This window comes from Primulina eburnea, chromosome 16 (assembly GCF_022965805.1).
Source record: "Primulina eburnea isolate SZY01 chromosome 16, ASM2296580v1, whole genome shotgun sequence".
NCBI lineage: Eukaryota > Viridiplantae > Streptophyta > Magnoliopsida > Lamiales > Gesneriaceae > Primulina > Primulina eburnea.
The window spans coordinates 5751129-5893578 of NC_133116.1; the positions used below are offsets into that span (position 1 = coordinate 5751129).

The 142450-nt window shown below is 33.4% G+C and overlaps 17 protein-coding genes, 1 non-coding gene and 1 pseudogene across 30 annotated transcripts; 10 read left to right on the plus strand and 9 right to left on the minus strand.

Moving 5' to 3' along the window:
• The first annotated feature begins 6489 nt into the window (after positions 1 to 6489).
• LOC140816933 (TLC domain-containing protein At5g14285-like) lies at positions 6490 to 9523 on the plus strand. Of its 3 annotated transcripts, none has more exons than XM_073176442.1 (2): positions 6490 to 7586; positions 8706 to 9523. In XM_073176442.1, the coding sequence occupies exon 1, from the start codon at positions 6820 to 6822 to the stop codon at positions 7573 to 7575; it is 756 nt and encodes a 251-aa protein (XP_073032543.1). In that variant the 5' UTR covers positions 6490 to 6819; the 3' UTR covers positions 7576 to 7586; positions 8706 to 9523. The 3 variants fall into 3 exon arrangements, with proteins under 3 accessions (XP_073032543.1, XP_073032542.1, XP_073032541.1); XM_073176441.1 differs by lacking the exon at positions 8706 to 9523 and adding an exon at positions 7851 to 7988; XM_073176440.1 differs by lacking the exon at positions 8706 to 9523 and having other exon boundaries at positions 6492 to 7731.
• Positions 9524 to 12068: 2545 nt separating this feature from the next.
• On the minus strand, positions 12069 to 14632 carry LOC140816215 (lysine histidine transporter-like 2). Its single transcript, XM_073175316.1, has 7 exons — positions 14334 to 14632; positions 13665 to 14048; positions 13172 to 13565; positions 12977 to 13082; positions 12726 to 12817; positions 12572 to 12640; positions 12069 to 12313 (listed from the first exon to the last, which is right to left on the minus strand). Exons 1-7 carry the CDS (start codon positions 14513 to 14515, stop codon positions 12215 to 12217), a joined length of 1326 nt encoding a protein of 441 aa, XP_073031417.1. The 5' UTR covers positions 14516 to 14632; the 3' UTR covers positions 12069 to 12214.
• Positions 14633 to 16996: 2364 nt separating this feature from the next.
• LOC140816214 (uncharacterized) lies at positions 16997 to 20130 on the minus strand (annotated as a pseudogene).
• A 10467-nt stretch (positions 20131 to 30597) lies between these two features.
• LOC140816644 (E3 ubiquitin-protein ligase AIRP2-like) lies at positions 30598 to 33805 on the minus strand. 2 transcript variants are annotated; one of them, XM_073176038.1, is made up of 6 exons: positions 33237 to 33805; positions 33051 to 33127; positions 31577 to 31739; positions 31417 to 31480; positions 31083 to 31320; positions 30598 to 30990 (listed from the first exon to the last, which is right to left on the minus strand). In XM_073176038.1, the coding sequence occupies exons 2-6, from the start codon at positions 33080 to 33082 to the stop codon at positions 30780 to 30782; spliced, it is 708 nt and encodes a 235-aa protein (XP_073032139.1). In that variant the 5' UTR covers positions 33083 to 33127; positions 33237 to 33805; the 3' UTR covers positions 30598 to 30779. The 2 variants fall into 2 exon arrangements, with proteins under 2 accessions (XP_073032139.1, XP_073032138.1); XM_073176037.1 differs by lacking the exon at positions 33051 to 33127 and having other exon boundaries at positions 33237 to 33802.
• A 4168-nt stretch (positions 33806 to 37973) lies between these two features.
• Positions 37974 to 39008, minus strand: LOC140816560 (small heat shock protein, chloroplastic-like). The gene is made up of 2 exons (XM_073175906.1): positions 38606 to 39008; positions 37974 to 38497 (listed from the first exon to the last, which is right to left on the minus strand). Exons 1-2 carry the CDS (start codon positions 38991 to 38993, stop codon positions 38067 to 38069), a joined length of 819 nt encoding a protein of 272 aa, XP_073032007.1. The 5' UTR covers positions 38994 to 39008; the 3' UTR covers positions 37974 to 38066.
• A 2264-nt stretch (positions 39009 to 41272) lies between these two features.
• Positions 41273 to 43934, minus strand: LOC140816985 (protein HHL1, chloroplastic-like). 2 transcript variants are annotated; one of them, XM_073176506.1, is made up of 5 exons: positions 43507 to 43934; positions 42652 to 42789; positions 41977 to 42063; positions 41802 to 41849; positions 41273 to 41649 (listed from the first exon to the last, which is right to left on the minus strand). In XM_073176506.1, the coding sequence occupies exons 1-5, from the start codon at positions 43783 to 43785 to the stop codon at positions 41500 to 41502; spliced, it is 702 nt and encodes a 233-aa protein (XP_073032607.1). In that variant the 5' UTR covers positions 43786 to 43934; the 3' UTR covers positions 41273 to 41499. The 2 variants fall into 2 exon arrangements, with proteins under 2 accessions (XP_073032607.1, XP_073032608.1); XM_073176507.1 differs by having other exon boundaries at positions 41519 to 41649; positions 41756 to 41849.
• LOC140816984 (probable carboxylesterase 16) lies at positions 43861 to 46458 on the minus strand. Of its 2 annotated transcripts, none has more exons than XM_073176504.1 (3): positions 46111 to 46458; positions 44072 to 45431; positions 43861 to 43983 (listed from the first exon to the last, which is right to left on the minus strand). In XM_073176504.1, the coding sequence occupies exons 1-2, from the start codon at positions 46422 to 46424 to the stop codon at positions 44945 to 44947; spliced, it is 801 nt and encodes a 266-aa protein (XP_073032605.1). In that variant the 5' UTR covers positions 46425 to 46458; the 3' UTR covers positions 43861 to 43983; positions 44072 to 44944. The 2 variants fall into 2 exon arrangements, with proteins under 2 accessions (XP_073032605.1, XP_073032606.1); XM_073176505.1 differs by lacking the exon at positions 43861 to 43983 and having other exon boundaries at positions 44080 to 44445; positions 44709 to 45431.
• A 2993-nt stretch (positions 46459 to 49451) lies between these two features.
• On the plus strand, positions 49452 to 53350 carry LOC140815955 (F-box protein SKIP14-like). The gene is made up of 2 exons (XM_073175004.1): positions 49452 to 51438; positions 52068 to 53350. Exons 1-2 carry the CDS (start codon positions 50398 to 50400, stop codon positions 52623 to 52625), a joined length of 1599 nt encoding a protein of 532 aa, XP_073031105.1. The 5' UTR covers positions 49452 to 50397; the 3' UTR covers positions 52626 to 53350.
• Positions 53351 to 54703: 1353 nt separating this feature from the next.
• Positions 54704 to 56833, minus strand: LOC140816586 (uncharacterized). Its single transcript, XM_073175943.1, has 2 exons — positions 56727 to 56833; positions 54704 to 55823 (listed from the first exon to the last, which is right to left on the minus strand). Exon 2 carries the CDS (start codon positions 55790 to 55792, stop codon positions 54866 to 54868), a length of 927 nt encoding a protein of 308 aa, XP_073032044.1. The 5' UTR covers positions 55793 to 55823; positions 56727 to 56833; the 3' UTR covers positions 54704 to 54865.
• Positions 56834 to 63302: 6469 nt separating this feature from the next.
• On the minus strand, positions 63303 to 64996 carry LOC140816739 (mitotic spindle checkpoint protein MAD2). The gene is made up of 7 exons (XM_073176164.1): positions 64660 to 64996; positions 64495 to 64510; positions 64271 to 64401; positions 64073 to 64193; positions 63877 to 63980; positions 63642 to 63763; positions 63303 to 63553 (listed from the first exon to the last, which is right to left on the minus strand). Exons 1-7 carry the CDS (start codon positions 64730 to 64732, stop codon positions 63497 to 63499), a joined length of 624 nt encoding a protein of 207 aa, XP_073032265.1. The 5' UTR covers positions 64733 to 64996; the 3' UTR covers positions 63303 to 63496.
• Positions 64997 to 71757: 6761 nt separating this feature from the next.
• Positions 71758 to 77483, plus strand: LOC140816387 (putative ABC transporter C family member 15). Its single transcript, XM_073175615.1, is given in 11 exon segments — positions 71758 to 72952; positions 73034 to 74457; positions 74554 to 74640; positions 74727 to 74813; positions 74815 to 75327; positions 75410 to 75574; positions 75658 to 75952; positions 76043 to 76563; positions 76664 to 76727; positions 76805 to 77044; positions 77148 to 77483. Coding segments are annotated over 11 exon segments (4362 nt in total). The 5' UTR covers positions 71758 to 72096; the 3' UTR covers positions 77258 to 77483.
• Positions 77484 to 79994: 2511 nt separating this feature from the next.
• On the plus strand, positions 79995 to 80068 carry TRNAV-AAC (transfer RNA valine (anticodon AAC)). The gene has a single exon. It is a non-coding gene; the product is annotated as a tRNA-Val (tRNA).
• Positions 80069 to 80116: 48 nt separating this feature from the next.
• LOC140816514 (trans-Golgi network-localized SYP41-interacting protein 1) lies at positions 80117 to 88674 on the plus strand. Of its 3 annotated transcripts, XR_012114601.1 has the most exons (10): positions 80117 to 80388; positions 80558 to 80749; positions 81362 to 81601; positions 81680 to 84937; positions 85197 to 86031; positions 86139 to 86779; positions 87591 to 87741; positions 87810 to 87891; positions 87994 to 88205; positions 88408 to 88674. XR_012114601.1 is itself a non-coding variant. In XM_073175841.1 (9 exons), exons 2-9 carry the CDS (start codon positions 80630 to 80632, stop codon positions 88094 to 88096), a joined length of 5430 nt encoding a protein of 1809 aa, XP_073031942.1. In that variant the 5' UTR covers positions 80117 to 80388; positions 80558 to 80629; the 3' UTR covers positions 88097 to 88330. The 3 variants fall into 3 exon arrangements, 2 of the variants coding, with proteins under 2 accessions (XP_073031942.1, XP_073031943.1); XM_073175841.1 differs by lacking the exon at positions 88408 to 88674 and having other exon boundaries at positions 87994 to 88330; XM_073175842.1 differs by lacking the exon at positions 88408 to 88674 and having other exon boundaries at positions 81365 to 81601; positions 87994 to 88330.
• Positions 88675 to 96573: 7899 nt separating this feature from the next.
• On the plus strand, positions 96574 to 100952 carry LOC140817348 (uncharacterized; the record flags this gene model as incomplete). Its single annotated transcript, XM_073176998.1, has 5 exons — positions 96574 to 96717; positions 96792 to 96854; positions 96955 to 97079; positions 99495 to 99661; positions 100656 to 100952. Coding segments are annotated over 4 exons (477 nt in total), but the record flags the coding sequence as incomplete, so codon positions are not given.
• A 7105-nt stretch (positions 100953 to 108057) lies between these two features.
• LOC140817146 (regulator of G-protein signaling 1-like) lies at positions 108058 to 111678 on the plus strand. Of its 5 annotated transcripts, XM_073176752.1 has the most exons (12): positions 108058 to 108195; positions 108863 to 108983; positions 109115 to 109178; positions 109296 to 109380; positions 109573 to 109664; positions 109900 to 110091; positions 110208 to 110296; positions 110424 to 110665; positions 110743 to 110867; positions 110941 to 111062; positions 111163 to 111378; positions 111495 to 111676. In XM_073176752.1, exons 1-11 carry the CDS (start codon positions 108119 to 108121, stop codon positions 111367 to 111369), a joined length of 1416 nt encoding a protein of 471 aa, XP_073032853.1. In that variant the 5' UTR covers positions 108058 to 108118; the 3' UTR covers positions 111370 to 111378; positions 111495 to 111676. The 5 variants fall into 5 exon arrangements, with proteins under 5 accessions (XP_073032853.1, XP_073032852.1, XP_073032854.1 ...); XM_073176751.1 differs by having other exon boundaries at positions 111163 to 111676; XM_073176753.1 differs by having other exon boundaries at positions 109591 to 109664; positions 111163 to 111665.
• A 5539-nt stretch (positions 111679 to 117217) lies between these two features.
• Positions 117218 to 120446, plus strand: LOC140816628 (very-long-chain 3-oxoacyl-CoA reductase 1-like). The gene is made up of 3 exons (XM_073176006.1): positions 117218 to 117910; positions 119665 to 119897; positions 120379 to 120446. The coding sequence occupies exons 1-2, from the start codon at positions 117258 to 117260 to the stop codon at positions 119750 to 119752; spliced, it is 741 nt and encodes a 246-aa protein (XP_073032107.1). The 5' UTR covers positions 117218 to 117257; the 3' UTR covers positions 119753 to 119897; positions 120379 to 120446.
• Positions 120447 to 122146: 1700 nt separating this feature from the next.
• LOC140816627 (uncharacterized) lies at positions 122147 to 125885 on the plus strand. The gene is made up of 3 exons (XM_073176005.1): positions 122147 to 124600; positions 125000 to 125054; positions 125495 to 125885. The coding sequence occupies exons 1-3, from the start codon at positions 122149 to 122151 to the stop codon at positions 125643 to 125645; spliced, it is 2658 nt and encodes an 885-aa protein (XP_073032106.1). The 5' UTR covers positions 122147 to 122148; the 3' UTR covers positions 125646 to 125885.
• Positions 125886 to 126035: 150 nt separating this feature from the next.
• On the minus strand, positions 126036 to 126972 carry LOC140816629 (photosystem II reaction center proteins PsbY, chloroplastic-like). Its single transcript, XM_073176008.1, has one exon. It carries the CDS (start codon positions 126890 to 126892, stop codon positions 126353 to 126355), a length of 540 nt encoding a protein of 179 aa, XP_073032109.1. The 5' UTR covers positions 126893 to 126972; the 3' UTR covers positions 126036 to 126352.
• A 7194-nt stretch (positions 126973 to 134166) lies between these two features.
• LOC140816547 (ALBINO3-like protein 1, chloroplastic) lies at positions 134167 to 138560 on the plus strand. 2 transcript variants are annotated; one of them, XR_012114602.1, is made up of 11 exons: positions 134167 to 134804; positions 135367 to 135477; positions 135650 to 135724; positions 136002 to 136062; positions 136247 to 136320; positions 136447 to 136551; positions 136879 to 136986; positions 137322 to 137425; positions 137501 to 137759; positions 138271 to 138335; positions 138496 to 138560. XR_012114602.1 is itself a non-coding variant. In XM_073175884.1 (11 exons), exons 2-11 carry the CDS (start codon positions 134445 to 134447, stop codon positions 138274 to 138276), a joined length of 1263 nt encoding a protein of 420 aa, XP_073031985.1. In that variant the 5' UTR covers positions 134169 to 134326; positions 134413 to 134444; the 3' UTR covers positions 138277 to 138560. The 2 variants fall into 2 exon arrangements, 1 of the variants encoding a protein (XP_073031985.1); XM_073175884.1 differs by having other exon boundaries at positions 134169 to 134326; positions 134413 to 134804; positions 138271 to 138560.
• The last annotated feature ends 3890 nt before the right edge of the window (positions 138561 to 142450 follow it).

Sequence of the window (142450 nt, forward strand, 5' to 3'; positions counted from 1 at the left end):
AGTTTGCTTCTTTATCACGACATTTTTTCGATTTTCTATATTGTTTTTATTTGATAATCTTATTTTTCCGACTATTTTTTTGTTGTTAAATGATTTTTCAGCTTTTGACAATCATCAACTATAACTCCTAAGAAAAAATACTTTTACTCGTAATAAATTTTCAATTGTGACTAAAAGTATTTATAACATATATATTTTTCAACAACATAACCAATTAATGGTGTTGCACCTTCTTCAAATATTGTGATATTTGTGATATCATTTTTATATATTTAGTATCAATATTATCAACATATAGATGTAAGGTTAATACATTTTTAACAACTATTTCTCAATCAGTGTATGAAAAATACTTGAAATATCTTCAAATGGCTATATCTTAGAATTGTGTCCTCATTTAATTTGACACAATTCAAGAAAGTCATTTTGATCGTCATTTTTTGGAAGCTTTGAAATAATGATTGCGAGCATCATGTCATGAGGATGATATATTTTCAATGTCATTTGTTGCGTTTAGAACATAATATTATATTATTCATTGAAACAAAATAAATTTTCTTCTATCGAGTTTATATTTTGTTTTATAATATTATATATCTTGTGGAACGACATACAAAATTAATTATTTTATTTTAAAAAGCTTGAGAAGAGGTACGAATAATGTAATTAAGATATGCATATGAGATATCATTCAAATATATGTCAAAGTATTTGTCTTATTCAATATCTCATCTAATAATATAACCATTTAGATTTGATGAGCATTTTATGATAGTCAAAATTAATTTGATGAAATATTGTAGAATTTTATTTGATTTTCAATATTTTGCTAAGTGGATTTATTTGACGAGGAGTTTTCTATGCTACCATCATATATGTTATGAATTAGCTAGTTAGACACTTTGACTAAAAAAAGAGACAAAAACAATCTCGTATCACCTCGAAATATATCGAGATAATATTGGAGAAAATAAAGTGAAACTGACTCAATGTCTCAATAAAATGCACAGAATTGATCTGTTATATTGTGTCAACAAAGTTTTAGAATTGTTCTCATACCATTATAAATAGAATGAAAATTATGCACAATTTGTTTTTCATGTATTTCTTTTTCTAAATAAAGAATTTTTTCTTTTTAAAAAAACTATTTTATTGAGAAATACATTTTATATGACATTCATATGTCGCACAACCATGAAGTACCAACATAATCATTATATAACACTTAACGTACACATACAATTTTTCAATTCCTTCTTCATTATGTTTCGTTGAAATTTAAATCTGAATCATTCTTGATCTTAACATTTTGTTTTAAATATGATTTAATATATATGTATATGTTTCATGTTACTTAATTATACCTAATTTCAAATATCTATAAAAAAATGTGCTTGAATTATATCATACAGAAATTAGGACATAGTATATATGACCGAACACTTGCCGCTTTACCAAAAGCTATAGCTAGTAGTAATGGTGCAACTCAAATCTTTTAAATCGCGCAGCAGCTCAAGCACCACAGTTCGGCCGCTCAAGCAAGCAGGGACAATTATTGCATCCAACAATCTTCCTCTCAATAATCGCACTCCTTGCAATCAATGGGAATCGAACCCGTGACTTTGGCTCTGATACCAATTGTAAGACCGAGCGCTTGCCGTTTTACCAAAAGCTATAGCTAGTAGTAATTGTGCAACTCAAATCGTTTAAACCGCGCAGCAGCTCAAGCACCACGGTTCGACCGCTCTACCAAGCAGGGACAATTATCACACCCAACATAGTAATACACAACATTATTTTTTTTATTTAACATGTATGTTTTTTTTCATCAACTATGTTTGTCAAAACTTTTTTGTTCAAAATTTGATGCATTTTGTAGACTATATGTATGAAAAACCAAGAAATTATATAATTCACAGAAACCATTTACTATTCTCTTCGAAGATCAGAAGACACAAAATACGTGGCTTTGATTGATGTACTCTCATACTTATTTTTATATAAACAACAAGACACGTCATATAATATCAGAAAAATCAATTATCGCCAACAATACTAACCAAAACGAATAAAAAAATTATAACACAAACAATCTCGATAAGAAAAAAAATGATAACTCAAAGTTTAAAAATAATTTATTTAGTACAATAACAAAAAATTTGAAGTATATACGAGCAATAAAAAGCATAAATCACTCTCAAATTAAATATTAACTCATATTATTCACAATCTGTAGAAATTTTCCAATATTTTTTTCAAATAAAGAGAAGAAGCCTTATTAATGTCATCGTTTTATAGATATTCATTCCACTTCTTTAAAAAACACTTGAAAAATGGTGCCTTGAAATCATAATAAAACTATTTAGAAAAGCAACCGTAAAAATATAATACAAAGTCACACCATTTTTCTTAAACCATAGAAAAATATTAGACTATTGACTAACTATATCTAGCAACAACAAAGCATGCGTTAACTTGTGATATAATTAAAATTTAGAATCATGCATAATCATTGAATTAGAGCAAAATCGCATGCCAAAAATCTACTGGATATTATATATTTTAATAATTTATCCATATTTGTCGTTCACCAGAGGACTCTTAGACCTACCAAATTTTGTAGTTCACCTATTATTTTCATGATAAATAATATTACAAAAATAATATAAGCAAGAACATAAAAACTCAAATTAAAATGCCTTCTATCAATTTAAGTAAAAAAAATCGATTAGAGAATATAATAATGTCGTAAAAAATTTAAATATTGATTTATAGACAGAAGTTTGAAAATACATTTGCCCCAATAAATAAAAAATGTTATCTCTTGATATTCTAAGTCACTTCAAACTAAGTAATCTAATCAAACATAAAACATGCATTATGTGTTTAAAAATTAACAAATATTTCAACAATAAAAAATTGAAAAATAACCGTTTTTGTTGGATATTTGATTTTGTTTTCTCTTTTCTTTGTGCAAACAAACAAATCACATAAACAATGCAAACACAATTACATGATCAATACAAAAGACATATAACAATTAAACATGTTAACGCTAGGGCAAAAAAAAAACTCCTCTCATTACAAGAACACAAAATGATCAAATGAAGCATATTATTTAGTAATATTTATTTAGCAGCATTTATAAAAAAATTGACTAAATAACTTAAAAACGGTGTTTGAAATCACTTAAAGACAAATATTTCTCTCAATCACATATCTCTATTGACACTTAAAAGTCTGAAAATATTTTTATTCAAAATGGGAAAAAGAAATTTTGTATGATATTAATATTTATAAATAATTTATTTTTATTCAATCCGACTCATTTTCATTTGTCTTCCTGTTATTATTTGACGGCAATGTATAAATTTAAGTAACAAAAATTAAATTTAAAGTAAATTAAAATAATAATTAGTTTGATTGAGTTAAATACACTATTAATGATCTTATTTAACTAAGATAAAAAAAATGAATTAAATAACACCATTAACATGACAAATTGTAAAATAAAAAAATAATATAATAGTAAGCTCACAAATGAAAGTCATATACTTAATAGATTAATAATAGATAATATATTATTTAGTAATATGTATTTAGGATCATATATTGAAAATTGATTAGAAAAATATGTATTAATGATTATTATTAAATGAAGGTAAGGATATTTATGTAAATTCACAATTCACATTTATATATTTATATTAGTAGTATTAGTATTAGTATATATAAATATAGATAGATATAGATTATTTGTAAAGTTTTTTCACAAAACAACTTTTAATCTCGGCTATTGAATTTAAAAGTTTAGTAATTAGTAAATAAATAATAAGGATAAGGATTAAAAGTTTAGTAATTAGTAAATAAATAATAAGGATAAGGAGAAAAGAGTAAATGCATAATTGTAATTAATAATTAATAATAAGGATTGAATTTAAAAGTTTAGTAATTAGTAAGTAGTAAATAAATAATAAGAATAAGGACAAAAGAGTAAATGCATAATTATAATTAATAGATAATAATAAGGATAAGGACAATGTGGTAAATTCACAATTCAATCTTTATAAGTAAATAAATAATAAGGATAAGGAGAAAAGAGTAAATGCATAATTGTAATTAATAATTAATAATAAGGATTGAATTTAAAAGTTTAGCAATTAGTAATTAGTAAATAAATAATAAGGATAAGGACAAAAGAGTAAATACATAATTGTAATTAATTGATAATAATAAGGATAAGGACAATGTGGTAAATTCACAATTCAATCTGTATATTTATATATATATATAGATGATTATTATTAAATGAAGGTAAGGATATTTATGTAAATTCACAATTCACATTCATATATTTATATTAGTAGTATTAGTATATATAAATATAGATAGATATAGATGATTTGTAAAGTTTTTTCACAAAACAACTTTTAATCTCGGCTATTGAATTTAAAAGTTTAGTAATTAGTAAATAAATAATAAGGATAAGGATTAAAAGTTTAGTAATTAGTAAATAAATAATAAGGATAAGGACAAAAGAGTAAATGCATAATTGTAATTAATAATTAATAATAAGGATTGAATTTAAAAGTTTAGTAATTAGTAAGTAGTAAATAAATAATAAGGATAAAGACAAAAGAGTAAATGCACAATTGTAATTAATAGATAATAATAAGGATAAGGACAACGTGGTAAATTCACAATTCAATCTTTATAAGTAAATAAATAATAAGGATAAGGAGAAAAGAGTAAATGCATAATTGTAATTAATAATTAATAATAAGGATTGAATTTAAAAGTTTAGTAATTAGTAATTAGTAATTAGTAATTAGTAAATAAATAATAAGGATAAGGACAAAAGAGTAAATATATAATTGTAATTAATAGATAATAATAAGGATAAGGACAATGTGGTAAATTCACAATTCAATCTGTATATTTATATATATATAGATATAGATATAGATTTAACTAGTTAACATTGAATTCTTTAAATAATCAAATGAGATTCTCAGGCATACGTAGCTTTCGTGATTGTTATTTAAAGAAAGTGATGTCAATTACTTGATTGGGGTGGTCACGTAACAAAACAAGGAATGGTTAAACCTTTCAAATTGTCATGATTTTAAAATTAAAATTCCGAGGATATTATTATCCACCAGTAGAAGTCTTCAATTTCCAATTACAAATTGATGGAGCACCAATCTACAAGCAATTTGCTTGAAATGATTAAAATAAGACGATTGCCAGCTGGAAAAAGATTATTATGATCCTATAAGCTTATTTCATCCTACTCATGTGGACATTATCTCCATGATAGAATGGATGACCAAGATTTGCTCATGCATACATAAGACCCATTTTTTTTTTTTGAAATTGTATGTATGACAATATCTTATTCATTGAAATTAGGGATGACAATTTCCTCCGAACCCGTTGGAGGATCCGATACCCGACCCGAATAGAAGAGGGTATGGAGGGATTTTTAGACCCGATTAAATAATTGGGTAATCGGGTATGGGGATTTTCGGGTTTGAGTATGGAGGCGGGTTTGATATAATCTGACCCACGCCCTACCCGAATACCCGTTTAAATTAATATATATATATATGTATATATGTGTATATATATATATATATGTATATATGTATATATATAGTAATTATATTTATTTATATTAAAGATTCGTTTTCTCAAATCCAAGTAAATCGAAACTTTTTCTTTTCCCTTTATATATATATATATATATATATATATATAATATATATATATATATATGTATATATAGTAATTATATTTATTTATAATCCAAGTAAATCGATACTTTTTTTTTTCCCTTTATATATATATATGTGTGTGTATATATGTATATATATAGTAATTATAGTTATTTATATTAAAGATTCATTTTCTCAAATCCAAATAAATCAATACTTTTTCTTTTCTCTTCCCTTTCACTTTCACTTTTACGTTTCAAGGTTTTACTGCTATTTTATTTTCATTCAATTTCTCATATTCTTCATTGATAAGTTTATTCCATGTTTGACTTTATTTATTTTTGTTAAATTGCGTACTTTTGTTCAACTAATATAAACTATTTTTAATATTTTGTTTTTTTTTATAAAGTTTACTTTGCAAATTTGTATCAATAATAATTTTTCTTATTGTTCATTTAAATAATTTTTAAATATTCATAACTTCATTGAAACAATTTAAATTTGAAAAAATTCAATTGTATATGATAATAGGGTATTTGGGTAGGGTATGTGTATCCGATAATTCGATGGGTATGGAGATGGAGATGAAATTCAATACCCGATGGTTATGGGGATGAGTATGGGGATGTATTTAATAAATGGGTATGTGGATGGATGTATCAAATCTGACCCATACTCTATCCATTGTCATTCCTAATTGAAATAAAGTACAAGTAGTGCCTATATAGATAGAAATTCATGTACCGATCCTAAGGTTGCTTGAAGAGAATATGACGAATGTTTTGAGTAAGTTAATAAAGCAGGTGTAAAACCAGAATATTCCATCAGCGCAAAGGTTTTCTTGAAATAATGGATGTGACACGTGGCCGTGTTTCTATTGAGGTCAACTATGGGAGAACGGCCTCGAACTCGATAATCCCCTCACGCAACCTATCCGGGAAAGAAAATATCCCCAGTATTTTTTCTTGAATTTTTCTTGCACACAATTGGTAGAGAATTCAAAACATTGGTTTTCGGCTGTAGATCCTAATTTTCTTGCACGATTTTTTTGGGTTTCGCAAGAAATATTTGAAAACCTTTCATTTTCTGTATTTCTGCTCCAATGGAAATCCCGAAATTCTATGATTCATCCCTTCCTGTATTCATTTCATGGTTCATACTCGTCTATTTATTGGGTTATTTCATCATCTTCAAGAACTGGGGTAAACTGTACAGGGCTGAAGCTTCAAGCTGTCTCATGTCTCTTGCTCATGGCAACCCTGCATTCGTTTCATCCATTTTCTCAATCTTACTGTCTCAAAACAGTTTAACCCAGATAGAATTCGCTTCTCCAAACACTGCCTTCCAAAACTCAGTACTTGAATACAGCATATCTTATTTCTTACTGGACCTGTTGCACTATATTTTCTTGGTCCCAAGTGATGTCCTGTTCATTGCACACCATGTAGCGACACTATATGTCTTAATGACATGCCGATATGTGTTTGGAGTTGGAGCAGTTGCAATTCTTGGAATTTTAGTTCTTGCTGAGGCTACAACTACATGCCAAAACACATGGAGCCTAGCTAGATATCGCAAGGATGATTCGACCAAGGCTGCTGCTGTTTTAAATTTCTTGTCACCGATTTTTTATGCCTACTACAGTGTGGTGAGGGGGATTCTTGGACCACTGCTTGCCTACAAGATAGGATTGTATTTCAGCCGTGGTTTAGGTGATGGTGTGTTCCCTAATTGGGCTTGGATTTCTTGGATTGTCGTCATAGGATTAGGAATTGGGGCCAGCATTTTGTGGGTTCTGCATCTGTGGATTGACTTCTATAGAGAGAGAACCGAGAAAAACGCGAAGAAATTGAGCTAAGACATTCTAAGGTGACTGTAAAAGTTCAATAAAAAAGTGTAAAGTTAATTAGTTGCTACTGTACTTTGTTTCTAGGTATCTTTTACTCATCATTTTGAATCGTTGTTGTACATTGGCTGTAAGAATGCGGTTGCCAAAATCATAGCATATTCTTTAGATGGTTCAGTGGCATTTAATTACGAGGACAACAATTTATTTGCGAAGTAACTATTGCACTTTAAAAACACGACAATAAAAATATTCTATCGTACTAGTTAAAGCTCCTTATATTACAGAAAGTTGAAAGAGCACATACCAATTCAAGATTTTCCAGCAAATCATCGTATCGCAAGATTGTGATGCAAGGTGCCAAGAGCATCAGCTTCAATCCCTCCTGAAGAAAACTACTATCAGTGACTTTTGATGAATCAGGGTTGCCTTTATAGTTAATTTCTGCAAAGAAACCTCCTCCTTCGCCTCTGGCCACTCTCCCTGGATTAATGCAAATACACTTGATTTCCCTTCCTCCAATTCTTTCTTCGAGGGAGAGCACCCGTGTTCAAGGAAAATGGATTCATTTTAGTTTGGAAACGCGCCTGCAATAACCCACAGTGACTCCTGTCTAGAGAAGCTGTGAAACTATATATCTTCACTGTGATTAATAGAATCGTATGGAGAAGAATGGTTCTTAACCTTCACGAAATGAGCCAAGTCCGAAGGTAAAAAGAGAATATCAGGGACGATAAATGGAGAGCTTCATGTGGGAGGGAATAATCCAAGGGTACATCTTCTGCTGGTGGATATAGAGGATAGAAGCTGCTTCCAATAATATATAGAAATGAATCACACATCAATTTATAAAGGAGAAAACAAAGGAAACAATCTGAGGCATAGATCATTAAATCACCTGCATTGGTTAATAACATGCTTTGCTAAATTAGTCATGGGATGGTTGGACCCAATCGGATATCGATAGTTTTCCTCTGCACTAAGGTGCTTTAGTATGCCAGTGCTTTAGTATGTAACTTTCACCTGTAGAACAAAACAATTAATCGGGAAAATCTTAGGCATGTAGAATGACTTCCTCTTGTTCAAAAATTCTCTTTGGCAGGTAGAATCACTTCCTCTTGTTCGAAAATTCTCTTTTGCAGTTGGAATCACTTCCTCTGGTACAAAAAATTCTTATTTTATTGTTGTGCAAAAAGAAGGCTAAAGAAAATTTGCCAGTCTTCGTAAAATCGAGTGTCATGCGTGAAATTTAATGATTGGTGGTAAAGTTTATGGAATGCCAAACTAGGTGTAATTTTTTCACTGGAGATATTGGAAGCATTTTTTTATTTTTTGGGTTTTTTCTTTACAAAGTATAACTTTCGTTTGATGTTTCATTCCTCGAACTTCAGGAAATATGTGTTTCTCAGAAACATCAATCATATCCCCAGCAAAACACTACTATGATCATTAAGATTATCATACTCACCTCATTTGCAGAGAAAGTCCCTGGGTTAGGCATGCTGCGTATCTTGTCCACCAAAAAAATTAAATATATCAGTAATTTGACGTTATAAAATAGAATCATTTCTTGCAGAGCATAATTTTCAACTGATGATTGAGATCAGTTGGGTGAATATCGAAAGCATGCTGTCAAAACAACATAGAGCATATTTTAATACTACGGTGAGTACTATACCACGACTTACCTGCGGGAAAACAAAGTCGGGATTAGCATCCTGGATGGATGGTATGAGAATCACACGCACCACAGAACCCATATATTCAACATAATCTTGTTGTTTCAACAGATGAAGAAAACTCATTAGAGCATACCCCTTGTGACTTGACTAACCTTTCCAAGGATTTCAACCTGAAACATTTCATGAAATGTGCAATTTACAAGTCCTTTCTTAAGCCCCGGATGATCAGAATCGACGAAAGGCCGTAGCTGTCAAAGACAAATACAGAGCTGAAGATTTTCATCCCTCGTCACCAAGGACAAAACTCAAAAGCAATTGAGGCTGCTTCCGGCATTAATACACTAGAAGCTCAATTAAGGGCTCAAAGAATAAATCATCATTTGTTGTAAACGAACCTGCCGCAACAATCTATTCTGAGATTCATGTGATTAAAGAACTGCATTTAGGATCTCAAGGTTTTAAAAAATAGAAATCACAACCAACAAGAGAAGCCCCATAATATAATATCCTAAACAACAAGTTTAATTTCATATCTAGTTCTGTAATTTATACATGCAACACAGCAGGATGATCCATTCTTTGGAAGCAATTTCAATTTTATAATTTATAGGTAAATAAAAGAAATCACATTCGCCAAATGGCACACAAAATACTCTCTACAACCTTGTTATGCTATTTTTAGAACATAATAAAAAAAAAAATCTCAGTTCCTCGAGGATTCAGTGATTGGCTTATTTAGACCACTTACATCAAACACAAAGATAACATGATATAAGCAAACCATGGGTGAATTTTTATAAACTAAGAAATTGGAAGTTCTGAATATTGTGCTAGACCTTAAAATTACAAGCTAATCAAAGTTGTAGATGATAATCAGTTCCATAACACCTGAACATACTGATTCTTCCTCATTATGTAACGGAGAAAACATTCACATACCAATGACAGCTCGGGCACATCTAGAGAGAAATTTGTCATCTGAAGATTCTGATCTATGGCTTGTCTTTTGTAAGGATGGTCCTCACAAAAATCAACAGATAAGGGGACATAATCAATAATCTTAAACGCAATAAGGCGATGTCCACTAGGGTTGTGCCCTTCAACACCCACAATCTGTATTTGTCATTTAAAAATTTGACTCTTATCCTGCACAACTATTTGCAGAGTAAAAAAGGATTTTCCCAAGAAAAGTCACCTAACCTGTCCTGGGAAAACAGAGAACTGGTTTAACTTTTGCAAATCAAGACGAACACGCTGTCCTCCGGAATGCTCAGCAGTGTCAATAGCACAAACCAGACATGATGGATGAATAACTACCATAGACTTTTGTTAATGGATGGTAACACACGCCTTACTAAAAATATCGGCCTTGTCAAAACTTGATGGAGTAGTGTCACTCTCAAGCGTGGAGAAGTGTGATAATCTTGGCACTAATAAATTTACAACCAACCAGTCAACCACTGTGATCTAGTCATACAGATAAAAGTAATCATGTTGTCCACCCAGTGAACGAAGTAAAACTGCTACTGGAAATGCATCATTGAATTTTGAAACAACACAAGAGTTCTTTCTGGCGGTTGAAATGCCAATGAAATCCATTTATGCAACAAACAAATTGGCAGGAAACTTAAATGAGTTGACAACAGCGCATTACCTGCTTTGCAGCAAAACAGGCTTCTCCTTCAGGCGGCCTTCTTCCTCACAACAGATCATGCCAACAGCAAATATACTTTTCTGAAAGAGCACAATTCATTAGATATTAGGATAGAATATTTTGTGAAGATAGCACGATTGTGGCATTGGATAATAACCGCAGGAGATCATGCCTTCAGTTCAATAGCTTCTTGATTCCTTAAAACTTTACATATGTTAACAACAGCATGAGAACACAATCCTCAGTAATACGGAACTGAATTACCTGGGAAGCAATGGAAGGGTCAGACTAGTTCATCACATATTCCACCCGATACAAATGATATTGCTTGCTTTTTAATGCAATTTTCCAGAAAATAACTAAATCACCAAAAACAAATTTAGGAGCTTTTCCGGCATAGAAAGGTTAGCACACAGCAGTTCTAGAAAAAGAAAAAAGTACCTTGTCATCATCATACATGAACCTGCAACCTGGCTCGGATTCAGAACTAATAATGTACATGGTACACTTTCGGTTTGGCTGAACTCTCTTGATGATGCCATCCTCAGTATTTGTATGATCTTCGATCGTAACATTTTGTGTACTGTGATTCTCATGAAGTGAGGATTGGACAGCGAACTTGCTCTTTCTTTGCCCAAAAGTGTCACTGAATCTGGAGGTTTTCCAGAGGCAAATTTGCTTCCATTTGTTTTTTTACTGTTGAATCAGACGGTTTCATATTCACAGATGTGGGTTTACTGGTGGGAGTACCCAGTATGTCTTGTTTTACTTCTTGATATTCACCATCCAAAATCTTATTTAATATAACCTTTTATTCGATAATTTTGTATATGAAACAAAAAAATTGTGGCAAACAAAGAACACTTTAAACTAACTGTTGTGATAAGGGTTTGTTTCACCTTTATAAAAAGAAGAATCACTCACAGGGGAGATGAACTGGAAATTATTTTGGGCGGAGAAATATCCAAAATGGGATAGAAGATCAAGATTCTGTTAAATAAATTGCTAGCCAAAACATACAAGGGAAATGCAGCAGAGCAAGCAATACCTCTTTAACGCTCAGAAGTTTATAAGTATTAAACAAATGAAGGGAGAAATATGCTTCTATTGAACTAGGCATCACAATTTATTTAAAAATAAAAAATCCAAGTACCATGACTACAAACTAGTAAACATAAAACTAACATTATTCATTAATATTCAACTACATTTGATTTAGAAATCCCAAATTCTACAAAATACCAAATTCAATCAACGATATGAAATATTTACAATAACGACTTCGAATCTGCTTCATATCGAAATAAAATATTATTTATTGGTAGAATTTATAGTTCTTGGCTGATAAAATGATGCTCCTCATTCCTCCAATGGGTGCTACTATCATCAACGCAACCCCAAGAATGATGCATATCTGAAATTCAACAAATTTTTTTTAAAACAAAAATTAGCATTTATTCTTAAATAATAAAATACACACTGGCATATATAATAAACGAGTAGGTCTCTTGTGAGATGGTCTCACGAACTTTTATCTGTGAGACAGGTCAATCCTATCGATATTAACAATAAAAAGTAATATTTTTTCACGGATGACCCAAATAAGATACATGTCTCACAAAATACGACCCGTGAGACCGTCTTACGCAAGTTTTTACCATAATAAACTTACCCAATTAGTACACCACGACAAGGTGAAGATTCTGGGTTTCCGGACAACGAGCCACATGATGCAAGGCAGCTAAATACACAAACAAAATTTAATAATTAATAATAATATATTTAGTTTAATGAATTAATGATGTTGATTTTTTTTTTGGACTCACGAAGTAGGTTGTTGGTGCCAAAGCAAATCCACCAAAGAATCCGAGAAGGCCACCGAAGAAGGGGAATGTCATGCCAATGAACATGGTGAAGCCTGCAATATTGGAAACAAAAACAAGGGTTTCATCAAGAAAATGATAATAGAAACATTCATAATTTCGACGGCGGATTTAGATTAATCAATACTATAATGACGAAAAGTTCTTGATAGATGATTACATTAATCTAGACATTGTGCTTAAATTGTTCTTACCAACGTATAAAGTACGAGTGGTGAAACGGAGCTTAAAAGAAGGAGCAAATTTCAATCTCTTCACCAAGAAAGTCTCCAGCATGTCAAAAACAGGCATGGCGTAAATCTACATGGAAATGAGTTAGATCCACACATCATATAGAATTCTAAAATCGATCTACTGATTTTTGAGGTACCGTATAAGTTTCATCTAACCTGATAGCTTCCAATAACGTGTATCAAGACGAACATGTTAGCCATGGCGATGAGCCAAGTTGGTTTCTCCAGTGTAATCAAAATGTTGTCATCGACAGAGTTCCCGAACACGTAGTAACCGACAAAGGAAACCGGGAAATAACACAGTGCGACGACTAGATACGCGAAAATGACACCCTTCCACATAGGTTTCTTGGATGGTTGCTCGGGTGTTGAAGGGATCGTTGCCTGGATTTCCAACACGACATTGTGGCCAGCATATGCAAAGGCAACATCTCCCAGTGCATTGAAGAAGTTAAACGTTTTATCCGACGCACTGGTGCTCGATGAGGCATAGCTTACATCCTTCTGTACACCCTTAGCAAGTGAGGCTGTCCATGCAATGGTCGAGTAACTGTCCAAGAACCAAGTAAGTGTTAAGAAACTTAATTGAAACCACAATATGCTGACAAGGGAATGCCAGATTTGAGTATCTATATCGACGTTATGTTACCTGAGAGACATCACAGCAGCAGCGAGGGAGATAACAGAAATGGAGTTGAAGTTGGGCAGATGAGACAACACAAAATGAATTGATGCAAATATCATTATGAAATAGGTGAGCTTGATCTCCTTGCTGTCAGGCCAGACGGTGTGGTGGAATTTTTTCAGCGATTTCCCTCCGGTCACCATGTAAATGATACATGTACTAACTTCGACCACAAGCTGCTGAGGTACGACAATGTATAGCCCGAGTTTCTCGCCAAAAGCATGTTGTCCCAACTCGTGGTACCTGTCGAATCTCTTGCCGGGCACCATTTCGTGCATTTCCACCATCTGCCACAAGGTGTATAGGGTAATGATCCATGATAATACCATGACTGTTATTCCAGGTCCCCTGAACAAACGTGTGAAAAGAAATTAGGGTTTGCGAAAAACAAAATGAAATGACAGGAAAGTTAGAAAATACGTCCCGTTTGTTTGATATATCACATATATATACTTTTGCTTTTCGTGCTGTGTCATCAAATATTGTTTTTAACCCAAGATTTCTTTTACTTCTAGTCATTTTTTCACGAAATGCTATGACGCGGGACATATTAGCAATATCCAAGTTATATCTCGTTAAACTTTCACAGACTTATAGACCAAAAAGCCAGTAACAAAATCAGGACGTGCTTACCATCCCATGTGTGACATTGCATACGGAAGACTGAGCACACCAGCTCCAACCATGGCGGTAACATTATGGAAAGTGGAGTACCACCATTTCGCGTTACGAGAAGAAGTGATGGGAAGCCAATCGTCGATGGCCTTCTCCTGCTCCGTCTTGGCATCGTCCCGTGGTTCTACAGATGGCGCCATTGTCTCTTCTATTTCTTTGCTTTTTCAAACTGAAAAAACAATAGAATTTCAAAGAGGGGATATGTATGCTCTTCCTTTCCTTTTGGTTCAAACCACAGAACGATGGAGATTCTTGTTCCTGTGAATTCAAGATTTATAGAGTAGCTTTCTTTAAAGGCGATGGCGGTCCTATGGTTTCTCTTCGGGGATTAAATGGAGACCTGTGGGAATGTTGGTGGAATGCCGACATTCGTGGAGACGAATAAGTCGAGAAAGTGTGGACGAAATCATTTGTTGGTTAGCAAAAAATAAGGATTCTTGTAGCACACGAGGAATGTGTGTGAATCTTGGCTGAGATAAAAACTTGGAATTAATTGCTGAACTTACGTGTGTAAGTGTTTGATCTATAAGCGGATTCATGCCATAAATTTGCAATTTCAACGTTTTACTAGTAAAATTTTTTAAAAGTTTTTTAAACATAAAAACTACGTGAAAAAGTCTCATTGGTCAATTTTATGAGATATATCTTCTATCTGACCGAAATAAGTTTTATCCAAAAAAATATTACTTTTAAGTAATCTAGAATGAATGGAATCGACTTAACGCACGGATATAGACTTTTTTTTAAAAAAATTTCAAATCTAATAATTTGAATTTATAGTTCAAAATCTTTTGATTTTGAAATTCTCACACAAAACCATATCTTTCCCTCTCTCTATATCCGTACTTATCTTATATGATTAGTATCAATCACTTAAAACAAGTAATTTTGATTTGTTAAAATAATAAGATAAGATAGAATTATCTAGTTTATCATTCAATAAAATCATCATAAATGTTCTTGAAATAATTAACTTGGATTGTGTTTGGATGGAACACTAGGAAAAAAAGGCTAATTTGAGACTTACACTGAAGTAATTCAAATCAATCTCCCCACTTATTACTACTACAATTATACTAATCATGATTGATTCAAATTTTAAAAGGGTAGGTATCTTGTGATACGGTCTCACGAATCTTTATTTGTGAGACGAGTTAACTCTATCGATGTTCACAATAAAAAGTAATACTATTAACATAAAAAGTAATAATTTTTCATGGATAACCCAAATAAGATATTTGTATCACAAAATACGACCAGTGAGATCGTCTGACACAAGTTTTGTCATTCTAAAAATATTAGTCATTTGAAATTTATTTAAGATGGAGCTGAGCTTCCTCTGTTTAACTTATTTAATTAATGAAAATAGCTAGATTTGCTGTCAGATGACAATCAAAAGGAGATATTTGATATTTCTAAATAATTGTATAGGAAGGTCTTCGGGTCATATAATAAAAATCACAATAAATATATATTTCAGTTAATTTTTAATTCACCTATAACTATTTTTGGAACACATGAAATATAATAAAAAAAAATGAGGTTTTTTAGATACTTGTTTGCATATTCTGGAAATCTTTATCGAAGAATAGGTCTCTTGCTAGATGATCTTATCTGTCACGAATTTTTATCTGTGAGATTGATCAATAATACTAATATTCACAATAAAAAGAATACTCTTAGCATAAAATTTAATATCATGAATGACCCAAATAAAAAATCCGTCTGACGTCGATTATCATTTTTTGCATGTCCTCGAAAATTTGAAACAAGTTCTTGCTAATGGTAAGAAAAGGGGGTTCGATTCCGACAGTCGGCTTTCTCTATTTTTCAATTTATTATTAAATAAAATAAAATGCGATACGTGAGATCATCTCACGTAAATTTTTATCTTTATTGAATGGCCAACTGCGTAATAAAATCACAATCCCGATCTATTAGTCACTACGTACCACTACAAAAAAACGGTATGCTTAGCGACGGATAAACCCGTCGCAAATTGCTTTGGTTTTTTGTAGTGTACGATAAGATCATATGTAAGATTCTCACTTTTCCGAATTCCCAAAATTACTAATATTTTTTTTTTCAGATTTTATCAAATACATTTCAATACAAAAAATATAGTCCCAATTATTTTCAATTTTATTCGTGATTAATAATTGAATTTTTTTTAAAAAAAATACTAATTAGATCGTAAATTCTATGAATATGAATGATGATGTGCATGAATTGTTGATGATCTATATAATATAAGAAAGAAAATATATAGACTAACAAAATTTGGTATTTTTAAATGTGCAAACAAATATATTTTAATTCTTTAATAACAAAATTATGACAAATATTTAACATAGAAAAATATGTCATTGATATCATTATTTGTTATATAAATTTGAGTACTCAAAAATTATATATTAGTATAATAATTGAAATAATTAATACTCAAATATCATATCTTAATATTATATTTTTAATGCTTTATATAGATTTTAACACGAAAAAAGACATACGAGCTGACAGAATGTAAACATATTTTGTCATGGATAAGAGAGTACAAAAACATTATTTTTCAGATAGAAACTGAATGTAAAGTGGATATTTAAAGCAAATTCATCCTTAAAAAAATCATTAGATAACAATATATTCCAGGCTTACTCTTACACAACTCCTATGCACAGCTTACGGTCTCCACAGATATGTGCACAACAAAAGCTGAAAAACATCAAATATACAGTCGACTGTCGAGGTCATAGGTAGTCCAGGACCCTAGTAGAACTATAGAAAAATTCATACAAACACGTGAAATCTAACTCACTGCACAACTAAGGTTTCTTGATTCTGACTTTTCCTCGGTGGAGAGTTCATCAAGTTCTCTGCAGCCAGGCCTTGAGCGCCGAAACACAGGTAATTGTTCAGCAGTCTTGAATTGAGAGACTTGTGTTTACGCCTCATTTCCACTTTTTCGATGTTAGGGGATTGGTTTGAGCTCGATGGACCGGCACTTTCACTTCCGCTGTCAACATTTACGACCTTTCTTGCAACAGCAGTCGACCAGGACGACTCGGAATAGGCGCTTGAAGGGGAACCCAGGTTTGACTTTGGCAGCATTTGCAGCACACCGTGTGTCAGCCCTTCAGCATGCTTGTTCTTTGGGGATGGGCTATGAAGATTACTTTGTACAGACATTATCCTTTCATTGTTCGGAAACGAGGAAAACCGTGAAAATTGATTCCTTTTTGGGATAGGGCTGTTGCTGAAACTGGAATGCCTTCTGTCCGATATAACGGAATCGGTGTCTCCCGAGTGGGAATCATCTGTAACTGAGTTTCTCTCTCTTTGTAGGCCAACGGAGCAACATCTTGAGACGATTTGCAGCATTGCTTAGAGAACCGGACCTCCTATGTTTACCGGATTGCTCAATTTCACCCGAGTAACCTAACTCTGTGCCCGTCGAATCGCCACTCAGGAGACACACGTCTTCAAGCCCGGAGTGTAAGAATATTTCTGCATCAGGGATTTTGAAAACTGTCCCTGGACTACCACCAATACCATTCGATCTCAAATGGGAAACAATAGCTTTTCTTGTGATTCTATCTTGACAATTCGAAATCCCTCCGGCTGATATCAACCGCTTTATCAGAATCTCAGAAGATGCTGATCTTGGCCGTTGCTTGAGGATATCCAAAGTTGTGTTTCCATCAGCATCGCGAAGATTAAGGTTTATGCAAGGAACCGACATGAGAAGTTCGACTATATCATACTGTATGTTCTCGATGACAGCCATGTGAAGAACCGTTCTGCCCTCTTTGTTCTTAACATTGATTGTGTCCTCGAGATCTACAAGTTTTCCAGCAACCAACAGTTTCATGAGTTCAATTTGCCGGTCGAGTCTTCGAAAAGTCGGGGCTCTAAAACCAGCAACGGCCATGTGAAGAAAAGTGTCTCCATAGTTGTTTGTTATTGAGGTAGAAGAAGGCGATGCATATACAAGAATCTCGATGACAGATAGGTGACCTAGGTACGCAGCCACGTTCAAAGCTGTGTTACCTCGATTGTCGACTAAGTTAATGATGCCATGTGTTGATTTTAAAAACTTAACTACCTGCAAATTGGTGAGAAAAAGAGTTGAAATCCAGTGTCAGAAGTGAATGTCACGCAAAAGAAATGCATCGAAACAGAATTCAACATGAGCAAGAACGAATTCTGAAATTCTAAGGTTCTATCACAATTAAATATGGATACTCTCTGGTAAAAGACACGTCGATGACTTGGAAGCAGCAAAGATTAACAAGATTGTGCACTTGACAAGCATATACTACTCATGCAGTCAAATTCATTAAAGCAAATCTAATTGCACTAACTGGGAATGAAACTCAAGCACCATCTTCCCACATTATCAATTAGCAAACACCAAGAACAATTTTAAACGTGCATAAGCCTCAAATAACCAGAGGCTTCATACTTCTTAATTCTTAGCATATTTGTGCAAGTGAATTCAAGAACTTCAATGATATATCAACACCGCTCTATAATATATACCATTAAACACCAAAAAATGAAACTAAGAGAGGTGCTGCGTCTATTATGATATAATGAACAAAAGACAACTCACTGAGTTCAAGAAAGTGCATGAACACAAGCAACTCACCTCAACCTGCCCTCTACCGGAGGCCGAATGCAAAAGAGTAGATCCCTGAGCATCCCTATAACTCAAAATATCACATCCATCCCTCAAAAGATCCCTCAACATCTCAACATTGCCACCTCTAGCGGCAGCATGAACCGCTCTATTCACCATTTCAGAATAAAAAACTGGAGAAATTTCCCTTTTTTGCACCTTTGTTGAGAGTAGTGCATACTCAAACGACATCCTGAAAACCTCGGAGTTCTTGCTCCGTGCCGCGGCGTAGAAGATATCAGTAACCCCATATTCCCCTTCTCCAAACACCAAAATGGGGTCCCTATCCAACAATTCCTTCACAAAAATCACATCCCCCGCTGAAGCAGCAGTGTACAAAAGCCAACCACCATATCCAGCCCTTATCAAAGAATTGTGCCCTTTGTCTATCTCACATTCTTCGAGGAGTTTTTGGGCAACTTGAGACCTACATTTGGATACATCATTAAACTTTTCCTCATCGTCCCACACGGTTTCGAGCCTTCGAATTCTTGGGAGAGAGGTTAATTTAATGAGAAGGTTTGGGTCAATGTAGAGAAGCTCTCTAACTAGATCATAATGCCCATTTGCAGCTGCCCAATCAATGGGGGAAGCAAACCACCATTGATCTCCAGTGCTTTCCCATCTCAAGGGAAAGAAATTAGAAGGCATTGGCCAATACAATTAGCACAAAATTCTCAAAAATCCACACAAATTACGAGAAAAGAAAATAGTATATAGCCAGTAAATCACTAGCATATAAAAAATGATACTTATGGTGAATAAACAGAGAATTGAAGACAATTATCTTACAGCGGACTCAGCCAAAAACAGCTCAAAAGGTGAGGAAGAAAATAGTAGCACAGAAAGTAAGTGTTTTTGGGAGCAAGATTTTGCTAAGCCCAAAGAAGGTTCTTTACGTAAGGGAACCCGGACGAGGAAAAAACTGATCAAAAGAAGCACATTAGAACAAAATCAAGAAAAGGGATTTCTCAAAATTTACAGAGCATATGAAGGAACAGAGAAAAGAGACTTGACACTGCTAATCGTGGCAAACATGATAGATTTTGGATGAAATCTATTTTGAACCAGGACTATTTGAAGTGATAATAGACGGTCTTATAGATAGTATTTATGAGATGAGTTTTTTATTATGTCATCTATAAAAAAAAAGTATTATTTTTTATGTTAATATTATTATTTTTTATTGTGTTTATCGATAAGATTGATCTGTTTCACATATAAAAGTTCGTGAGATCGTCTCAAAAAAGATTTAAAAAAACCACACGTTTATTTATAAAGTATTATATTATATATTAGTATAGTATTGCCGGCTATTTTCTTTTTTGGACACCAAAATTACTGCTCCAATTTCCAATCAAGAAATCTTACATACTTTCCTGTAGGGATGTAAATGAGCCGAGCTGTTCGCGAGTTTTTCGAATATCGATTCGTTAAAAAGCTCGTTCGGGCTCGTTCGTTAAGCTTATCGAGCCGAGCCCGAGCCTTATTTTGGGCTCGACAATTTTGTGGAGCCGAGCTTGAGATTAATGACGTTCGGCTCGTTAGCTCGTAAACATGTTCGATAATAGGTTCGTGAGCTCAAAATTGAGCTCGGCTCGTTTAGCTGGCTCGTGAGCTCGAGCTCGAGCTCGGCTCGTTTAAGTGGTTCATGAGCTCGGGTTCGATCTCGGCTCGTTTAGGTAGATCGTGAGCTCGAATTTGAGATAATTAATGAGTTATAATATTAAAATAATTGTGTATGATAAATAATAATAAATTAAAAATTAAAAATCTATACATATTATAAAAGTGTGAATTAAAGTCAAAGTTATTTGTTTTTATTTGCTTGTAGATGAAGTGAACATATATTTTTCACAAAATATTAAATTGAATATGATTTGTTTTATTTTGTAAATCTATAATCTTTTGAATGAGTTATATATGCAAGAAGTTTCTCAGAAAAAAATTAATATATACAAATTTAATACTTCCAATAATATAGTATGAAATATAAAAAAAAATTATGTTATCTTAATTTTGAATTTTTGTATTTAAATAACATATTGTATAAATATGTTATATCATTAAAGAGTTGAACACTTTTTGATAAATATAATAAAATATTAATTAAATCATATTTTGTCAGTTGTCTAGAAGATAAAATAACCAAAATTCATTGATTTTATTTGCTTGTAGATTAAGTTAAAATATTTACAAAAATTAAATATAATTTGTAGAATACTGAAATAACAAAATTCCTTGATTTTATTTGTTTGATGAAACAAATTTTTTTCTACAAAACACTTAATTGTGTGGAGATTTGTAGAGGCATCAAATAGAGAAGAATATACATTTCTTCTTATAAGATTTGCTAATGAAGATGTCAAGAATATTATTTTTCAAAGAGAAGAAAAAATTGATGACAAAAAAAATCGTGAAAGCAATATAAATTGAAAATATAAAAGAAGAAAAAATTTGACGCAATAATTTAATTTAAGGTTTAGAATATATTATGTATATTATATTTTTATTTTTCATAAATCAATAACACGTGATAAAATAAGTGGTCAACGTTATGTATTATACTTTTTTGTCTCTCAAATTTAATTTTAATACCTATTGTGATATCAATTTTATATTATATTTTCTCCAATGTCTAATTTATACAAAATTATAATATTTATTACTAATATGTTTTTCAGCAATTATTAATTTATTTAAATTGTGCTTGGATAAATTGATTTCAAATTTATGGATTAGAATTATAATTTTATTGTTAACAATGAAACAATATATCAAATCATGAATCTACACATTACTTATTTACATATTATTATTTATATAAAGTAGAATAAATTTCAAATAACATTATTATTTGGTGGACTTAAACAATATCATAACTAACATGAAATACTACTATATAAATATGAAATGAGTGGATTTGAAGTTTATGATGTTACATATCTAAATAACAAAAATACATTTGAATGTATTGAAATCCATGGATTTGAAATCCTTCCAATCAAGAATAACCTTAGATTTATAACACATAAAAATTTTTAAACAAATATCTTTTGTAATCATTTTATAATACATATAATTTATCTAATGAGATTTTATATTTAATTTATCATGAGATTTTGATAAATGAAATTTCTATTGATTTTTTTGAATTGTAAGAATTATTGTACAAATTTGGTTGCACATAGCATTACTCATTTCTATCGACTAATATAGCATGAAATCATTAATATATAATTTTTTGTAAATTAATATCTTCTGATCTCATTTTTTTAAGAACAATTATTGATAATAGAAATGTATTTTCACGTGCGTCGCACGTATCTTTACCTAATTATATTAAAAATGTGAATGTTATGGCAATAATCACTAGTAGAAAAATCGGATTTTATTTCGTCAGGCTTTACTTCGGCAATAATAAATTACGAAGTAATACATTACTAATAACTTCAGTAATAACACAAGCGAAGTAAAATAATATATTTTACTTCGATGTTTAAAAACACGAGCTTCACTATATTTTTTTATTATATTTTACTTCGGTATATCAATGTTGTCGAAGTAAAAAAATAAGAAAAATAATTTCATGCTGAAGTAATAAGATGAACCGCGCAGATTAACAAAGAAAACTAAACTATGCTGAACCTTTAGCGACGATTTATCATTACACACCGTCGCTAATTTACTCAGCGACGGTTTGTCGCATAAATACTATCGCTGATAGCGACGGTTGGTCAAAAAACCGTCGTCGATTTAATCCGCGACGGTTTGTCGCTTAACAACCGTCGCTGATTTAATTCGCGACGGTATTTCAAAAGTCCGTCGCTAAATGTTCGAGCCGGGCTCTCAACTCCTTGTGGCAGTTTTGGCTAATATTGTATAGTGATCGACCAAATATTTTACAAATCAAACAATATCAAGTATTGTGGGGACCCGGGCTCTAATTCAAATTTTTTTGGGATTTATTGGATCTTTGCTTGAAAATGTGGGTCAAAATTTTGCTTTTAACATTAATTCAAATGTATAATTAAAGCATAACATGTCTTTATATTAATTAAACAACATAATGTACATACACGTCTGTTTAGTACAACCATACACTAGTGTTCAAATCCCAACTAAAAACCTAAGTAGTAACAGTCGAGTAGGAAACACTAGAAATCTTCAACGCCCGAGATCTCCACGCTATCATCAATCTCTCATCTAGCTCGAGACCCAGATCCTGCCCCACCTGTTGCCATGCACACATACAGACACGACAACAGCCGGATAACTCCGGTGAGAACATATCCCAGTATAAAACATAGATGCATGCAATGTAATAATCATGTACAAAAGCATAGCGTATATCAAGCAACATGAATGCAAATCTAAACATGTAGAAGAATACAAATCTGTATTCAACATTTAAATCTTGACTCGACTCATTTCTAATCTAGGGATCCCGGTGTGAATAAGACGGTCTGTCACCTACCCAACCACTCGGGGCGACGGTACGTCTTATTCCTAGACTTCGGTCAACTCTGTATCGAGGGTCTACACATAGAGCAAATCTACTCCTATGCGTCGATACACCGAAACGTCTAGTTTTTGGCCAGTCTGCCAATATCTCCTATCTCAGGACTCGAATATAAATCAATAAACAAGGCATTACATAATGAAATGTAATAACAATCTAGTATGTGATTTAGGGAAACTCGTATCAAATCTGAATCGAGTTGTGCAATCCCGAGACCACATGAATTATACCTTTCGTCGCACAATCTCTGTCGAGATCTTGAAGTCGAAATGTCACTCTGTCAAGACTAATCTGAAATGACAATATACAAATGTTTTATATCAGAACACAACTCAACCAAGTCTTGGAATAATCAATAATCAGTCTCGGTACAAACTGACGGCATAACGGCGTACTTCTTCGATACCGATAACCCCACAATAACATACTCAATCACAATCAACTCATAACCTCATCAACACCTCAATACATAAGCTGAAATTTGTACAATCTTAACATAATACATGCTGAAATTTCGAATAATAACATACGGTGTCTGAAAATCGATCCGATAGCGAATATATCAAGCTCAAGATATCAAGAACACATATTCTAACTCAAATCTGAATTTCCCCAACATGTATATTTCGAAGCATGCTGGAATTCTATAAAACTTACATTACCTAATAGCCGTCGATGCAAGGAGCCCAAATCTTAACTCGTAACTAAATTTGGGTAATCGAATCTTGTAAAACTAGCAAAGAAAGCTTGAAGGAATTTGTTGAATTCTCTTGGAGGTGCCTCGGTTATCAGCTGAATGAAATGAAGGAAAGAAAGACACCTAAGTATATTGCATGAAACTCAACACATGGGAATGTCTTTGCATAACACGCAGCACCGCGGGTGCGGCAGCTCAAGAGCGCGGGTGCGCTGTGCTCACGGCAGCCCTTGCATTTTCTGAAATTCTCGGACCGCGGGTGCGGTTCCTGCATGACCGCGGGTGCGGTCGCACCACCGCGGGTGCGGTCTTGCTCGCACCGCGGGTGCGGTCTTGCTTCGAACAAATCCACCAACTTTCTGTCACATGCACCGCGGGTGCGGTATTCTTAGCACCGCAGGTGCAGTGTGGCTTCGGCCATTCCTTCAAAAATTCTCATTTTTATGTCATGCATTCTCATAGCTTCAAATCTAACATCAATGACAACTGATAATTCTTGAGCCTTACAATTTGTTACCGACAACAAGTAAAAACGTGGCAAGCATTTCTTCAATACAGTTGTAGAAAAACGTCGCCGATCAGATCGGCGACGGTTATGCATAACTGTCGCTGTTGGCGACGGTTTAAGAAAAACGTCGTCGATCCAGATCGGCGACGTTTTTGTAAATACCCGTCGCTATTAGCGACGTTTGTGTCAATACCCGTCGCTATTAGCGACGCTTTTAATCAAAACCCATCGCTATTAGGGAAACCGAGTCAAGCTCATTAAACAAGATAAACGAGCCATTAACGAGCCGAGCTCGAGCCGAGCCCGAGCTTCATAAATTCCGAACGAGCCGAGCTCGAGCTTCAAACCCGAGGCTCGTAGGGCCGTATGAGATTCTCGAGAAGATATGAGATCGTGCCTATCAACTCGCATTGCCGGCTTTATTATCAGGAATACATGATGTTTTTCATGTATCGTTGTTGAGGAAATACATGCCTGATGCTTCACATATTGTTTAGCCAGACGAGGCCGAACTGGACGAGACATTGAGCGATTTAGAAAAACCGATCCAGATTCTCGATCGGAAGGAAAAGCAGCTCAGAACGAACACTATTCCACTTGTGAAGATTCAGTGGAGTCGTCGTGACATTGCAGAAGCTACCTGGGAGACTGAATCAGACATGAGACAGAGATTCTCAGAGTTATTTCACTGATGTGAGTTTTCTGTTTAGCTTCTTCTATGATACCTTCTTATTGATAGGATTTGATTGCCTGTGATTTCGGGGACGAAATCGTATCTTGGGGGGGGGGGGGGGGGGGAATGTAATGCTCGGGATTTTGATTCTGTTAATCTGAGATTATTGATTATGAATTAATATGATTATAGACGGGTCATCCCGAGACCAGATTGGGTGAAGCATGTGATTTATGTACATATTGTACAGAACTGTTGGCGCCCGAGGGGTAGAAAAGGGCCGCCCGAGTGCCAATGCATCACAAGAATGGATTTTGGACAGAGAGTCTGGCGCCCGAGCGGTAGTTTGTGACCGCCCGAGCGCCAGGGTTCAATAGGATTATGTTCGGGCAGAAGATGTGGCGCCCGGGCGGTAGTTTGTGATCGCCCGAGCGCCAGAGCATAACAAGTGCGGGCAAAACGTTCTGCGCCCGGGCGGTAATTCTCGACCGCCTGAGTGCTGCCTGAAAGGTGTGAAAATAAGACAGCTCGAGCCGAGCCCGAGCCGAGAAAATAATGAAACGAGCCGAGCAGTAGCCATATACATCCCTACTTTCATGTATTTCACTACTCAGGAAAGGAAAATAGGACGGATTAGAAAAGATTACAGCTTTTTTTTTTGGGTTTTTTTTTTTTTCTTTTTGTGGCAACCAAAATCAGTACCCCAAATTCCAAAGGAGAAATCTTGATACCGTTCTCGGATTCTCGAGATTGCTAGTGAAAGGCTATAACAATTTAGGAAGGATAGAATTCAGCTGTACATCGTTCGTACGTGGTTAAGTCGATGTTATATGTGGGGCACTGTCCTCATATGGTTTGGATGGACAAGATTCACACGCATATATGATTTAAAAAAAATTAGTGGACCTCATCTATGTGTGACTAAATTTGGGCCTTTGATTCTATCATGAATTAGTGTCTCTATATATAGGATGGAATCAACCGTTTGTACGTGGACTGTGTTAAAATAATCGTTGCAAGGTTCAGACCATTTACAATTACATGGGAAAAGTTGAAATTTATAAAGCATAACCGATGTGATCCTGAAATTATGACTGATAGTTTCTTCACTAAATAATCTGGCGAATAGGAAAATTTGTGCAAAGGCCCTCTCTCACGGCCTTTGTAATTTTTTAATTCAATCGGAAGAGACATAGTTAAATGATTATATAATTATATTAGTAAACTCGGAAAATATGTTACTAAGTATAGAAATTGGAGGAATCTTATAAAATTGAGATGAGAGAAATACATAATTGTCATAGCAGGTCTATTTATTGTGAGATGAAGACAAGTTAATTATATCTATAATTATAACAATAAGTAATATTTTAGACATAAAAATATTATTTTTACGAATGATTTAAATAAAAAATATGTTTTGCAAAAATGAGTGCTGAATTATTTATTAATTTTGGATTTTAAAATTGACAACTCAAAGTGCGACAGTATATAAAACTGCACATTAAATTAGAAATTTTTACTTAAATATTGATAACTTGCCTACATTTGTACAATAATTTTAAGTATATTTGTGCGTAAAATCTTGTGGGATTAAATTGTTTCTTTAAACTAAAAATCCATTAAAAATTCAAAATCTGGAGTCGAAAATAAAAGTATTGAGTTTTGCTTCAACTTTTCTTCAAATATGTTTTTTTATATAAAAAAATTAATCGTCAGTTTTGTCACTGTTTTCATCCAAGTAGCTAATGTTTCTACATCTAAATGTTGGGTGGGTTTATGCTACAGAAAAAGTAGATTTTTATATATAATATTGGAATCATAATAAATATAAAATAATATCTTCATATAATTTTTAGAACCTCCAAAATATATCTCTTTAATTTTAATGATAATAAATATAAAATAATATATTGTCACAATATTTAGAATCTCCAAAATACATCTCTTTAATTTTTTAGCCATCCTGTTTCTTTTCTTTTTTCGCATAGCATATTTCGAATCCATCAGTCAACTTGTTCTAAATTAAATATGTTGGAAAATAAATTGTTACCCATAGAACACTATAAGTTTGGGAATTTATAAAATCAATTTTTTTCTCATTTTATAAAGAGCAATATTTAGATTTCTGGATTTAATTTGAATATGACCAGTGAAATTATTAATTGCCATAGGTTCATGGATAGCCATTTTCTCCGTGTTTTCGTAGCCCACCGAGAAAATCCGACGGGTTCAAAGATATATTTTCGAGTACGAATTCGGATTCCCAGATTTTTCAAAATTTTGAAACAAATCAGAGCAGATATGGGGATGTTGTCCTATACACAAATCCTCCAATGATAATAATAATAATAATAATAATAATAATAATAATAAAAAAAAATTTTTCTAATAATTATCAATCAGAAAAATAAAATTTAAACTCATATCCGTCAAAAATCTCGTTCACGATACAACTTATTGTTCTCGTGATAATAGCGTTGTTTCATTTTTTTGTTTACTAAATTATGAATTATTAATGTTTGTATTGTTTAAATAATATTGAAATTTATGTATGCAATTAATTTTTTATATCAATCTTTTTCAGTAAATTTGAAGTTTTTTTTTTGACCAAATGAATCTGTATTTAAAGTAATAATGAGGAGGATTGAGATTCTTCAATTAGATAAACCCGAAATGAGGACTACTTATTCCGATGTGGACGGAGAATTCCTGATTAAAAAAAAAAAATAAAGATTGAGATAGAGACGACGATGAGTTTTAGATTCAAGGACATAGATGAAGAATGCATCCTCGCCCACGCTTCATTCTTATTCTCATATCATTATTTGAGTTGGTGGAATAGATGAATGTTTGTTCGGTAATCATAACTTTGGTTCTTCTTAACAACATTTTTAGATTAGTTTATCGTAAACTCAAGCGTTTATCAATGTGTATCGAAAAATAGCAGAGGATGATCTCAAAAAAATAAAAATTATTAATAAAGTGTACACCATACGCATCATCATAATCCAAAGACCTATTATTTTGTTTTTTCTTTGCGGACACCAACCTCAAGTCAATAATAATTACTTACTAAAAAAGAAAGGATTTAGTGCTTGCGATGGGCTAACGATAGGCAAAAATTTGTGTGAGACGGTCTTACGGATCGAATTTGTGAGATGGGTCTGTTATTTCGGTCATCCATGAAAAAGTATAATTTTTTATGCTAAGAGTATTATTTTTTATTGTGAATATAGGTAAGATTGATCCGTCTCACATATTAGTATCCGTGAAACGGTCTCATATAAGACTCATTACATTGATTGTATTGTGATTTTCAAGAAATAATCGCAATGATGCGATCCAACAAACTGGGCCAACTGAAGTTGTTTTCTGTTTATTTTGTACAAATATGTGACGTTTGGAAGTTAATGAATTGGCTCAAGAATTCCAAAAGTAATTCGTTCATCTTTCACATCGAGGCTGCCAAGATGACGCAAGAGCTTATCCAAAAACATTTCAACTCAACGAAATCGGAATTCTTTCTTATATTATTTATTCATATTTTTATCAATATTTTTATCCAATCTAATCTTATGTTTGATGCATCATATTATTTATCAATCTAACAATCATTTATCTTACATCAATCAAATCATTGAATTGAAATTACAATATTATCCTTAATAAATAATATTGTAAATATTTTATTAATATTTTCAAAAAGACAAAACGGTAACATCACATTATCTCAAATTTAATCAATTCAATCATCAAATCAAACATTATATTAACTATATTTTTATATATTTTATTATTAAAAAATATTATTTATCTGAGTAATATTTCTCTCGTACCACGAATTAAATGGTTAATAGTTTAACGATAAGATGATATGAAATGGGGTCAGAGTAATCAACATGTTTTCGTTTAGTGTTACTGTTAAGCAGCTAACTTTTATCGAGTGAATACAAAATTTAAATGGGAGAATATATGTATAGTATCTATATTATAAAGAAAGATGATCTTAGACGCTTTCAATATGGTGTTCGAGTTAGTAAAATATGTGAGCATTTGATTAATGATCAAAAATTCGATTTTCCATACTAACACCTACTCAGACGCATTTATCGTAAAGACTGATAGTTTATACTTGGTGTGTATCGAAGATACCGATTGTTGATTCACATATCATAAAAAAAATATAGTCTTATAATACTAACTACTTTTGATGTATCTGGTGTAGCATATATTATCTTTCATAAAAAAATATATTTTAAATCTATAAAAATGTTAGTATAGATAATAAATGTGGGGACTAGACCGGTGGTCTGTGGCTTGTATATTCTCGAGTAATATTAGGTTTTATTTTGTTCTTGAACTTCAAAAAAAATTATTTAATTGAATATTATTCAAATTTTTATATTTAAAAACAGGGTTTTAACGTCATGTAATCTGTCAAAATACTCAAAAAATAGCATGTAATGAATCTTACTTACAGGACATTCGAATTGGTATATAAGAATCGAAATTTATTAATGAATTTGTTTCCAATTTGAGCTCGAATTATTTTAAAATGTTTGGATTTAACTGAAATTTTTAAAAAATAAGTGAAATGTCAATATTTTCCGACATTACATAACGTAAACTCTATCTAATTCGAGACCATTGTGCTATATAGGTTACAAGTCATCGAAAAAGTTTTTATTATTTTGAGTTTGAATACAACGTTTTAAAATAATTTTAAACATATTTATGGAAATGAAATATTTAAATATATTAAATTTTTAAAAGGGAAACCCTAAGCTTAAACGAAAAAATAAGTCCAAATTTTTTTACGAAAACAAAATAAATACAATTTTGATATTTAACGTTTTTATTATTGTGATCCATGACATCTTTTTTGTGGCCACCATCGAAAGCTACTAGAAGGTAGGAAAAATTTTGCGCCTGTCTTCTTCCTCCTACGTACGACTTATTATATTTTTGTTTATAAAACAAAATTTATATGTAGCTGATGACTTGTAGTCATTGGTCCAGATTTAAGACGATGTCTCGTGTTCGAAAACCCCTCTCCGGCTGTTTAAGATATCAGTACGACTATCAACGGCGGGTAGAGAGGAAAATGAGACACAAAAACGACAAAATCCTCCGTTGGACTCCGAAGAAATCATCGCATCAATAGCATTAAGTCTATATTAAGAACAATGCATAGATAAAAGCTTTGTTTATTTCCCTATACATCTAAGGAAACCTCCTCTTACCAGATACCAGACCAGGCTCTTATATACATTTGAAGGTCGGCTTCCATGTGTCACGCCATCGGCCATTCATCTCATCAACGTCATATCAAGAATTCATAGTACGTTACGAACAAAGCATCTGGGGAATCTTTGGGGAGGTTTCGAATGTAGAGGTAGAAGCGTCTCAAGTCTTCCATAGAAACTGATTCAGGGTCGATGACATCATCCTCGCGGGTTAGAACCCATAAGTCTCGTGACTCAACTCTTCTTAGACTGCCACGGCAAAATGGGCAGGATTCGGATCTTGTGTTCCTAACCATATTCAAAATCATACAAGAATATTGAGACAAATCAACAGACTTCATCACAAAAAATGGTAGCATAGTTTTTGTGACGAGAGTTACCAGTCACGATAGCAGTTGATGCACATAGTGTGGCAGCAATTAGGCAAGACGATTTTGGTGCAAGGCTCTAAGCATATCCCACACTCATCATCTCTCTCTGAGTCGAAGTCAAGGAATCCACCATCTCCTATCATTCTTTTCTTTCCAGTGTTTTTTAGAGCCAATATATTCTCATTGTCAATACCAGCTGGCTCGACCAAGTCGTGATGGAGCCTCTGAAGGGATGGCAATATAATAGCTGAAAATTTGCAATTTTCAGCAGCGATAAAATCATCTTAACTTGTATGGAGAAGTTCTTGTGTTTCGAAGTGAGAAAACAGAAATATCAACAGACCATAAAAATCTTTGATGGATGCTTTCCTTCCGTGTGTTGATATTGGTCTCCCATCTGTATACACCTGCAAAAAACAAGAAGAATGTGGAATACTAGCATACCATTATGATTCAGTGTTTTATTTACTGTTAAAATAAAAAAGCTGACACACAAGATGCACCTTGTAAACAAGAACGTGAAAAAAGTTCAAGTACGTGGTTAAAAAACAAGTACAAGAACAGTCCATCCATTGGAAAAAATGGAGGAGGAGGGGTGCCAGGTCATTGTAAACCAATTTCATCTGAAGTTGTGCACCTCCCTTAGCTTTCGGGATCGCTGCAGCCCTAGAACATAAGGAAAAAGTCGTGTAAATTCATCAACTCCAGAAATGGAATTGATCATTACTACAGGAAAAAAAAAAAGTAAAGTCGACAAGAAAGCATAAATCAATGTCTCTACATCACACCAACAATAATGTTAATAGGGCCAAACGACAATTCAAGTGAGCTAAGTTTGCTTCAGATGCCCCATCCCATCAATCCACAATTCTAGTCACTCTTCAGAATCAAACTGCCTTTCTTTCCCAGGCACTTTTTAAAGTTCATTCTACTATCAAATTCAAGATAATGAAGATGCCAATACTTGATGTACAGAGCCAGTTTTAGCCCAGACAAATCTCCTTGGTCATCGTTTCCTAGTGGTCAACAAATTGAGGCAGAATCATAAGAAAGATTACATTGTTGGTAAAACAGAAAACTATGTACTGATATGAAAATATTCTGATATCAGGATCATTATTATTAAGATTCCTACGAATGTAGACCCTATCAAGTCCTATTATTGACACATGAGTTGTACTAGGATAAGGGTGTTTGATTGATCGTTAATATCCACATAACTATGTTCGGTCTGCATTTTCTTTTCCGACTCGATTGGAATCCCTTGGCCCGGTCATAACTTGAATTTCAAGATCATTACTAACCACATCCATGTGGTTTGATGAATTATCCATGATATCTTTCTTGTGTCAAATTATTGGAACAACACCAAAATTGGTCATATTGCCCATCAAAACACGAAAAGGAAATGAAACAGTGAACAGAGGACACCAATTATTAGTTATCACTTCTTATTTTTATCCCTTTACATCAAAAGTTTCCGTGACTCGAACAAACTATCACCCTACTGTTCCATTGAGCTAACCAAGAGAAGCCTTAATGTATTAGTACAAGACCGTGGGATTAACTGCATTACTAGGCAAGAACCTAAGGGGCCAAGAAGATCGCTCTTGACTAAACCATCATCAAGTCGCAACCCATAAGCAACTTGTGGTACCATAACTAAAAGATACGCTCAGACTGCTACGATATGTGTAACGGTAGATTCTTATGAGTCGTGTCTGCTCCATTGCTAAGGGGTGTCAGTCAATAGGCAGGGTGGGTCTACTTCTGGCTGATATACTTATATACCAATGGATAGGATAATACCTAGACCATTTAAAACCAACAACAAACAGAGACCGCAAAATAACATGTAAAAAGCTCAGGAATCTCTTTACAAACCATCCCATCAAGTATCAACCAGAGGAATTTATACAACCTAATAAGCAGAAATCATTAATTGTACCCAGAAATATAAAAAAATAAAAAAATTACCACAAAGAGAGGCACCAAACACAAAGTCGCATTAGAATTGCAGGCCTGTAATTTTCTCCTCGGGTTTAATCCATCAACTAATTTAGAATACAATTATTTTAACCGCAAACCATCATAAAACGAAAACACGGGTGCACATAAACTTAAAGTGTATACACAAAAAACCCAGATGAAAAAGATGCTTACAGAGCATTTGCATGCTGAATATCAGCTTCCAAAACCTTCAAAGAGTCTTTATATGTACCAGTCCTCAGCTGCTGATAATACATAATCTCCATCCCTCTTCTCCCTCTCAAACCTCTACTTCTTCTTCTTCTTCTTCTTCTTCTTCTTCTTCTTCTTCTTCTTCTTCTGTCCTGGTTTTCGCTTAGCTCATAGAAGAAAAACGCTTTCTTTTTGCCGGAATAACCTAAAAGACAGAAAAGGAGCTATTTTTAGACTAGTAAAGATGAACCCTCCAAGGTGCCAAAAGCACAAGGCCTAATCTTCTGTGAGAGAACCAAGTTTTATTAGAAGACAACAAATTGTTTAGGGAAGAAAGTCTCTCTCTTTGGTTATTCTTCTTGTGCTTTTATTTCAAGGCTTATTTAATAATCTGCTCAATTTTTCAATGATACAAAGCGGTGGGTTTTGAGCCTCATAGTCTAGGTTCTTGTTGGTTCAGAACACAAAAAATTAATGATGACAGAGGAATTCATGTTTTTTTTATAACAATCATTAAAGTTAGGTTCTGTATCCCGAAAAGAAATGGACAACAAAAAGAGTTGGGTTTTGTTTATTAACAAGCTTTTACCATTTCTTGCCTTTTCTACTTGCTTTTCAACCTGAACATGAATAAAGAAATAAATGGATGAATGTAAATCTATTCACTCCACTTGATTAAATCTATGGATGTAAAATGGGAAAAAAAAATTGACAATTGTTTGATGATATTTTAAGAAAATGTAAATGGATTGTTTGAGAAACAAGAAACAAGAAACAAAAATAATGTCAATGGATTCTTTATCTGGACTAATAATCTTTTCCAAAATGAGATTCTACTCATAAGATTAACAAAATCATTATGCTCGTTATTTAATGTTTACATTATTAGTTTTAATATTATAATACTAACAGCTGGTGTCGACTGCCTTATTTGAACAACTTATTTTATTTAAAGTAACTTGTAAAAAAGTATATAAATTGATTGTCGGATAACGGGGCATTTGATCAATTAAACTGAAGGTGCTTTTTTTTTTTATTGATCATGTATATTTCTCTAGTAATAATCGTGTATATGTATTGTTAGCATATAAATTTATGTATATATATAATGCTTTGAAATATTAAAAACCTTTTTCCTCCTATAGAAATGGATAGTAATATATTTTTTGTGTTTCCCAGATGTATGCTGTAAGATAAATCAATTTTGTATATGTTTACAATAAAAATTATTATTATTATATAAAAATAATATTTTCATATGTCTGGTCGAGTTGGAGATCTCTCTTATAAAATTAACCAACTGACGATCTCATATGATTTTTTTAAAAAAACAATTTAAAGTAATCACCGGAGAACCCTTTTTAAATATTTATCGGAAAGAATTGAAATGTAGTCATAATTAATAAATTTGAACTTTAATTTCGTTCAATTGTTCTTCCTAAAACTATTTAATGAAATTAAAAGCTTGGTATCATAAAGTCCTGAAATATTGCAAATGTATTTGGGTTTATAAATTAGCGTATAATTAAGAAAATTCTTGATTTTTACAAATAATCAACTGTATTGAGTCAATGGATGAAATTTGTTTTTATTTTTGATGGTGGCGAATCATATCTGCTAAGCGCACCAAGACATGCGAGGAAAGCAACAAGCCTTTAATATTCTCTACACATTCCAAGTTTGGGTTTTCTATTGCAGTCCTTTTTTCCAGTTATATTTTCAATTGACTACCAAAGGTTCAAATTGAGAATATATATATATATATATATATATATATATATATATATATATATATATATATATATATATGTAGTTTTGATATCATGCACACCTACCCAGGGCCGTGCCTATGTAGAGGCATAAGAGTCCATTGACTCAGGCCCATTTATTTTATGGGGCCTATAATTTTTTGAAAATTTTATTATATATTAGTATATGTTTTTCCAACATAAATATATTATTTTGGGTTTTTTCATAACAAAGTCATCGTCTTCCTGTCAAATATTCAATATTTCTTGCAATTATATTATTAAAAATATGAATATTATAATAACTATTTTTGGTAGGTTGATATCTCCATATTTTTATTATAAAAATAACAATTATTCTTTTTGTTAATTTCAATTTAATATTTCATGTATCTATTCTATTTTATTAAAGTTGAGGACATGATAGTCACTTAGGAAGGACACCAACTTTTTCTTCCAACTTTGCTTTTATATGATAATAATATTACATTTTAGTTTTCTTTAAAAAAAAAAATTTCAACACACACTTTTATTTTTATTTTTTTTATTTCAACAATTCGAATATCAATTTAATCCCTCCATAATTTGTCAAATTTCACTTTAGTCCATCGATAATGATAAAAAAGACTGTACACACACATCGCGTGTGCAGAGTAACTAGTATTTCTTAACTCTTAACCCGCATAAAAGAAAAAAATTGCTCTGCCTACTCAATGTTTAATTAGTGGACAAAAATATTTTTGACTCTATCTTTTAGCTCGCGCAATTCTTATGCCCAAACACTACTAGTTCGTATGAAATATTTGACTATAGGGAACCTATTAAAAAAAACGTTCGCTACCGCTTCTTGTCGCCAGCAAGCGGCACAGACGCTCCTAGAATCGAGATTCATTAATCTAAACCATGAAGTTTCTCGATCTTTCTAGATAATCACGAATCTTCCGCTATATTCTTTATTGTATCTGACTATTTTTGGAGGTTGGTTTTCGTTTTTTATTTTCTCGTATAAGATTGTTTTGCTTCATCGAGCACAAAAATTTTAGCACTAGACCAGTAGTATTGCTATAGTATCCGACAATTCCATCTGTTGTCTACAATCTGTTTGGCGAAATGTATAAATCTGCTCTATAAGTGATTTTTTAGTTATCATTTTGGACATGTTTGATCTTTTTATTCGTTTATTTTTTTTATTAATTTAATATATTGATTTAATTCGAAAAATTTGTTATGGAACTAAAAAATATGAACACATGATGAGAGAATTTTTTAAAAAAGTTAGACTCGGGCCCAAAAATTGCTAGGATCGGCCTTGCACCTACCGTGCACACTTTTGTGAGCACCGATGATGTGTCACTCACCCATTTGATGCGCAATTTTTCTATATTTCATCGCATCCAATGGGTGAGTGACATCTCATCAATGCTCACAAAGGTGTGCACGATAGGTGTGCAGGATATCAAAACTATATACACACACAAAACTATATATAGACACACATATATATAGTCAAACATGGAGGAGGGAATTGTGAACTCAATCACAAATTTGAAATAAAAAAATTTATGAATATGTTCGAAAATCATAGGGGTGAATGTGATATTTATGAAAAATTGAATGGGGCACACCATTACATGATGGAGCCCATAAAGCAATACAAGTGGCCAAGATTCGATTATCGCTTCAGTTCCGTAAAATTTTCAACTTCTTTTTTGTGGTCTGGATAAGCAATTTAGGACATACTGAATGCTGATAGTACAACATAGTTATATACAAATGGTTTTAACACGTGAAATATATATACTTAGTTTTTTGTATTAACATTTTATGCTATAGTAATACGATAATTTAAAAAAATAGAAAGTGTAGATAATATAAATAAATATTTTTATTGTAATAGTAGTTGTAGATAAGATAAAAAAAAATTATTATAATTTTTACTAAAAGAAGATATAATATTTCTGTATTTTATAGAGGTATTTTGATATATAAAAACTTGCACTGTATAAAGGTAGCTACTGATTCAGCCTTCTCATGCTCATGTATAATAGCTCTATGATTTAAGGATTATATTATAGTACAAAAATTAAAAATTAATTTTTTATAATAATTTTTTATGTTATAGTAATATGATCATTTTAAAATAATTTTAAAAATATTGTTAGATAAGGAAATGTTTTATTGTATTATAGTGGTTATAAATAATATAAAATATAATTAAAATATTTTTGACAATTTTTATTATATGAAGATATAATATTTCTTTTATTTTATAGAGTTTTTTATATATATACGGTCTCACATATCTTTATCTGCGAGACATATCATCTATACCTACATTTACAATAATAAGTAATACTTTCGACATAAAAATAATATTTTTCCATAGATAATTTCGTATAAAAGATTTGTCTCACAAAATTGATTGATAAGACTGCCTATCAATTTTCTTTTCTTTTTTTTTTTTTATAAAAAATCACACTATAATCTTAAAAATAGTTACCATATATCATAGCTCCACATGTACAGATCAATTAATTCTATGCCAAAAAGATTAAGCAAAAATTTGTGTGAGATGATCTCAAGTGTCATATTTTTGAGACAGATCTATTATTTGAGTCATCCATGAAAAAATATTACTTTTTATGCTAAGAATATTAATTTTTATTGTGAATATCGATAGAGTTGACTCGTCTCAAAGATAACTATCCATGAGACGGTCTCACATAAAACTCACTCAAAATTTCTTGTTTTTATATTCCATTAATTCTATTGGTGGAGCCAAGTCAGGCTCAACCTATCGTAAGATTGATGAGAATTTAATATTAAAGCAATTGGAGGAGCCCAATCTAGCAATTTTTTTATATATAATTTTAATCTCTCATTAAAAATATAAAATAAACTATCTGTTTATATAATTAGCTTTTCCAATAATATTGTTAATTTAGACGAATGGATATATATTTGGCAAATATTTGAGAGAATTTATTTTCACCAAATTGTTATCAATTCAAAATTACAAGATTCCTTAATTCGATCCTTTTTCTCTCTGATTACAAAAGCGGCATCAGACGACATTGATATCAAAAACTTGTGCAACACCGGCTGCCTTAGGTACGCTAATATACAGCACGCCATCCTTAACCTCGGCCTTAATTTTCTCGAGCTGGACGTTGTCCGGCAAAGCAATTCTACTACTGTACCTTCCGTAGCTCTTCACCGCCCACTCCTCGCCGTCTTTGGCCTGTTTCTCAGCCGTAATAACCAGCATTTTGTCCTCTACCCAAACCTTAACATCCTGTTTGGTCATTCCGGGCATGTCGAATCTCATCTTGTACTCCGTCTCGGCTTCCTTTATCTCCCAAGGAGTTCTCCCCCTGCCGTTTCCGAAACTGTCCTGCCATTTACCAACGTAGCCGAGAGGCTCTTCCATCATCCTGTCCATCGTCTCCATCATCTGCTGCATTGTTCTTGCTGAGGGAAACCTGTCCCACAAACCTGAGAATACACAAAAAAACGAACATGTTTCAAGAAAAACTTGAAACTTGGAAATTCAAACATTTGGATGGGGATCGTGCACGGGCTATGTATATCTATCTATCTTACCAATGGGAGCAACATAAGCTGATATTTTGTTGGGCTGTTGTTGCTTGTTCGCTCTTTCCAACTGACCAAGATCGTTGTTCCCTTGGCCCGCCATGGATTTGATAGCGTTTCTTCTGCAAGAAATTGAGGTATCCATCGATCTGGGATGCAGAAGGATGGGATTTGAGGTGAAAAGGGAAAGCTTTGAGGACATAATTGGATGGGAGACTGAAATGTTTGTTATGCAAGACATGTTTGATTTTTTCTTGATTGTACGAGGAACGAAGGGCTGAGGTTGAGGATTTAAATGGAAAGAAGAGAATTCTGGAAGAATCAAATCAGTTTCGTGTGTGAGTTTCTGGATTTCCCCAGAAACTTTCAGTTCTCGACTAATATTTTCTAGTAGCATCGGCTTCAAAAAAATGATTTCATTTATCAAAACATTTAATAAATCTTTGGATTAATCAATCTAATTAAGAATGTGTCTCATGTGAGACGTCTCACGGATCTTAATATGTGAGACGGATCAACCCTACCCATATTCACAATAAAAAATAATACTCTTAGCATAAAAAATAATATTTTTTCATGGGTGACCCAAATAAGAGATTCGTGTCACAAATATGACCCGTGAGACCGTCTCACACAAATTTTTGCCTCCAATTAAATACTTCACAGAAACCAAAAAAAAAACCTAGTAATTAATTATAGTACTGTTTTTAAAAACTTATTTGAGGTGATTATCAGCTTCTATATATAATTTTTATACATTTTATTCATAAAAAAAGTTGGAAACATTTAAAATAAATTTTGGTAAATAATGTCACAATTTGATTCGGTCAATTTTACAGAATAGTAACTGAAATCGAACCAATTTACCAGTTTAACAATACAGTATTTTTTTAAAAAAAAAATAAAAAATCAATTAAATTTCAAATTGAATCGATTAGAGTTTGGTAGAACCAAACATTTACATATTCCTCCTGTTGAACGTATGAAGTGTGCGCGCTATATTATATGGTTCTCTGAAAATTTATTTTATACAGAAGAATTTTAATTTACTTGCCAGTTCATTGTAAGATATATATATACATATATAGTAATTAAATAATACAAATAATTAAAAAGATTAACATAATATCAAAAAAATAAAGTATAGATTGAAGACCCCGGCCCTTGAAAATATAAAAGAGGCCTGAGGGGCCGGGTCTCAAACCCGCCTCCTACTTTCAATTTTTTCATTTTCGTGTTTTTTTAAAAAAAATCTAAATTACCATTTTAAATTATTGAAATCATTTTATTATTTAATTATAATAGAGTAAGTTTTTTTTGAAAGATGATCAGGTAAATTTTTATCCATGAGACAAGTTGACCATCCATAATTATTATTGACGTACAAAAATATTACTTTACAAATCAGATTATATAAAAAATCTCACAAATTATAATATAAAACAGAATCACAAAAATTTTGTGTTAATAAAATATATGAAACTTTATATTACGTTTTGTTGTCTTTCCCTAAAATATACTATTATTTATTGTAGCATTTGCTGATCCAAATAGTTGAGTTTGTTGTCTACAACGACCGGCCGCACAATTGGATTTTTTGTATAAGTATGTCTTTTGTGAGACAGTTTCACGAATCTTTATTCGTGAAACGGGTTAACTCTACCGATATTTATAATAAAAAATAATACTCTTAGCACAAAAATTAATTTTTTTTTATGGATGATCCAAATAAGAGATCTGTATCATAAAATACGATCTATGAAACCGTCACACACAAGTTTTTATCTTTTTCATATAGTTGGATCAGTCAAGCATAAAAATGAAAACAAAACGAGAATGAAATCAATGCATTCATCATTTGCCTAACCTTTGTTTTAACAAAAAGTTATACAATAAATAGACTTTAATGACTTTAATATTTGCAACTTTCACACACACACACATGTGTGTGTGTGGCACGAGGGTGCGTATGATTTATATGCACGCATGGCACGTGTGCGGGGGTGTGTATGATTTTTAAATATAATATTTTTAATATATCGGAAAATTTATAAGTTTCAATAACTTGTGTTTAAAAAAAATTATTACACAGATTTCAAAGACCTCAAAAATTCGGTACTGGTCGATGGAGACTCCTTGAGACCTTTACTACCCTAAAGTAAGCCATTTATTATCATAAATTTATTTATGAGACGGAATAGTAAGAAGCAATTTATTATCATAAATATTTCATTGAGATAGATTCACGAGTCAATTTTACAAGACAGTTATCATATATGGGTTATTCGTAAAAAATATTATTTTTATGCAAAAAATATTACTTATTATTGTAAATATGAACATACTTGACTGGTTTTATCGATAAATACCTGTGAAACTTTATCACAAAAGACATATTAATTTACTATTACGTATTACATTTTAATATAAAGTACAATTATGAAATAATTATTTTATGTAATATGATTTCGAGGGAATAATCTTTTCCATTCCAATTTTGTATTTAAAATTTTAAATAATTTGATAGTTAATCTTCATCTTTAAACAATATGTGACATGGAAGATTAAATTTTTGTGATGATAGTGGAAACAGAAAGAATAATCATCCATTAATTACTATTTAAATATGCAAAAATAGCCGTGATTACTAAAATAAAACTTGTACATATTGAATCAAACAGCACACTTTTCTGATACAAAACCAGTGAAATTACACAATTTTCCGAGTTAAAGAAATCTATGAACAAACAGATATTGCTTACAAAACTTAATGCTGGTAAATAAATTTTATCATATTCATCAGCAGGTTCAACTTTCCACCCTGTTCAAATTCGAAGACAACCGAAACAAATCGAATATGTCAATTGGAAATCCATGTACAACTTGTTTCAGCCGAAAAAACATCAGGCTCGCCTCGATTTTTCTTTAGAATCTTCCTCTGCTGATTCACTACCCGAGTTCAAGAATGTCATCTTCCCGAAAGATTCCCTAGCATCGCCAAAGAAGTCCTTCACTTTATCGAATACTGTTTTGAGTTCAGCCTGAGATGGGAGCTAAGAAAATTGCACGAAACGATCCCGAAATTTATCAGAACTCACAAACAAAAACGGAAAGAAGAAGATGAGTTCAATTCCAATCAAGGGATTATTTAATTTCTACCTCTTAAGAGCACGGAATATGAATTATTCAATATCCAAAGCATTACCTCAATCACATTATTTGCAGCAAGTGCATCAGTCAAACTGTTGTTTTCCTACATGTTAGATATAGGGAACAACATTAGAAATTGAAGAGGGGTGGTGGTGTTTGTACTTCCGTATTGGCTGTGTTTTCAGCAAGAAACTTAAATACAAAAGAAAGTGAAGGGTAAAAGGCATTACGATGAGCTTGTAGCCATATTTAAACTCAGTGGCAGATCGCAACACACGAAACTGTTTAATAGCCATCTTCTGCATCTCCTTCTCATCCTGTTTCAACAAGCGAACGTTTAAGATTCGATACAGATAGTTAGAATTTTAAAGAATGTAGTGTATGGCGTGGTTCCCACTGCTAACGGGTAAACATAGATATCATCCTCAGGTGACTTACCACCTTTTTCACAAACAGCCCACTGCCCATATGATTTCAGATATAAGACAGATTCGGATTCTAAGATTGTCACGGTGCTAAATCAAACAAAGACAGAAAAGTTTGCCATTAAATATTTCCTCACCATATTCTGAGAAATCTATCAGACTGGAAAAGAATGTCATACAGTTCTTACCATCCTTATCATATCTTCGACACCAAAATCTCCGAAAAGAAGTGGGAAACAAAAAAAAAACATTTAGAAAAGGAGAACAATAGATTGTGGAGCTGGTTGAAGTCATAACATAACGATTAAATCCATTACAAGTTTACAACACTGACAAATTTTCATGAAAGAAAAAAATATTTGCTCTAGACTAAAATTTTTAAAAGATAGAAACAACTTTTCTCATCCTTGAGGATCATCAACATGCCAAGTGGAGTGTACACCAAATATATGAAGGCCATAACAGCAGTAGGAAACTCACTTTATAAATGACTGCTGCAAGGTTCCTAGCTAGAGTATCTTTGTATATATATTTCCCCACAAAGGTGTCCTTTGCAGCAACAATAACTTTTGCAGTTGCGCCTCCAGATACAATATTGAGCGGATACCAAAGGTATACCTGACCAAGAAGAAAATTCCCAATGGTAAAAATATTTGCAACCCATGAACCAAAAGCGGGGAGCATTTGAGCTGCTTTGTTAGGTACAAAAGGATGTCAAGAACTCTACCTTTGCACGCTTCATTTTCATAAAATGTTACTGACTTCATAAGTCAAAACTAAATGTATCCTCAAGAGGGTAAAAGTAACTATTACAAATAACCAAAAAAATATATAGTCGGAAGGCACATAGCAAAGAAATATTCGCATTGTTTTTTGTATACAATATTCGGGATGACTTGATTTCGGAAAATAATAATGAACAATGGACTAATTGGTTAGCCACACCGATGATTCAATGCTACAAGCCAATGCAAGATATTGTTAGCCACAACTCATCATTAACCAAAGTTTGAACAATATTTCCGAAAGCTCGTACGACCAGCAAAGCAATTATTCAAGAAAAATCATGTTGTCAAATCTCAAGAGAAAATAAAAATAAGTTGGAAAAGAAAAAACACTGATACCCCGGTAATATCTCGGGGTTTCCAGGTGATATCAACACCATTGCTCATATCAAAGGATTAGGAGAAAAAAAATAAAAATCCCAACTTCGGAAAAAAATTATTGAAGCAAAAGATCCAAAATTTACCAAATACGATAGCCCAGAAACAGGAAAATGAAAAAGAATTTCAAGAATCTTGTGTGTAAAAGAAAGATATGCGGAACAGAACTAACATTGGCCATACGAATAAAAATAACAAATTTTGGGTTTCCATCATCTTCAAGCTTTGGCAAAGGAGGAGGAGGTTTTCTCTGGTACTGTCTACCATCCATTCCTTTCTTGCCTTTAGCTCGTATCAGCAATAACCGTTTCTTTTGCTGGCACGGCTTCTGGGCTATGTTTCTTTTCGTAGAAAACAGAGAGTCTTTGATGAGTGATTCTTCGTGTGTTCTTCCTCCATTTGAGTTCAAGGGTAGTTTCACCAGTTGATTCAAATACATGCCCGCCTCCATTGATAATCTGCTGACAGCTTAGAGGGAGTGAAACTGTCAAATTTTTTCAGTTCTTGATTTGGTGGGTGTGGCGTAGCTACAACCGCGTATGGGGGACCGTTTGGCTTAATCTTATCCCCGAGGCCGCGACTATTCTGTATGATACTCTATTCTCTTTATTTATTTATTGGGTTACTTCTTGTTTCTCGGTTTTCCTTGCTGAAATAAATGGAATGTTGTTGTTAAATATACTAAAACCTCGTGCATTTTTCAATTCCAGGCAGTCAGGAAGGCGTTATTCAAGTACCTATTTGGTTTGGTGCTACCTTTAGAAGTTCTCACTACGATGGAAGGTGATGGCTGTCCGTAAAATCTACAGAACTCACTCATATCACAAAACTGACAGTAACTTAATACTGTCATTGCACGGAATTTCGAAAATTGTTCAACTATTTTTCAAGCCATATATTGGCCCTGAGGGATAATTCGACCCTGGCCTAGGGTAAGACCAAATCCAACGGATCATGATTAAAATACATGTGGAGTTAATACATATATTTTCAGCAAATCCCACTTTTAAAATGTGTGTGGTCCGTTGGATCTGGTCTTAAGAAAACACCCTGAGGCCAGAGCTGGATTTTCCTGTCCTTGGCAATTTTTACAGTCTCGTGCTAGCCAAATCTGACAAGAAAATAATGAATCCGTGTTAAAATTGTAATGGAAGAAGTAACATCACGACTTCAATCCCTCGAAAGTGCTGAATTCGGTATTGACAATAACCATGTAGAGAAGATAAAATATACAACTCTTTCCCTTGTCTATATACAAAGAGGAAGCTCAGTGTCCAAAAGAATAAAAACAATGTGGTTCACCCTTAACCTAACGTCTTACTGTATTTCTTACAACCTCAAAATGTAAGAAACTTTGTACAAAAAAAATCTTACATCCATATCCTCTAGCCACTTCACCAGAATTTGAGTTCAAGCAATTCTCTTGGGACTTCAGCTCCCTGATGTTTGTTTTCTTTCCAAATTGCAAGAGAAAAAAGTAAAGGCGGTTTGTTGTAGGTCACGGCATTTTTACAATTCATTGTTACTGTATGCCATTTTAATCAACTCAGTATGAAAACTCGTAGCCTCTCAGAGATATGTACTTCTTGAGCAATGTCCTCAGAGCAGGCCTATGAATCGGGGGGTGGGTGGGGGTGGGGTGGCTTGAGGAGTGCCTCAAGGGTTGCAAATTCATGAATGGCGTCTTTGTAATAAAGAAGAGGAGCATCTACATTGACCTTTCGCAGTGCCTCTGAGTATGCAATGGCTCGATCACGCATCAAATCGTGTTCAGCAACCACTGTGAGAGTTGGGGGCACGTACTTCAGAGGCACCCCTCCTGCAGGCACGAGAGGGTTGGCATCCGGGTGGACCATATTAAACTCTTCCTCAGGCAGGAAAAGTTTCCATGCAAGAATTGACATAGATTTGTTGTACTGATAGGAATTAATACTTAGTTTGATCTCGGAACGAGTCGGACTGCTTCCAATGAAGAAAGGATACCTGAGGACTTGAGCTACCACTCTTACAGGATCTAAAAGCTTGCCTGCCTCGACTGAATAACATGCAACATAATTAGCAATATTGGCACCGCAGCTGACTCCAAGAAGAACACATCTGTTTCAAGGTCCCAGAGAATTACTTCACAAGACTAATACTTACAACAAAACAAGAGGGTTTTAACAACAAAAGGATGAAATTTATAATTTAGCAATGGTAAAGAACCAATACTGCTACAGGAAACAGGCGATGAAACTCTGATGGCTGAAGAGTAAAAAAGAAACATACAATAGACCTACATAATCTAATCATATGTAGATTTCATTGCAACATTTCTACAAAGGAATCAATCAGTTTTTCACTCTCGCTCGTCATCGTGCCTTTTTCTCATGCAAATACATTTCTTTCCGAAAAGATAGATCAGATATCAAGCAGCAGGAAAAAAAATAAGAAACACATTGCAAAAAGAATAACATTAAATAGTAAACAAACAGGAATATCCTTCATACAGAGCCATCCCGATGACCACACGCGAAGTGTAAAGCTGAAATGATGATGCTTTGATTCATCTGCTTCAATTGTTCAAACGCCAAACTATACTAAGCATTCAAATCAAACAACATGAACAGAATATCACAGTTCTAACTTGTAACTCAAATTTATCAAGATCCACAACTCCATCTCCAGAAAAAAATACAAAAAACAAAAACCCTTTTTCACAAATTCAGCAGGCACGTGTATTAACTTTACTTGCTTTGTTCATAAAGGCAGCTCGATTCAATAATAAAAAACATACCTAGACAAATCTCCATGAGCAGCCAGCCAGGGGACAAGTACAACCATAGAAGTTTCGAACCCATCAACAATATGCCTCCTTTCATCTGCGCTCCCGAAACTTAAACAATGGCTGCCAACCCTTCCAACCACAATGGAACGATTATACTCTGCCAAATTCGCCTGCTTCCCCACCCAATTCAAGATCACCTTCACCCAATCCTCAAATGCAGCAGGGTACCTACTCCCTGGCGCCAACCTATACCCGACCACCACCACCGTATCACACAATTTCGCAAGTCTCCTACAAAAGACATCATTCGCTAACGTTATCATTCCCCCACTCACCCACCCCCCTCTATGAATCAAAATCGCACATGCATGCTTCTATCTTCGTTGACTTTACACTAATGAAGAATTCTTTTGTAATAAATTATTATAAGAAAGAAGAAAAAAATATTATCTCCGATTTATTACAGCATGATCATTGGTGGTCAATTTGACTAGAAACTAAACCAAGAAATCGATAGATATTCATGTTTTCATCATTTTAACTTCTAAGAACTTTCGATTATTAAATGGAGTTAATGTTTTGCAAATATTTTTTTCCTTCAAATTACACACGTGATGCAAGGCACGAGTTCAATTTTTACTCAAACCACGAATTGACATTGTCCTGTCCAAGACACGTAAAACAGGAAAAAAAATAAACAATTTGCAACCATTTTCATTTATTTCTTTTATTCCTTTTATATTATTTTATTTTAAAATCTAATGGATTATTTTGTATATGAGTCCATACACACCCATGTATCCATCATAATTCGATATTTGTCTAATTTCAAATTTTAGTTCTAATTATAATTATATTATGAGTTGATTTACCACTCGTAATTTATATAATTAACGTTAATGAAGTAACGGGGTCTCACAAAACTCTACCCGACATAATTCTCAACCTGACCTGATTATATTAACAATACTTCTATTGAATTTTTATATATTACTAAAACTTTATCTAGAGAGTTTTTCGAACAATATTTGTCCAACATAATTTATCTGATTAACATAATTTATATACCATTTAATTGACTCAAAAATTCAATTTACCTAATATACGTCCGAGAATAATTGTAAGCTGATTTCATGATCATAAAAAAAAAGATATATAATAGGTGCAACAACAAAGCCCAAAGGTGTGCATGGGGCCCAGACAACACCTATACACCTACTATCGAACCTAGCATACGTGGTGTATTCTATGAACCTAGTATATATTTGACGCACGTGTTATATATTTATATAATTTTTTTTTAAAAATTTTCTTTTGAGATTATTTTTTTGTAATTAATTTTGAAAGTTCTGTTCCCACAGTGTGAGTGTGATGAGGGTGAGTGTTGTGTGAGTAAGAGGTTAGGTGTTGTACGTAGGTGTTGTAACACTCACGACAACATGCAGCGGAAACGATATATTTAACACATCAACACTTAATTGAAATAATAACAAAACAGGAGACTAGATAGTTAATTATGCACAAGTATACAATACTTGTGCGGTGCCTCAGGGCAAAATAATTCACTAGAAAAACTTGCAAGTTTACAAAAACCAATACTAGTGAAAGAATAAAACAACTCCCTTATAAAGCGAGTAACAAATTGCATCCTAAGCCTCTAACAAACCGTAACACCAGTACACAAGGGATGCATCAACCGAGAAGTAAAAAATCTTCAAAAATCAACACACTAATCAACACAATGATTAGGTGTTGTCGTCATCGGATGTAAGCACTTCTCGGCAACACTCAAAACAGTAGTACGGGATGGCTTCTTTCTCGAAAACTCTTCGAACTTCTTCGTCTCTCACTCCAAAAGAAAAAGCACAGAGATAAGTATCTTTATCTCTTATTTATACCCACTTCATTTTTAGTCCTATTAAACATGAAAACCAATTTTATTAGGAAGCAAACTCTATTGAAACAAAGATAATATATCTTAGAGATAATATCTTGAGTCTTTTGAATCCACACGAAATCATACTCCAGAAAGGTAAAAATACTAAGGATATTATCAAAAGAAAAGTAATTGATAAGGAAAATATATCAAGGAATAAACCAAGGAATAAAATTTCTTCAAATTTGATTTATATTAAAATAAAAATAACATCATAATTATAAACATTGAGGAGAGATCCTACGACAGTTTGGCGAGGAACTGAAGTGCAATATAGTGGGAGCTATATCATGCGAGTAATTTCGTTCGTCTCCTATGCTCAGGCATAACAGTTATTAGTTACTTTGCACATGCGGTGCGTATGTGTACGGTCTTTTTATAATTATCGAGAAATTAAAGTAAAATTTGACAAATTATCGAGGAATTAAAGTGATATTTGAATTGTTGGAATTTAAAAAATTACAAATAAATTTTTTTTTTGGAATAAAAATAAAAGTGTTTTTTACAATTTCAAAAAAAAAATAAAATTGTAATATTAGTATGACATATGGGCAAAATGAGAAAAAAAAGTTGGTATCCATTTTGTCTCTATTAGTTAGAACCTTAATGTATAGTATAGATATAGATATATATAAAGATAGATATATATATCAACCAAATAAACAAATAAATTTATTTGAACTCCAAGTTCGATTAAACTTGTAATAAGTTGACATTTAAAAAGAAAATCCCATCTCGATATTTATAATTTTTTTGTTTGTTTGAGTGTTTTTTTGACAAACTCGAGTTTGATTTTCGATAAATTTGATTTTTTTTCTCCTAATATTAATTGAATTTAATGTATCGTAGCACAATTGATTAAAAAAAAAAATCAATTTGACTAGCCGTCATGTTTAGTAATAACTTTAATGGCAAAAATTTGAGTGAGACGGTCTCACGGGTTGAATTTGTGATACGGATCTCTTATATGAGTTACCAATGAAAAATATTATTTTTTATGCTAAGAATATTACTTTTTATTGTGAAGATGAGTATGGTTGATCCGTCTCACAGATTAGTATCCATGAGACGGTCTCACATGAGACTCACTCAACTTTAATTCAGACTAACCTCGAATTTATGCGTGGGCATGCAGATAAATTTAACTGAGATATACTCATATGCACAACACCAACATTATAGTATACCCCTAGCATAGGGAAAAAAAGGTTCGATTTCGGTTACTTTTTTTATAAAATATCACACGAAAACATCGACATATCCGCGCGTTTATTTTTTGTTTGACTTTATGTTAACAGTAAAAAATGAATATTTTCCATATTAAAGATGAATCAATTTTTTTTATTATTATAAAAAAAAACAGATTTACCAAATAAAATCGGACCTTTGATTTGGAATATATGAACATATGAACATTCCGTAGCGAGAGAGAAACAATTTCCCCTAAAGTGAAGGAATTCCTCTCCTTTTACATTTTCCTCCCGCCACCATTTCCACCCGTAAACGCCGGGAATACATCTTCGCTCCTCACACGTGTCCGTTTCCTCCACCTCTTCCAAATCCCTAATCCTCTCTCTCACTCGATTTTCTTTCCAATTTTCCTTTATTCTCCCCCTTCCAAGTAATTTTTCTTTTCATACTTGTTGTATTTGTTTTTCTTTTTCTTGGAAAAATTCATTGTTTGTTTTATTGGAGGGTTTTGATCGAAGCTGACAATTACGAACGTCGATCAAGCTCAATCGGCGTGGTGTCTCTTTTGGTCGTCGTGGTAAAAAAAAATACAAAAAAGATTAGGGTTTGGGGTTTTCCGTGAGAGATCAGGTTTCTGTTTTCCCCTTTACAAATTTTGTCTGGTTCTTTTCATTACGTGCGGGTAGGTCTGATATATTTCTGAGCCCATTGGTTTTAGCTGTTTAGAAATATAAAATTGTCTTCAATCCGTAGGCTGAAAAGTTTCTGTTTTTATTTTTTACCCTCATTAATTTCTTCGGGATTCGTTTATTCTTTTATTGTGCATAAAAGGAGGATTCTAATTTTTTATTTTTGGAATTGATTCTATGGTTAGCTGGAGATAATATGATTTTAGGGTTTTTCACAAGAAAAACTCAGTGAAGTTTTTGATGCGTTATTTTTGTTAGTTATTGAAAATCGAGGGTTTTCTTGTTGAATCTTCTTGAAAAATACTTACCTGGGAAAAGAGAAGGTTGAAAAATACACACAAAAAAGAGGAAAAAAGGGTAGAAGGGGCGTTTTCATTTTTTTGGTTAGAATAATATTTTACCCGTTTATCTCCTTTCTACCGGGGCTTATCAGAGGAGATTGGAAAAGATTCAGAGTTAGGATTTCGTGGAGTTGTTGAAATGGCCTTGAACTACTCGCATCGCCCGGTACTCCCAGCTCACGTTTCTGATGAAAAATGGGCATCACCTTTGAGGATTGTGAATGGGTATTTTGTTGAGGGTGTTCCTGACAAGAACGGGGAGGGTTATTATAGTCTATGGCATGGGAGCCTAGGAGAAATTGAAGAGCGAAGTATAAACTGTGGAAGGGATGAAGTTGATCTATGTAGCTCTTCAGAGTCAACAGCCAAGGATATTGTTGATCTTTTACCCTCCGATCCATTTGGCATGGATATAAAGACTACTTTCACTGCCATCACTGGATGGCTTGAGGACTTGGAGGTTGATTATGGTGAGTATGTGAGAGGTAGCGATGTTACGGTTGGCCAGGAAGAACATGGATTGTTTGCGGGATGGAATTTTATTTGGAATAATGCTTTGAAATTCCAAACGTTTTCTAGCAATGTTCAGTTCAATGAGAATTCGAATGTGGGTAGCTGGTCCTTTCCAAGCAATTTTCAGGCCTATGAGAAACCACATTTGGGCATCCATTTTTTTCCCAGCCATGTTCAACCTGATGAGAAATTGAATGTGATCAATGAGGTTAATCAAAATGGGGAGGAGAAAGATGTAGGAGTTGCATTGGCTCCATATGGCTTTGGTTATCAATCCGTTTGCGATGTGAAGAATATTGCGGGCTATGATAATGGGAGTACTAGCTACAGTTGTGAACCTCAATTTGGTGAAAAAGTCGAGGGAGCTTCCAATTTTGGAGTTCCCAATGAAGCTCTGGCTTTTGCTCTAAATTATCTGGGGGTGAAGGACCTTTTGTCGGTCGAAATGGTTTGTAGGTCCTTATGTTCCACCGTCCGAGGCGATCCTTTGTTGTGGATGAGCATCCACATTGATCAGCCTCTTAACGAAAGGATCACAGATGACGTTCTTCTGCAATTAACAAACAAGGCTCTAGGTAAGCTGCAGTGCCTGAGCTTGGTGGAATGCCCTAGAATAACTGATGATGGTCTGGGTCGCATACTTGAAGCTAATCCAAGATTAACTAAGGTCGGTTACTCAACTTGTTGGATTACTAGTTTCGATCTTTGTCATTTAATGTAATTTGACTTTTTCTGCACTAATTCATACTCGTTTTGATGAGCACATGGAGGTTTGAAATCGGCAATTTATTTTTAGTGTAAATGGATGATAAATACAAGGATGCAGATTTTTTCCATGTTTATATTCTTGAATTTCGTATGGTGTGAGAAACATGTTTCTTTGATCATCATATGATTTTATATGTGATGGTTTAGAGTTTTAATTAATGTTGAATATGCTAACCTTGTCGAGCATTTGGCTTTAGGTGTTGAACTGCTCTGTTGACACAATGAGATTAGATGCGTCCTAATGATAATATCTTCCTTAAAATTTTACTTTCGTTGAAAAAAGATGGAGAACTATTAACTAACTATTACTATAACCAGCCGATAATCAGCATGTTTTTTTTTGTGTAATAAAGATATCTCATATTTGTCATTTCACTTTCCTTGTGAAATTTTTTGTCATGTGAATTCGGGAACTTATTCCTTTGGTATGTTGTGAATGAATTATTTCTTGTTGAGAATTGTCCGATCTGTTTGAATTCCTACTCTGATATTATCACATTCTAAATTATGAAGTTTTTTGCTGTGCAGTTGTCTGTTCCTGGATGTACAAGGCTCAGTATTGAAGGTATAGTGCATAACATCATGATGTATAATTTTAACGGAGATGTTGGAAGCATAAAGCACCTGCGAATTGGGGGATTCTATGGTGTGACACGTGAACATTATGAAGAGTTGAAGGTATTATTAGGTGTTGATGGTGACAAGCTTGAAAGTCATCATAAGCCACATTTCTATCACAGAGGGAATCTCTATCTTCCACACGACGATTATCGTGCGATAGATATTGAAATGTGTCCGAAATGCGAGAAATTCAAGTTGGTTTATGATTGCCCAGCTACGGGTTGTCAAGTTAAAGATGACACAGCTCAAGTCTGCAGGGCATGTACGCTCTGTATAGCAAGGTGTGCTCAATGTGGCAGGTGTGTTAATGACACCGAATATGAAGAAACTTTCTGTTTGGAATTGGTGTGTTCAGATTGTTTTAAGCAGCTGCTCCGTTACCAAGATAGGCTGGATGATAAAATCGACCTCTCCAGAGATCTGGGCGGACCATTTGATACTTCAATGTTCATGGGTAGCGGGTGAATGTGGTTACTTGCTAAGATGTACCTTGAAATCTCGAAACAAGAAGCTTTTAGAGCTTCCAGCTCCTTGTCCGGGGTTCACCTGGACTCCTGCAGGTTTTTTGCTGCACGCAAGATTACCTCTTACATTTACGCAGAAAGAAAGATAAAAAGGGAAAATACCAAAAAAAAAAAACAGAAAAAGATGGAAAAAAATATGAAAGCAGAAAAACCCAAAAAAGTCGAAAGGAAAATGATTAGGAAGCAAAAAATTTCAACACGGCGAACGTGAAGTTTCCTGGTGTGAAGTTTCTTTCTCCGGCTGATTGAGATTTGGGAGCTCTACGATCTCTCATGTTTCTTAATCAGCTGGAGTTGGGTTCGACTGACATCCGGGCAGCTGCTTTTGATCTCCAATGGCCAGATTGATTTATTGATTCTGTACAATTTAAGATTGGAGCTGTTTTCGTGAAGTCTGAGGTAGGTGAATCGTTGCTGATGTAATGGAAGATTGCATCAACTTTCTGCAGGATTTGTGCTGCTTCGATCTACAGCATCCTATATGGTTTATAGTTGGCAGTCGGTTGGTGTTTCTGTTTCTTTCTGCATCTGTTTGACTTTGAAGTGGATGTTGACATATTGTATTCGTGTGTTGGCGTTGTTGGTTGTTAACTTCTTAGAAGTAAAAAATGCTCTTTCTTTCTATGAAAACATGTTTACTAATAAGAGAACTTTAATGTCGTTAAAGTTTGTCTGGTCGTGTTCTCCAGTTAATGTCATTACACGTTCGTGGGTGAGTATACGGCCACCAACTATCCTTAAATTACACAAACTGTGTATGCTTCATGACTTGAAGATGTTCATCAGCTGAACGTACACTCGGGATTCTATACCCGACAATTGAAATACGCTGTAGCTTGCTCGATTTACCGTGACCAAATAAAGTCTACCATGTTTTTCCCTTTTAACTTGAAGTTCATGTCACCACACCGTGCGTGTACCTTTGGAAGGCATAGCGGCAATTTGAAGAAGTTTCAATTAGGTAGCTTTCACTATTTTATGCATAATCGGCGATACTTTCCCAACTCAATCGTTCAAGGTAACCATCATACTATATACATGTTTATGCATTACATTGGAAAAACTAATGTAATAACAATACCCAGAGTCACATTTGAGATGGCCAAAGTAAAGATTAAAGCACATCTACATCACACCCTATTTTAAGGAATTTTGCATGCGTTTTTCGTCACATTTCGCACGAAATTGAAGAACACCCGAGTTTCTATGAGCAAGTCACCAAAAAGGCATGTTACAAAAATCCATCAATCCAATAAAATACCGTCTCCTAACAGAGAATTTCCCGTTAGCTACGAAAGCATAAAAATCAAGATTTAAAATCTGCAGAATTGTTAAAATATAATATGCATTCCATTCACCATATTTGACCTGTTGCAATTATAATGCAAAAGATTAAAGTCGAAGCATAATTAATACAGGAAAAATTATTTTGAGACCAATAAAAACAGAGGTCATTCCCACAAAATCTAAATCTTCTCTGTGTTATTCTGAGATTTCTTGCCGAAGTTCTTCATCCACTTGAGGCTCAGTAATTTCTTCCCTAGTTTTCCCTTTTCGGAGCCATCTTTTCCCTTCTTTTTACCATTCTCTGTTTCAGATGGAATAGGCTCGGGATCCCACTGATCCGCCCAAGAAAGCCCATTCGAGTTGTAAATGTCCATCTCTCTCACGTACCTCTCTGTTCCTTTTTTTCAGCTTCTTTTCTTTTCTCAACCTCTTTGCATTGTACAAAGAGAAATCAAGAAGGAAAAGTTCCGATGAATATGCACTGATTATTGTCTAGAGTAGCCGTTTTGCAATGCGATTCAAAAGATTTAGCTCCATTGGATATGCCACTATTTTAGGAAAGCGAGGCATTTGCTCTCTTCCATTGTTTTATCTGGCCATCATTAGCTGCAAGGTCCTTGTGAGGGCCATTGCTGCCAACCCGTTTGAGAGAATCTATTCCAAGTATGGACCAATACCAAAGGAAGAAATTTAGGCGGAAAAGAAGGATAGAGAACAGTTTTGGATATTCCGAAAAAATGCAAGAAGTTTCTTCACATTATAATGATAAAGAATTAACATTTGTTTTTATCGCGTAAGAATATTGAAACTACAGTACAAGACGTATCCATGGTGACCAAATACTACATCAATAGATTCAAAAAGGTGTTAGTTTTCTTCTTTTCATGTAAGCATTCACCGATAAAATTCTACATGGCCAGCAATCTCCCTGCACAGCAACTTTGCTTCACCTGCCAACTTTATGCTTTTAAATATTACAAGTCCTGTTTGTTTGTGAGTTGACGAGGGCTTGAATGATTTGGCCTCTTCTTCTTTTCCCAATAGAAGGGATTCCCTGGCTGGAACAACATTCTCCCACCAAAATTCTCGCAAGATTCCAAGTATTAATTCCCAATAATTACGGTCTCTACATACACGAAATATAGTGCTTCCATTTGGGGTCCAGCAATACAAATCTGCCCAATCTCGGTCCATTATCTCCATTTGACCCTGCACCTGAGGCATATAATAGAACGGCATAGTCGACCATGGCAAAGCCATCTCTGGCTTTCCTTTGTTGAAAGGACACTTTACTTCCAGGATTCCACCTCCAGGAAAGCATCCAAGAAGCCCATCTGGAGATGCACCAATCCAATCAAACCGTTCCTCGGAATGGATGGCAAACCCCAATGAACTCACATCACGACTTGTAATGCTTTTGTACTTTTCTATAGCCGTGGACTCATTAAGGACTCCCCATTCCATAGCACCCGTCTTAGAAGCCTCTGTTACTTGTAAATCCAAAGCAAATACTTTCTCGTACCATAGCTCGTATCTCCGGTTACCTTTCCAGATTCCTAATGCAGTGCTGAATGTACTAGTTGTCAGTTTATCCTTACGAAGAGCAAACCATTCATCAGAACGTTGAGGAGCATCTGATGCTGTGATGTGTGCACTCAACACCAGAGACGATGGATAAATGAAAGGAGAGGATGAATAGATATATGGTGAAGCACAAGTTGAGAATATTCTTATAAAATCTACGGCAAATTTCCTTCTTCGTGGAAGTGGTAATGCTGCCTTATGCATACCACGGAATTTAGCTACATGGGCATTGGACATAGCTCCACCACCCACAATCAACAAAAAATATCTGTTCTACAAAGTCACAGTTAGACAATATTTATTATCATCATTACAATAAGGGACACCGCAGAATATGGACACGGAAAATGCATCAAATTTGAACTGCGGCAGAATCAAGCCAAGAGTTGAGAAAAAAAAGGCTTAAGACTACACCGCTACGCACACAACAAATGTTTTAGCCAAACACAAAAAAGCATGTCGTGTGACTGTAAACCAGCATAGAAAACATTTACTATTGCAGGTAACAGACTTCATCCAGCAGCGACATTGGATCCGATATCTGTCAAACAAGTTACCGTGATTCAACTGTATATCAGCCCAGCTCAACCATACACACTGGAAAAAGAAAATTTCCCCACATTTACAATGTCACGAATGCAAATGAGTGTATCCAACCAATTTTCAAGAAACTCACGCAGATCAAGCCCAAAGACAGAAGGAGAAAAAAATCAACAAACTACCAAACTAATATCAGAAAAACCATCGTATATGAAGGCACATAAAAAAATATTAAGGAGCAAGACCAAGTACATATACAGGCCTCGCTGAAGTCAATAATCAAAACATCCAGAAAAAAGGAAAAAAAAGAAAAAAACAAACACCCTCTTAATCAAACTATAAACTTCAATTGCCATATGCAGCAGTTCCTAAGAAGAAATTAAACTTATTTTTGTTCTCAATAAATCTCCGGAAAGACACAATCTTGAAACTAGATGCCTCCAATCCCGTGGTTTTCCACACTTTAAGAGACGAAATAACCACATTATAGAATTTAGCAACAAAGAACACACCAAGAGCATCAATAAAAGTAAATAAGCTACAGAAATTAAAAGATATCAAACATTCAAAGCTAAGAATAAAGCTTTTAATTCCCCAATATGAGGAGCACAAGGGTTAGCTGAATTCGTACCTCAAAAGACGATTTCCGAACAATTTTTTTTTGGTTTTTTGTTTTCTTGAAGCATTTCCCAACAAGATATTAAGAGGGGATGGAGGGTGGCACTTGACCGGGTGTTTGGACTGGGAATTGGGCCTTGGGCTTGGGATATCTACTTTAGTTTTTTTATCTCGTTAATTAATATATTTGGGCTCAGATTTAGTTCTTGCTATGGTGAGAGTAACGCCTTCATTTCAGGTCCCGTTTGGTAGGCTTGATTAATAATCCCGGGTTTGACTCGTTTTTAGGACACTTTTTAATTTATAAAATAAACGAAAAATGACATTTTTAATCCGAACGGAGTCTAAATTTAAAAGTTCGTATAAGGTACATGACTCACAAAATTACGACTTTTCCGCTCCCTGTTGTTTATTAAAGGTTGATGCTAGCTTTGTTAAAATGTATTCACTTGTGAACTATGTCCCAAAAAAAAACAGCGAAAGAAAAACATTGCAGCCTAAAAAATAGTCACAACCACCAATATTTGTCCATCGGTCTTGGTCTTGTTTACTTCAATGGCTTTGCAACTATCGTTCTGATCTCATCCTGAACGAGAAAACATCTCCACAGATTGAGCAATTTCTCTGATATTTTAATTTCACAGATCAAACATAATATAACTATCAAAATATATTAAAAATCATGGCAAAAACTTGTGTGAGACTGTTGAACATTATTAGTCTCAGTAAAGCGTATTAGTAAAGCGCATTAACGCTTCTTACTTGTACGCCTATATATAGGCGTAATCACCTGTAACAAAACTCACTTGAGCATTACTTCAATAAATTGGTTTCTTCTATTCGCTTCAAGATCAAATTCAACATGGTATCAGAGCAAGGACGATAAGCTAAGGATCCAGCTGACCGTCGCGTGACTGGTGAGTTGCCATAGATCGCGTTCTATTTCTGGACTGGAATTAAAGCTTCGATCCAATTTCTCTGCTCTATTTCTGCAAATATGGGGAGCGCCAACAATTTCAATGATCCGATGAACATTCATGCTTCGGATACTCCAGGTTTGAACTTAATTAATGAGCAGCTAACTGGAGTTGACAATTACGGAATTTGGAGTAGGGCTATGCTAATTGCATTGCGCGCAAAGAACAAAGTTGCGTTCATTGATGGTACATGTAAGCAACCAGTTGCAGGCAACCTCATGATGCAACAGTGGGAACGCTGCAATGCGTTGGTATTATCCTGGATTATGAATTCGGTTTCGAAGGAGATTTTTGGAGGAGTTGTTTATTCCACCGAGGCTTCGATTGTTTGGAACGATCTTAAGGATCAATTTGATAAAGTGAATGGTTCCAGAATTTTTTTGCTTCATCGTGATATAGGTAGATTGGTGCAAGGTAATAACACTATCTCTACTTATTACTGCAAATTGAAACATCTATGGGATGAGTATGCTTCACTAGTTACTCTGCCTTCGTGTGAATGTGCTACGGCAAGGAAATGTGTTGAGCATGATCAACAGCAACGACTGCTTCAGTTTTTGATGGGGTTGAATGAGAGTTATGTGCCTATTAGGAGTCAGATACTTATGATGCAACCTTTGCCAACTGTTGGGCCAGCATTTTCCATGCTATCACAGGAAGAGTCGCATAGATAACTTAATTCGAATGAAACTCAAACATCAGTGTTCTACTCTATGCAGAACAAGGATAAGAATACAGAGAAAAATGCAGAATACAAAAGAGATATGAAATGTGATTATTGTCATTGGACATGACACACTATAGACTACTGTTTTCGTCTCAATGGCTATCCACCTGGACACAAGTTGTATAAGCCACAACAAGGAAAGCCTTACAATAAGAAGTTTGGCAAAGATTTTCCGAAGAACAAAAAGGTGCAAAGAGAAGTAAACTTCGTGGAGGAAGGATCTGTTGAGACACAGCATACACATCAATCTAATACACCAATGGGTGCACAAATCTTTACAGCGGCACAATATGCAGAGATTATGAAGTTGCTTGGAAATACAAATCTTCAATCAACCACACAGCCAGTGGTAAATATGGCAGGTAACAACTTACATCATGCATCACATGCCTGGATAGTGGATACAGGGGCAAATGAGCATATGGTTGGAGATGTTTCTTTGTTGCAAAATTCGAAGTCCATCGCAAATTCCTCTAAATCTGTGCGAATGCCGAATGGTAGTCAAACATACATAAGCAAGATAGGCACAGTGCCTGTAACTAATGTCCTTACCCTCCAAAACGTGCTATACATTCCCAATTTCAGATTCAATCTTTTGTCCATTTCCAAACTTACCAAGCAACATCATTGTTTTGTTACCTTTTATCCATGTGTTTGTTTGTTTCAGGACCTCAAGACTGGGAGGATAATGGGGATTGGTAGAGAAGAGGGTGGGCTCTATCACTTTGCTCCAAACAGTTTGTCAACACAAAATCTAGGTTCTTTCCCTTTCAAAACACGTTGTAATACTTTGACAGTAGACAAGTCTTTTGTTTCTCATACTTCTGTGAGTTTTCATGATTGGCATAAACGTTTGGGTCATATGTCTTTTAGTAGAATGAAACTACTACCTTTTATCCACTACACTGATGTGTTGCCACATTGTTCTATTTGTCCTATATCAAAGCAATCTAGACTAAGTTTGCCATCTGAAAGTTACAGTAAAACCTCTCGGGCATTTGAATTAGTGCACATGGATATTTGGGGCCCGTTTAACACTCCCACATACAATGGGGAGAAATATTTCTTAACCATTGTGGATGATTTTTCTAGAGGTACATGGGTGTTCCTTATGCACTCTAAACTAGATACACTTCAGATGATTCGTTCCTTTCTCGCCATGGTCGATACTCAATTTTCAACCAAGGTCAAAATTGTTAGGACTGACAATGCAAAATATTTCTTCAACTCAGGTTGCAATACTCTTTTTCAATCACTTGGGATAGTGCATCAAAGCTCTTGTCCATACACTCCACAGCAAAACGGATTGGTCGAGAGAAAACATAGACACATACTTGATGTGGCAAGATCATTGAGTTTTCAGTCCTCCATTCCATTAAAATACTGGGGGGATTGTGTGTTAACAGCCGTTTATCTCATTAATCGAACTCCCACTCCTCTTTTGAACCATAAGACACCTTTTGAAATGCTTTTTCATAAGTCCCCTACATTTAATCATCTAAGGACATTTGGATGCTTGTGTTATGCTTCCATTATGCCAGTGGGCCACAAGTTTTCACCTAGAGCTACTCGTTGTGTTTTCTTGGGCTATTCGACCGTTCAAAAGGGATATAGAGTCCTAGACTTGCATACCAAACGAGTACTTGTTTCCAAAGATGTGACATTCCATGAGAATATATTTCCCTTTGTCACTGAACATTCTCAAGTTTCAATTTTTCCTTGTGCCACTCCTTCTATTGAAGATGAATCTGCACCAGTTCATACTGAAGCTTCTGCTTCAGCCCCTGTTACTCATCCTGAGATTCCTGCTGATCCACCATTGCGAAGATCAGCAAGAGCCATTGTTCCCCCCATTTGGTTGAAGGATTTTTCTTGTTCTCAATTAACCAAATCCAATTCAGCCATATGTCATTATCCCATATCAAAGTACCTGACATATTCCAACTTTTCTTCCTCATACCAAGATTATCTTGCTGCTATGTCTTCAATTACAGAGCCAAATTCTTATCATACGGCTATCACAGATCCTAGATGGCGAGATGCGATGAACTTAGAATTGGCAGCATTGGAGAATAATCATACTTGGGAAGTGGTTGATTTACCAGTGACTGTTAAACCCATTGGTTGTAGATGAGTTTACAAGATTAAATTCAAGCCTGATGGAACAGTGGATCGTTTCAAGGCGAGACTTGTAGCTAAGGGTTATACACAGCAACCGAGGATTGATTTTCATGACACATTCTCACCAACGACAAAGATTGTGACTATTAGATGTTTTTTGAAAGTGGCGGCTATCAATCACTGGCCACTATTACAGATGGATGTCACTAATGCATTTCTACAAGGGGGCCTAGATGAAGTGATATATATGACTCTCCCCGAAGGATATAACGTGCAAGGAGAGAACAAGGTATGCAAGTTAAGAAAGTCCTTGTATGGATTACGACAAGCTTCTCGCCAATGGAATGCTAAGTTTGGGGATGTTATGCTTGAAGCAGGCTTCAAGCCATCTCAGCATGATTATTCGTTGTTCGTCAAACATGAACCAAGCTGTGTCACTCTCCTACTCGTCTATGTAGATGATATTGTCATCACTGGCAGTAGTTCGAAGGCTATCCAGCAACTGCATGCTTTTTTGCATTGTAAACTACAAATCAGGGATCTTGGCAACTTAAGGTATTTTTTGGGCATTGAAGTTGCCAAATCCAAAGAAGGAATCTACTTAAATCAACGAAAATATGCGCTGGAACTAATTGCGGAAACGGGTGTAGCAGGTGCTCGACCGTATGATACACCGATGGAGCAAAATAAGAAACTCACAAGTCATGAGTTGGATGTTATCATGCGTGATTCTGGTGATAACAGTTCGAAGGATGTCCTGTTGGAAGATCCAAGTCTGTATAAACGCCTAGTGGGTCGGTTGTTGTATCTCAAAATTACAAGACCAGATATTTGCTACGCGGTGCAACATTTAACTCAATTCATGCACTCACCGAAGCAATCACACATCGATGCAGCTGTTCGTGTGGTTAAATATATCAAGAAATCACCTGGTTTAGGTGTCATGTTATCAGTGAATACATCTTCTTCTCTCAATGCTTATTGTGATTCCGATTGGGCTTCATGCCCAATGACTCGTCGTTCTCTCACAGGGTATTGTGTCAAATTAGGAGACTCTTTGTTGTCTTGGAAGACCAAGAAGCAGCACACCATATCCAGGTCTTCGGCAGAAGCTGAGTATCGGGCAATGGCCTCCACTACCTGTGAGGTTGTGTGGATGTCCAGATTATTAGCAGATATGGGTCTTAAGTTGTCAGCACCAACTACCCTCTATTGTGACAACACAGCTGCCATACACATTGCAGCGAACCCGATGTATCATGAACGTACGAAGCACATTGAAATTGATTGTCATTTTGTGCGTGAGCGAGTTAAAGATGGGACAATTGTTACTGCCCATATTCCTACTGCCGAGCAACTAGCTGACATTTTTATAAGGCTCTTGGAAGCACACAACATTCCTATTTGTTGTCCAAAGTTGGCATTCAAGATCTTCATCAACCTCAGAGTGGTGGTTGATGTGTTGTTTGTGACGTGTTAATTGTAATCATTCAAGGTTGCTTTGTTCATTCCGCTGCAACCTTGAGGGGAGGATGTTGAACATTATTAGTCTTAGTATTTGTTTTAGTAAAGCGCATTAGTAAAGCGCATTAACGCTTCTTACTTTTACGCCTATATATAGGCGTAATCACCTGTAACAAAACTCACTTGAGCATTACTTCAATAAATTGGTTTCTTCTGTTCGCTTCAAGATCAAATTTAACAGAGACGGTTTTACGGGTCGTATTTTGTGAGACGAATATCTTATTTGGGTCATCTATGAAAAAATATTACTTTTTATGCTAAGAGTATTACTTTTTATTGTGAATATCGGTAGGGTTGACCCGTCTCACAGATAAAGATTCGTGAGACCGTCTCACAAGAGATCTACTTAAAAATCATTCTTTATCAACCACTTATTAATCATTCAAGGGTAGGGTCTCATGTGAGACCGTCTCACGGATCTTAATATGTGAGACGGGTCAATCCTACCGATATTCGCAATAAAAAGTAATACACATAGCATAAAAAGTAATACTTTTTAATGGATGACCCAAATAAGAAATCTGTCTCACAAAATACGACCCGTGATACCGTCTCACACAAGTTTTTGTCATCATTAAATTATTTCATTTTACATATCAAGTAGACCATATTGTTTTGGAAAATTATTGCGACTATTGGATCTGTAATGGGGGTATTGTACTATTCCAGAAACCATCGTTCTCCGTTACATTGTAATTAAACTGGAAAAGACAAACTGCGTTAGTTTAATGTTTACTCGGTGCATACTGAATGATATCGAATGTGAGTTCCATCATTATTTAAAAAAATGAAAACTACAATTGTTATTGAAGTTTATGACAATAAAAATTTATGTGGTAATCTTATTTAATGCCATGAACTGAACACTTTAACTGATCTATTATCCATTTTCATGGTGAATCAATTCGAATTGAGCACATGCAAATGCATACATCCATTGTTGGCATAATATAGTGTTTTGAATAAATGATAGAAAACACGATAATATTGTTTGATATGGGAAAATTGATTGGATAAAGCATTGGGATTTAGCGGAGGAATAATAAATGTAATTTTTTTTAAAAAAAATAAAATTTGTTTTTACGAATTTTCCTTCAATAAGATGTTAATTTTCTTGGTAATTCAGTAAAATTAGGCTATTGACTTGCTAATGATCTTAAAATATTTTCAAAATTTTGTCTACTGAATAAATATTAATAATACGGGAAGGGGGTGTTACTAAACAAAAAGACCAAAATAGTACACATCAAGCTAGTTTTCATTGGATATTTTTAGGCAATAATATAATTTGGTAAATCCTTAATATGAGTATGGAAACACAAAATAGTACATAAAAAAAACATCAAACTTTATCGGATATTCTGACACCAATTTGAATAAAAAGAGATTCAGTGGACAAAACTAATCAATCTCAGTGACAGAAGCTCTTCAAATTCAAGGTTCGTCCCACTCGTCGTTCTTGTAAGAAACAAGAGTATCAACCTTATGAATCTGCAAGCAAAACCACCAACCAGACTAATGAATTCAAGGGTAATTTCCAACCAGAGTTATAGACTGCAGAATGCAGAAAGAAAATTACCTTGGTATCAAAAGAATGCAGTTTCACCATCTGTGGATTGGCAATCAGCTTAGGATCACTCTCAATCCAAGTAAACGGAACCCCACAATCTTTGTCTGTGTATGCTAAAACATCGAACACACCTAAAAACCCCAACCCCAACCATACATAATAATAAGTACATGGATCAACGATACATGATTGATTTTATATCAAATGTTATAAAATATTTGGACCCATTAGTTTCTATTCTTACATGGTTCATCGAAACAAGGCAAGTAGGTGATGCTGGAAGCAATCTGCCTCATGATTGCCTGAATCTCCCTCATTATTTCTTTATCACTCTTCTCCCTTGAAACTCTGTATAACTCAAAATCAGTTCGATAAAACATCCCCAACATAAAAAAAAATCCACGGTTTTTTTAGATTTTGTCAATGGACAGAGAAATTACCCCTTCTCAACAACCTCGCTATCTGTCTCAATACTGAAGTTCCACCTCTCTAGAACTTCACCTGTGGCTTTACTCATTATCACCAGAACAATCCTCTGTAGTTTCCCAGCCTCAAGCCACTCTTCAAGAATTTAACGAACTCGTAAATTCTCACAAAAAATGTAAATCCTATTCCATGAAAGGTGAATTGAAAACTACCAGAAAGCTGAGAGGTTAAGTTTGAAATGAAGGATTTAACCCCATCATCTTGAGTAAGCAACATAGGAAGCCCATATTTCTTGACCTTTGTAAAACTTTCTTCTGGATAAACTCCACGATTGTACAAAATGCTAAAAAAATTTACAGTTAGAATTCCATTTCTTAGGTTACACAAATCGAAAGAAAATAAACGTTCGAGATAAAAGGATTTTCGTAGTCTTTACCTATTTGCAGCATAACCTGAGAAACAATATTACCATAAAAAGTATATATTAGTCATGGTTACTTCAAAATCAGGGGAAGAAAACCCATTCAGAAAATTAAAAGGCGAACACAAATTCGAAGAATGTGATTGGAATTAAATGCGAAAAAAATATATGGGAAAATACCAAAGAATTCACCAACAATAGCGGCTGATCCTCGAAGAGTAATTATGTCTTTGGTCGCAGTTTTCAAGGCCATTGCTTCCGTTCTTCTCTGCAACTGTTGAACCCTACAGTTCAAACTAGGGGAATGATGGGATCGACTGGGTTGTAACCGACAATTTGAATATCAATTCCAAGCGAAGCAGGCAAGAGTATTGTTTTTCCCCTCTTCTCGATCGTAGAATGAGAATTAGATATCGATAAGTGGTGGGATTTGAAGCGATGAATTAGGGCATATTCGTGGATTGAAAAGTCTGATTTGGGAATTTGGGATGCAACGGCTAGTTTCCATCTGCGTTGATGTGCAACGGTCGAAATGTTTTTAAATTGACACAATGCATCATATATTAGTTCATGCTACAACCAGATTATATGGATATCTTATATATTTATGCAAATTGACATATATATTAATCCAATGACTAATATTCAAGAACATAATATAGAGATAAATACTATTGATAATCTTTTTTTTTAAAATAAAAAACTTATAAACATATGTCGATCGAATGACATAGAATATAAATTAGTGGATATTCTTATTTTCAAATTTTATCCGTTCTTTTAGATGTTTTAATTTCATTGTTTTCCAATCTCAAAAATATGGTGATTAAAATATTAAGAATAAATTCTAAAAGTTACGAATTAATATCCATGTTTTAACAAACATCGCATAGTATTGTTTGCTTTCCGTAGATATTTCTCAGTTTTTCGTTCATTCTGCATGAAATAGATATATGCAGTCGATCAAGTTTCATCCATCTGATTGACGAGCTCGGGAACTAACATGGATTTTTGAATCCAATTCCCTTGTGTATCCAAGCTGCTGTACGCCTGTTCCAGAAGACTTCTGGTATTGTTAATTGAATACCAATTTTTTCTGGGAAAAATAAAACTCGTTAGATTTAAAAGTAAGAGATAAAGAAAGGAAAAATCATGTCCAAAATCGATGCTAAGGTTACATGTTGCATTAAAAGGTCCCAAGGCCCAAGGCCCAATCCACATTCTATTTTGACACATACAAAATTGTTTTCTTGAAGTAAATTAAAACTGGGAGGCCATAGGAAAAGTAAAAATAAAAAATAAAATTGCTTCAGACTTGAACAAAAAGTATACTATATTTCTTAGCAGACAAAAACTTGTGTGAGACATTCTCACGAATCTTATTTTGTGAGAAATATATCTTATTTGGGTCATCCATGAAAAAATATTACTTTTTATGTTAAAATTATTACTTTTTATTGTGAATATCGGTAGGGTTGACATGTCTCACAGATAAAGATTTGTGAGACAGAGACCTACTCTTCTTAGTATACTTTTGAAACTCAAGAATCATTTTAGCTGGTTTTTTTTTTTCTATATTTTTCAAATATTATACCAGATTTCAAAACCTAAATTCTCAAAATCCATTTGCTAGAATTCAAACATTTTACACAAACATAACCTTATATAGGACAAAAAATTTTGTGAGATCCATAAAAAATATTACATTTAATACCAACTTTTATCTATTTGGTGTTTCATCCGTTTTGGCAGAAAATGATAATATAGAAGATTCGAATTAAATATTACTTATGAATCAAGTCGTTTCATCTCACTAATATAAATTAATGTTAAAAGAAAAAGAAAAAAGAGTGATAAAATCTGAGACACATGAAATCTGAAAGTAAAGATCCTGAAATGTTTAAAATGACACTTAATAATAGACAAAAGTAAGAAAATACTATGTCGACATTATTTCCTACTAATTTCGTCATTTGGGTTATATATACTTTTGGAGTTAACATAATTGTCATTTTCGTTAGGACCATGTTGGATACTTAAGGAATTTCAAGAATCCTTTCACATTTTTTTTTTTTTTTGACGAGTATCCTTTCACATTTTATTACTTAAAAAATTGACATAAATATAAATTCCACCTTTATCAGATAAATGTTCATTTATTGCCTTCAACATATACGCGCGGGTTGATTTAATTCGTCCACCCAAGTTGACCGATGTTGATTGAACATTTTGATTTTATAGTCTTATATTAAAGACTAAGAGAGTCTATGTATTATATTTTCAACAGTTATCCGTTTCGTATTTGGTTATTCGACGCTTACTGTGAGCACGATACTTGATATATCATATGTGTTTTCCTTTTCGGTCTTCTCGTATTAGGGAAATGTCCTCTCGATATTTCAACATGTACATCGGATATGGACCGAACTATATCACAAAATTCTAAACCTTTTTTAACAGGCGAACGACTCAACCCTTAGAACATATTACAACCCCATGTGGAGAAGCGCTGAGTCGCTGACATCGAGGTGACAAACCAGCTTTTGGAGAATAAATAAACAGTCTACGGATATAAAATAAATTAGGAGATTTTTAAAATGGTTATGGACAACTATAGTTTATTTTAGCCTTTAATCAAGATAATTCTTTAAAAATAGCCTTTATTTATAGTAAGTTCCAAACATATCCCTAGCTTTATACTCATATATATATACACATTGAATTGCAAATACTATTTAATAATAACATACTATTTAATAATAAAAATTATAATTTTTTTTAACAATTAATCAGTTAATCTAATCCCCGAAATGGGATATTAATTTTCCTTTTTTCTTATGTCTTTTTGAGTAAATAAATAAATAATAGTATCATTGAAAAAGAAAATTTATAAAAAGAATGATTAACAACACCAAGATTAACGATGAAGATGATTTTCATCATTATTAATGATGGTGTTATTAATAATAAATTAATAAAATAATAATAAATAACAATCTGTATAAATTCAAATTAAATATCACACTCTAAATATAATTTAAAAATAATCTTGATATCTCTCCAAATACTTACACTCTTTCGAATCAACGAGAATATAAATTATAACTCTGATTCTGTTATCAATTGTAAGACCAAACGTTTGTCATTTTTTTCAAAAACTATAATTGTTGGTAGTAATAATGCAACTCTAAAATTTTAAATCGTACATCAGCTCAAACACCGTATTTCAATTGCTATGACAATTATCACACCCAAAATCTTTTATCAATTTTTTTGTCTGAATATTATTAAAAAAATAAATAATACACGTAGTTCTGCCAACTTACTCAAATTGATTTGATAATTCTTTTGCTTTATTTAAAGAAAATATATAATCTGAAATCCTTATTGTTTAAGAAAAAATAATAATTGGTATTTAATTGCGATAATGAAAAGGGTAAATAAAAGGTATTTTATAATTTTTAAACAATAAAGGCTATAATACATCATATTTAATAAAGAAGTTCATTTAAAATTAAAAAAAAAAACACTTTTGAAATGGGTAAAATAAAAGTAATTAAATTCCCAATAAATTATCTTTAAGCCTTCAACAAATTATTCGTGTGGGTTGGTGTAATTCGGCCATCCAAGTTGATCAATTCCAAACATTTCGATTTTACAATATATACTACCAATGGTTACATATTCGATCTATGTACAAAAATTAACGATAAATTTGAATACATAGAATAGAGACGATTATTCTATTGGTTAAATGAAAAGTTGTAAAAATGGTAGGGTAATGTCCTAATCCAGCTTGAAAGTTTCAGACAAATGGGTTGATCTTGCCCGAATCCGTAGAAATGCACGTCAATTTTGCTACACAATTCAAAGAACGACACTAGAAAGTGGCCACTACAAACAATTATTATATTGAATTTTTGAAAAATATATATTCTAAGAAATATTTATTCATCATAAAATATTCAAAAAAATCAGTTGAAATTATATGTATCACGTCCTCTCAACCATATATTTTCTTATCATATTCGATTTTATCCAGATGTTTTAGTACTATATTCAATTCATCTATTTAAATATTTTTATCCAATCTTTTTAGAATTGTTTTTTTTTTTCCCAAAAATAAAGTAAATGCCTTTAACTTATAAGTGTCTTTCTCCCACTTGTTATCTGAATATTGACACAAAAAATCTTACGAGACTATCTCACGGAATATATGACTCAACTCATGAAAAATATCAATTTTTACACAAAATTCATATGAGAAGATCTCAAGAATCAATTATGTTAAACATATCTTCGACTCCGTCCCAACTCATTAAAAAATATTTTTTTTTACGGAACAAGTATAATTTTTAATTGTAAATATGAATCGAGTCGACCCGTCTTACTGTCTACTCTACTTTTATGTCAAAAACATTAATCTTCAATGTACTTATGAGTTATGAATCATGTTAACATGTCTCCCATATATAGATTTATAAGACTGTTTCACAAAAAACCTACTCGAATATTAATGATAAAATACACCTTTGAAGATATTTTCAAATTTAATAAAGTTAGTAAACTGCAAATCGCAGATTATATAATCAAAATTAAGAAATGTATTCTACTATTCTTATAGTAAGAGGTTTTTAAAAAAGACAAAAAATTGTGTGAGACGGTCTCACGGGTCGTATTTTGTGAGACGAATCTTTATTTGGACCATCCATGAAAAAGTATTACTTTTTATGCTAAGATTATTACTTTTTATTGTGAATATTGGTAAGGGTTGACCCGTCTCACAACTTAGGATCCGTGAGACGGTTTCACATGAGACTCACTCTTTAAAAAATACTTTATTTTAATATTAATCATTTTATTTATATGTTGAAATAAATTTCCCGTGTATAATTGCTAATTACTGCAGTATTAATTGATAAATATGTAATATTTGGACTAGCAAACGTTGGAAATAAATGTATTAATTTGAAATTTTAGGTAAAACATCAATCACCGGCAATATTTGGTAATAAATATAATTTGAAGTGAATAATAATTTTAATTATACGAAATTAAAGCAAAATAATTCCTAAAGACTATAATGAATTGGTCTGATCTTGTGTTCGAGAGATTCAAAACAAATACATAAAATCGAATATGATTTTAAAAACACAAATGTTAATTTAATTCTGATACAAATAATTGGAGCCAAATTAAATGAATTTGTAAAAGTATGGAACTAAAAATATAAGATATGGAAATCTGCAAGGGCCTGCCATTTAACAAGTACCAAATTTTTGCTTGACGAAGTCTCAAAAAAGTGACTCCAAAGTTTACCAATCTTGAAAATTCAACCAACACTCGTATAACCCTAAAAAAATATGTGGAAATAAGTGGAGTAGGTAAAATCAACACATTTTCGAGCGAGTCCGTCGCACATGACTTGTCCAGTACGTTTACATGCCTAGTTCGGTTAGCATGTTTTTGCGTTAATGTGATAATTTACCCATTGCGTGCATATCGAAGAGTAGTGGAGAAGAAAAAGACGACGACTTGGGCAGATCCAACGTACATTATTTATAACAAAATATTTGATATTTGCATTAAAGTTTTGAAATCACACACAAAAAAAAAAAAAAATCATATTGAATTCAATTCAACTCTGTGAAAAGCTAGATTCGAGTTATTCTATCCACGATCTTGGCTCACATGCTGGGAGGCTTAGCAGCAAACGGACCACTTAACTTTAGCAACTTTAACACATGGGGACCAGTGATGGATAGCAAAATAGCAATACGCTTTTGTTTTTAAAACTGGCAGGTTCCACCACGAGGAGGACCCAACCGTACACTCTGCCTCCATTTGGCTTCCACACGCAGGCTTTCTCTAACCACGCTTTTTAGAATCTAATATCCGATACAAAAATGTGGGATTCTATGATGACATGTATGCAAATGTGGACAACAACAATGTTCCATATACAGATATACTGATATACATATCTACACACACACATACGCATATACATTTGTAATAGTGGTCCTGTGAATACGTTGTGTGCTTTGTTTATGAGTTAGAAATAATTATCTGGGAGTGTGTGGATTGTATAATTTGATGTTTTTGGTTATCTTGTTGTGTAATTATTTTGTTGTAAGAAACATGATACCAAAGCTTTTAAAACAGTTTGTTCCAGAGTAAAATTTGAAGTTGGATGGATCCAACAGCTTGTATTTAATGCAGCAATCGTACAGTTTGGTACAAAAACATAAGGAGGAGGAGGAGGGATATCCGTGATTCAAGGAAAAGATTTGGAACATTATTTTTTGCAGCTTCCAAATGGGATAACCACTGAAGGGATACTGATAGATCAACAGCTTGCATTCTTGTTTTAGCTTGAAGACAAAGTATTCCATTTGCAGTGCGAATAAAAAAATGACTACAATGAAGATATTAGTACTCAGCGGAAAATTTGACCATATCTTCCCAGAACAGGGGATTTGGGATTACGCGAAAAGTTGTGTGAGACGATTTCACGGGTCGTATTTTCTGAGACAGATCTCTTATTTGGGTCATACATGAAAAAATATTAATTTTTATGCTAAGAGTATTACTTTTTATTGTGAATATCGGTAAAATTAATATGTCTCACAAATAAAGATTCGTGAGACCATCTCACAGAAAACCTACACTTTGAATTAAGTTTAGATGCATCAGAAAACTCTTTAGATTCTGGCCCCATAACCTATTCTTTATAACTTATCCATTATTATTTTCCCTAGGAATCTTGTTGTGTAAATATCTTTAAATATATTTTTAAGAGTAACAATAATTTTTTTCGTTATGAAAGATCACTAATTTTTAAATTTCATAGAGAACTTACTTATTTTAATTATTAGTTTTTGGTTATCAATTTGGATAAAAGAGTCGGCCGATAACTGAAAGAATTCTTTAGAATCTCTTGAATTTTTATTTTTTTTTGAAAGTAATGTGACATATAAATTAATTCGAGATACCCGAATATTTTCAACAAACCATTCGATCGAATGAAAAAATAAATAAAGCTCTGCGAGCTAACAATTGAATTTTAATATTATCGAGTTATAGCATCCAATTTCCAAAGCCAAAACACCTGGAGGGTCAAACTCTTCGCAGGGGAAAACATCATTCGAACAACAGTCGTGGAATATCTTGAATCTTGATTGGACTACTGTCGTTTTATTCCGTTCACTTACGCGTGTATATAATCATATTATAAATAGAATCCTAAGCAAGAAAACATATCGACTCATGTAACAACAGTACACGGTGACTAATGCCCCAGATTCCTCCACATCATTCCACCATCCTTAAAAAAAGTCCCACGTACTCTCTTGGCATTTGAACTGAGTGGATATATATAGATATATATACAGCCATATTCCTGTGTATGAATGAATCATCATGCTTAGGCATTGTGATTTGTCTTCTAATCATCAATCTCCTTGCATGAGGGAATTTTTATGTGACACTTTTTTCTGTTTCTGAATCTCTGTTACGTTTTCTGGGTTTTTGGAGTGCCGGCTGTTTCTTGTGCAAGAACAGAAAATGATGGTTCAAGAAGTTTAGATTTTGTGTGTGTGTGTGTGTTGTGAAAAGATGGTGTCTTTCTTGAGTTTTGAGTCGGGGGTTGTCATGGATTTTATTGTTATTGCATTTTGTTTTGTGTTCCTGTTATGGTTTTTGATGGAATTCTTGAAGAAAAGAAGGGAAAATTGCAGTACCGAGGCGCCATTCCGGATAGAAAAACCAACTTTTTTTGCCAAAATTATTGCTTTATCGAATCTTGTAATCGCCTTGTCTTATATAGGGTTCTGCATTCATGAAATTTGGGTTTTCGGAGCCTCCTCGATTGAGGTTTCGCTGTCATCCATTGCTTGGAGTTTAGCTAGCGTTGCAGCAGTTTATTCCGTAAATAGAACTCAACCAATAGGCAAAAGGTGGCCATTAGCTCTTGTTTCTTGGTGGTGTTTTTCCAGCATTCGCGATTTGCTCATAGTGATTTTTAGTCTCCTCGATCATTTCAAATCCATTGAATATCCAAAATTTCTACCAAAATCCAACATAATTGATTTTGCAACCCTTCCACTTTCTGTACTTTTCTTTAAAGCTTTACAAAACAACACTTCTGCCAAGAATTTTAACGACATTACACAACCACTACTCCGCGAGGAGTTGGAGAAATCTGCAACCTTTCGTGATTCTGATGCATTTTCATGTGCCAGAATATGGAGCCATTTGACATTTAGATGGCTTAATCCTTTATTTGAAAAGGGTCATCTTGAAAAGCTCGAATTGGAAGACATACCAGAAATCCCTCAATCAGATACTGCAGATGAAGCTTCTTCATCGCTCGAAGAGTCTCTCCGAAAGCAGAAAACTCAGAGTACGTCTATGCCTCGTGCCATACTCCACGCCATTTGGCGGCCTCTTATCATTAATGGAGCTTTTGCAGGTATCTTAAATGTCTTTATATGAAACTTTTTGGTAGTTATATGCAACGATGTTTTGTAAGCTTATTATGCACTGTTTCTAGGAGTGAACACAACTGCCTCTTATATCGGTCCACTGTTAATCCCAAGCTTTGTTAACTTCTTATCGACTAAGAATGACAACCTAAATTGGCAACGTGGTATGATTCTTGCGTCGATCTTTTTCATTGCAAAGACACTGGAATCACTCTCTCAGAGGCAGTGGTATTTTGGTGCTCATCGAATTGGCGTAAGGGTCAGGGCGGCTTTAATGGTACTGATATACAAAAAATCTCTTTCAGTGAAGTATGGTGGTACAAGCAGCGGTAAAATCATCAATTTAATCAACGTAGACGTTGAAAGAATCGGAGATTTTTGCTGGTATTTTCACGGGATTTGGTTGCTTCCGGTTCAGGTTATGTTCGCCTTAGTTATCTTGTACAGGAATTTAGGTGCTCTACCATCTGTTGCTGCTCTTCTGACCACCATTCTTGTAATGGTGAGCAACACTCCACTTGCTAATATGCAAGAAAATCTACATACAAAGATCATGGAGGCTAAAGATTCGCGTTTAAAAGCTACTTCTGAAATGTTGAAGAGTATGCGTGTTTTGAAGCTACATTCATGGGAACCAACTTTCTTGAAAAAGCTGCTCCAGTTGAGGGAAACTGAGAGAGGCTGGCTTAAAAGATACCTCTACACAAGCTCAGCTGTGGCATTTCTTTTTTGGGCTTCGCCAACTTTAGTTTCAGTCGTTACTTTTGGAGTCTGCATCATTTTAGGTACACCCTTGGCCTCAGGCACAGTTCTCTCAGCATTAGCCACTTTCCGAATACTTCAAGAACCAATATACAATTTACCAGAACTTATATCTATGATCGCTCAGACTAAAGTATCCATAGACCGAGTTCAAAATTTTATAAGAGAAGAAGATCAGAAGAGGCTGATATATTATCACGCGTCTGGCGCACCTGGAGTTGCCATTGAGATTGAAGCTGGAGAATATGCTTGGGAGAACAGAGACGCGAAGCGACCAACCATTAAGATAACTGAGAAAATGAGCATACCAAAAGGTTGCAAGGTAGCTATATGTGGCTCAGTTGGATCTGGCAAAACTAGTTTTCTCTGTAGTATACTTGGAGAAATACCAAGAATTTCAGGGCCAAGAATTAAAACTTATGGTTCAAAAGCTTTCGTGCCACAAAGTGCTTGGATTCAAACAGGTACTATCAGAGAAAATGTACTATTTGGAAAGGCGATGAATAGGGATTTATATGAAAATGTTGTGGAAGCATGTGCATTGAATCATGATATCGAGATGTGGGCTTGTGGAGATTTGAGTGTACTAGGGGAAAGAGGGATGAATTTGAGCGGCGGTCAGAAACAAAGGATACAAATGGCAAGGGCACTTTACAGCAACTCAGATACATATTTGCTGGATGATCCTTTCAGCGCGGTTGATGCACATACGGGGGCTCATATGTTCAAGGCGAGAGATTTCCTTTTTTTTTTGTTTAATATTTAATTTTAAATATGGGCTTGATGATCAATTCTATTAAGTTTCCTTTTTGCATATATAATGCAGAAATGTCTGATGCAACTCTTGTATAGTAAGACTGTAGTGTATGTTACTCATCAGTTAGAATTCTTGGATGCTGCTGATCTTGTCTTGGTAAGTCATGAAGATTTAATACCATTTCCTGGTTAAAACACAATTTTTATGGTGCTTTTCACTGTCGATGAATATTGTATTTGCAGGTTATGAAAGATGGCAGAATAGTAGAGTCGGGAAAATACAAAGATTTGATTTCGAACCATGATGGGGAACTCATAAGACAAATGACCTGCTCACAGCCATTCTCTGAATCAAGTGCGCCCTCCCAAGCGTATTGGCTTGGGTAAAAGTTACTGTCACAAGCAGCAAATGGAGTTAACCGAAGAAAAATTTGTTGACATGAGCAGAAGTAGCCAAGTTTCTCATAGAAATCTGCATGAGGAAGCTGAAACCGGCAGAGTAAAATGGCATGTGTACTCTACCTTTGTAACCTCTGCATATAAAGGATCTCTAGTTCCAATAATCCTCTTGTGTCAAGTTCTGTTCCAAGGTTTGCAAATGGCCAGCAATTACTGGATCGCCTGGGGATCAGAAGAAGAAGGTAGAGTTACAAGGGAGCGTTTGATTGGGATATTTGCGTTGCTTTCTGGTGGTAGCTCGTTCTTTATTTTGGGAAGAGCAGTTCTGCTATCAACTATTGCTATCGAAACAGCACAACACCTATTTCTTGGAATGATAAGATCAATTCTCCGAGCGCCTCTATCTTTCTTTGATTCCACACCGTCGAGCAGAATTCTTAAAAGGGTTGGTATATTTTTAGTCGAATTCACATCTCAAGTTACATAGCATTGAATGTTTAACTAAAACAATTGTTTTTTAATCACAGTCATCTACGGATCAAAGCATAGTGGATACAGATATTCCATACAGGTTAGCTGGACTAGCATTCGCTCTTATTCAGCTGTTGAGCATTGTTTTCCTCATGTCCCATGTAGCCTGGCAGGTCTTCTTCCTGTTCGTCGTCGTCTTTTCTGTTTCCATATGGTATCAGGCAAGAAAAATTTTCATTTCCTTGTAAAACATAAGAAGATTTTTTTCTCTTTAATTTAATTACTGATAAAATCTTCCATTCAGGCATATTACATTAAAACAGCAAGAGAATTGGCGCGTATGGTTCCAATCCGACAAGCCCCGATTCTCCAACACTTCTCTGAATCGATATCTGGTTCAACAGTAATACGGAGTTTCAACCAGGAATCTCGTTTTATGAACAAGAACTTGGATCTAATCGATGATTATTCTCGAGTTGCATTTCATAATGCTGGCACGATGGAATGGCTTTGTGTTAGAATAAATTTTCTGTTCAACTTGGTTTTCTTCCTCCTCCTCGTTATCTTAGTGAGCCTTCCCAGATCAGCAATTGATCCCAGTAAGTACATTATCTTCTTGATTTTGCTTCTACGTGCTCCAAAAACGAAGCATCAAAGGCTTACAAAACACCACATTTTCTTGGTTTCAGGCTTGGCAGGACTAGCAGCAACATACGGTTTAAACTTAAGTGTGCTCCAAGCATGGGTAATATGGAACCTATGCAATGTAGAAAACAAGATGATCTCTGTGGAGAGGATTCTTCAGTTCACCTCCGTACCTAGTGAAGCTCCACTTCTAAATGAAAATTTCAGGCCGGAAACCGAATGGCCACTCAGCGGGAAAATAGAGATTGAAAATCTCCATGTACAGTACAGTCCTGTTCTTCCTAAAGTTCTTAAAGGAATCACCTGCACCTTTCCAGGTGAAAAGAAAATCGGTATCGTTGGAAGAACTGGAAGTGGAAAGTCTACTTTAATCCAAGCCCTTTTTAGAGTGGTGGAACATACAGAAGGGCGTATTTTGATCGATAACATAGACATCTCAAAGATTGGTCTGCAAGATTTAAGGTCTCGGCTAAGTGTAATCCCTCAAGATCCAGTTTTGTTTCAAGGAACAGTGAGGATTAATCTCGATCCTCTACAAGAACATGACGATCAAGAGATATGGGAGGTAAGGGGTCGTTAAAACGCAAAAAATATACAGTAACTTTCTTGTACCGAAAGATAGCACATGATTTACCAATCTCACTAGAAATTGTGCAAAGTGACAGGTTTTACACAAATGTCATCTAGCCGAAAGTGTTAAGCAAGATCAAAGGCTTCTTGATGCACCAGGTCTTGAAAACTATTCAGATATTTGTGTTGAAACTTATTTTGATTTGGGTCATGAAATTTTTGAAAAAATGTTGCAGTTGCTGAAGATGGAGAGAACTGGAGTGTGGGACAGAGGCAACTCGTTTGTTTAGCTAGAGTTTTATTACAAAGAAGAAGGATACTGGTACTAGATGAGGCTACTGCTTCAGTCGACACTGCAACGGATAACGTGATTCAAAAGACGATAAGAGCAGAAACAAATGGATGCACGGTCATCACAGTGGCTCATAGGATACCTACTGTTATTGACAATGATCTAGTCTTGGTTATTGGTGAAGGTAAGAATTGAGACTATTTATTCAAATGTTCGTCTTCCCTTTCAAATTAAAATCTTGGTTTCATCTCGTGTTACTTACTAGACAAGATTTGCGTTAACTACAGGTAAGGTTATCGAGTATGATTCGCCGGCTAAGTTGCTTGAGGATAGCTCGTCCGCGTTTTCGAGTTTGGTGATGGAGTTTTTGAGAAGATCATCAACTGGGAATAACTGAGATATGTTCAAGTTTATGCTGATGCTAACCGACACAGATTAGATAGAACTCTGTGGTCTAGTTTACGATGCACAAATAGAGTTTTACAAATCATCTCCTTGTAGAAGTTCATAGGAAGAAAAATATAAGAATTCTGCACTTTCTATATCATGTGTGTGAAGGAAATTTAAATCTAAGCAAGCTTGTCCATACATACTAAAGTTAGAACAAATCTAACAACTGTATGGATTTTATATCTTTTAATATGGCAGAAGTATATCACATATATATCAATTACATAATAAACTTAAAAATTTTATTTTTAAAAAAAATAACTTGAATCATTTTTTATTTATCTGTGTTTAATATCTTATCATATTAGATAAATCAATTAATTAAAGATTAATATAATTCACTTTCGAATTAAATTGTTTGTCAATTAAAATTCAAATATATGATTTTATGTTAATTTAATAAATTATAATGAGTATAATAAATAGAACGAAATAAATTGAAACAAATTTTAAAAACATATATCCAAACACGACGTATAAGTTATAATAACATAAAAATCAAACAAATTATGGATTTTATCAATGCATAAATCATAATTTATATAAGTGAAATAGTTAACCATTTAAAATACTCGTGAGTAACTCTTCAAATCAATATCAAAACTAATGAAATAATAATAGGTAAAAACTTGTGTGAGACGGTCTCACGGGTTGTATTTGTGAGACGGATCTCTTATTTGGGTCATCCATGAAAAAGTATTATTTTTTTAGCACAGAGTATTACTTTTTATTATGAATATGAGTAGGGTTGACCCGTCTCACAGATTAAGATCCGTGAGACGGTCTCACATGAGACTCACTCATAATAATATTGATAGGAAAATATAACTCATAATATTCAATTTAAATAATGTTTAGCCTCCTACTTATTTTTTTACCTTTGTTGTTTGAATTATATATAATAGATAATTAATTTTATATCAGAATCGATTTTTTGTAGACTATATGTAGGACCGAGCGCTTTCCGCTTTACCAACAGCTATAACTGGTGGTAATGGTGCAACTCAAATCTTTTAAATCGCATAAAAACTCAAGCACCACGGTTCGATCGCTCTTCCAGCAGGGACAATTATTGCACTCAACAATCTCCCTCCCAATAATTGCACTATTTATAATTAATTAAAATCGAACCCGTGCTACTGGCTCTGATACCAATTGTAGGATCGGATGTTAGCTGCTTTATCAAAAGTTATAGCTGATGATAATGGTGCAAGTAAAAATTTTTAAACCACACAGCAGCTCAAACATCACGGTTTGATCGTTCTACCAACCAGTGACAATTATTACACTCAACATTATTTTCTTTTACTTTTTATTCTGAATATTATTATGATAAGGTACACATTTATAAGTATTTTTAAATTTAGGAAAGTTATTAAACTGCACATTACATAATTTTATAATCAAAAGTAAGAAATTTTATTCATATAATATGAATATATGAATTTTGGGCTAGCAAACATTATAAATAAATGCAGTTTATTTGAATTTTTTTCTTCCAAACTTCAATCAAAATATTTGTAGTCAAACAAATATAAACTAATTTCAAAAATAATTAAGAAGAATATGTGTTTTTTTGTAGAGGAAGAATTTTGATTGAAAGTTGCGAGAGATTTAACTAAATGTGTTATTTATAGATTGTCATAAACCTAGACCATGAAACAATATGTGATTCTTGACAAACAAAAATAATCTTATCGTGTATACAATATACTTTATGATTACTATTTTTAAATTTGATTTTATCGTGTATACAATATATTTTATGATTACCATTTTTAAATGTGATTTTAGCAAAAATAAGGTTAATACATTTTTTATGAACCATAGTTTCAAAATTTTTATATATATATATAAAGTAAAACATTGAACATGTGTGTTTTGGTTTTTAGCAGTGTTCTAAAAAGCGGTAGGTGTTAGGCGGGCGGTCACTTACAGCCTAGCGCCTAGGCGTTTAGGCGGGGCGCCTAGGTGGTTTTTTTTAAGCCCAAAAATATTGTGACATATACGAATTTTACTATAAAATACAACTTTTATGTCTAAAACTATGATTTTCTATGCAATAATAAATTAATAATATTTAGTATATAGATATTAATACGTTTTTATATATTACTAATATTGGTCAATCACTATCATATGTTTCCTCTCTTAGACCCATTTGAAAACATTGAACATTGGATAAAAAGTGCCCACCGCCTAGGCGGTGATTGGCGGCGCCTTTTAGAACACTGGTTTTTAGTTCTTTTACTTGTTTGTTTTTCATGATGCATTGCCATTGAACACAAAATTAATGATCGGTTTTATTTTATAAACGAACAAACATTGTTTTTGTATCTATACTCTATTATTAAGTATGAGACCTTTAGAGTAAATATTTTAAAGGACATCAAAATATTTAATTTTAATAATTATTTTTCTTACCATACTAAAAACCTTCTCAATTCATTCCATATTTTACATAGAAAAAATCTAAATAAATTTTTTTTTAAATAGAACAAATTTCTAAATTGAAAATAATTTCATTTTACTTGTTTAGTATTATTTGATAAAATTTTAAAAAATAATAATATATATAACGTATGTATTATTTACTAGTTCTTATTAATTTTAATATTATTATCGTCTAAATTGAACAAATAATTATAAGTTAAATAATAAATACCGAAAACTGTAACGTATGAGGTGTCGTGGTGTAGTTGGTTATCACGTCAGTCTAACACACTGAAGGTCTCCGGTTCGAGTCCGGGCGACGCCACTTTTTATTTTTGTATCCCTGCGGTTTTTCTTTTAATAACGGAGACCCATTACCTCAAATGGGTCGGGTCAACCGCCGTTTCACACTTCTCGTGTTCACCCGGGACGTGTCATTTACGGTTTTCACCCCGACCAGACGGTGAATCAAAACGGTAGCGTTGGACCCTTTTAGTTTCACTTACTTGCCAAATACGGTGTCGTATGGAACATGATTCATGAGTCTACCTGTGTTCAAAGCTGGGAAGTATCGCTTCTAACGAATAAATGCACGATCTTTACACTCTCCCAACACCGTGGAGTTACCTTTCAAAAAAAACAAAGGTAAGATCTTTTTCCTCTTTTCCCAATTTCTCGTCATCTGTTTCGTTCTAATGTGTTTTCTTATACGCATGCGTATTGGAAAGGTACATGGTTTTGTAAATCAGTGCAAAGGAATGGATTTTCACGAATTCTGGTGCGTATGGATTGAATATCTCTGTGTATTTTTCAGATCTGGGTGGATATAAGAACGGTGAAACAGGAGAATTGGTTGATGGGATTTTTCATCGCCTTTTAATTATTGATGGAAATGCCTGATAATCATTTTAGAGATGGCTCTTTAGCTGGGGAAGACGGAGAATATTCCCCTGTAGAACCTACAGATGCTGCAACAGTGGATACTGTCGGTGAATCGGCTGATCAGGTGCCATTTTCTTGAAAATTGATTGTATTAAAATCTCTCCATTTGGTTTCTAAGAATATTTGTCTCTGCCATTCCTCGTGTACTATATGCAGGTGAATTGATGGAAACATAGTGATTCCTTCATGATAAATGTATATGTCCTACAGCTACATATCCATTATGCAATCTATGTTAACTTGTAGGAACTGAAATTTTAGAGTAAAATGCTCATGGTAGGTTGTTTTGTTATATTCTTAGCGAACGCATGGTTTGATTTATTATAATTATAAAGAAGAGTATAACACTTAACGCAGTAATGCTGAATATGGCTGTTTGGGACTATCATCATGTTTCAGCAGTTCTTTGTGATTCTTGATGAAAACTTGGCTAGGTTGATTTCTAAATGAGGAATTCAGATTTAGCAATCAAGTTGTCGAGGTTGTTCACAATACTTCAAATAATAGCTGAGAACTATCTTCATGATGAACTTTTGCTTTTTATCAGAGGGTACATCAGATTCTTGTTCTATCTGTCATTTTGTTGGACTCTCGAAAATGGCACGGTTTATGTATGCTAAATATGTTAATAACTTTACAATTCAGTGCCTAATGTTAGGAATGTCTTTCTATGCAGCAGGTGGGTTATGGGACCAATGGGACGAGGGAAGCAGATGATGGGGGAAGGGAGGATACATTTGTTGATTGCCCAGATGAGATAGAAAATTCTGAAACCCAACAGAATTCTCAGGAAAAGGAACTCTTGCAGGATAACCAGTTTCATGAATCAGATAGTGGGAATGAAGTTCAAGAATTGATTCATGATATGCAAGAAAAGAATGTATCTGAGAAGGATGGATCAGCACAAGAACACGAGGTTCATTCTTGGTTGATCTGTCCTGTTTTAATATGTGATTGTGTATATAGAACTGAATAAATAGTTCATTTTGTACAGGAAGAAAGGGTGGCATTTAAGAGAGGACTTACTCGCCTTTGTTATCAATTGAAGGTTTTGAATGAGCAACATCCTTCATCTATTGAAAATGATGATCGATTAGTGAATCATTTTCCAAATGAAAGCAAAGGTTGGGATGAGAAGACCTTGGGATCTGGTGCCTCCTTAAATGAGATGATCAGTGAGTGCTCCATGCTTCTTGACACTGCTTTGAGCAAGCCTTTGCACAGTGAGGGAAAATTTGAAGAACTAAATGCTGTACTAAGTAGAAAAGATCAGGAAATTGATTTGTTAAATACAAAGGTAGCTGAATTATCCGAGTCAAAGCATGGAAATTTGTTTCAGTTAAATGAGTCTGGCAATGTGAATGATCAGCACATTGAGGAAATTGTGAACAGGACATTATCTTCTCTTTCATTGACCCTCCATCGAGACGAGTTATTGGAAGGAGCACTAGAAGAAAAAATATCTAATGTCGAGAAATCAGTTTTGTTTTTAGTTGAAAAGTATAATTTTTTCCTTTCCGAAACAGACCAGCTCAGGGCATGTTTAACTGCGGTTGGATCAGATATCAACACAATGGATGAAATTGAAACTTTTGTGATCGCACATGACAAAATTCTTGAACTTAGAAGCAAGGAAGAGAATTTGCTCCAAAACCTAAGCTATTTAGATGGTGAAAATAGGAAATTGCTGGAGCAACTAGAGAAACAGCAATCAGTTATTGATAATGCGAACTCAGAAATTGAAAATCTAAGTGCTGTGTTGGAACAAGAGAAGAACAAATATGCTAACATCAAAGAGAAGCTTAGCATGGCTGTGACAAAAGGAAAGGCATTGGTGCAGCAGAGAGATTCGCTGAAGCTATCATTGGCTGAAAAAACTAGCGAGTTGGAAAAATGTTTCACTGAACTGCAAGAGAAGTCAGATTCTCTAGAGGCTGCAGCTTCACTGCAGGAATCCCTTGCAGAAAAGGATAACATACTTGAAAAATGTGCTGAAATATTATCAGAGGTGGTGGCAGTGGATGAACCACAGCCTATAGATTTTACTGATAAACTAAGATGGCTTGCAGATGAGAACAAATCATTGAAGGGTTTATCTCTACAATACCATAAAATGAATGATGCATTATCTTTTTTAAGTTTTCCAGAAACAATTGAATCTAATTCATTAGATTCCCGTGTCTGTTGGCTTGCGGAGTCATTCTATGCATCCAAACAAGAAGCCATCAAGTTACAAAGAGAGATAGATCAAACAAATGAAGCTGTGAGTGGGGATTTTGATCGCTTCATGACTTTAATATTGCCTGAAACACTGAAAAATAGCTATCTTCTAGCTAAATTGCAGGATTTAAAAAACAGTTACGAAGTGCAGGAAAAGTTGCAGCATGAGCTAATTAAAGCAAGGGAAGCTGCAGAAAATGTGATCGATCAACTGAATGCATCACTTTTAGCAGAATCTGAGGAAAAGAACTGCCTTCAAATGGAGTTGGATAGCTTGAGAAAAGATTATGAAGCAGTTGTGAGAAAGGAGTATCAACTTTCACTGGAAAAGGATCAAATAGTAAGTATGTTACGCGAGGCATTTGGAGTTGCAAATGATGATCAACAAGAGGATCACTCAGATCAATTTGAGGTGATGACCATAATTGACAGTTGTCTTGCAAAGATTCAGGAAAAAACATGTCACATCAAATCAGATCTAGTTGAAGTTGAAATTTTTGAAAGATTCCAGAGTCTTCTATATATCAGAGATATCAAAGTGAGTCTGTGTGAGCTAATTTTAGATGAAGATATGTCGCACAGAATGGAGGTGAATCGGATGTCAAATGAATTGCAAATGACAACTCGAGAACTTAACACGCTTAAGGACGAAAAAGCTGGCATGCGGCAAAGTTTTGAGCAGTTGGAGGAGAAATGCGCTCTGCTCAGGGAGAAGTTATCGATGGCTGTCAAAAAAGGCAAGGGGCTTTTCCAAGAACGGGAAAATCTGAAGGGATCTCTTAGTGAAAAGAATGTTGAAATTGATCGGTTGAGATCTGAACTCCAGTTGAACATATCTGCCTATAATGATTGCCAGGATCAAATCAAAAGATTGTCACTTGATGTGGATCGCATTTCTCAATTGGAGACTGATCTTGTTGCTACACAGGAACATGCTGATCAACTCAAGAAGTTCTTAGCAGAGAGCAACAGTAGATATCGAGGAGTTGTGGATTCTATTGAAGGCATCGCTGCTCCAACCAATTTGGTTTTTGAAGAGCCTGTGGAAAAGGTGAAATGGCTTGTTGGATATCTCAGTGACCTGGATATTGCAAATACGAAAATGGCACAAGAATTAAGGAAGGTTAAGGATGAAGCAAGTTCGTTGGCTAGCAAGTTGTCTGAAGCGCAGACTGTGACAAAGTCCCTGGAAGATGCCTTATCAATGGCAGAAAATAATATATCTCTGCACTTGGATGAGAAGAGAGAACTTTCAGTTTCTAAGTCGCTTCTGCAAGAGGAATTACACAGGGAAAAAAAGGAAGCTTCTTCTAATACTAGCAAGTTTGAAGAGATGTCTGCAAGTAAAAGAGCTCTTGAAGATGCTTTGTCCCTGGCAGAGAACAATATTTCCCATCTCATGAATGATAGAGACATAGCTATAGAGAGTCAAACTGTTGCAGAAGAGCAGATACATAAATTAAGGGAAGAATCTGCTGTTCATATTAGAAAACTTGCTGATGCTGATAAAATTATACAGTCCCTTGAAGTTGCACTGTCTCAGGCACAAGAGAATGTTTCCCAGCTGTCTGAAGAAAACAGTAAGGTGCGAATTAGTAAGGAGGGTCTGGATAATGAGATAAAGAAACTCAGGGAAGAAGCTGATTCTCATGCTACCAAGCTTGCTGATGCCTTTGCTACAATCAAATTGCTTGAGGATTCATCATTACTGGCAGAGAATAACATGACCAATCTCATTCTGGAAAAGAACAATGCTGAGAAAGAGATAGTAGCACTTAATTCTGAGTTGAAATCTTGCATGGAAGAGTTAGCTGGAATTCATGGAAGCAAAGTAAATTTCTCTTTGGAGCTATCTGGTCAGATAAACCGTCTTTACTTGCTTCTTGAAGATGAGACGGTGTCAACCTTGTTAGAACTTTGTTTTAAGGAAATAATAGAGGGACTGAAAAATATGGATTTCCAACTAAAAGAAATGGAGGATATTTTTATGGAAATGGATTCAGATGTGCCGCAAAAGGGTCCCTTCATGGAGGTATAATTATTTTTTGTAATATGCATTCATGTTATTATTACTCCATGCTAGTAGGCTACATGGTTCAATATACTCGAGCTGTATTGGAACCCCTTCTTCCTTGCCCCTGACATGCACATATGAAAGGCAATCAAGAAAAAAGAAGTAAAAAGAATCTCCCTCTCTCTTTCTCTCTCTCCCTCTCTCTCTGATGTATGTGATGCCATCTTGTGTATTTTTCTTATCGAATGGCCTCTCTCAGCATTCTCTAATTTTGTAGGATGCTTCTTCAATTTTATCAACGCTATCTCGCCTTGATAGTGCTTTAAATATGGAAATCCTGAACGATGTGGTGAATGCAGTCGATAGTGAGATTATAACGTTTCATATCGAGCAGATTGTTGAAAAATTCCATCTGAAAGGCAAGATGCTGGCTGATAAAGTTGAAAACGTCTCTTCTTGTATGGATGAATCGATTCAACTTCTTTTAAATAGATTACAGAAGACAAAAGACAGAATTATTGCTATTACAAAGTACATTAAATCTATGAAACAACAAGCGAAGAGCGTTGAAACAGATAAAGAAGCACAGGAGGATACCATAGCGTCATTAAAAAGTGATATAAGAAATCTATCATCTGCTTGTACCGATGCCACTCAAGAGTTAGAGTTGAATGCTCAAAGAAATATATCAGAACTGAGATCTATTCTTGAATTTGTAAAATTGGATGGCCGAGTCTCCGGTTATCTGGGGAAAATTGACGGTCATTCTTCAGCAGCACTTTCTACCGACCCTACGAAGACAACTGAGAGGATGTTACTTGCTGCTAGACAGAATCAAGATATTACTCAACAGTTTCTGGATGTAATAAATAAACTGATTAGTACAACAGAAGATATGCATAACAAATTGAAAGAAACTGAGTTAATTTATGGTGAACTCTCGAAAGAAAGAGATCTATACCTAGACAAGATCTGTGAGTTGGAGAATGATCTGAAAGAGCTGAAAAACTCATGTCATGATATGAAGCATATGCTAGATGATTATCAGGAAAAAGACGATAAATTGACGAAAAGAGAGACAGAAATTTCTGCTTCGTTATCCAAAATTCAAGGTGCTTAGTCCTTGATGATTGAAATCTCTTATATTTACTGTGTTTATTGATACTTGTCTGGATTTTTTTTCTTTGGACTTTGAAAGTTTTGTTATGTTTTGTTTCAGAATTGGAAGATTCTCTGTTATCAGCATCTCAAATAAAATCCATTTGGAGTAAGATAAGTGCAATTGCAATCCCTGATACTGCGTCTGCAGTTGGAGATGAAGTGCCGAGTGATTCTGCTAATATGAGAAAGTTGGTTTATATTATAGATAGTTTTAATGGATATGTGCAGAAAGTAAGTTCACTCTCTGATGAAAAGAAAGAGCTGCAGTTAGTCATTGATAAGCAGATCTCCGAAATTGAACTTCTGAAGAGTAAAGTCGAAGACCATATAAAAAATGAGAAAGACTCACGAGGCAAGGTGAATGAGTTATCGGAGCTCAAATCAGGTTTGCAAGACATTGTGAAGAAGCTTGGGCGTAATGAATTGATGGTCGACCAAAATTTAGCTGGAGTATTGCCCTTACTTGATGAACTTGTACTGACCTCAATGCTGGAATCTGAAAATTTGAGATCCAAAAATGAAGAACTTGGTGCCAAGTTGCTCTGGACCGAAAGGATTGTTGATGACTTGTCAAATAAGGTTAAAGTACTTGAAGAATATACTCATGATAAAATTACTCCGACTGAGACAGACCAGGAAAGAGGAACCTCCAAAGCTTCTGTGTCTACCCAGCTAGAGATAACAGAAATACAGGACTTGGTAAACCTGGTTCTGTCTATATATTCTCATCGCTAACACTGTTTAGGGTGTATCTCTTTCCTTTTCTCATTGGCTGTTGGTGAAGAATGTTTTTATCCTTTTATTATACATTCTCCAGGCTTTGATTTGAGGTGGCAAATAATGTCACTTCTGGATCTGGGACCATTAATTATCCTTCCTGTTCCTGACCCCCCTTCTCACAGTTCATGTGGTGATGTTGACAATTCAAATTTGGGTAAAAGCATCAAATTTCTAGAAAGAGTCCCAGGTACTATAGATGGTTAGAAAATGAATTGCTAACTTGGTTGATAAGAAGATATGGCCACTGAAACCATGGAGGCTATGCTCTTGATGGAGTTAACTTATTGAAATTTTCATTACCACTTTCACAAGTAAAGAGAGTGAGTATCTGACAGACTTTTTCAGAAGTCAACTCCTAGTCACATCTTAATATTTTGCATAAAGGGCGTTTGACGAATGATTTTTTTTTCTTACCACAAAGTAGGAAATCTTGGCTCCTGCACCGCCATGACTGACTCTTGTTTCTTGTTAATTTTGTGCTATTCTAATTTTTCGAGGTACCTAGGAATACCTATTACCTCGTTCCATATAGGTTTAATTATCCTTTAATTTTCTTTGTTTAGGCACTGTTCATGTAACAATTTTGATCAATTGCAATATGTATGTGCTGCTTTGACACTGAAAGCAATAAAAAAAGAAAAGGAATAAATATATTTCTGAAAAAATAGGAGAGTGTTACTCAGTTTGGTTGTGATGGAGAATGATGGTTTTTCACATTTTAATCTTTCAGGGAGCAGTTGGTACGAGTAACAACATTCCTCTTGCTCCATCTGCTGCTCATGCACGCACATTGAGGAAGGGTTCAAGCGAACACCTTGCGATCAACATCAATTCTGAGTCTGACAGGTTGATGAACAGTCTAGAGTCTGATGAAGATAAAGGTAAACGTTTGTAGGATCAATTACTTTCTTGAGACTATGGGGACTAACATGAAACATAACTTTCGCAGGTCACATTTTTAAGTCCCTGAATACATCTGGTCTGATTCCTAGACAAGGGAGAACAGCTGCAGATCGAATAGATGGAATTTGGTAAAAAAGAAATGCTGAGAAATCCTGCTTTATCTCCAACTTGTCCTCAATATCACATTCTTGTCTTTATCATTCTAAAGTCTCATTTCCTTTTTTATTCAGGGTGTCCAGCACCCGAGCATTGATGAGCCGTCCGAGAGGGAGACTAGGTCTCATGGCTTATTGGCTCATCTTGCACATATGGTTATTTGGCACCATTTTGTAACGCGGGCCCTTGGAGAACAATCCAGACTTCAAAAACTAGGAAACGTTATCTTTTTGTACAGAAGATATAGTCAGCATCATCATATTCATTTTTCAACCTCTCCTAAAGTGTAAGTGTACATCGACTATTGCTAAATTCACTCTCTGCAATTATATATGTTATGAATTCAGCGGATAAATTGTTTACAACGTGGGACATATAGCTTTGTGTAATAATTTTCATTACTGAGTGCTACGTTTCAGTGTTTTTGTTTTGATAGAATTCTATAGAAGTTTTCGAAAATATATTTCAAGTCTTTATTCGTTAAACAGCACATACAACTGCACCGATTTTCCAGCTCGACCGTCTCAGCAAAAGAAGAATCAAGTGGGCATTTGCCAAATATGCTTCAAGAACCTAAACAGTATAGATGAATTACTCTCCGTCCGACTTATATCTATGACGACGAAAGCAAGTCTGCGTCATATCCATTTATTTTTGAAATTTTGAGAACTCGCTGTTGTTATTTTTTTGTGTGCTTTGAGTAAATTCAAAATATCAATACAGTAGTCTGTAAATCACGTTGACCAAGTAAACTAGACAAACCATGTATGAAATGCTCAAACTGAGAAGGAAAAATTGAGAGGAATTTTTATATCTCGGCGACCTCAAGTAATGTAATAATCATATATTTCTTGTTACTAGAAAAATGCACGTGCGTTGCACGTAAAAAACTAAACTACTGAAAATATATGTACGAAATTTTAATAATATTTAAATGAATTAAAACATGGTTATTAACATTTATCAACTGAAACAAACTAAGCCATAAAAAATAAAAAAATAATGACCATAGACGGTATATAAATCAGAGAAAGTATCTTATCCACTTGACACACTTTCCAATATGCTTCTTGGTTGATTTTGACAACTCAACAGCTCTTTGTCGTAGTTTGTTATAATATACATATAATTATTTTGATATGCTCAACAAGTATCTGATCGTCTTTAACATCTATTATGTTATTTACAATCCTTATCTGGGATCTGACATGCTCGTAGTTTGCTTCTTTATCACGACATTTTTTCGATTTTCTATATTGTTTTTATTTGATAATCTTATTTTTCCGACTATTTTTTTGTTGTTAAATGATTTTTCAGCTTTTTGACAATAATCAACTATAACGCCTAAGAAAAAATGCTTTTACTCGTGATAAGTTTTCACTTGTGACTAAAAGTATTTATAACCTATATATTCTTCAACAACATAACCAATGAATGTTGTTGCACCTTCTTCAAATATTGTGATATTTGTGATATCATTTTTATATATTTAGTATCAATATTATCAACATATAGCTGTAAGGTTAATAAATTTTTAACAACTATTTCTCAATCAGTGTGAGAAAAATACTTGAATTTTTTCAAATGGCTATATCTTAGAATTGTGTCCTCATTTAATTTGACACAATTCAAGAAAGTCATCTTGATCGTCATTTTTTGGAAGCTTTGAAATAATGATTGCGAGCATCATGTCATGATGATGATATAGTTTCAATCTCATTTGTTGCGTTTAGAACATAATATTATATTATTCATTGAAACAAAACAAATTTTCTTCTATCGAGTTTATATTTTGTTTTATAATATTTTATATATTGTGGAACGAAATACAAAATTAATTATTGTATTTTAAAAAGCTTGAGAAGAGATACGAATAATGTAATTAAGATATGCATATGAGATATCATTCAAATATATGTCAAAGTATTTGTCTTATTCAATATCTCATCTAATAATATAACCATTTAGATTTGATGAGCATTTTATGATAGTCAAAATTAATTTGATGAAATATTGTAGAATTTTATTTGAATTTCAATATTTTGCTAAGTGAATTTATTTGACGAGGATTTTTCTATGCTACCATCATATATATTATGAATTAGCTAGTTAGACACTTTGACTAAAAAAAGAGACAAAAACAATCTCGTATCACCTCGAAATATATCGAGATAATATTGGAGAAAATAAAGTGAAACTGACTCAATGTCTCAATAAAATGCACAGAATTGATATGTTATATTGTGTCAACAAAGTTTTAGAATTGTTCTCATACCATTATAAATAGATTGAGAATTATGCACAATTTGTTTTTCATGTATTTCTTTTTCTAAATGAATAATTTTTTCTTTTTGAAAAAAAACTATTTTATTGAGAAATATTGACATTTTATATGACATTAATATGTCGCACAACCATGAAATAGCAACATAATCATTATATAACACTTAACGTACACATACAATTCTTCAATTCCTTCTTCATTATGTTTCGTTGAAATTTAAATCTGAATCATTCTTGATCTTTAACATTTTGCTTTAAATATGATTTAATATATATGTATATGTTTCATGTTACTTAATTAGACCTAATTTCAAATATTTATAAAAAAATGTGCTTGAATTATATCATACAGAAATTAGGACATAGTATGTAGGACCGAACGCTTGTCGCTTTACCAAAAGCTATAGTTAGTAGTAATGGTGCAACTTAAATCTTTTAAATCGCGCAGCAGCACAAGCACCACAGTTCGGCCGCTCAAGCAAGCAGGGACAATTATTGCATCCAACAATCTTCCTCCCAATAATTGCACTCCTTGCAATCAATGAGAATCGAACCCGTTACCTTGGCTCTGATACCAATTGTAAGACCGATCGCTTGTCATTTTACCAAAAGCTATAGCTAGTAGTAATTGTGCAACTCAAATCTTTTAAACCGCACAGCAGCTCAAGCACCACGGTTCGACCGCTCTATCAAGCAGGGACAATTATCGCACCCAACAGAGTAATACACAACATTATTTCTTTTTTATTTAACATGTCTTTTTTTCATCTTTGTCAAAACTTTTTTGTTCAAAATTTGACGTATTTCGTAGACTATATGTATGAAAAACCAAGAAATTATATAATTCACAGAAACCATTTACTATTCTCTTCGTAGAACAGAAGACCCAAAATACGTGGCTTTGATTGATGTACTCTCATACTTATTTTTATATAAACAACAAGATACATGATATAATATCAGAAAAATCAATTACCGCTAACAATACTAACCAAAACGAATAAAAAAATCATAACACAAACAACCTCGATAAGAAAAAAAATGATACCTCAAAGTTAAAAAATAATTTATTTAGTACAATAACAAAAAAATTGAAGTATATACGAGCAATAAAAAGCATCAATCACGCTCAAATTAAATATTAACTCATATTATTCACAATTTGTATAAATTTTCCAATATTTTTTTCAAATAAAGAGAAGAAGCCTTATTAATGTCATCGTTTTATAGATATTCATTTCACTTCTTTAAAAAACACATGAAAAATGGTGCCTTGAAATCATAATAAAACCATTTAGAAAAGCAGCAGTAAAAATATAATACAAAGTCACACAATTTTTCTTAAACCATAGAAACATATTAGACTATTGACTAAATATATCTAGCAACAACAAATCATGCGTTAACTTGTGATATAATTAAAATTTAGAATCATGCATAATCATTGAATTAGAGCAAAATCACATGCCCAAAATCTACTGGATATTATATATTTTAATAATTTATCCATATTTGTCGTTCACCAGAGGACTCTTAGACCTACCAAATTTTGTAGTTCACCTATTATTTTCATGATAAATAATATTACACAAATAATATAAGCAAGAACATAAAAACTCAAATTAAAATGTCTTCTATCAATTTAAGTAAAAAAAATTGATTAGAGAATATAATAATAACGTAAAAAATTTAAATATTGATTTATAGACAGAAGTTTGAAATTACATTTGCCCCAATAAATAAAAAATGTTATCTCTTGATATTATGAGACATAAGGTAAAAACGAATAAATATTTCAATCTTTTTAATATTTTCTAAGTCACTTCAAACTAAGTAATCTAAGCAAACAGAAAACATGCATTATGTGTTTAAAAATTAACAAAATATCTCAACAATAAAAAATTGAAAAATGACCGTTTTGTTGGATATTTGATTTTGTTTTCTCTTTTTTTTGTGCAAACAAACAAATCACATAAACAATGCAAACACAATTACATGATCAATACAAAATACATATAACAATCAAACATGTTAACGCTAGGGTAAAAAAAACTCCTCTCATTCATTGCAAGAACACAAAATGATCAAATGAAGCATATTATTTAGTAATATTTATTTAGCAGCATTTATAAAAAAAATTGACTAAATAACTTAAAAACAATGTTTGAATTTCTCTCAATCACATATCTTTATTGACACTTAAAGAGTCTGAAAATATTTTTATCCTAAATGGGAGAAAGAAATTTTGTATGACATTAATATTTTTAAATAATTTATTTTTAATCAATCCGACTCATTTCCCTTTGTCTTCCTGTTATTATTTGATGGTAATGTATAAATTTAAGTAACTAAAATTAAATTTAAAGTAAATTAAAATAATAATTATTTTGATTGAGTTAAATACACTATTAATGATCTTATTAAACTAAGAAAAAAAATGAATTAAATAACATCATTAACATGACAAATTGTAAAACAAAAAAATAATATAATAGTAAGCTCACAAATGAAAGTCATATACTTAATAGATTAATAATAGATAATATATTATTTAGTAATATGTATTTAGCTATGTATTTAGCATCATATATTGAAAATTGATTTAAAAAATATGTATTAATGATTATTATTAAATGAAGGTCACATTCATATATTTATATTAGTATAGATAGATATAGATAGATATAGATTATTTGTAAGGTTTTTTCACAAAACAAATTTTAATCTCGGCTATTGAATTTAAAAGTTTAGTAATTAGTAAATAAACAATAAGGATAAGGATTAAAAGTTTAGTAATTAGTAAATAAATAATAAGGATAAGGACAAAAGAGTAAATGCATAATTGTAATTAATAATTAATAATAATGATTGAATTTAAAAGTTTAGTAATTAGTAAATAAATAATAAGGATAAGGACAAAAGAGTAAATGTATAATTGTAATTAATAGATAATAATAAAGATAAGGACAATAGAGTAAATTCACAATTCAATTCGTATATTTATATATATATAGATATATAGATTAGTATAGATAGATATAGATAGATATAGATTATTTGTAAGGTTTTTTCACAAAACAAATTTTAATCTCGGCTATTGAATTTAAAAGTTTAGTAATTAGTAAATAAACAATAAGGATAAGGATTAAAAGTTTAGTAATTAGTAAATAAATAATAAGGATAAGGACAAAAGAGTAAATACATAATTGTAATTAATAATTAATAATAATGATTGAATTTAAAAGTTTAGTAATTAGTAAATAAATAATAAGGATAAGGACAAAAGAGTAAATGTATAATTGTAATTAATAGATAATAATAAAGATAAGGACAATAGAGTAAATTCACAATTCAATTCGTATATTTATATATATATAGATATAGATATATAGATTAGTATAGATAGATATAGATAGATATAGATTATTTGTAAGGTTTTTTCACAAAACAAATTTTAATCTCGGCTATTGAATTTAAAAGTTTAGTAATTAGTAAATAAACAATAAGGATAAGGATTAAAAGTTTAGTAATTAGTAAATAAATAATAAGGATAAGGACAAAAGAGTAAATGCATAATTGTAATTAATAATTAATAATAATGATTGAATTTAAAAGTTTAGTAATTAGTAAATAAATAATAAGGATAAGGACAAAAGAGTAAATGTATAATTGTAATTAATAGATAATAATAAAGATAAGGACAATAGAGTAAATTCACAATTCAATTCGTATATTTATATATATATAGATATATAGATTAGTATAGATAGATATAGATAGATATAGATTATTTGTAAGGTTTTTTCACAAAACAAATTTTAATCTCGGCTATTGAATTTAAAAGTTTAGTAATTAGTAAATAAACAATAAGGATAAGGATTAAAAGTTTAGTAATTAGTAAATAAATAATAAGGATAAGGACAAAAGAGTAAATACATAATTGTAATTAATAATTAATAATAATGATTGAATTTAAAAGTTTAGTAATTAGTAAATAAATAATAAGGATAAGGACAAAAGAGTAAATGTATAATTGTAATTAATAGATAATAATAAAGATAAGGACAATAGAGTAAATTCACAATTCAATTCGTATATTTATATATATATATAGATATAGATATATAGATTAGTATAGATAGATATAGATAGATATAGATTATTTGTAAGGTTTTTTCACAAAACAAATTTTAATCTCGGCTATTGAATTTAAAAGTTTAGTAATTAGTAAATAAACAATAAGGATAAGGATTAAAAGTTTAGTAATTAGTAAATAAATAATAAGGATAAGGACAAAAGAGTAAATACATAATTGTAATTAATAATTAATAATAATGATTGAATTTAAAAGTTTAGTAATTAGTAAATAAATAATAAGGATAAGGACAAAAGAGTAAATGTATAATTGTAATTAATAGATAATAATAAAGATAAGGACAATAGAGTAAATTCACAATTCAATTCGTATATTTATATATATATAGATAATAAGGATAAGGACAAAAGAGTAAATGTATAATTGTAATTAATAGATAATAATAAAGATAAGGACAATAGAGTAAATTCACAATTCAATTCGTATATTTATATATATATAGATATATAGATTAGTATAGATAGATATAGATAGATATAGATTATTTGTAAGGTTTTTTCACAAAACAAATTTTAATCTCGGCTATTGAATTTAAAAGTTTAGTAATTAGTAAATAAACAATAAGGATAAGGATTAAAAGTTTAGTAATTAGTAAATAAATAATAAGGATAAGGACAAAAGAGTAAATACATAATTGTAATTAATAATTAATAATAATGATTGAATTTAAAAGTTTAGTAATTAGTAAATAAATAATAAGGATAAGGACAAAAGAGTAAATGTATAATTGTAATTAATAGATAATAATAAAGATAAGGACAATAGAGTAAATTCACAATTCAATTCGTATATTTATATATATATAGATATAGATATATAGATTAGTATAGATAGATATAGATAGATATAGATTATTTGTAAGGTTTTTTCACAAAACAAATTTTAATCTCGGCTATTGAATTTAAAAGTTTAGTAATTAGTAAATAAACAATAAGGATAAGGATTAAAAGTTTAGTAATTAGTAAATAAATAATAAGGATAAGGACAAAAGAGTAAATACATAATTGTAATTAATAATTAATAATAATGATTGAATTTAAAAGTTTAGTATTAATAATAATGATTGAATTTAAAAGTTTAGTAATTAGTAAATAAATAATAAGGATAAGGACAAAAGAGTAAATGTATAATTGTAATTAATAGATAATAATAAAGATAAGGACAATAGAGTAAATTCACAATTCAATTCGTATATTTATATATATATAGATATAGATATATAGATTAGTATAGATAGATATAGATAGATATAGATTATTTGTAAGGTTTTTTCACAAAACAAATTTTAATCTCGGCTATTGAATTTAAAAGTTTAGTAATTAGTAAATAAACAATAAGGATAAGGATTAAAAGTTTAGTAATTAGTAAATAAATAATAAGGATAAGGACAAAAGAGTAAATACATAATTGTAATTAATAATTAATAATAATGATTGAATTTAAAAGTTTAGTAATTAGTAAATAAATAATAAGGATAAGGACAAAAGAGTAAATGTATAATTGTAATTAATAGATAATAATAAAGATAAGGACAATAGAGTAAATTCACAATTCAATTCGTATATTTATATATATATAGATTATTTCTATTATTTTTCTCGAATAAATCAATCGACCAAATTTTAGAAAGCTACGTGATTCTAAAAAAATTCTTATGTAACCAAAATGAATCTTATTTTAAAATAAAATCGAACACGAGTCATATTTTCGATATACAATCTACAAAAATATTATTTACGAGGAAGCAAAGCTTTGTATCTTCACTCAACCGTAAAACCGGCGTTCAGGTTTCCTTCTCCATAATTTTCCGGTCTACCGTTGCTCTCTGAGCTTTTTTCAAAGGTTTTTCGTTTCTTTTATTCCTAAAAGTTTATTGTTTACTTTCACTTTTTTTTTTTGGATTTGACCCTTCAAAAATTGCTTAAGCACAACTGTCAACTGAAAAAGATTGTTTCCTGCATTCAGATATTAACTGATGGATTTGCTTAGCACAAACTGCTGGCCCAGGGCCAAATCATGCACTCTGCATCTTCATACAGCCTTCCGGTTCTTGAGTAATTCTGGCTCTGAATTCCTTAGCCCAAGAAAATAGTTTTACCTATTGACTCGTAGGATTAGTTTAAATAAGTAAGATATGAACAGTATGTTGTGAAATTTTTGGCATCACCGATCACACATAAATAATATTTTTTTCCCATTTGGGATATTATCTTGAAGTTTTCTGCTATGGACAATTGGTTTTGAATTATGGCATCTTGAGTTCGTTGTGGGATCCATTCTACTTGTGTCATCAGCTCGGTTCTTGCTATTGAAGATATGGCCAGATTTTGCAAAGTCTAGTGAAACAGCTAATCAGCTGGTATATCGATTCTTCATGGTCTTGGATGTGTGATGATTTTTTTGTAAATTGTCTTTAATACTATTTAATCTTAGGTTCTTACATCCTTGAAACCTCTGGATTACTTGGTGGTTGCATTTTTCCCTGGAATGAGTGAAGTAAATCTTTGTTTCCTATATCATGATCAGCATTTTTCGACGTCATGTTAGTATAGAAACCCTGTTAACAGTCGACATTTTCTTGATGTGGATTAAGCAGGAACTACTTTTCCGTGGTGAGCTATTGCCACTTTTCGGAATAAATTGGACGAGTATACTAGCAGTTGCTGCCTTATTCGGTATATTACACTTGGGAGGTGGTCGAAATTACTCCTTTGCAATCTGGTACATCTCATCCTAGTTATCTCTATCCCGTGCTTATATGTGGTATTTGTTGGATCCCAGTTTTCTCGTGCTCAAACACAACGGAAGTTTAAAATTTTTATTATATTTTGACATTCAAGATGTATTTATGTTTAAGCACTCGTATGGTTTTAGGAATAAAAACATTCATAGGATATTTAGTGATTTATACCTTTGGTGAAAGATTCACACGGCTTCAACTATTCCGAGGCTAGCGGAGATAGCTCTTGATGAATTTCCTACTAACTTTCTTCAAATCTTCTTCTTTAATCTTCGAATCAAGTCCACGACCGGATTACTTGTTCTTCTTCTAACTTGAACTAGAAAATTAGAAGATATTTTGCGTAGAGATGGAACACGCTGAAAAATCGACTCAATACTGTAAGCCGAATTTTATTTTATTTTTTTCACAAAAGAAAAAAAAAGGTTTTTGAGAGCAGCACTCTTTTCTTGGAAGAGCCGAAAGCCTTTTGTGTGTCAAGATGAAAATCGAATGAATACATCCAAACAATAATATCTTTTTATTAATTTTCTAATTCATTATTAACTTAATTAATTAAGTTAATTATAGATTCTAATAAATTCTCTCCAACAAACTTTCGGATGCCCCCAATTGTAAAATACGAATCTCATATTGATTCTCGAATGCATGCCATTTAGAATAATAAAATATTCCAATCATATTTATAACTTTCTTTTTACTTAATTAATCCAATTAATTAAGTTAACTAAAGATTGTAAATTCATGCCATATTAAATGCAATCTCGAATATTAATACATATACTCTGAGAATATGATGCATTAATATCATTTTGCTTTGTGTGCAAGTTTTTAAAATTATGGTATTATGATTATTTCCATAAATCAATACCATATTTAATAAAAACTTAATGAGCTATATTTTAACTCAATTAAAATATAATTTAATTATTGAAGCACATTTGAACTTTAATAAATTAGCATGATGAGCTTATACTCTTACAAGCCCATGATCTATGCTCTCATTACATTAATCTCATCATAATCCCGATCGGTGATCAGATATCATCGATGTGACAATTTCAACTTGTTTGTTATTATGATGCATACTTTAATTTCGAGATCACCCATGTCTAAATAAGGCAGGTACACTCCATTTGACTGTTTTAGCAGTCATGCTCTCAAAAATTTCTATAAGCTTTTATAAACTTTATTTATAAACTTCTCGATTGATCATATCAAACTTATTTCTTATAAATTCAACTAATTGATTTATTATCTCAACGGAAACAAGTAAACAAGTGCTTGTGTGACCCTCAGGTTCATGGATACAGTTAGCCGTGAGTTCACAACTATTTGTGATTCAGTACATAATCTTTTATTCGAGCTTGCCCTAATTTGCCCACATTTCATGCACCAACATTTGATCATGAGAATGTCAGAAACCATTTTCTGATTAAACCCATCGAATCATGGTAAGAGCGTCTAGCAGCATCGTCCCATGATTCCCTACGTATCACTGATAGTGCCTGCAAGAACCAGTCAATTATGATTAACGTATAATACGGTATTTTCATCTCATATATCCCGATCGAATCTGCAATCATTGGTTCATCGAGGGTTGCATAATAATTCGATAACTATGTGACACATCTTTGAGAATAAATAGTGCCATCACATGTACAATTGGAGAACTCTTTCTCTAACGTACATCTCATACTCTGGCCAGAGATTCCATGCACTATTACTTCATCAGATCACATAGGATATCCACACCCGTAGGTGAGCGGTGAACTCCCGACTACAATGCACTGGCTCCTACATGTGTCGCAACTGTACTCAATCTCACCACCTGATGACTCTCCTGGAATCGATAAACGAGTCAAAACACAGCTCTAGCATATAGAGCCCCAATGTTGTCCCGAGTCGTAAGGACTAATGGTGTACTACCATAGCCACGGACTTATCCTCTCGATGAATGATAACCACTTGGAATGTCCGAGGGAAGGTTGTTCAGTATAATCATCATATAACTACCCATCTGCATGTTTGGACATCTCTATGTCCTTACCAAGAAACGCGGTACACAACATCACAAATACTAGTCTCGAGCTCAAGCGACATTTATCCATGTTATAGGCGGGTGAATCGACTAGGAACTAATTTAGATTATACAGTGTTTACAAATGAGTTTCAACATCGAATTACAAATAATTTGTATTAAAGTATAATCAAGACTTTATCTATGCTGATTGTATGAGTATACAGATAAAGTAAAACGAAACCATTAAAAGTTAAATTATATTAAAATAAAGATTGTTTATGACAACTGAGTCAATAAAATCTCTAGCCAACAGTTAGTTTGCAAGACATCTACTCTAACAGTATTCCCATGTTTAATAACGAATCTTTCTCAGGGCAACATTTGTTGGGCTTGTGTACGGTTATGCAACAATTTTAACCTCGAGTGCCACGGTGTCAATAGCTTCTCCTGCTCTCAACAACTTAGTCGGGGATATCATCCGGCGATACCGAAGAGGGTTGGTCGACGAATCTGGTTAACTCCTCCTTTTAGACATAGTATGTAAGTAAACAATATAAAGCTTATCCTTTATGTTTTTTCCATACAAATTATATTTTGTTTGCAAATTCTAGCAATCTTTATGGAAATAATATTTCTTGGTAAAGATAAATTATATCTTATGATTATAAACTCTAGCAATCTTTTACGGAAATCATACCTCTTGGGAAAGTTTATATAATTTGGCATAGTTGTTTTGACCGGAGATTATGAGCTGGCATATTGATTCTTCCATTACTTGAATGGTTACAAAATCAATCTTGAAAGATTTACCAAATTAGGAGTAAATTAAAACAATTTCTGGAACGTATCAAGTAAAATCATAATGTGTATATAGGTTAGTTTAGTATAAACTTTCGGGACAAACATTTGATAACAGTGTCATTTTCTTGAATCCTCCGAGTTGTTGAGGTTTGGAGCAATGAATTCTTCTTCTGCATTAGTCTCAATACTGCTATTTTTTGCCTTCATGACCGAGATCAAGGTTGATGCTGGTCTAAATGGTCGCTTACCTCTTATCGTCGATCCTAAGACCCTTGGATCCTCGGAAGTTATAATCCCCGTTTACCGTAAACTCTCGACACCTTATACGTTGCAGAATTAACATCACCTCCTCCCCGATTTCAACGGAGTTTTATCTGAATGAAACATGGTTTTAATCTCTACTTTATCCATAAAAAAAACATCCCTGTAGCATACATTGTGGTACTACGTAAACTACTTATTGCATCATTCATTTATCCGATACATGTGCTACACAAGATTTGTTGTCCGAGTGCAGTGTTTAGAAGTTCTCTGTCTCTTCCATTTTTATCCGTCTCGATCAATTCTGTTTATGCCTCGAATACGACTCTTTATGGTTTATTTCTCAGTTTACCTTGACCCTTTCTAGATTTGAAAATATCAAGTTGGTTTATTTACAATTTGCTCATTTCATTTCCGAACAAAATATGTCGAAATCGGCTTCTAACACAAGTAATTTTGTCGGTCTTGACAGCATGCACAAGTCGCTGCTCTTCTTCTTGCTGTTACTGCAACATACAGAAAATGCCTCCAGTTTGCGAGCAATGCTGCAGACCTCAACTCGACTAATCCGTTTCTGCTGATGGATTAGCATGGATCCTGGCAGCAGCCGGGGAACCCATACGCCAGTATTTTGAAAAATATGTTAATAAAGTGTATTATGTTATTTACCTACATCCATTTTCTGGGAAAAAAATGGTGACAGCGTTGATTATTTTGTTGGAAATATTTGGTTATCGCAGGATTTTCAAAGAAATTCGTTATTATGGTTCATCTTAGTGCAAGCACCAAATTTTACATTTTTAAGATAGAAATAACACATAGTTCCATTTTTGAAGTTTAATCTTTTTTAAAAAAATCAATTATTGTTATCGAATTGTCTTGTCTGCTTATTATAAATAAATTAATATCAAGACAGGAACAAATATCAAAATATTGACAAAAATTTGTATGAGACGGTATCACGAGTCATATTTTGTGAGACGTATATCTTATTTGGATCACTATGAAAAGTATTACTTTTTATGCTAATAGTATTATTTTTTATTGTGAATATCGATAGGGTTGACCCGTCTCACAGATAAAGATTCGTGAGACCATCTGACAAGAGATCTACTCCAAAATATTTCACAATACAATATATAGTATTATAAGTTTGACATAAAAAATACAAATTTTCTAATAAATTACTTTATCTCCATTTTTTTTTTTTTACTATATTCACTCATACCAATAACATGTAAAAATCTCTTATAATGAGTAAAAAGAAATAAATTCATTTTTTGTTATTCACACTCTATTTAACATATAAATGTTATTTACAAAGTATGCAAATAACAAAAAATTTGCACCCTTCAAGAAAACCATTATTTTCCTTTATGTTAATCAAACATGTAAACATTATTCTTTTAAAATATTCATATTACGTTCTAAATCCCAATTTAACATATTCGTCACAATAAAATATTTATATTAAAAATGCCAAAAAAAAAATTGGAAAAATTTTAATTAGACTTATTTAAGTTGGTAATTTTTTAAAATTATATATATCTACTACTATTAATAATGCAAGAGTCCTTTTCAAGACATTGTCCTTTTTACGGTGAAAACCACCCAAAAAAAGGCTATGCCCAATGTTTTCAGAATTATTAAACATGTGATGATTGGTTGCTCCCCTGAGGAATATTTTAATGTAATTAGTTATATTTTGTTGTTGTAAATTCTAGGAATCTTTAAGGCAATAATATTTCTTTGACAAATTTTATATATTATGTTATTATGATACATTCTAGCAATCTTTGAGGAAATAAAATTGGTTAGCAAAGTTCATGAAAATCTTGCATGATTGAATGGCAACAAAAAAAAAAATATCAATGTTGAGAGATTCACTAAATCAGTTTCTAGAATTGATTTGAGTCAAGTCATAGCTTGCATACAAAAATCAATAATATTGAGAGATTCAATAAATCAAGAGAAATCAATTTCTTGAATTGGTTGGGTCAAGTCAAAATTTGTATATATAGGTCAGTTTATTGCAAATTTCTGGCACAAACATTTGATAAATTAAAGTGTCACTTTCTTGAATCCTTCCGTTGTTGAGGTTCAAAAGCAATGAAGTCTTCTTTTGCATTAGTCTCAATTATGTAAACTCGATTTCTTTTTAAATGATTATTTTATCGTAAGACATCGCACAAGCATATTCATTTGTGCATAAATATCTCTGTGCTATTTTAATTTTTTGTGTTTTATATTATTCTATTGCATGTTGTCACGAATTGTTACAACATCCGAGACAACATGTATCTGATACACACGACTCTTACATTTATGTTAAACAAAATACTTTCATTTACCACGACATATCAAAATTGGCTTCTAATTACATTAGTCATTTGTTGGTTTACAACATGGATCTCATTGCTTTTATTCATGTTATTGCAACATAAATAAAATGCCTCCAGTTTGCGAGCAATGTTGCGGACCTCCACGCGACTGATCAGTCGATGGCTTAGCATAGATCTGGGCAGAAGCCCGCCGAGAACTCAGGCGTCTCTATTTATGATAACATATATGATGACAAATTATACAATGTATTTTAGCTACATCTATTTAGCAGAAATGATACCGTTGGTGTTGATTAATTTGTTCAAAATCTTTGGTTCTTGGTTATCATTAGAATATGCAAAGAAATTCACTGTCACTATCGATTTCATTGCCAAATTCGAACCTTTTCAAAAAGAAAAATAACATATTATTTTAAAAAAATCATTGAATATTGCAATCTTCCTTCGTCGCCTTCTTAATTTCTTTCAATGATTAAAAAGAATTAAATATATCAAATTTCTGTAAAAACAAAAGTCATTGGGCAAAATATGGATTTTTATTTCGTTTTCTAGTTTCAGGTTATTAAAAAAAGCGTATAAATATTATTTATGATGTAAAGGGAATAAAATTCTTCACTATTGTCTGTTTACATTGGGAAATATATATACAATACAACCTCTAATTTAGATCCTAAATTAACGGATATACACCTTAATACAATATAAATTTTTATATGAAAGGAGCCCGATGGAGGCAAGTTAGTGGAATTCCCAGATTTTGTGCAATCATTGATTTTACCAATCTTAACACTGCCCCTCAAGTTTGGAATGTATGTTGACAATTCCTAACTTGTTGAGTAGAGCACAGAATTGCAGATAGCTCAAAGGCTTTGTAAAAATGTCTGCCGGTTGCTCTGTCGTGGAGACATGAGTCATCTTTATTATTCCTTCTTGAACCTTTTCCCTTATAAGATGACAATCGATTTCTATATGCTTTGTTCGTTCATGGTAGACCGGATTTGAGGCAATGTGTAGTGCTGCCTGATTGTCACAATGCAGGTTGACAGGATGAAGATGTTTGATTCCCAAATCATTTAGGATTGTTCTCAACCAGATCACTTCACAACAAGTGGCAGCCATAGATCGATATTCAGCTTCCGCACTAGATCGTGATACGGTTGTTTGTTTCTTGGTTTTCCATGAAACCAATGAGCTGCCAAGGAATATGCAATATCCAGTAACCGACCTGCGAGTATCACGACATCTCGCCCAGTCAGCATCACAAAAGGCATTCAGTTGCAATGTAGATTCAGCAGGGAAAAATATCCCTTGTCCAGGTGTTTGTTTCAAATATCGTAAGACGCGATGAGCTGCTTCCAAATGTGGTGTCCGTGGTTTGTCCATAAATTGACTCAAAACATGCACTGCTATATGTCAAATCAGGTCTTGTGATTGTCAAATAAATTAAGCGTCCAACGAGTCTACTCACCTTCAAAATTGCTTAGAGTTAAGTTTTGTTCCATAGGAAAAAGGGCTGGTTTTGCACCAAGATAACCAGCGTCTTCAAGAATCTCAAGTGCATATTTCCTTTGTGAAAAAGTGATGCCTTTCTTAGATCGTGCAACCTCTATACCGAGAAAGTATTTCAATTGTCCGAGATCCTTTAATTTGAACTGATTTCTTAAGAATACTTTTGTATCTTCAATATCTTGCAAGTCATTCCCCGCAATGACAACATCATCTACATAAATGAGGAGAACCGTGAACTTATTACCTTGGGATCGGACGAACAAGGAATAAACAGCCTTTGATTGCTTGAAGTTGGCCTGTTTGAGAGCAGTAGAGAATTTGATAAACCATTGACGTGAAGCTTGCTTGAGACCATACAAGGATTTGTGGAGTTTGCACACTCTTGTCTCCCCCTTTCGTCCGAAACCAGGAGGTAATGACATGTAAACATCTTCATCAAGATCTCCATTTAAGAATGCATTATTGACATCGAGTTGGTGAAGGTGCCAATTTTGACTCGAAGCAATTGCAAGATGTAGATGAACTGTCACAAGTTTTGCAACAAGAGCAAAGGTCTCTCTGTAGTCTAGGCCTTCGACTTGGTTGTATCCTTTGGCCACCAACCTAGCTTTAAAACGTTCGACTGTACCATCAGCATGCAGTTTAATCTTATAGACCCATTTGCACCCTACTAGCTTCTTCCCGGGAGGTAATGATTGCAATGACCATGTGTTGTTGGCCTCGAGAGCATCAAGTTCCTCTTGCATGGCCATGTTCCAACGAGGATCGCGAACAGCTTGTGCAAAGGAAGATGGTTCTTTTCCAATCGTAAGAGAAATTGTGAAAGCACGGTGTTTGGCAGATAGTCGATCATAAGAAAGAACATTAGAGAGAGGATAGGAAGTACCTGTAGCTTCAGCCAATGCCGAGTTTGATGTTGGGGCGTTCCTTGAGGGAAGAGGAATACCGACATGATACTCACGTAGATAGCTGGGTGTTGTCGTAGTTCTTGAGGGTCGTGATGAAGGCATTTTGGGAACGTGAGTTGAATCAGGCTGGTTGATGGATGGTGAATCTGTAAGTGAGGGAACAATTGGGGAAGAAGATTCAATGTCGGAATTTGAAGGTTCTTTGTTGGTGAAATGCTCGAGTGGTGAGTCTTCAGTGGTTAAAAACCGTGGGATTACATCATGATGATGCATTGGAGTTGTGTCTACAGTAGCGGAAGGTGAAAATGGAAAAATATTTTAATGAAAGATAACATCTCGTGAAACAAGAACTTTACCACTTGATATATCATAGACTCTGTAACCTTTTTGGCCGTATGGGTAACCTAAGAAAAGACATCTAGTGGCTCGGGGATCAAATTTCGTGAGATGTTGGTGATGTGTAGAGACAAAGCACAAGCAACCAAATACTCGTAAATGATTATATGTGGGTTGCTTGTGAGAAATCATCTCAAATGGTGTTTTTCCTTGTAGAAGAGGTGTAGGAGTTCGATTGAGAAGGTAGGTGGCAGTCAAGATGTCATCTTCCCAAAATTTCTTAGGAAGATTAGCTTGGAATAGCAAGGCTCGAGCTACATTGAAGAGGTGTCGGTGTTTTCGCTCAGCAACCCCATTTTGTTGTGGGGTGGAGACACAACTAGTTTGATGGATTATACCCTTACTTGAATAAAAACTTTCCATTGTAAATTCTGGTCCATTATCACTTCGGAGAACTTTGATTTTCGAACCAAATTGTGTCTCAATGAGGTTGATGAAATTAGTAATATATGGGCAAGTATCTGTGAGTAAGAAAATATTGTGCCCCTTGGATGGAAGGAACATGGTACCCCCCCCCCCCCCCAAATGTCGACGTGAATTAATTCAAAGGGTGTTCTAGTCTGAATAGAGCTTAATGTAAATGGAGAGCGAGTTTGTTTCGCTAATGGGCATATTGAACAATCAGAAATATCACAAAAATTAATATCTCTGTCAGAACGAGAAAGTAAATGCAATGCCTTATTGGATAGATGTCCAAGACGTTGGTGCCAAAGTTTTGGAGAACAAATTCTTGCGGTGACTGCATTGCATTTGGTTGCTTGTGGAGTATCAAGATAGTAGAGTCCTCCTAGCTCAGTTCCCGTCCCAATCATCTTCCCCGATCGTTGGTCCTGTAGCATACAAGCAGTATCGGTGAACATGGCGACATATTCGGGGCAATGCACAAGTTTGCTAATAGAAATCAAATTCAGCTTGAAAGAAGGGACACACAACACATTTTGTAAAGTGAAATTGGGAAAATGGACACTGCCTATATGTGTGACAGTGGCAGTGGTTCCATTAGCTAAGTGAACGGATCGATTGGTTACACAAGACTTTTTCGTCAACAAATCAGCCGAATGAACCATGTGATCTGTGACTCCGGTGTCAAGTATGCAACATACTTTTCTATCAATAATTGAAGCTTGGTAAGCCATACCTGAGATATCAGTCATTGCCGATGTACTACCAACGTGATTAGCAATTGAATTGGACTTACTCCCATCAAGTAGTGCCATGAGATTTTGGTATTGTCACCTGTGAGAGTGAATTGTTTAGAGGTTGCTGGTACATTGGCATCTACGTGATTGACTTTGGAAGAGAAATTCTTCTGTTCTCGCTGTCTTGGTTTATTACTTATGGAATTCGTCTTCTGCAGCTTTCGACAGATATCAATGGTGTGACCCGACCAACCACAATAATCACATTTCAGATGTGCTCGACAAGTATCGGCAGTGTGTCCAGGTTTGTTACAGGTTTCACATTGAAGATGTGGATGTTTGGGTGTGGGAAACCTCTCTAATCTGTGCATATTGTTTTTCACAACAAAGGCTGATGGTTCGGTCAATGGTGCGCCTCTATTCGGCATTCCTCGCTGTTTTTCTTCTTGAAGGACAAGAGAATGGGCTTTATTGATAGTGGGGAGTGGATCCATAAGCAGAATCTGTCCTCGAACTGCGGCATAGATTTCATTAAGTCCCATAAGAAATTTCATGGTCTTTTGGTTTTGTTGGAACTGTGAAACATCTTTCATAGCACTACATATGCATTGTGGGAAGCTATATAGTGCATCTCGTTCATCCCACAGCCCTTTAAGTTTGGTATAATAAGCTGCAACAGTCATGTTGTCTTGTTTGCAGTTGTATGTGGCTTCCTGACGTGGAAAAGATGGACACTATTGGTACGGGAAAAACGATCTTTCAAATCGCTCCAAATTTCGCTAGCATCTTCATAATATATTACGCTTGCTGTAATATCTTGTGAGATTGAATTGGAAAGCCATGCCTTTACAAGATTATTACACCGCCGCCATTGTTGAAGCTCCGCGATGGAAGTCTCCGGTGGCTGTTTGATGAAGCCATTCACGAAGCCTTCTTTATTCTTGATGTTGAGAGCCATGAGCATGGCACGGCTCCAAGTGCTGTAGTTTTCTCCATTCAATGGTTGTGTGACAAGTATTAGCCCAGGTTGATCAGAATAATGGAGATAAAGAGGATCATTAGGATTATCAAATTTGTTAGCCTCGTATTTGGCTGACTTTTGGTTTTCATCTTTTCCTACAATGTGTTTTGGCTAGAGGATGATGAGGAAAATATTGGTTGTGAAAAAGGAGGTGGGACGATGACTGCTCTGATACCATGTAAAGGGAATAAAATTCTTCACTATTGTCTGTTTACATTTAGAAATATATATACAATATAACCTCTAATTTAGATCCTAAATTAACGGATATACACCTTAATACAATATAAATTTCTATATGGAAGGAGCCCGATGGAGGCAAGTTAGTGGAATTCCCAGATTTTGTGCAATCATTGATTTTACCAATCTTAACATATGACACGATTATTAGGTACAAAATATAAACCGAAAGATAACGGCAAGGAGATTTGATCTTCGTGGAAAAAACATTCTTAATTATTATTAGTTTAAGGGAAAAAAAATCAAACTAAACTCTAGAGGGAGGTCATCTGGTCAAAGATGGATCACGTGGAGTTTGACTTGTTAAATAAGTATATGTTTGCCACATTTCTGGTCACGGTATTGAACGGTTTCGGGCCAACCACTGAAAACAGGGGAAGATGGCGAGTTGTGCTGCAAAAGGCGGCTGCCCCAGTGATTATGTGGCCATCGCCATCTCCTTTATCTCTATCCTCTTGTAATTTTTCCAATCTTTCAGGAATTTATGCAGAAATAAGTTTTGAACTTTTTGGCTTACATTTTTTGTGAATATTGTATTTGTTTTATTTTACCTTTTGGTGATTGGGAGTTCTTTTCTTTGGTTGATTTGAAGTGGGATTTTTCTGGGGTTGATATCTGTGGTGCCATAGATCAGGGTTCTTGCGTTGGAATGGCATATTGTTTTTGTTTATGCTCTTTGCGTAGTTCTGAGGATTTGCTGCTGATTTCATTAGTGTGAAATGATCTTTATGTGCCAAAGACTCTTTTCCTTGTTATATCCATTCAAGGATTTTGAAATATGTTCTTGTTTATTTCTGGGTATATTCTTTAACAGAGCTAAGATATAGCTGTTGCAATTAGTAGAGGTTGTGGGCGAAGTCCAATAAATATGGAGAGCCAAAAACTTGAGGAATAAAAGTAATTATGTCGAGGTTCTTGCTTCATTTTGGAGTGTGGAACTCATTTTGGGTCTTGGGCTAGTTGCTCGGGGATGGTTGTCTAATTTGGGAATTAATATAAGTTTTCATATATTCAATTGTTAGCCTGGGTACTTTACAAGATTTTAGCTGATGGGGGCCCTTCATTGGTAGTGATTAGTGTACATTTTTTTCATTGTGTTTGAAAATGTTGTTTCTCTTGTATAGGCTTCTTGCAAAAGCTGCTGCTCCCTATCTAATTCACAGGATTCCACGACCTAAAGGCAGTGGCTTTTGGCTGGTAGTCGTTCAAGTTTTTGCCAGTTTCAGTCTTTTATTGGCACTTGTGGTAAAAGATCCCTCTTCTGCATTTGTATACAACTTCAGCTGCTATCATTGTTAGTTTTTATCAGTTTCATATTTAAATTTCCAGTTCAAACTTTTTACTGACTTTATTGATATTGGATGTGGCCTCTACAGATGGGCTTCGGTTTCTTAAGATTTAGAAGGAGGCATTGGTGGATATCTTGCTATGTATGGGCTGGTAATTTTTACATAAAGTTGTGACGACATTAGCATATTCCGCTTCAGTCCAAGATTTCTATTTCACATTTGTATTTGCATTGTCTAATAAAAACCCAAATGTTAATTTTTCTCTCAGTTTGGGCTGAAGGTCCTCTAGGATTTGGCTTGCTGATGAGCTGTCGAATTGCACAGGTGTTTCAACTATATAACATATTTGTTAGGTACATGAATATGTTTCTGAAAAGTAAGAAAGCATTTATCTCCTAGGATTTTGGCAGACTCTTTCGACATATATAAAGTGTTTCATGCTATTTCATAAGAAATAGTGTCCCGACTTTAAATCTGCTCACTGTAATTATTTTTACTGACCCAACATGATTTTGTGTATTCTTTTATTGATCTCATTTCTCTAGAGACTTGCGATTTTCCAGGAGACGTTTGCCACCTGTTCGATCATATATATTTCTTCCTTTGCTTCTCTTGCCCTGGATCGTGGCTGCAACATGTAAGGATTACTTCATATGAGTGTTTCTCTAGTTCCATTTTTGTATGTGGATAGCCATTGGTAATTGTCCAGAAATTAATTTCTTTTTGTCAATTTACAGTATTGTCAATTGGCTCAATATATTATTTTTCGCTTAAATCTCTAGCTATTCTTTTGATCATGCTTACATCTACTATTTTAACTTTGATGCGTTGCTTCATTATTATTGGCATAATCTTACTTTTTTACGATGCAGTTATTCAAATAAAAAAGCCTCTTAATAACCTTTGCCACATGGGGACTCGATGGATCATCACAATTCTTAGTCTGCATGCAATTTATGTGGCAGTTTTGGTTGGTTTTACAGCAGCAGTTCGACATATAGAGTTTAGATTCCATGAATTCAAGGACCTCTGGCGAGGAATTTTAGTCTCCGCTTGTTCCATTGGTACATCAATTTCTATCTTGTTTAAGCATTCTTATACTTGAAATAATCGACCACTCTTTGTGGATATATCCATGGAGAAGCCAGTTTCAGTTATGTGATCCGTTCTTTCTGTAAAGGGATATGGACGGTTTCTTATGTTCTGACTGAGGTCCATGAAGATGTTCCAGGGCTTCAAATTATCTCGAGATTTTTGTTGCTCTTTATGGTATGCTTAACCTGGCTTATTATGGTATCTTTGTCTCTGTATTTCTGCCTTTGGTTCGTTTTGCTTATGATTTTATCCGATGAATTTTCATTTCTCATGATGGTTATTTGAACAAATTTTTCATCAGACCAGTGTACTTGTGGTGGTGTTTTTCACCGTATCAATGTCGCAACCTCTTGTCTCTATTATGAGATTGAGTAGAAAAGAACACCAGGAATGCAAGACAATGGGTGACGTCCTGGGTATCATACCTGAATCTGGCGTTCTGTGTCAGAGGGAACCGGCTCAATTGGCAGATCCAAACGAACCTTTGGATAAACTTCTTCTGAACAGAAGATTTCGCCAGTCTTTCATGGAATTTGCCGATAGGTGCTTAGAAGTCCTCTGTTAAAGCGCATATTGTTTCTTCTATTGACATACGGCTGAGTTTCGTTCTATCAATGCAGCTCTTTGGCTGGCGAAAGTGTCCATTTCTATGAAGAGGTGCAGCAGCTCGACAAAATCCCACATAATGATCATGTGAGAAGGATCTACATGGCAAGGCATATCATAGACAAATATATAACCCCAGGTATCATATTTTTCGTTTCCTCGTCATTGCCTTGCTAATTTTGGGTCGCTTTTTCATACTGTTCTAGATGTAGGTTCTACAATGGAGGTTAACATTTCTCACCGCAGTCGCCAACAAATTCTCAATACTCCTGATTTAACCAACCTGGATCTCTTTAACAGTGCACTAAATGAGTTGATGCATCTAATGAAGATGGTCAGTTCTTGAATAACTCATTCTATCTTATTGTATTTTCAAGTGGGTTATTTTCTTACACGCTTACTGTCATTTATATGCATTTTTATTGTATACGAAGAATTTGGCGAATGATTACTGGTCATCCACCTTCTTCCTAAAACTGAAAGAAGAGGACAGTATGAGGACCGTAGGCCATGATCTAGAACAGATCTCAGGTTGGAATTTCTCGCAAAGGTTAAGCTCGATTCATTGTGCCGACAACCCTTTTCAACAAGATTACATCCCAAGAAAATTGGGATCCAGTACTCATGAATCAGGGAAATAAAAACTGCCGGTAAACTGTTTCTCCTTTCTTGCAAAAACTAATTCTTGATCCATCTTGGACGAGATAATAGCGCAGATTACATGACTGTCAAATGTATGCATTGTGTTGTAACTGATCGATTATAGGATTTCTATGGCTTCCTCGAGTTGATTACATGCCGTCAAAGATTAAAGACGACTACTTTTTGCTTGTGGAGGCTATGGGAAATACATATGATGAATATACAGATATATATATATATATATATATATATATAGTACCGAGAACTTGTTGTAACTGTTTATAGTTCATTTTCTTACAATAGCAAATTTTGGTTTACAGTTATTATTACATTGCCAATCAAAATTACGCTAAATAATATACCAAGCACGAATTTAATGACAGTTGATATATTTGAAAATCATTCGAAAATGTCCCTTATCATCCTGTGAAAACCAAAAAGAGCATAAAATCTAGTATTAAAAGTAAATATTTATTATAAAGCCTTGTATTTTTTAAATTTAAGCAAACCCCCCTCCCCCTTTTTGTTTATTCTTACTAATTTAATTATTTCTCATCGTGTCATTTTCCCTAATGTTGATTAATTAAATTTCTCGGGTATTACAAATAAACCACAATAAGAATAACCATCAATTTATTGACACTAGTTTTTTTTTTTTTTTTCATTATTTAGCGATCCAATTTTTTTTTAAACAGAATTATGATAAATAATGAATTTTTTTAAATAAAATATGGCAAAAACTTGTGTGAGACGGTCTCACGGGTTGTATTTGTGAGACGGATCTCTTATTTGAGTCACCCATGAAAATGTATTACTTTTTATGCTAAGAGTATTATTTTTTATTGTGAATATGGGTAGGGTTGACCTGTCTCATAATTATGATCCGTGAGACGGTCTCACACGAGAACCACTCAAAAAATATTAATTTAGTTTAAAATAAAAAAAAAAAATTATTTACTGTTGTTTCACTTTTTACAATAAAATATAAACACAAATGCAAAAAAATAAAGAGGGATTTGTTTGCTTGAACTTAAAAAACACGGGATAATATATGATCATTTATTTTTCATAGGGTTTTATGATCTTTTTAGTTATCATATGGGTGATATATTATATTTTTCCGAAATTACAGTCGATTGAATTTTATGCCAAAAAAATTTCACTGATTCATTATAATATATTTGTCATCATCTGACTTGTTTGTGACATTGTTTGGTTCGTGGGAATTGACCGTATATGATGTATAATATATAAGTAACAGAATGATATACATATATGATTATCATTTGTAGATAATAAGTCAAATATTAGATTAATCAAATATTTATGATATGATAAAAAATTGTGCGAGACGGTCTCACAGGTCGTATTTTGTGAGACAGATCTCTTATTTAGGTTATCCATGAAAAAGTATTATTTTTTATGTTACGAGTATTACTTTTTATTGTGAATATCGGTCGGGTTGACATGTTTCATAGATAAAGATTCGTGAGACCGTCTCACAAGAGACCTACTCTATTAGACAAAAACTTGTGTGAGACGGTCTCACTGGTCGAATTTGTGAGACGGATCTCTTATTTGGGTCATCCATGAAAAAGAATAATTTTTTATGTTAAAAGTATTACTTTTGATTGTGAATATGTGTAGGGTTGACCTGTCTCATAAGTTAGTATTCGTGAGAGATAAGTTAGTATTCGTGAGACGGTCTCACTTGAGACCCACTCTAAATATTATTTCAAACGTGAAGTATAACTGCATGCACGATAAAGGGTCCTTTCCTTAAATAATCCAACATGTTCCTTTCATTGCATGAAACCCGTAATTTTTAACCTAAAATGGAGAAAAGTGCAACCAATTTTTTGGCCTCCACGTTATTTTGATGAACTTCTCACATTCTATGATCCACAAACCCAACTTAAAGTAACACTTGACATGGAGAACCCAATCGAGGAAAGTCATAGAAGATTACCAAAAATCAATTTTAATATCCAAGAAAACCGATTAACAAAAATCTTGTCTAAAATAAAATTCATCTAAATAAATTTTCACCCCACAGGATCATTGAGCCAAAATTTAATTTTGTTTTCTTCTTAATGATATCATTGGATTGTCTGTAAATTTTGAAAAAAATTGTTGGGCTTTGGAGTGTTAAAGTAGAGTAGAAGATATGGTTTATCAGACTTTAAATCTCTTCATAGTTCGGTACACATGATAGGATAAACATGTGATATATAATATAAGGATAAATAAGATGCACGATATTATATTTAATGTTTGGTATTATTTTAATAAGAGTGATTAAATTTATATATTAGATTGTAATGACAGAATTAACTTTATCATAATAAATTTTATAATTTCAAAATTGTTGTTTGAGTTCATATTTTTTATCTGTTCATGCGCCGATAGTGCTTGTATGATTTATTTTTTTTTTTTTACCTAATTTTATATATTATATAATATGATAATTGAACTCTTGATTTTGTGAGTCAACTCAAATATCAATTTTTAAGGTTAATCGAGTGATACTAATAATTTTATAGAGATTTATAAAAATCATTTATATAATTATCTCGAATTCATTTATATAATTATCATGTTATATAATATATAAAAATAAATAAAAATATTTATTTGATTTTAATTTCACCTACTAGCATATATAGATTTATAAAAATCATTTATAAATTGAATGTAATTAAGTCATTTGTTGTGTATTTTATCATTAAATTAAAATTATCGCACATAATAGAAGGGACATTTTATCCTTCTAAAAAATTATTTATCAAGGACCCATGATATTAACATGAGCTTTTTAAAAAGGTACCAAACATATGATAAAAAGGATTATTTATCAATCCCTCACTTATTTCATATACCAAACTATGTGTTACAGAATAAAATAACATATTCTTTAAATTTTGTTTAAAAATAGTTCATTAAATTTTAAATATTGTTTGGAGTGTGGCGATATATGCTCCCTCTTTTTTTCTCCTTTTTGCCATATGGGAAGTCGCAATCGCTATCCTTCAATGTACACTTCTAAACTTCGAAATAACCCAAGAGTCTGAATACCACAGTAATATGCTCTCTTTTTATGGGTTGGATTTGCTCATGAGTTTTTGTTAGGCAAAAACTTGTGTGAGACGGTCTCACGGGTCATATTTGTGAGACGGGTATCTTATTTGAGTAATTCATGAAAAAGTATTACTTTTTATGCTAAGAGTATTATTTTTTATTGTGAATATCTATAGGGTTGACTCGTCTCACAGATTAAGATCTGTGAGACGGTCTCATATAAGACACACTCTTTTTGTTATCACAATAACCTATAACTTGTCGGGCAAAGGTATTCATGGAGTTCAACAAAATAGCTAGTGAATCACTTATAAACAAATGTTTGAGAAGCAAGAGGAGAAATATATATACTAGTACACCGACATATGCGTTGCGTGCTTGTACAATATTTTTTATAATTCATTTGGTTTGTATTTAAATGAAGATCAAAATGTAATGATAATAAATAGTGAGAGACTGCACTGTAATTTTGGTATATGAAATAAAAAATAAATAGACAAAAGAAAACAAAAGCTCTATCCACTAAGCTATATGTAACTTATATTTAAATCTTAACATTTTTTTTAATATATATAATTATTAAAACAGACAATAACACAAAAAATTAGTTACTCTAGGATCTCTGACTTTATAATATAGTGTGTGTATATATAATTGGATTCGATTTTAGTCATGATATATATATCGATACTATATCACACATTATTTTAGGGGAACAAATAAGGGATTATTTTTCTAATCAAAACATATAGAATAATAAAATCACATTATAAAAAAATTATATAGAAATTGTGTGATTATTTTTTTAAACCCATTTTTTGGAACAAAAGTATCACTGGGCCAGTGGCTATCTGTAATTGAGCTCATTTGATCATATTTTTTTTAAAAAAAAAACTTTGATTTACTGAATGATAAATAATAATCTGAAAATGAGAATTTATTAAGATGACATCGGGTTGCTTTCCGAGAAGTAATAAATAACCGTGTAATTAATAAATGAAAACCTGTCCCACGAAGGAAAAAGGAGCACTTTCAGCCACTGAAATAAGTCGAAACATACACTTGCATGCCTGCATCACTTTTGATGGTCTGTTTTTTTTGGGTTTTTTTTAAAAATAATTTAATTTTTAAAATTAATTTCAAAAATAACTTTAAAAAAAAGGTGTGCAAGAATACCCCAATCCGCGCTTATGAAGTGCGGACGCTGAGTGTCCGCGTTTCGTAAGCACGGACAGGTGCTCCACGTCGGCGCGACATAATATATATCAAAACCGTCGCTAAAATTGAATCCGTCGCTAAAATGGAATCTGCGACGGTTTATAAAGCGTCGCTCATTTTAGCGACGGTTCAAAAACGTCGCTATGCTGAAATTTTGGTCCATCCAACACACGCTACGGATAATTGTATTAACGGCGTACATATACATGTCGCGGATAATAGTATTAACAGCGTGCACATGTACGCCACAGATATCTTGAACTTTCAACGACTTGCATCTTTGCAGAATGTAATGTGCTCTGCAAAAAACCATTTTTTGTAGTGAAGACATAGAAAAAAACAGACAAGAAATTCATCACGAAATAAGATTTTTCAAGAACCTCTACTATTCAACCTGGTTTTTCAGTGATTCAGGGATGGCTAACTTTGTATTATTATTAAATTATTTTTTAAAAAAAACCCGTTTTTTTAGGTCAAATTGATGTGTACTTCTCAAAATAATCATAATACAAAGTAAGAATAAATTTTATACATAGTTTCTCAAAATAATTTTTCCATATCTATATGCATACACGAATATTAGAATCAAACACGTAGTAAATAGGTCAAAAACAATAGTTGTTAACCAAAACAAAATTTTATTTTCTTATATCCATAGCAACGTAAAGTGTACATCTACTAAGGTGCTAATGAGTCAAACTTTTTAACTTATAAATTTGGAAATATGCGTGTCTATTTTATAGTGTTGTCTCATATCAACAAAGACGTACATAAATTCAATTGCTGAAAAAACATATATTTTGGTTTCTACGAAGATTGAAATTATGGAGACCAGTCAAGGATCTTTGGTCTAACAGCAAAGGTGAAGTCCCAAAATTCAAGAAATTTTGGATTAGAATATATATTTATTTATGAGTTGTTTAGTTACACAAAAATCGACGGATAACAGGAACTAAATTTAATGTTTGTGAAACAAAAGTCGAGGAATTTACTGCAGACCAGTTGCCCCCATTTTCTCTTAATTTGAAGTTTAAACACACTTCTATATAAAATTACAATATATAATATAATATCATATCCATGTATATTAGGTTATAATGTTTGTTGTGGAAAAAATTATGGAATATGTTATGATCAAGGACTTTAGAGATAATACTACTCGTTTCTTGTTTTTTATATCTATAATAAATTTTAAATCAACATGATTTGATCATTTTATGAATTTATAATAGTGGTGATTGTTTTGGATATTTTCACTTGGTTCTTGGGAAAAAATGACGAAAAAAACAATGATAAATTGAAAATAAAAATAAAATATGATTATTTTATAACTCAAATTATTGTAAAATTTGAACAAATTTAGGATGATACAAGTGTTACGTCCCGAGCCCGAGTTTGCGCCTATATGACTGCATAATAGGCTCTCTACAAAAAATACGTCGTATTTGTCATCGCTTACTGAAGTTATTATAAAAGTTTATTCTAAACTCATTATAAATTTATTTAAAATCTCTAATTTCAAAATAACTTAAATTTTAAGAGAGAGTCTATTAATTTGTATGCCTGTCACGTAATTCAGGCCTGAACAAAAATGGTTTCAATTCCATGCTGCATCGATCACCTAAAAACACAGCCCGCGTGGATCATCTTCCTCTCTTCTCTAGCTTTCTTCTCCATCTTTATGAAGTGCATGCTGATCCTCCAATGGGTTTCCAGAACCTTTATCAGACCAGCAAAAGACCTTAATAAAACCTACGGGTCCTGGGCGCTGGTCACCGGCTCCACCGATGGAACCGGCTTGGCGTTTGTTTTCAAACTCGCGGAGAAGGGTCTGAACTTGGTACTACTCAGCAGGAATCCGAGCGGGTTGAAACAAATTTCGGGTCAAATCGAGGCGAAACATCCCGAGATTGCCGTCAAGATTCTTGAGCTGGAATTTTCTTCAGATTTAGCTGTCTCCAGGGTTGACGGAGCGTTGAAGGAGATGATCCAGGGCCTGGATATCGGGGTCTTGATCGACAATGAGGGAATTACATATCCAGGAGCGATGTATTTTCACGAAGTGGGTGAGAATGTTTGGATGAATTTGGTTAAGGTTAATGTCTTGAGTACTACCTATGTTACGAAAGCTGTGATACGAGGAATGATCCGCCGGGGGAGAGGCGACATTTTTAAAATTGGTTCAGGTGCTGCCATTGTTGCACCTTCGCATCCTCTTTATGCAATCTATGCTGCCTCCAAAGTGTAAGACCGTTCTTCCCCCTTCCTCTCCAATGAGGTTTTTCAAGTTTCTTCATGTTTTTTGTCAACAAGTCAAAAATGGCCAAATAACATATTACAATCAGAAAAATATATGAAATCCTATAATAAATATTTTTTAAAAAAATTGACGACCTTTTAAAACCAGATTTTATTAAAATTTAAGTGTAAAACCCCTTGCAAAAGGTGTAATTGTGCTTCATTTTAAAAAATAAATAGCTTTAAAATGCTTTTGATTTTATATATAAGCTAGGTTGCATGCTTTGGTATTTCATGGGTTGAAAAATTGCAGTATTTCATGGGTTGAAAAAATGCAATATTCTCTACCAGTGTTCTAAAAAGCGGGGCTTAAGCGCGCTTAAGCTTGAAGTTCGACAAAAATGTCCCGCTTCGAAGAAAAACGGTTAAATTATAGTTTGATCGAATTAAGTGTAATTAAGATGTTTAATTAAGTGTGCTTAAGCAGAATTAATCGCATCTATTTATTTTTAAATTTTTTTATTTAGAATGTATGTTTTTTTATTTTAAAATAATAAATTAGATTTATAATTTAGATATTTATTTTTTTTAATTTGAATTATGATTAAGCATGTCTGATAATGATTTGACAAATTTTAGCCTTTTTGATGTGGTCTAGTTGCAAAAAATAAAAATAAAGATTGTAATTTTGAGATTTTTATGTTTTTATAAATATGAGAATTAATCTATCAGACTTAAATTTATAATATTTATGTATTATTTTATTTATTTATTGGTTTGAGATAATTACAATTATACTAAAGATAAAAAAAACATTTTCACGCTTAAGCATGTGCTAATTTCGCTTAAACTTAAAAAGTTTGGAGTTCGACATCCGCGCTTCGGGATGCTTCACGCTTTTTAGAACCTTGCTAAAACAATTTTCGACGAAATTACAATTATTTAAATTTTAGACTAATAGCAAATCGTGAAATATATAATTAGATGCTAAAAATGATCTTAATTAAAATGTATACAGAAACTAATCCTTTCGAAATATGGGAGTACTCCATCGATTAATGACGATGTTTTGTAACGAGCACATTTTACAAACTTTATAATGTATAAAATTTAATGACATAATACCATGGTTAAATTTAATTAACTTTTAAAATTTAATTTTGAAAATTGTTTATAAATATATGTTTTAATGAGTGAGATTATATAAAAGATACATCTCATAAAAAAATTTTGTGAGATGACCTCACATGAATTTTTTGTAATAATTTGATTAATTCAGCTAAATTGCCCCAACCCGCTAATAAGAGATTATTCTCCATTGGAGATTCATTGTTTCATTTGTAATACCCGCGTCGGACCTTTCTTTATATCATGTTTTTGTCATTTTCAATCAATTGGAAAATTTAATTTAATTTAATTGCAAAACATATATCTATACTATTTATTAAGGTTGTGCACTTTATAAAAACTGCCAAGGAGGACATCATCTTTTTTTTTTTCAGTTTTACCCTTATATACTACTAATATTACATTTTTGTTTTTTTTTTAATCTCAACACACACTTTTATTTTTATTTTTTTATTTCAATCATTCAAATATCAATTTAGCATCTCCATAATTTGTCAATTTTCACTTTAGTACATCGATAATAATAAAAAAGATTATTACACGGCATAATAGCTTGTACGAAGAAAGGCAAGCCCATAATCTTTCTAGGCCCATATAATATTTGTAAAATTAATATTTCTGCTTTTCAATAGATTATATATAGGGACATATCTGCCCGCTGTTAACCCTGGTGAACGCGGCTTTACGTGCAAAGCAGCCGCTCAGAGCTTCCAACTTTGATCAATGGGGAAACGACGTCGTGAGGCGGAATCCGATGGTGCGGTGCCATCTACGGCGGATTACAACACAGTTTTCGTCGACACCAGCCTCGACACGCACCTCGCGATGCCAGTGTCGGATTCAGACACGGTGTTGGATTTCAAAAGTGAGTATTCGGTTTTGTTTTATGTGCTCGCAAACTCATTCAGTTTTCGTTCGTTTTAACTTGGTTAGTCTGAGTGGCGTTGAGGGATTGTGTATTGTGGATCGTTTTGGTACTATGTTAAGCTGGATGATTTAAGCTCGATGTCAGGCTGAATCAGGAGTTAGATGACAGTGAAGAAATTTAGCTGATTTACATCTTTTTATTGTTTAATTTAAATAAATTCAGGATTATGAAAGATTACAGCCTCACGTGGTTAGAGAAAATTTGAAAAGGGAAATGTAGTATATTTAAATTAACAAGTTTAGCTAATTAATATTATGTGCGAGAGCATTTGTCGCTGAAATCATGGATTGGACGTTTTCTAAATTTGAAACACATTTGTGATAGAGAAACTGTTTCAATAAATTGTGTTTCGTGAAGTTCTTTATCTGCTTATCTTTTATAAATGCTGTAGACTCTCTCATTTTTGGACGATTTACAGGAAAGTTAATGCAGGAACATGCAAAGTGTTTTCCAAAAAATGGGGAGATTTGGATTCATTCTTTGAAGGTATATATTTAGCTAGTTTATTTATTGATTCTAACATGTCATGCTATTTGAGTTTTTGAACTTTGATTATACTTTATTTCTTGATTCTAATTTTTTTTACTTTGATAGGTAAAGCGAAGAGGGAATTTTTATCATATCCCAGACTTCATGCTTGTCTGGAGTGCATTACATGGGGTAAAAGGAAATTGGTTTCTTTCAGCTGATGCATCAGGCTCTTTGGAGTGTTATATAAACCAGAAAGCCTCTGAGTGTGACAGGAAAGACCATTGTGGAGTTATTTCCTCTGATCCAAACAAGATACTCACCCTTACAATGTCTCTGCCAGATTGTGTTACGGAAGAAAATATAGTTTCGGGGATGACTGGGGGGCAGAAGGTTGAGAAATTTTCTGAAAGGACTGCGGAATTTCGGAAAACTGATTCCTTGGAAAATTCTTTAGCAACTAGAACTCCAGCCAAGAAGAAGCGCAAAATGAAGTACCATGAAGTTGTATTGCCTAGTCCCACTTTAGAAGATCAAGACACCCAGTTCCATGCATCTGGCGAAAAAACTGTGCAACCTGTTCTTGCCGGATGCAGAATTGACGAGGCTGAAGAAACTCCAAAAATTATGCCTGATTGTATGGAGGAAATGGGTGAGGATGAAGGTGTGAGGTATGGTCCATCGAATATGGAGTGCAGTGGTGTTGTGGGATCTTCCATAGTTGCCGCAGTTACAGGTGCATCCAAACAGAAGAAGATTAAAAGAAAAAAGAAACTGCCTCATGATCAATTGATCGAGACGACACACTCTTCTTCAGATTATTGCAAAGAATATAAAAACTTCTTCTCCAACACTGCAGTTTATACTGGGAATGTTAACATGTCCGAACTTTCTGGAATTCCCGACAATGTGTGTGATAACAATAATGAAGCACCTTGTCCTTTAAAGGGTAAGCAATCTAATTAAATAAAATTGAATATTCTTGTTACTAAATTCTATTTATCCTTTTATTGTGGTCACAAGGGTACTGTTTTCCTTTGGTGATTACTCTATTGTCAAATTTTCTTAGGCACAAACATGAAGGAACCTGAAAATTACCATTCGGCATTAAAAGCTGACAACCTCAATCAGTTCTCGGATATCAAAGTCAAAGAAAAAGCATCTTATTCAACAAATGTTGTTCGTATAGTTGATGGCAAAGACAAGGAAACTGATCAGCCTGATCTTGATGATGAACAAAAGGTGTCATCTCAGAACCATGATCAAGTGCTATTGCAGTCTGAAAATTTAGGAACTTTAGATCAGCATGAAGCACCTGGAAATACCATGGAATCAGTTCTAGCAGATGATTATCGAGGTGCCAATGAAGAGATGGGATGTGGCAGTAGAAGTAAAGCGAAGCCAAAGAAATATGGAGGAAAAATTTGTTATGATGCAGATGGCGAACTTTCTGAAAATGTCATGCATTTGGCTCCCTTAACTTCGCCAAGTCTAGAATTGAATATTCTAAAACTTTATGAGACTGCAAGAACAGATAGCGCCTTGCCTACTGCTGATACTTACTTGAATGTGGGAAATAAAAATGATGGAGATTTGTCTGCAAATCAACAGTCATTCTTGAACCAGTGCGAGTTTGATTTTAGCACCAAAGAAGCAAACTCATCAGCTAAATTGATGGATGCTAATGGTGCATTGGAAAGTATTAAATCTATCGGCAACAATGGTAAGAAAAAGAGGTTCCAAAAGGACTGCTGCAATTTTTCAGGATATTTCTGATGTGGAACTTAACACCAAGAAGAGTGGAAGTACTGGACCCATTACTAGAATTAGTAAATCTAGAAAAAAGGATGAAACAAGAGAATTGTCTATTAACCATGATATTGAAGTGATGCTGCCATCATACAAAAATACTTCTGCATCTACTGATCCAGTTATAACACCAAAAATAGGCTCACCATCAAGGTTGTTAGATATAAATAATCTGGAGGAATCTGAAATCTCTTGCAACAGTAGGAAGAAGAAGGCCAAGAAATTTGATGACAGTAATCTGGGCAAGTCAGCCGTAAAGCAGACTGGGAGGAAAGCAATGAATCGACCTGATTTAATTGAAGAACAGAGGGAGGTGTCTCTGAGCCATGGCCCAGTACCAATAGAGTTTGAAAAGTTGGGAACTTCAGATTGGCATGAAGCAGATGGAAATATTAGGGAATCAGCCCAGCCCAATGCATTTTCATGTACTGTAGGGGAGATGGGACATGACTTTAAGAAAAAAAGGATGGCCAAGAAGTCTCAAGGTAAAATACTCGATGAGACCGATGGTGAACATTCGAATAATGACATACATTTGGCTCCCATTGCAGCGCCAAATCTTGATTTGAAATTATTGAATGATCTTGAGACTAAAAGAACCTATTACATCTTGCCCACTGCTGAACCTGGCATGGATGTGGGAACTAGACAAGATGGAAATTTATTGGTGAGCCACGAGATTGGGATGAATCAGCCTGAGGCAGGTGTTGCCATCATAGAACCAAAACTTCCGCCCAGATTGAACCATGCTTCAGGTGCATCTGACGACACACATAATAATCACAATAAGAGGAAGAAAAAGAAAAGCAAAAAGAGTGATGGGAAAATTCAAGACACTTCATATCGGGTGAAAGAGCCTCAGAAAGCTATTGGCGATGATATGCTGCATCACGATTTGGAAGTGATGCCTCCGTCATCCAGCAAAGCTTCAGGATGTGCGGATGCAGAATTGAAGTCGAATGGATCAGGATTTGCAACCAAATTGTTGGATGTAAACATGGTTGAGGAACTTAAAACATCCAAAGGTCATAGGAGAAAGCAGAGCATCAAGAATTCCGCTAATACAGTTATGGACAACTTAGACATGGATCCTGCAAATCATGGCACGAGTGGCTCTGCAACGGTTGTGCTTTGTTCACAAACCGATCATTTTCCAGAAGAAACTGACAAAGGAGAAAATATCTCGTTTCATAAAGTAATGGATGTCCAGATGAAAATGTTGGATGATTCGGCTGCAGACTCTGAAAGGAAAGTTGGTGATGCGGCTATAAAAGAGTCAGACTCCATGAAATTGACTCAAACTATGAAAGATGTTGGCATCTGTGAGCAAAGAATGGAGAAAAAGGACCATGACCATAATTCTGCTGGTGATTGCCTTACAGTTCCTTCTGTCATCGAAAATGAAAATCAAGCGAACAGGTTGGAGGCCAATCGGGCACATAACAGTATTGAGATTGTATGTAAGGATAAAAAAGCTAAAAACAAAAAGAAAAGACATCTTATTGTGTCAGATTGCTTAGAAAACATACCAATAAAGGAACGAGAAGTTGGAGTTGAAGAGTACTCAACCACGGAAAAAGCTAACAATTTTTTAGACTTTGAACAGGAGTGCCAAAATGTTGACTCCCATGTTTTGTCTCATAAAAGGGAAAAAAACCTTGGGGAGATTCAATTTACAGATGCTCGTACTGATAATCTGGTAAGACATGTGGAAGATAAAGATAAAGAGGTCAACTTCAAACACTATTTTTTATCTGGCCAAAAACAGGATAAAGCTGCTTATGTTGATAAGGATAAAAAAACACTCAAGTCAAGTGAAGAGATGAAAACTGTGAAAAAGGTTAAGAAGCATGGTTTACCTTCTGTAAGCACCTCAACTGAATTACATAACTCAGCCAAGTTATCTGAAAACAAGGACGTTAAAGATAAATCTCACGTGAGGTGCTCTACTGGCAGGAAAGATGGGGACTTTACAGTATCCTTGAAAGTTTCTGACAATGGGATGATAGATTCTAGTTCTACTGAGATGCGTGGGATGACCATTGGCAAAAAACATAATGAAAATACCGTTGCTTCTCCATTCACAAAAGACAAGAATACACCTTTGGAGAGGTCTGTAAGAGGAAATAAAAGATGGCATTCGGATCTTGATGTATCTGATAAGGTTGAGATGAAAACTACAAAAAATAATAGCTTGTTTGCAAAAGTAGGGTCACTTTTTCAGGATTGCAGTGATGAGAGTTCTATTGATGAAAACCGGACTGCAAATTCTGATGCTAGCACCTGCAGCCCAGCTGATAGTTCATCTCAGTCAGGCTGCTCAGAAGGTGAAAGTGAATTGAGCCAGGCCTCAGATAGAAATGGTATGTGAAATCTTGATTTATTAAAAACCTTACTTAATCTAAGTGAATTCTGCTGCAGGAAGTGGAAAGTATCTTGTTCTTAAGTAGAATTTGTTTTCTATAGTAGTTGTGAGGAATGTAGATGATGCCTTCTCTTTTTCTTAAGCTTTTTACCACATATTGGAGAAAAACTGTAGTGGAAATATGATTCCTGGTGCATTGAATTTCATAGCATGTTTAAGGTGATAAAAATTTCTTTTAAGTGAGTATTGTTCCAACTGTATGATGAGGTGCTTGTCATCCTCAGAAGTAGAGATTCAAAATCTGTTATAGAATCACTGTTAAAGAGTACTGGCTTATCCGAGTTTTGTTTTTGACTTCTGGGAGCAATATTTTGGTGTTGATTTTAATTTGTCGCAGGTTCCAATGATGCTCAAGGAAGAGTTGCTCGTGAGAAAATCAATGCAAAGTTGGAGTAAGTTCATTATCTATTTCCAACCTCAGACCTAACCCAATTGCTCCTGACGCTATACTACTTTACGAACGCCCGGTTATGACTCGATTGTCAAGTTATCATATGGACAAAATACAAACTTTTTTGACTGCCTGGTTTATCCTAAAAAATACTGCTTCACCCTCCGCATCTTGCTCATTTCTTCTAGGCTGTTTGTTTTAACATGGTTAATATTTTGTCCTACTTACATGTCTCTCAAAGGTGTTAGACTTGTTGTGTGATGGGATCATGGGAACGACAAAGTTTTTATTTTTCTTGGCTGAATTTTATCATCCATATTTTTTTATGTCAGATCTCAAAAAACCAATGAACGCCTTGTATTCAATTTATCTTGCTTTCATCTGATGATGTTCTTGATATAACACTCATCTACTCACAACTAGCTTTGTCTACTGCAACAGCCTTTCTACCGCAAACGAGATGACATTGGATATGATTCTCAGAAGCTCAAAGCGTTTCAAGAAAGCCAAGCTGATAGCCTCTCAAAACGAACTTGAGCAGATCAATAGCCAGATGGAATGTGTTCCTGATAGTCAGCCAATTAACGAATGAAGTATCCTTTGTATTCTTAAACCGATGGACGATAGGATTTCCAGCATCACTTCATTACATCTATGTGGTGTTTGTTTATGTCAATTAAATGAAAACCACCGTGCTGCCAAATATGTGATTTTGAATGCTCAATTGCAGCTCAAAATTTTGACAACTATCAGTATGACGAAGTTGTATTTCTTACGAGTTAACCCCTCAAATTTGGGTTTAAATACCATCATTTCCTGGCTGTTCTGTTGATTGATGGCGGCACCTTTTTTTTTTCTTCAGGGAGAAAAAATATCTCCATCTCTGAAAATCCTACTTTTGAAAGTTGAAATTTTGGAATTTTTTTTATACAAATTGCAGATACGAGAAACCCAGAAAATTATTTAAGGACACGAGATTGGAGAAATGAAAAATAATTTTTCTACACCATTTGTCTTCAATTAAACGCCAACTTCATTTACAAATATCAAAATATAAGAAACTTGTCTCACTTGTCCGATCCACTGAGATCGAGTTGTGACAATAAATTGAATAACATTTGGAAATACACACACACATACCGTAAGAACATTGCCTAAAATTGTATGTTTTTTATTTCTAAATACAAGAAACAGATCTTAGTTATAATCAGATTCCATCATCAGCCAAAAAATCCATGAACAGAATTCTAACACTTGCACGAAATACATGCAGAATAATGTTTAAACCCTTTTATTTCCTCATTTTGATCTCATCTTGTTGATCTGATTTAAAGCTGGTCTCAAAATATTGTACAGCACCCAAAGAATAGCTGGAGTCAAAACAAGCAGCAACAGCTGCCCTCTATTGTCACTAGCCGCCTCAGTCACGGCGGCGATTTCTACGGCAGAAGCCTCCGCAGAGTTTAAAAAGCCCGATGTAGCAAGCCCGACAAGCCCGAGCCCAACTATCACCCCTTTACTGTTCCTCATCTTGTTCATCTGATTGAAGGCTGGCTGCTGTAAGTTGTATAGTATCAAAAGCGCCAGTCCACGATCGTCGTCGTCGGCTAACTCCACCAACTGCTGGGCGGCGAAGGCCGGGTTAACGGCGGATAGGGAGGAGAAAAGCAGACCAGCTGTGAGTGCTGCGGTGGTATGTTGTGGAGATGGGCTAGTGGCGAGGCCTTTAGGTAAGGTTGCCATGGAGAGAAAGGAGAATACTGGTTTTGTGGGCTTGAAGTCGACGTTTCTTGCGTAGAGGCATCGGGTGTTGAGAACTGTAGTCATTGATGTGGCCATGGTTTTTCTTGATGTTGGAGTGTAAAGGGTTCTTGTGAAGTGGAATCAAAGCAAAGTGATCGGTGAAATATTGGCCTCATATTATCATATACCCGTTTTATGCTTCCCTTATCACTAACAATTCCTCCTTTTTTTTTTTTTTTTTTGTGGATCAACACCCTGTATAAATTTTAAAAATAATAATAATAACGTAAAATCACATATATTTAAGATATGATGTTTTTAAAAATCAGATATAAAACTCGTTCCAAAAAAAAAAAAACAGACATAAAACTTTATCTGATTTTTCATAATAAAAGGGTGTAAAGTCTATTAACTTTACAGTTGGTCTCTTGTGAGACGGTCTCACGAATCTTTATATGTGAGACGCTTCAATTCTATCGATATTCACAATAAAAAGTAATAATCTTAGCATAAAAAGTAGACAAAAATTTGTGTGAGACGATCTCACGGGTCGTTTTTTATGAGACGGGTATTTATTTGAGTCATTCATGAAAAATATTACTTTTTATGCTAAGAGTATTACTTTTTATTGTGAATATGAATATGGTTGACATGTCTCACAGATAAAGATTCGTGAGACCGTCACAAGAGACCTACTATAAAAAAGAATACTTTTCATGGACGATCCAAATTAGATATTCGTCTCACAAAATACGACCCGTGAGACCGTTTCCGACAAATTTTTGCTTTTATTTTTATTAAAGAGACTTCAAATAAGCTCAACCAATATGTTCAAATATATTATAATTAAGTGAGAAAATGAGAAGGGGTGACTGCAAAATGGATGAGTTCAAATCAAGATTATCTATAATTTAATGTGGACTTGTTTTCTCTGATGATTTAAACTTTATTTTTTTTAGCATAATTGGGAAAGGAGATGTTTTGATGTGGTTTTCATAATAAGAAAATGAGTGGGTCTTATGTGAGATTGTCTCACGGATCTTAATATGTGAGACGAGTCAACTCTACTCATGTTCACAATAAAAAGTAATACTCTTAGTATAAGAATATTTTTTCATGGATAACCCAAATAAAAGATCTGTCTCACAAATACAACTCGTGAGATCGTCTCACATAAGTTTGCATGATTAGAAAATTATTGGGTTATTCTCTCTTCAAAGTATATTCTTATGTTCCTCTCTACGTCACTATCTTGCGTCATTCAACTGCCCAATTTAGCCGAGGATTAAAAATAATTGTTAGGTCCACAATTTTCGTGGGAAGTTGGGACATATGATCAAACAATCCATGATTAGTAAGTAAATGATAAAAAAATGAATATTGTAGGAATGCAATATATGATGTTATGTTTGGTATGATTTTTAAGTGTAAGATAATTTTGAATTTTTTGATAAAAAGACAAAATTGTCCTTTCTTCTTTTTTTTTCGTCTTCCACTCCGACGACGACGACGACGGCGGAGGTCCGGCGGTGGCGGCAGTCTGCCGACGACGATGGCCTGCGGCAGGGGGTGGCGGCGGTCGGTGGCTGCGGCGGTCCGGCGGACGACGGCGAACGGCCGGCAGCGGTCTGGCGGCGACGGTCGGTGATTGGTGGCGACGAGAAGTGGTGGTGAGTTTGGATATTGGAGAAGGATAAAATTTGGAAAATAGGAAGGATTAAGAGTTGGATAAATAATCATAGAGAGTGAGGAGGTATTATTTTGACCCACCTAATATAACATAATCATTCCTAGGAGGTATTGACTTTGTTAAATAATCACGCGTACCAAACGAGGGATAAAGTGAGTTAAAAAAAATAAACCCACTTTATCCACCAAACCAAACACTCACTAAGTAATTTAATCTCAAGTGGAACATTTCGATATTATTTTAGATTCGAATGTGGAAACAATTTATATTAATTCAAATATAATGTTTTGAGTAGTCAAATTTGCATGCATATCAAAATAAAAATCACTTTTTTTAATAACAAATCTCTTTTCATCCTATCTATTATATTCTATAATTTCAATTTCAAAAATTAATTTTACTATTTAATTTTATTTTGTGAAATGTTTTGTTTTTTTTTCTATCCTTTTCAAAAAACTTGTACAAAAAATCACTAATGCTGAAGTAAGAATTTAGACACAAAACTAGATTGGGAAAAAAGTTTATGAAGATGAAACCCGAAATCGCTATCTTGAAAGATAGTATTGAATAAATTATAAAGCCAACGCAATTGTAAGGAAAATGTGCTACTTAAGTAAACTACACTGATAAAGTGTTCATATATTTTTTTGCTTTTTTTATTTAAAATTGCAGTAATTGTATCAATTTTTTTAAAATTTTAAAATGGTGGTCGCCTTTTTATATCTCATATATATATTTTTTTAAAAAACATTTCTTTTTTTAAAAAACTCAATTTTTTCATTGAATATCGTGTCATTTTTTTAATGTGATTTTTCTTGGGTAATTTGGAGAAAAATACATCTGCCAATGATTTTTTTAAGATTCAGTACCCATAAGTTTTTTTTTGTATTTCAGTACCCGACAAAAGACAAACTTAGTTTTTACTACATGTTTTGTGTATTTTTACTTTTTTACCCTTCTTACTTAATAAAAAATTATATAAATCTCTTTTTTTGTTAGTCATCTTCTCTTTCCACTCATCATTCTCAATGTATTGGGATCACATGTACATTGAATTAAAATAATTTTTTATTAAAAAAAACTCACAACTAATAATTGAACTTTTTGAAATACTTAGTTTTACTTGCGAAATACTTAATTTCAATTTTAAAATACTTGATTTAGTAAATAATATACTCAGAATGTGTATTAAAATACTGGATATTCGAATATCCAACGCAAGTTCACCAAGTGCTCGTATTTCCATACAAAATTCATTTGGATAACATGTTCATTTTCATTTATTTATTTTTTATTTTTAAAAAAACAAATTCGCAACTAAGCATTGAACATCAGCAAATAATTAGTTTTACTTGCGAAATACCTAATTTTAGTTTTAAAATACTTAATTTGGTAAATGAGATACTCAGAATGAGTATGGAAATACTGGATATTCGAATATGCAGCACAAGTTCACCAAGTGCTCGTATTTCCATCCAAGATATATTTAGATGACTTGTTCATTTCATTTAATTATTTTTTTATTTTTAAAAAAACAAATTCGCAACTAAGCATTGAAATTTTTCAAGTACTTAATTTTACTTGCGAAATACCTAATTTCAGCTTTAAAATACTTGATTTGGTAATTGAGATACTCATAAAAGTTAATAAAATACTGGATATTCTAGTAGGCCATGTAAGTTCACCAAGTGCTCGCATTTTCATCCAAGATGCATTTGGATGACATGTACATTTCATTTAAATATTTTTTATTTTTAAATTCACAATTAAGCATCGAACTTTATGAAGTACTTGGTTTTATTTACGAAATACCTAATTTCAATTTTAAAATACCTAATTTAATAAATGAAATACTCAAAATGAATATTAAAATACTGGATATTAGAATATGCAATCTAAGTTCACCAAATTCTCGCATTTCCATCGAAGATGCATTTGGATGACATGTTCATTTCATTTTATTAATTTTTTTATTGCTAAAAAAAAATTCGTAACTAAGCATTAAACATTTTCAAGTACTTAGTTTAACTTGCGAAACACCTAATTTCAATTTTAAAATATTTGATTTGGTAAATGAGATACTCAGAATATGTATTAAAATACTGGATATTCGAATATGCAAGGTAAGTTCACCAAGTGTTGGTCTTTCCTTAGAAGATGCATTCGGACGACATATTCTTCTCCTCGTGTGATATCTATTTGTAAAAAAATATCAAATTCCCAACTAAACATGAAACTTTTAAAGTACTTAGTTTACTTGATAAGTACCTAATTTCAGTTTCAAAATACTTGATTTCATAAATGAGATACTCAAAATAGGTAATATAATACTGGATATTTCTAATATGCGTTATGATGCAATTTCAATGCAATTGAAATTAACAAATACATTGTTCATCACTCCTCATGAAATAAAAATAACAATTTATTTTGATATACAAAGAAAGAACTTACTTTTACTCCGGGACAAGTATGCTACTATATTTTTGTTAAAAGTAAGTGCTTATTTTGATCTTCAAATAACTTACTCTTACTCCACGCTCAGTAATGAACTGTGTTCATTTCTTTAAATGACATGAATAAGTATTCTAATGAATCTTAGTTGGAAAACCAACCATGACCGAATTTACGTTGCATATTCGAATATCCAGTATTCTATCACATATTATGAGTATCTCATTTACCAAATCAAGTATTTTAAAATTAAAATTAGGTATTTCGCACGTAAAAGTAAGTACTTTAAAATGTTCCATGCTTAGTGATCGAGCAAAACTTTCATTGTAAAATTCTTAGTAAATATTAATAATATTCAAGCTCGAAATAATCGCAAGTGCTCGATGTCAAGTAATAATATAGTGTACAAGAGTACGAGTATCGTTCATCTAAATATTGTATTTCTCAATTATTATTCTCAGTTATTCAATTTTTAGCAGCGATACTTCATATGATTGTTTACTACTACGATTATTAAATAAAAACTCAATGAAATGGTTCAAGGATTAAATGATTAAATAAATAAGCTAGAATGATTGATTAAAGTTCAATGAGAAATGAATTTGTTGAGAATCTCGGTTCACTTATCCCTCGTTTAATCTACTTAATTCGTTCGATAATGATCTATGCTTTCGACGAGATTTCATATCCACTTGAACATATCCTCTCAAGCTATGCCAAACTAATTCAACTCAGTGAAGTAATTAAATCTCTTTAATTATTTATCAAAGGTGAATTGCATGTCGTTTTATTAAATCCTCTAGTTTTCGACCCACTGGACTATGACTATCGACGTGTATCTGACTTCATATTTCTATGTAAATTGTAAATCCACGTATTATGTTACTCGTTCCTATCACGGGTTATTCGCTCGAAGAACATTGTCCGAAAATCTTCAAATCTTCGCTCCAAGCCTTTTTTTCTCTTTCAAAGCTTTGTGGCTGCTAAAAAAGTCCTTGACCATGTCATCCATATGCATCTTGGATGGAAACCCGAGCACTTGGTAAACTTACGTTGTATATTCAAATATCCAGTATTTTAATACTCATTATGAGTATCTCATTTATCAAATCAAAGATTTTAAAACTGAAATTAGGTATTTCGCAAGTAAAACTAAGTACTTGAAAAAGTTCAATGTTTAGTTTTGAATTTGTTTTTTAATAATAAAAATCAATTAAATGAAATTAACGTGTCATCCAAATGTATATTGGATAGAAATGCGAGCACTTGGTGAACTTACATTGTATATTCGAATATCCAGTATTTTAATACTCATTCTGAGTATCTCATTTATCAAATCAAGTATTTTAAAATTGAAATTATGTATTTTGCAAGTAAAAGTAAGTACTTCAAAATGTTCTATACTTAGTTGTGAATTTGTTTTTTTTAAAATGAAAAAAATAATTAACTGAAATGAACATGTCATCCAAATGCATCTTGGATGTAAATACGAGCACTTGGTGAACTTACGTTGCATATTCGAATATCCAGTATTTTAATACTCATTATGAGTGTTTCATTTACCAAATAAAGTATTTTAAAATTGAAATTAGATATTTTGCAAATAAAAGTAAATACTTGAAAAAGTTCAATGCTTAGTTACGAATTTGTTTTTTAATAATAAAAAAATAATTAAATGAAATGAACATGTCATCCAAATGCATATTGGATAGAAATGCGAGCATTTGGTGAACTTAAGTTGCATATTCTAATATCCAGTATTTTAATACTCATTCTGAGTATCTCATTTACCAAATCAAGTATTTTAAAGCTGAAATTAGGTATTTCGCAAGTAAAACTAAGTATTTAAAAAATTTCAATGCTTAGTTGCGAATTTATTTTTTTAAAAACAAAAAATAATTAAATGAAATGAACAAGTCATTTGAATATATCTTGGATGGAAATACGAGCACTTGGTGAACTTGCGTTGCATATTCGAATATCCAGTATTTTAATATTCATTCTGAGTATCTCATTTACCAAATCAAGTATTTTAAAACTAAAATTAGGTATTTCGCAAGTAAAACTAATTATTTGCAAAAGTTCAATGCTTAGTTGCGAATTTGTTTTTTTAAATAAAAAATAATTAAATGAAAATGAACATGTCATCCAAATGAATTTTGGATGGAAATACGAGCACTTGATGAACTTGCGTTGGATATTCGAATATCCAGTATTTTAATAAACATTCTGAGTATATTATTTACTAAGTCAAGTATTTTAAAATTGAAATTAAGTATTTCGCAAGTAAAACTAAGTATTTCAAAAAGTTCAATGATTAGTTGTGAATTAATTTTTTTAATAAAAAATATTTTAATTCACATTGGGAATGATGAGTGGAAAGAGAAGATGACTAACAAAAAAAGAGATTTATATAATTTTTTATTAAGTAAAAAAGGTAAAAAGGTAAAAATACACAAAACATGTAGTAAAAACTAAATTTGTCTTTTGTCAGGTACTGAAATACAAAAAAAAACTTATGGGTACTGAATCTTAAAAAAATCATTGACATATGTATTTTTCTACAAATTACCCATTTTTTTCCGTGTTGCATTTGGTGTTTTTTATTTTAATTGATTTGGTTTTTGGTTTTCGAAATTCTTTAATCTTGTAATTTGTTTATTTAGATCTTAGACTATTTTTTACTTAATTCGATCATAATTATTTCTTTCATATGTCAGTATTTAAATTATAATTTGTATATGTTTTATGATAAAAATCAATTATTTACGCTTATTTATTTTGATGATTCGTATTATGCTTGTATTATATATAGATTCATAACTGACTCTTGAGATTAGGCCTATGAAATATAATTATCAAGTTCTTTTTTAGTTTATATATGTTATTTTTGATAATTTAATACATTTACGTAGTATATTGGATACCGATGATAATTACGCGCATTTAAACATCAGCTCATTATATATGAATTTCTTTTAAAAATATTTTAGGATGTGACCTTATATTTTGATAACACACTAAAATAAAAAAAAAGACAAAAGACGAAATTGTCATATGTCAGATAAAACCGTTGTCAGAAGGAGTGTAGTTATTTTCTTGTAATGACATAATATACTGACATTCACACTAAACCATATCCAAGTAGTATTAAAATTCGTGTCAAGATCTAATACATATGTGTACAATCGGCTAAAAGATATTGATCAAACAAGTGCATGAGAAAATAAGAGAGTGGCATTGACCTTTTTTTTTGAGTGTCAAATTCCTTTTGTAAAGTTCCTTCGCGAGGCACCACATTTGTTTGTGGATTCAAGATACAAACGTACGGGAGGCGTATATGCGTGTATCATGTTCTGGGCGAACGGATATTTTTAACTTTTGAGGTAAGCCCTTCTCCCCACTTGTTCCAAAATCCCAACTTTCTGAGAGATTAATTATCAAAGTAGTTTCTACGGCTTCAAAACTTCAGATTCGTACCGAGGGAAGAAACACGAAAAGAAGATGTCGTTTTTCTTGTATTCAGTCTGCCCAAATTTAGTTGTATCTCCATTTCCATGCAGAACAAGAACTCCGAGCCCTGTTCTACCCGGAAACCGTTTCAGTGATTTCAAGATTCAGAGACCCTATTTGAGGGGCAGTGTTGGGGTGACCCGCTTTGGATTGGGTCAGGTTCCATTTCCTGACCCGGACAATACTGAGCTGGTGATTAAGGACTTGTTTGGGAGAGTTGAAGGGTTTCTTTATACTATTGCTGATTCCGCTGTTAGTAATTCTTTAGATACAGTTGATGGAGCTGCTACTACAAAGCAGAGGAGTGACTGGTTTTATGGGGTTACTAATGCCATGGAGGCCGTGTTGAAGGTTTGTTCAAGTTTTGATTGTTAAATTTGTTGTCTTATGTCTAGAAATTTATGGACGGAAAATTTTCTGATTTTTGTTTGTTTCTCCTTCTTCTTTTTGTACGTGAAATGTGAACGTGATTGTTTGGACATGAGCTATATGGAAGTGAGTTGAAACATAAAGTTGTGAACTTGTGCAAGTAAAAGTTGTTTATTGGAAAGGAAGTTGTGGTTTTTTTTTAGAAGGTATGTGGAAGGATTAGAGGTTTTCTTTTTGGGTCAATGAACTCTTGATTTGATGGTACTGTTGGGATTTTTAAGCTTTATGTACAATAATTTTAAGCTTGCTGGAGAAGGAGTTGGTTCATTGAGGGGACTGTGTTCTGTGTCATTTAAGTATTTATATTGATAAAGCAAATTTAATCTGAATCGGCGCAAAATGCATCACTTCTAACCATTGGGTTATTGAGTATTAAAACAAAATCATTTCATGTTAACGTCTTGTACGTGTTGCTGGTTACCTTACTGATTAGAAAAAGATTGTTTCTTTTTTAAACTTTAATCAAAGTTTTTTTGAATCTCAGGTTCTGAAAGATGGACTTTCTACTCTACACGTTCCCTACGCATATGGTTTTGCAATCATCTTACTGACTGTACTTGTTAAAGCTGCCACATTTCCTTTGACAAAGAAACAGGTCACTTCAATCTGCTATCTGGCTTATGATTTTGAAACATATTTTGTGCATGAAGTCACTTTGTTTGCTGATGAATAGTCTCTCTGAGTGAAATGTATTCTCACTTTGCCTTTGTGGCTTACTGGCTTTTAAGCAATCTTCACTAAGTGCTTTCCGAAACTGTGATGTTCAGGTGGAATCAACGATGGCAATGCAGTCTTTGACACCTCAAATTAAGGCTATTCAGGAACGGTATGCAGGGGATCAGGTCACTATTTGTCCTTCTTACTTATGAGTATCATTATTTTGTGATTAAAATGGTGAACCTGTTAATTTTCTTTTTAATAGTTAAAAATGTAGATGGCTAGATTGGTAGATCATTAGATTTATTAAAGCTTGTTCAATGAAAGTTGATTGACCTAACAGTATTTGTTAAAGGTTATTCGTTGATTGACCTAATAACAGTATTTTGGCACTTGACTCTCAACCAGTAAATCTTTCCTTCAATACCTATTATCATTTTCTTTTTGTGGCTGTCTTTGCAGGAGAGGATTCAATTCGAAACTGCTCGATTATATAAATTAGCTGGTATAAATCCACTCGCAGGTACTAAACCAAATGCCAGACCTATAATAAAATTTTTCAATATCACTATGTTTAGCATAATCAATTCTCCCGTACATTATATAATATTTCTTGTATTTAACATTGAATTGTTTGCTATTTTTACCATTACATTCATGCTCTGTGGTTCTGGATTTCTTTCCCTTCTTCATTTTGTTTGGTCCAGGATGCCTTCCTACACTAGCCACCATCCCAATATGGATTGGGCTTTATAGAGCGCTTTCAAATGCGGCAGATGAGGTAAATTTCACGCCAACCAATCCAACCCTGCTTCCTCTTCTTTTTTCAAAATATTTTTCTACTTTTATCTACTCACCATACCCTGCAATATTTATGTCTTGATTGGAATCTTGATGTAATATAAAGGGACTTTTAACGGAAGGTTTCTTCTGGATACCCTCTCTGTCTGGTCCAACGACCATTTCTGCTCGACAAACTGGTAGTGACACCACTTGGCTTTTCCCATTCATTGTAAGACAATCTATCATCCTTCTCATTTTATATCAGTGGTTTAGTTACTTCAAAAATAGTTGGTTAGAATATTAACTTTAAGAAGTGTATTACTTGAATGTTAAAAATAACCAACCTTATTTTACAAATGAGTTACGTCCACAGGTTGCATAGAATTTTGTAGTGCTCAACTTTCTTGTGGAATAGAATTACAAGAAAGTATTAGACTAGTTTCTTTGTAGTTCTGTTACACCTTTTTATAAAATCATCCATTCGGGACTTGGTAAGTTGGGTTGAAAATGACTGCATACTGATGAGACATCTTTGATGTCATCTTGTTCATCTTAGGATGGTCATCCTCCACTTGGATGGTCAGATACATTGGCATATCTCGTTTTACCTGTGCTCCTGATTGCCACTCAATACATCTCTCTACAGATTATGCAACCTCCACAGGTTGGTCTCACTGGCAATTGTCTATTTATTTAGTTATTTCTCAAATGGAAATAATAAGTTGCTCTGGCTTTTGTTATTGTTTATGTTGACATACTTTAGTATTGTATGGTGGAACTTTAGATCACAACTCACTGTCTGATCAGATGGTTCACTTCCCCATTTTTTTTCTTTCAATTTTCTTGTGTTGCGGCTTTGAATTCTTATTACATGACTTGCTAGCATCGCTCTTTTCATGTTTATTGAATTACTGTGATAAACTTGGGAGCCTGAATATTGAAATACTGTAAGGTTGTAATTACGAATTTGTATCTGATGAGGATTTTTCTCACTTTCAGAGCAACAATCCAAACCTAAAGAATTCCCAAGCCATAACCAAATTACTACCCTTGATGATCGGCTATTTCTCTGTATCAGTTCCTTCTGGCTTAAGTCTTTACTGGTAAGCACCCAATTTTTCCATATGGTTTCTTTTTTAATATATAATAATAATTTGGCAGTGTGTACATAATTTTAGGCTAACAAACAACATATTGAGTACCACTCAACAAGTTTGGCTACAGAAATTTGGTGGTGCGAAAAAACCTGTCAAGCAAATTAGTGATTACACGGTAAAGGAAGAACAATCCCAATCATTTAAGTCAATGTCTGAAGCATCTCCCACTGTGAATGGTGATGAGGTTGACTCAGAGGATGACAAGAAGGAAAATGATGAAATTTCAGATAGTCGGAAGAGTGAAAAAAGTGATCAGTATCTCTACGAAAATGTTGAAAAGGTACTGTTGTTGTATTCTTGGATTACATTGGTTACAAAAATAAATTTCTGCAAAATTTTGTAGGATAGAGCATATAACTTTTATACAAGAAATTTTAGCATGCAATCGATAATAACATAACTCAGCTATTTTAAATTGTGGAATACCCTAATGCCGTGTGTCAATGATTGTACTACATAGACGAACCAAACAAGACTGAGGAAATTATCAGTCTCTCATAATCCCATTTCCCAAATAATTACTATTGTTTGCACCTTATGGAACGCGAATGCCTGATCTTGGATTTTATATCTGTTTTAGGACTGAACATGTGGTATTGTACTAAAAGCTTTAGATGATGTCAATATCGTTATTTAAATTATTTAAGTTCAACTGCTGTATAAAGTTCACAATTCGATCTTTAGCCTCATATATAGGACATCTTAAGCAAGTTCAGCTTATGATATCTCTCTTAAGAACTTGGGTTTTGGTTTCTGAAAATGGGATTTCTGTTTTTTATCCAACTCTCCAGGAATAAGTTCTTTGCTGATATCATTAGAATTTTGGGAAGGTGCCTATAACTTTCAGGAATGACGCGTAACCTGAATGTGTATTCCTGTGGAAAAGATCACAGCCATTCAATCAATAGAGTCTCAGAGTATCCATTTCAAAAGCTTACGGGGGTTCTCTCGAGCCATTTCAAGAGCACTGCTTGAAATTCTACCGTTCATTGTCAAATTATTTAATGTTGGCGAAGGAGCGATGATTTTCAAGCCTTCCTTTGTTTTCAGAGAGGCAGGACGTAGATGATCACAGTGAGACATGAATAGCAACTGTAAGTTTCGAGAAATAATAGCTTTCCATTTTTTTTCCTATGAATTTTTTTCCTGTTGAAAGCATAGAATATAACGGTGGTAAAATATGAAAATTATCTTACAAGCATTTTCTTTGCTCCTGGTGTTAAAATAATATATGATTGCCATTGCTTGCCGATTATGAAACCACAACCAGGATACTTTTGACTTTAGAGAACTTTAGAAAACACACTTTCTATTTATAAATTATACGCTAACAGAACATACTAATTAACGATTTTAATTCTTGTTCACCGAAGATTTGGATAACAAGTTATTCCTACCGTGGACGGCTGGACTTGGCTGGTGGAACAAATTGGTCATATACATAATCAGTACCAAGGTTCCAAGTTTTGGACAAGATCTCGGGTTAAAAATTCAATTGTAACAATCTTCTCATTATATTCATAAATAAAGATCAGAGAAATTAGTATCATAGATATATTTTGCTATTCTTTATTTTGGTTTTAATCTCTTACTGAAAAAAATTTACAGAGTAGAAGAAAATATTCTGCCAACTCTTACCACGCATTTGACAAATTCCAAAAATATAAAAACAATCAGATTTTTTTGTAAAATTTCTTCCCAAATTTATCAGATAGTCAAGAGTTTACCAAAATAGGTGAATGTCAACATGTTGCATCAAATATATACGCAACTAATAGTTTAACATATCATATTATAATATATAATTGTGGTAGAGGGTGAATGGAAGTATGTTTCCAGTTTGTAGGAATGGAAAAGATTATTCATTTTGGATCAAAACATAAAATATTTTAAAGATACTTAATTTAATAATATAAAAAGCAAGGCACCAATAATGAAGGGTGAAAATGACCAACCCACCTTGAACGTACATTTTGCAGAACACTGACCCCTATGACCATAAAATATTAGCAAGTCTAAGAGTAGGGAGATATTGGATAATGGACAATGCAACATCCCATATTATTTGCTCTTTATTTGCTTATTTAATTAGATTATCTTGTAAATTAACGTAATAAAATTCGGTTTCTAGCAATAATTTGTTAACGGTTGGTGTTAGTTCATATAATAAAGATGTCTATACCTCTTAAAAAACATATCGGGTTAAGAAAATACACTTATTTGGAGAGTGTTTCTCATAATGCTTGGATTCAAACCAACCGACTGAATCCAAGAAACTGCGAATAAAACTATTACTTTTCTAAGGGTTTAAGGTCCTTTCGCGATTAGTTGTGTCTGTAGGCATAAATTCATTTTAATCCATCATATCTTGATTTAATTGTGTAGACCACACCTTCATTTGGTGAGCATCAATCATTATATCACATCTCTTGATCATGTTCGATCTGGTGCATCCATTTTGAATTAGAGATCCTGATCCCATCTCACATCCTTGGGATGCAACCATAGAGCTAACAATCCATATTTCATTCTTATTTATCTAGATCAATCTTGCTAAATTGATCGTCATCTTATGGTCCTAATTGCACCCATCTTCGAATCATCAACCTCTATATCGCGACCCTTCAAATCGCAATCTAACGGTTTTTAACGTTTTCCATATCACACATCCTAGTGGCACTCAATCACTCGCCACATGTGCACGGACTTTACAGATTGTCACATCACCACCCACAACGTCGTATAATGAAAGGTTTATCAATTCTCCTCACAACGATTTGAAGCGCAAAGAGTGTCATCAATGCATTTTTTGCGAACTTAGCGTACACGTGTTATGCGTGGCTCAACCTCGACCGTGGACATAGGCTCGAGCAAGTGTGCGGACTATCTGGTTGGTGTGTTGTACCTCTCTCACTATCAGTTGGCTTGGCTTGGCTTGGCTTGAACTAAACAATAACGCCACACACATAACTCTATATATATAAGGAAAAAAAAACTCTATATATATAAGGAATATTACATTGGATAGATTTTCCAATAGATGAGATTTCATCGTTTCTTAATAATACAATCTTAATGAGTTTAAAATATCATTCACCTAAAATCGGTTTATAAAAAATTGGTATTCTAAAAATATCTACTTGAAAGGTAGATTTCAATTTTCAAGTCAATTTTGAATTTTATCGGATTAGAACCATTCAAATTAGGACTAAACACCCATTTTTTCCTACACAATTTTCTTGATTTTTCCCCCGAAATAAATTAATTGTGCTCAGATCATTGTTTTCAAATGAAATATGATCAAATATTTGAAAATTTAAGATATTATTAGTGAGAGTTTGAAGGGGGGAAAAAGGATTCAAAAAAATTCTCAGAAGCTCTTACACGTATTCACCAATTTTGTTCTATATTGGAGGACGCATTTATTCTTGATTATGCTATAAACTTAAGATATTATTTCATCCCATCTGCTGCCTAATTGTGTCTCACCTAAAGTCCTTATTGGATAAATCTAATTAATTGATCAATTATGTAAGGTTTGGTGATGAGATCAATGGTTGTTGTTGCTAATGAAACTTTAAAGCTGACAGATAACAAGAGTAAAAGTTGACGCCGGTACTGAATATTATGTCATTAAGAAGAATTTGTTCCGCTTGACTTTGGTGGTTAACAATCTTCTCCTAATATAAAACTTCTCTAGTGATAACGAGTATAAACTCTCTTTCTTTAGGAAGAAAGTGTAGACAAATTGAATGCATAATGTATTCTGAAAAAATTCAGAAAAAATATGCTTCGGAATGGCCTTTGATCATCCATTTAATGTTTTTAATTTTTAATATTCAAGGACAAGTTTCATTAGTGGAGTGTTTTTTAGTCAAAAAATCTGATGAATAACATCAAAATATATCATTCGAAATTCATTTATCCATGAAAAACTAACAGCTCTTCAGACACCTGGGGAACCGCCCAAGCTGCACTTGCGGTGCCAAGGCGCCTATTAGGCGCTTCAGCACCTAACCTGCACACAATGGGGATGGCGTCCCCCACCTAGTCTAATTGTCATCGATACTTACTGATCAATTTTGTTAAGCGAATCTTCAACTATCTTACATTTGAAAAAATATTATTTTTATATTAAAATTATTAATTTTTACTATAAGTATAAATCAAGTCGACAATATTAGTGAGACCAGTTTTAGGAGACTTCCTATGATTCTATCGTATCATTTTAAGGTTAGGATACAATGAGAAAAAAACACACATATAGATTTACACTTATAATTCTATATGTGTAGTAAAATAACAATTTCACCCTCGGACTTGGGAGCTTGACCCACATTTATCCTGGGCTGCTTGTCACTAATAATTAATTAATGGGTTCTTGGAATTTGGTTGCTTCAATAAATCCAACTTGGCATAATATCTGGTTAGATGCACTCCCCACATTTATCACCACATGAAATTTACCTTCGGATTTGGATTCCACTCCATGGTCAAAGTTAAAACTTAAAACTATTTAATTTAACCATTAATTTGGGGATTCTAAAAGACATGCACTATAAATATATGAGATTAAATAATCTGCTAAAGTCGATTTTTAAAATCGTGTTGTATTTTGCTCAAACAAACTTTATTTACAATGAAGTATTTAAAAGTAAACAGATTAAGCATAAAAATACAATAAAACATTCGATTCATTTTTTTTAATCGTTTATCGGAATTACATGCCTTTCATAAGCCATTTGGTATATATATAAATTATATGTTAGTTATTATTAATTATTATTTTTGCGTACGCTAGGGGTGATCGTGTGAATTTATTTTTATAATATAAAATTTTAAGTGTACTAAAAAATATTCTCTTATTTGGATCGTCCATCAAAAAGTATTATTTTTTATGTTAAGAGTATTACTTTTTATTGTGAATATGAGTTATGTTGATCCGTCTCACATATTAAAATCCATGAGACG

Excerpts from the sequence above, each read along its gene's own strand:
- LOC140816933 (XM_073176442.1), top strand. The coding sequence starts at position 6,820 with ATGGAAATCCCGAAATTCTATGATTCATCCCTTCCTGTATTCATTTCA.
- LOC140816215 (XM_073175316.1), bottom strand. The coding sequence starts at position 14,515 with ATGGCGCCATCTGTAGAACCACGGGACGATGCCAAGACGGAGCAGGAG. Across the intron at positions 14,049-14,333 it reads GCAATGTCACACATGGGATG|GGGACCTGGAATAACAGTCA; the intron begins GTAAGCACGTCC and ends ACGTTTGTTCAG. Across the intron at positions 12,314-12,571 it reads TGTCGTGGTGTACTAATTGG|ATATGCATCATTCTTGGGGT; the intron begins GTAAGTTTATTA and ends GTTGAATTTCAG.
- LOC140816644 (XM_073176037.1), bottom strand. The coding sequence starts at position 33,328 with ATGGAGATTATGTATTATCAGCAGCTGAGGACTGGTACATATAAAGAC. Across the intron at positions 31,481-31,576 it reads TTCACGTTCTTGTTTACAAG|GTGTATACAGATGGGAGACC; the intron begins GTGCATCTTGTG and ends TGTTTTTTGCAG. Across the intron at positions 30,991-31,082 it reads ATCAACTGCTATCGTGACTG|GAACACAAGATCCGAATCCT; the intron begins GTAACTCTCGTC and ends GAATATGGTTAG.
- LOC140816560 (XM_073175906.1), bottom strand. The coding sequence starts at position 38,993 with ATGCTACTAGAAAATATTAGTCGAGAACTGAAAGTTTCTGGGGAAATC. Across the intron at positions 38,498-38,605 it reads AGCTTATGTTGCTCCCATTG|GTTTGTGGGACAGGTTTCCC; the intron begins GTAAGATAGATA and ends GTGTATTCTCAG.
- LOC140816985 (XM_073176506.1), bottom strand. The coding sequence starts at position 43,785 with ATGGAGGCGGGCATGTATTTGAATCAACTGGTGAAACTACCCTTGAAC. Across the intron at positions 42,064-42,651 it reads TTGCAGCAGTCATTTATAAA|GATGAGAAGGAGATGCAGAA; the intron begins GTGAGTTTCCTA and ends TTGTTGAAACAG. Across the intron at positions 41,850-41,976 it reads AATATGGCTACAAGCTCATC|GAAAACAACAGTTTGACTGA; the intron begins GTAATGCCTTTT and ends TCTAACATGTAG.
- LOC140816984 (XM_073176504.1), bottom strand. The coding sequence starts at position 46,424 with ATGATAACGTTAGCGAATGATGTCTTTTGTAGGAGACTTGCGAAATTG. Across the intron at positions 45,432-46,110 it reads GCTCATGGAGATTTGTCTAG|ATGTGTTCTTCTTGGAGTCA; the intron begins GTATGTTTTTTA and ends ACCTTGAAACAG.
- LOC140815955 (XM_073175004.1), top strand. The coding sequence starts at position 50,398 with ATGGCCTTGAACTACTCGCATCGCCCGGTACTCCCAGCTCACGTTTCT. Across the intron at positions 51,439-52,067 it reads CTAATCCAAGATTAACTAAG|TTGTCTGTTCCTGGATGTAC; the intron begins GTCGGTTACTCA and ends TTTGCTGTGCAG.
- LOC140816586 (XM_073175943.1), bottom strand. The coding sequence starts at position 55,792 with ATGTCCAATGCCCATGTAGCTAAATTCCGTGGTATGCATAAGGCAGCA.
- LOC140816739 (XM_073176164.1), bottom strand. The coding sequence starts at position 64,732 with ATGGCCTTGAAAACTGCGACCAAAGACATAATTACTCTTCGAGGATCA. Across the intron at positions 64,194-64,270 it reads CTTAACCTCTCAGCTTTCTG|AGTGGCTTGAGGCTGGGAAA; the intron begins GTAGTTTTCAAT and ends AAATTCTTGAAG. Across the intron at positions 63,981-64,072 it reads AGCGAGGTTGTTGAGAAGGG|AGTTTCAAGGGAGAAGAGTG; the intron begins GTAATTTCTCTG and ends TGAGTTATACAG.
- LOC140816514 (XM_073175841.1), top strand. The coding sequence starts at position 80,630 with ATGGAAATGCCTGATAATCATTTTAGAGATGGCTCTTTAGCTGGGGAA. Across the intron at positions 87,742-87,809 it reads AGAGTCTGATGAAGATAAAG|GTCACATTTTTAAGTCCCTG; the intron begins GTAAACGTTTGT and ends TAACTTTCGCAG. Across the intron at positions 87,892-87,993 it reads GATCGAATAGATGGAATTTG|GGTGTCCAGCACCCGAGCAT; the intron begins GTAAAAAAGAAA and ends TTTTTTATTCAG.
- LOC140817146 (XM_073176751.1), top strand. The coding sequence starts at position 108,119 with ATGGCGAGTTGTGCTGCAAAAGGCGGCTGCCCCAGTGATTATGTGGCC. Across the intron at positions 110,297-110,423 it reads GATTTTTGTTGCTCTTTATG|ACCAGTGTACTTGTGGTGGT; the intron begins GTATGCTTAACC and ends ATTTTTCATCAG. Across the intron at positions 110,868-110,940 it reads AGACAAATATATAACCCCAG|GTTCTACAATGGAGGTTAAC; the intron begins GTATCATATTTT and ends TTCTAGATGTAG.
- LOC140816628 (XM_073176006.1), top strand. The coding sequence starts at position 117,258 with ATGGTTTCAATTCCATGCTGCATCGATCACCTAAAAACACAGCCCGCG. Across the intron at positions 117,911-119,664 it reads ATCTATGCTGCCTCCAAAGT|ATTATATATAGGGACATATC; the intron begins GTAAGACCGTTC and ends GCTTTTCAATAG.
- LOC140816627 (XM_073176005.1), top strand. The coding sequence starts at position 122,149 with ATGGTAAGAAAAAGAGGTTCCAAAAGGACTGCTGCAATTTTTCAGGAT. Across the intron at positions 124,601-124,999 it reads CCAGGCCTCAGATAGAAATG|GTTCCAATGATGCTCAAGGA; the intron begins GTATGTGAAATC and ends AATTTGTCGCAG. Across the intron at positions 125,055-125,494 it reads AAAATCAATGCAAAGTTGGA|CCTTTCTACCGCAAACGAGA; the intron begins GTAAGTTCATTA and ends CTACTGCAACAG.
- LOC140816629 (XM_073176008.1), bottom strand. The coding sequence starts at position 126,892 with ATGGCCACATCAATGACTACAGTTCTCAACACCCGATGCCTCTACGCA.
- LOC140816547 (XM_073175884.1), top strand. The coding sequence starts at position 134,445 with ATGTCGTTTTTCTTGTATTCAGTCTGCCCAAATTTAGTTGTATCTCCA. Across the intron at positions 135,478-135,649 it reads TTCCTTTGACAAAGAAACAG|GTGGAATCAACGATGGCAAT; the intron begins GTCACTTCAATC and ends TGTGATGTTCAG. Across the intron at positions 136,063-136,246 it reads TGGTATAAATCCACTCGCAG|GATGCCTTCCTACACTAGCC; the intron begins GTACTAAACCAA and ends TGTTTGGTCCAG.